Below are 114,957 nucleotides of genomic sequence, written 5' to 3'. Positions count from 1 at the left end.
ATCTTTTTTTTTTTTTTTTAGAAGCATCTGGGTATAAAAACATCCCCATTGTGCCTCCTTTTGCACCCTTCTGGGTGGGACCTGCCCCTTATTCTGCAGCAGCACCTGCTACTAAAGGTCTCTCTTGGCGAGTGAAGGTGTGATCGTACTTGAAGGCTCATTCTATCCTCCTACAGCCTGGGTGTGGGTTGCCCAGAGCTCCACCATCAGGGAGAGCATTTCAGTGGTCCCCAGGTCTTAGTAAGACTCCAGGCTGAGCCCCCACCTGCTTGAACCCACCACAGTCCTCCTCCCTCTAGCTCCAAAAGTCCACTCCCCGTGTCATCCGTGGCTCTCCTCTCCACTCATTCGGATTGCGACAGTTCAACCCAAGTTTACCTCTGTCTCCCCAGGAAGACGTGGCTGACTGCATGAATGAATAGCGTAAACAAAATTACAGGAATCTTGTGTTTAAATTGCTTCTGAAAACAAACATGTTAAAGGCATTTAGCACTTTGTGAGTAGTGTGTAAATAATGCCGCTAATTTCAAACTGCTCTGGGGGTGCCTCCTCCCCTTTTACCTGGGGCACCCCTCCTCGCTCAGTTTCCATGCCTTTTTGGAGGAGCAGAGCATGCAAAGGGGTACCCTGCATTCCTACTGGCTGCAGGCAGCTCACAACTTCACGACCTTACGCGGTATAATGAGGAAATGGACAGAAAGGTTAACAAAACGTGCCCGAAGTTAGATGGCCAAGTGGCAGCTTCAGGACTCAGACCGGGGTCTGGTTGGAGCTATGCATGACACTGAGCTGCTTCCCTTTAGAAGTGAGCAGACATTTCTTTCCGCGAGCCAGGGATTTCCTCCTCTCCAATTAGTCTTAATGAGTTTTTTCCCCCTGTGTGCCATGTCCCACAGAAGCAGTCACTGCCTCACATCTGGACCCCCCAGCGGCCTGGTGTGCCGCCTTGACCTCAGGAGGCCTCACTTCCTGCTGGTTGGATCGACATAGAATAACTTCTGCATTTCCTGGGGCCCTCACATACATTATCTCACTTGATCATCACCATCACCCCTGCCAGTGCAGAGGCAGAGAGCAAAGCAGCTGGTAACCAGGGCCAGGAGGGCAAGCTTCGCACAACAGGCTCCGTTGCAGGAGGCTGAAGTCACTTGGGCTGGGGGCCGCTCACAGCGGGAAGAGGCCACTCTTGACAAGGTTGTTCTGCAGCCGACCATTTGCTAGGCAAACACTCGTGGCTCCGTGGTGCAAAATGTGCTCTTGGGTGACCCATTAAATGTACAAAGACTCCGCTGATGGAGTTAAGCACGTGGGCTCCTGATCTCAATCACGGGGTCGGGCTGAGGTGTCTAGCTCACAAGGCGGCAGCCTGGCTGGTTCAGGGAGCTGGCAGAGGCTAGTGGGTTGGGGACAGCAAGCTCACAGCCAGCTCCCAGCTGACCTCCGTAGGCAGCGATGACACTCGGAGATCGGATTGTTCCATGAGAGGCGGCAATCGATGGCTCCCCCATCTGCTGCCCTAAGGCCCCCTCCCGCTTCAACCTGCCAGCCTTGGCAGGGAGGGGGACCTTGCTCTACTTCAGGGAGTTTAGAAGTTCTCTCTTTCCCTGATCTTCACAGCCACCCCAGGCCCCGCAGTGCAGGTCTGGGTCCCACCCAAGGGCACAAATTCCTGCCCCAGTTCAGAGACCCAGGCTCAGTGCCAGGAGCTGCAGACACAGAACAACATGAGTCAGGATGGAGTCCTTGTCACCTGTGCATCAGCTCCAACCTCCATCAGTATCAGGACCTGTCAGGAGGGAGGGACTGGGCTTTTCCCACTGGGTCCTCCCCACACCCAGCCATTGCCTTGGTACCCACAGGGAACTTCATCACTGCATGGGGATCCTCCTTGGCAGCTGCAAAACTCAGGCATCCTGCCTCCTAGACCCCTCCTCATCAGTCTTCAGACCCCCAGAATGTTCCTTTGGCTCTTAGCCTAAGTTTGGGGGATCCTGGTTCCTAGATAGAATCTAGGTCCTAGCTGTCTTCCCCTTCTCCATGTTTTTTTTGTGACTAGGGACCAGCAGGCCTTGGGATGGAGTTTGGGGGGGGGGGGTAGGGGGTAGGGAGGAACCAGTCATGCCAGGAACCTGGAGACCATGGCTGTGTCTTCCAGCTCATCCTGGGGCTCTCCCCAGCTTGCCCACAGTGCTGCCCTCCTAGCTCATCCTGTCCATTTGGAAGACCACTGGATTGGAAATAACACGCTGCCTGCCAGCCCTCTCCTCCCTCCAGGGACACATCTGGTCTCCGCCTCTCACTCTCAAAGGGACGCAGTCAGCCAGGGAGATGGAAGGGAGCATGGAGCAGAGCAGATCAAGGAAAGCAATTAGAGAGCTGGTCTCAGAGTTAGAGGCTGGGAGGTGGGGGGCAGGCTGGAGCAGGCCCTGGCTAGGTGGGGAGATGGGGCAGAGAAGGGCCCAAACTTATTAACCCTAAAGCAGCAGGCTGGCCCCTGGGTCTGTGAAGGTGAATGAGCTGATGCCTCCGAAGGCTGAGGGACCAGAGAAGAGAAGGGAAAGGAGTCTAGGTGTTCAGCTGAGAACCCTTCTGCAGCCACAGGAGTTGGATGCTTCTAACCTGCAGGGCAAGGCTGGGCACAGGCTCAGGATGGGAGAAGGAACCATCCCTGGCCCAAGGCAGCCGTCCTCCAAAAGAAGGATATCACCTGCCCTCGAAGCTCCCAGCTGACAGTGAACCATAGATCCTCTGATCAGAAGGCTCCCACCCAAGGAGAGAGACGGCTTCTGTCTGTGGTTGCCTGAGTCTGAAGTCTGATGAAGACATAGATATAGCACTGGGAAGACCCCATCTACTGGGAGCCTTGTCCTTGGGAAGCCTCAGGTTCAAGTGTAGAAGAGACCCATCCCCATGGGAGATGTTGACACACCAAGAGGTTCTCAAGCCAATGGAACTATGGGTCTCAAGTCCACAAGGTCTGGGAAAGGGCAAAGATGGAAGGATAGAGCCCACTGGGGGAGTCAGGGAGATGAGAAAGCAGGGTGGGAAACAGCCTCTATTCAGTCTCCGCTAGGACAGTGGGACCTAACTCTCACATGTTCCCTGGGAGACCCAAAGCTATAAACAGCTAGTGGTCTGGTGGTGAAGAATGCTGACTCCCACCTTCTCTTCACTGGCTGCCACCACCTCCCACATCCTGTCCACACTGCCGTTTGTGGGGTGCCCCTGCCCACATGCTGTCCCTGCTCCAACCCCAATGGAGTCGACAGGACATGGCAGCTCCCCTAGAAGACCCAGCTCCCACCCGTCCAGGCCCACCCCATCAGAGATGTGCTAACATGGAAACAGGTAAAGCACTTGGTGCATGCGTGCTAAGTCACTTCAGTTGTGTCTGACTCTTTGCGACCCTATGGACTGTAGCCTGCCGGGCTCCTCTGTCCATGGAATTTTCCAGGCAAGACTGCTGGAGTGGGTTGCCATTTCCTCCTCCAGGGGATCTTCCCAACCCAGGGATCGAACTCGTGTCTCAGGCACCTCCTGCATTGGCAGGTGAGTTCTTTATCACTAGCGCCACCCAGGAAGCCCCTGGTAGGTGTTATTAAATGGAAGCTAGGATTTGTCAAGCACTTGCTGTGTCTGGCTTTCACTGATAGTTTTTCTTACAACTACCTTGGAAGTAAGTTTGTCTAGACCTCATTATAGAGGTGTGGAAATGGAGACTCAAAGAAGGTTCCTGAGTCATCCAGAATCATACAGCTATTGAATGGCCTTGCTCTCTCCCCTAGAGGGCGCTGCCAGAGCAGTCAGAGGCAATTCTAGTGACCCCTCTTTTAGAGGTTTTAGAAAGCCTGGTGCACTTAGGGGTTTTAGAAAGCCTGAGACCAGCTTTCTTCCTGCCTCCAAAGGACTATGGCCACCAGGCTGCTCAGATCTGGGCAGCTCAGCACTGCCATCTAGTGATCACTCAGTTCCCTTCCTCAGGGATGGGTCCCCAAGTGCATGGATTCTGACAAGGGGTTGGCCAGAGACCCATGTTCCCTCCATCCCACTCATGAGGCCTGCCAACCACCATGCTGTGTCAGGCACTGGGAGAGCAGCAGGGAGTCAGTGGGCAGCAGTCGAGGGACAAAAGGGCCCCTTGAATTGGAGGCTGGCAAATTTGGAACATGCTGGGCACCTTCTGTGTGGGTGGAGGCCAGGTGGAGGGTTGATCTGTCCTGGAAGGTATTTGGGCTGTAGATAGGTCATCCTGGAAGATTCTGATGTAGAGGATGGGCATAGTGAGTGGGAGGTCATCTTGTCCCTGACTCAGCTTGAATTGTCCCCGACTCAGCTTGAATTGTCCCCAACTCAGCTTGAAATAGGACCTGATTTGGCTGAAAGCTGTGGGGAGGGGTGTCCAGGCGTCCTCTTCCCAGAGCCAGCATCGTTCTTCTGTCCAGTCCAGAAGGCCATCCAGGGACTGGCCTGAGGCTTTGGATGACGAGGCTTCCAAAGATTAGGGAAGCAGGAGAGGAGGTGCCATGGAGAATGGGGCTGCAGCCAGACTGGGAGGAGGCGAGTAGAGGTAGAGGCTGGGAGCTATGTCTACCTGGAGCAAATGTGCATCACAGTATAATCTAGAACAAAGAGAGAGAGGGGACAGAACTGTGCAACAATAGGGCCTGGTTACATCCATGCACGAGCTTCCCTGGTGGCTCAGATAGTAAAGAATCTGCCTGCAATTCAGGAGACAGACCTGGGTTTGATCCCTGGCTTGGGGAGATCCTCTGGAGAAGGGAATGGCTACCTACTCCAGTATTCTTGCCTGGAGAATCCCATGGACTGAGGAGCCTGGCAGGCTATATAGTCTATAGGGTCACAAAGAGTCAGACACGGCTGAAGTGACTTAGCAGTCATGCACATTCATGCACATGGTGGAAAACCATGCAACTGTTAAAATGATGATGGTGATAAATATTTATGGATATGAAAAGATGTTCACAACATATTGTCAAGGAAATAAAAAGCAGATTACAAAATAATTTGTACAGCATGAGCCTACTTTTTAAAAATGAATTTATACATGTAGAAGAAAAATCTGTTTATATCTCCAGGTGGCAAAATGATGGCTAATTAATTTTTCTGTTCTGCTTATCTGTATTCTCTGATTTTTCTACAATGCATGTAAATAAAAGGTAATGAAGTTTTGACAAACGACCATGGCCAAATCTGTCCACCACCTCTTTGCTTCTGTGTGTGAACATCACATAGATAAGGGCTGAGTGTGGGGATGTGTCTGAAGGAGAGATAGGGGTTGACAATAGGGGGAAGGGAGAGGATACAGGTGGGTGAAAAGGGCCCAGTGAGGTGGCTGAAGCGGGTGAAGAGGGGGCCTCACCTGCTGCTGCTGAAACAAGCCGGTGTTTCACAAAAACAGTTACTGAGTGTTCCTGACAAGCCCTTTCTGCTTTGTTACAGCTTTTTCCTCCAGGACTGCTTTGCACTCATTTCAAGTAGATTTCACTTGGACAAAGAGAGAAGGCAGCACTGTGACTTGCCTGGCAGGCTGGAAGCGCAGCCACTCCAAGCCACGGAGAGGAGTTGGGACAAGGGCTTGTCCCCAGCCTTGTTCTTCCTCTAAGGTCACTCCCCACCCTCATCCTTCCTCAGTTCCCCAAACCACAACAGGATCAAGTCACTGGGTGCCCCCTTCTCATGATTCCCCTCCCCATGATACTCCTCAGGCCCAGCAGCAGACTCCGCTAAACAATTAGAAAGTCAGAAAATGAAGATCATGGCATCCGGTCCCATCACTTCATGGGAAATAGATGGGGAAACAGTGGAAACAGTGTCAGACTTTATTTTTCTGGGCTCCAAAATCACTGCAGATGGTGACTGCAGCCATGAAATTAAAAGATGCTTACTCCTTGGAAGAAAAGTTATGACCAACCTAGATAGCATATTCAAAAGCAGAGACATTACTTTGCCAACAAAGGTTCGTCAAGTCAAGGCTATGGTTTTTCCTGTGGTCATGTATGGATGTGAGAGCTGGACTGTGAAGAAGGCTGAGTGCCAAAGAATTGATGCTTTTGAACTGTGGTGTTGGAGAAGACTCTTGAGCATCCCTGGGACTGCAAGGAGATCCAACCAGTCCATTCTGAAGGAGATCAGCTCTGGGATTTCTTTGGAAGGAATAATGCTAAAGCTGAAACTCCAGTACTTTGGCCACCTCATGCGAAGACTTGACTCATTGGAAAAGACTCTGATGCTGGGAGGGATTGGGGGCAAGAGGAGAAGGGGACGACAGAGGATGAGATGGCTGGATGGCATCACTGACTTGATGGACATGAGTCTCAGTGAACTCCAGGAGTTGGTGATGGACAGGGAGGCCTGGTGTGCTGCAATTCATGGGGTCACAGAGTCAGACACGACTGAGCGACTGATCTGATCTGATCTGATCTGATGGTCCAGTGGTTAAGACTGCGCTTCCAAGGCAGGGAATGCTGGTTCGATCCCTGGTTGGGGAAGTGAGATGACAGATGCTGCGAGGCACTGCTAAGTTGCTTCAGTCGTGTCCGACTCTGTGTTACCCCATAGATGGCAGCCCACCAAGCTCCACCATCCCTGGGATTCTCCAGGCAAGAACACTGGAGTGGGTTGCCATTTCCTTCTCCAGCTGCGAGGCACAGCACCACCCCCCCCAAAAAAAAAAATTAGGAGTGGTGCTCATCTCCTCTCTCTGCCTGAGATTAACAGGGAAATCTTGTCAACCAGCCCATAAAACATGCCCAAATGAAGAGCACCTCCCCTGGTGTGGAGGAAGGGGTATTGCTAGGACAGGGGCTCAGGGGCTGAGCTGGCTCTGAGAGCAGGGGAGGGAACTAGCAGTCAGCCCTTGTCTGCAGTGCTGGAGCCCTGGCATTGCTGGGCCACCCCCCAGGGCCTCTCCTGGTGCCCACTAAATGACTCACCTTGGCACAGACACAGTGGTCAGGGTGGGCACAGAGCCTGCTCCCCGCAGCACCCCAGCTCCCCTCAGATGCTTTCCGAGAAGCTCTTTGAGCAAGGGGCTTGGGCTGAGTCCCGCCCAACGGGCTGGCAACTTGGGATGAAAACAGCACAGCCCCCTGCAGGGGCTGCCCTCGCTGAGCGATGCCCTCACCAGTGGTGGAGAACAAGGCTCCATTCAGCAAGTGCCCGGGAAAAGGGATCGGAGGCCCAGGCATGGGCAGTGGGCAGCAAGAGGGGGTGGTGCAGGAGAGGAAGGCTGCCTGCTTCCCAGAAGTCCAGAGGCACAGATAGGCTGAGGGCCTGGGTGGACCACCAGGCAACCAGATCGAGGGGGTGGATGGATCTGAAATCTCAAGGGGCCACAGGGCACTGGGCCCGGGCTCCCAGTTCAGAAGCACTGGCTCCTCAGTACCCAAACCCACTCATCCCCAGAAGCCTTTCCCAGCCTTTCAGCCTGATGTGTGGGAACTTGAAGGAGATAAATCCACTCTCACTGTGAGAGTGAGGTGAGAGGGGGCCAGGGAAATGGGATGTTACAGGGACAAAAATGGGAGTTGGGACAGCCAGCTCATTTATAAGTGCTTTGTGGAGCTGTCAAGGCCTGGGCTCTGGGAGGGGGTGCAGGGAGGCTGGGGTGAGCCCACTGAGGCTGAGCCCAGAGCTTCAGGGTGGCCCCAGGGGTGGGGGGAGGGCCTGGGAGTGCAGCACCTGCCCCCTCTGGCCCTATCAGGAGCCCCACATTCCTTCCATCATCCCCCCACTGCTAGATAGAGGCCTCGATTGACCCTCTAGACAAAGGGTTGGTTCTAATTCCAGCCCACAGCCCCAAAACTCCGGGGGATGGGGAGACAGCAGGAATGTGGACGCCTGCACTCAGAGGGGAGGATGGCAGGAATCTGTTGGGACTGAGGTGGTCAGGAAATCTAACACAGGCTGTTTCCTGAGTAGGGAACAGGTTTATTCTTCGTCAAGTTCCCAACAAATACCAGACACTGGAAGGAGAACGCTGAGGGAGGGCCTGGGTCATGGGATCTAAGAGTTAGAAGACAGGTCTGGGGTCATCTGGTCCAGCCCTTCCCTGACCCATGGTTCCAGAGAAAGGGTCTGCTTGCTCAGTGGTCAGGGTTTCAGACAGCATCGGCCCCAGGAACTGCCCACTAGCAGCTCTGTCTGGAGCCAGACCGAGGCTGGCATGCTCTGGTGCCCCTGCCTCGGGGCACAGTGGCCTCGGTGGGATGAGAGGCGTTCTCCCCGTGGCTTGGCTGTGGCCCAGCACCACCCCCTCAGGCTATGCCAGGGGGCGTTGCCAGGGGCAGCCTGGGCCGTGCCAGGCCGGTCCCCTCCTCCTTAAAGCCTGCACATCTCTGGAGCGGGCAGAGTGAGGCCAGGATGGAGAGGAGACGGGTCACCTCAGCCACTCGCCGCTCCTATGTCTCCTCCTCAGAGATGGTGGTGGGGGGCCGCCGCCTGGGTCCCGGCACCCGCCTGTCCCTGGCTCGAATGCCGCCTCCACTCCCAGCCCGGGTGGACTTCTCCCTGGCCGGGGCACTCAACTCCGGCTTCAAGGAGACCCGGGCCAGCGAGAGGGCAGAGATGATGGAGCTCAATGACCGCTTCGCCAGCTACATTGAGAAGGTGCGCTTCCTGGAGCAGCAGAACAAGGCGCTGGCTGCCGAGCTCAACCAGCTGCGGGCCAAGGAACCCACCAAGCTGGCTGACGTCTACCAGGCGGAGCTGCGCGAGCTGCGCCTGCGGCTCGATCAACTCACTGCCAACAGCGCCCGGCTCGAGGTGGAGAGGGACAACCTGGCACAGGACCTGGGCACCTTGAGGCAGAAGTGAGGAGAGGAGCCACAGAGGGGCCTCCTGAACCGGGAGGACTGAGTCCCGGGAGGGGGCGCCTGCAGGTCTCAGGCGGAGCTCTGCCTTCCTGTTCCCGTTTCCCGCCTTTAGGAGGGAGGGCGATCCTTGTTCTCAGATGATGGAGGGCCTGGGACGAGGCTCAGAGTCTGGTTTCCGGGGATCTGATTCCCAAAAACCTGCCAGGGAGCCGCTGTACCGTCAACACCTTCCCGCTGAGGAAAGCGGACAGTCAGGGATCCTAGTGGGCAGTCTCTCTGAGTTTTATTCACTGCGGGGCCTTGCGACTGTGCACAGAGAATACACTTATTTTTAGCTCTGTCTAGAGGAGGAATTGGAAGGGAAGATGGGGGTGCACCAGGAGGACTGGGCTGGGATACAGGCAATAGTGGAGACAGCAGGTAAGCCTGGCTTCAGAACACAGGTGACTCTGCCTGTCCCCAGCTTACGACCCTAGTCAAGGTGCTTCAACTTGCACAGCTGTAAGGTGGAGATCTTAATAAACCCATTTCTGAAGGTCACAGGAAATGCCAGGGGCATGGTCCTTGCCGAGCTGGCAGAGTATGCGTGTGTGACTTCAAGTGTGAGAAGACGTGTGTGTGTGTGTGTGTGTGTATGGCAGGAATGAGTATAGGTTGGTGGAAGCGCCTGTGTGAGCAGGAGCAGGTGCAGCAACCCTGATAAGGCACCTTGGTAATGACTTAAAGCACAGGCTCTTGTCTGCTCATCCTTCTGGCCAAGGCTCTGTCTAGAATACTTCTGCCCCTCACTCCTCCTTCTGTTCCTCTGGTCCTGAGGGTGGGAGAGTATCTCTCTGGCAGGGAGATCAGGGGAGGGGTCCCCACAGTCGTCAGAAGAGCCCAGACCCAGGAGTGTGTCTCTCTACCTCAGGCTCCAGGATGAAACCAACCAGAGGCTGGAGGCTGAGAACAACCTGGCTGCCTATCGACAGGTCAGGGTGGTGAGGAGGGATCGGGGAGGGAGAAAATGTTGATGGCAGCCCACCCAACACAGTCCCTAAGCCCAGCCCTCCAGAGCAACGTGCTCTCCCTGCCCCCCACCAGCCACAAAAGGAGAGATCAGATTAGACTAGGGAGCAGACAGGACGAGTCTGGGGTCAGAGTGGCCCTTTGCCCCACCCTGCTCCAGGAAGCAGATGAAGCCACCCTGGCCCGTCTGGATCTGGAGAGGAAGATTGAGTCTCTGGAGGAGGAAATCCGGTTCTTGAGGAAGATCCATGAGGAGGTAAGATCGGGAAGAAGGGGAAAAAAGGCCAACACAGAGACTGGAACTGAGGGAAAGAGATGGGGAGACAGAGACAGATATTCAGAGGGAGAAAGGGACACACTGACAGAGAAAGAAAATGAGAGACAGAGAAAGAGATGCAGAGAGAGACTGAGGGAGGCAGAGCTAGAGACAGATAAGAGAGCACCCCCAGCCCCTGGTAAGATGCACCTCGACACACACTCCACTTAAAGTGGGCCCTGTTGCCTCATTCTTCTTCACTACAGCCCTGTGAGATAGGGGTGGTTCCAGTGTTATCTCCTTTTCACAGAGGAGAACCCCGAAGCCCAGAGAGGTTAAAGAATGTGCTAAGGTCACACAGTTGGTCTCTATGACTCCACTCCCTCTGCCATCTCTTTCCATTGAAATGACAGCCATACATTAAAAAAAAAAAAAGACCCCACTGAGCTCTGACTTCAGATAATAGATTCAGAATCCATGGGCTCAGGGAACCCAGGAACCCATAGGCACATCCACACCACAGGACTCAGACATTCTTTCACGAGAACACAGACACGCTTCCAGTGCTCCTGACTTCCAGGCCTGGGAGGAGGACACCCTGGGGCCCCCAAACTAACCCCCTTCTTCCCTTATCCTGGACAACACCATTTCCTCCAACTAGGAGCATCCCATCTCCCCTAGCCAATGTTCGTGTCCAAGGGGCAGAAAGAAGAGGGCATGATGCTAGGGGGAAGCCCCAGTTGCAGCTGGTCCCTGAGGCCTGGCAACTCTTCTCTCACCCTGGCCAGGAGGTGCGGGAGCTCCAGGAGCAGCTGGCCCAGCAGCAGGTCCACGTGGAGATGGATGTAGCCAAGCCTGACCTCACAGCGGCCCTGAGAGAGATCCGCACACAGTATGAGGCAGTGGCATCCAGCAACATGCATGAGGCGGAGGAGTGGTACCGGTCCAAGGTAGCCCTGACTTTGGGCCAGCCTGCCTTCTCCAGGCAGCCCTCCTGGCTCCATACAAAAGAATCAGGGAAGGAGGGTGGAGGAAGCTGGGAGAGGATCCTCTTTGAGTGACTGACCTTCACCAAAGAAGTGAGGCGACTTGCCCAGGGTCATACAGGCAGTATTACTTCCAATAAGTACTTATTAGTATCTGTTGCTATTGACTACTAGCCAACACTCTTGTGTTTAGGCCCTATGCTTTGCAAGGATTATCTTACCATGAAGTAGGTACTGTTCTTTGATAGATGACAGAACTAAAGTCCAGAGAGATTAACCAATTTGACCAAACTCACACAGCTCCTAAGCAATAGAGCTGGATTTCTAACCCTAGCTGTCTCACTTAAGAGCCTGTATTCTTTTTTTTTAACTGTTTATCTGGGGGGCTTTTTTGGTCATGCCTCGAAGCATGTGGGATGTTAGTTCCTTGACCAGGGATCAAACCCATGCCTCCCGCATTCGAAGGGTGGGGCTTTAACCACTGGACTGCCAAGGAAGTCCCAAGCCCACATTCTTGATGCTTCTGCCATCTGCATCCTGGGTTATTGAGCATCTGCTGCATGCCAAGCTCTGCCCAGCATACAGAGACACATCTGACCAGGGAGATGTGATGTCACTCAGTCTGATGTCTATGAAGAACACAGCAGGGCAGGGTTTACACGCAATGTGGGAGCAGGACGGATTTCATGGGAGGCAGTGGAGCCAGGCGGGACTGGCAGCCTATGAACATAAAGAGAAGAGAGAAAGGGCATTCAGGAAGGGCATGCAGGACACAGCCTGAGTAGAGGCCATAAAGTACAGAAGAGTGGGGGCCCAGAGATCCTGGCCCAGGGCATGGAGCTTGAGGAGTGTAAGTGGCAGAAGTCAGTGATGGTTCTGAGCAGGTTAAGGCGTGATGGAGCCATGAGGGATTCAGTGCAGGCTGGGGGAGAGAGGGTTATTAGGACCTGGTCTCTGCTCACCAGAGCTCCCTGTGTGTGACCGAGGAGGACAGGATTCAGTCCCGAGGATGGAGCTACTGGAGAGTCTGGGCTCTGTGACACCCTCTGCTCATTCATGCGTTCCCTCATCAGGCACTGAGCTAGATGCTAGAGAAGTGGCAGTGTCTGTGTCCATGGGCCACGGGTGACTGTGAATAATCCCACCCAGTGCCAATGGCGTGGGGTGGGCTGGAAAACAACCCTACTGTCCGGCCCATCTCCCTGATCCTCCAGACTGCGTACCAACCCCCGGGGCCCACTAAGCTCCCGCGATATGCGGCCCCAGACCGCCCTCCAGCATAAAGCCCTCTCCTCATCTAGTTTGCGGACCTCAACGACGCCGCCGCCCGCAACGCGGAGCTGCTCCGCCAGGCCAAGCATGAGGCCAACGACTACCGGCGGCAGCTGCAGGCCTTGACCTGCGACCTGGAGTCCTTGCGCGGCACGGTGAGCACAGGCGGGGCCGCAGGCGGAGGAGGGGTACGGGGTGAGCGAGCCGGGGACCTGGGACCTACAGCCCTAGCAGATGCTGAAGGACCGTCTGGGGCGGAGCTCTGAAAAGTTACTTGGGGCGGGGTCTCGGGGAACGGTCCGGCTCCACCCACAGAACGAGTCCCTGGAGCGGCAGATGCGCGAGCAAGAGGAGCGCCACGCGCGGGAGGCGGCGAGTTACCAGGAGGCGCTGGCCCGGCTGGAGGAAGAGGGGCAGAGCCTCAAGGACGAGATGGCGCGCCACCTGCAGGAATACCAGGATCTGCTCAACGTCAAACTGGCCCTGGACATCGAGATCGCCACCTACAGGAAGCTGCTAGAGGGCGAGGAGAACCGGTGAGCCCAGACAGGCCGCCTGCCCTACTGCCCCGCCCCAGAGTCGCCTTGCTCCCTTCATGCGTGCATGTGTGCTCGGACATGTCCACCTCTTTGCGACTCCCATAGATGTTAGCCCGTCAGGTTCCTATGTCTATGGGATTTCCCAGGCAAGAATACTGGAGTGAGTTGCCATTTCCTTCTCCAGCGGGTCTTCCCGACCCAGGGATAGAACCCACGTCTCTTATGTCTCCTGCTTTGGCAGGTGTGTTCTTTACCACTGCGCCACCTGGGAAGCCCCATCAGGGACTGTCTTACTCAGCCTCGTGACCAGCCCCCTCCTATCCCAGCGCCCAGCACAGTGCTCACCCAAAACACAGTTGGTATTCATAAATGCCTGATGAATGAATGGATGGATTCAATTCAGCCCATGTTGATCAGATCCTAGGGTAAGGACTTGGGTTATCTTCCAAACTAAAAGGCTCACTCCCCACCCTCCCAACAAAGACTGGACTTCTTTTCTGCTGACCAATCTCCTCTGCCTCCTGGGAACTCTCTTCATTGCTCTCCCCTCCCTGCAGTCATCCTCAGAGCACTGGCTGCTGGAGAAGCTAAGAGATGGGGGTTTGCCTTTCCTGGCAAGGAAAAGGGCCTCGAAGCTATCATGACGACCCTGGACCAGAATCTGGCCTGGGAATGTCCTCTGGCAGGCTGGTTACCCCTCTCCTTCTGCTGTCTTTCAGCATCACCATTCCTGTGCAGACCTTCTCCAACCTGCAGATCCGAGGTCAGTAGAACAGGGTTTTGTGGGCAGAGTGTTGGATTCCCGCCCCCTCCCCTAGGCCTGTGGGTTGCTCTTCTGGTCTGAGGCCGAGGACCAGGGCAGAGGGGCCCAATGCTCTCTGTGGGGACCTTCATTATTCACGGCACAACTTCCAGTCAGAACACACCATCCCAGAGCATTCCAGGTGGGGCTTGCAGCCACTCCTGTCCTGCTCTGCCCTTTGTCCCTCCTCCCATGCCCACTCCCCATTCCACTGCAGAACTGAGTGAGGGTCTTAACCTCTCTCCTGTCTGCAGATCCCTGTCCAGCTGAGTGTTTGATGTTTGTGTGTTTTTTTAACTGCTTGTCACCACAGGGGTCAAAAGCACCAAAGAAGGGGAAAGTCACAAGGTCACAAGACATCTCAAAAGCCTCACAATACAAGTTATACCAATTCAGGCTCACCAGGTTGTAGATGGAGCCCCGCCGGCTCTCGGTTAGCTGCCTGCCTTTTAGACATGGTGCTTTTCTCAGCTTGCTAGGGAGCAAGCTCACCAAGCCCACTCTCCCCATCTTCTTGAGCTCTCTCCTCCCAGGTTTCCCTAAAGGGCCAACCCTATGTCATTTCCCCAGCAATCTCAGCACCCAGTCCAGGACCTGGCACAGGGTAAATGTACATTAAAGTAGTAGAGTTGGCCGGTGTTCAAGGTGCTAAGTCCTCAGGCACTCAGCTGAGATGCTCTGGGCCTCTGAGCAAACACCAGCTTCTGCCTCACCTCTTCCCATCACCGGGAGGGCCCCTAGAGTCTCACGGTGCCTGGCGGCCAGGCTCTTGGCCTGATTCCTCTTTCCCTGAGCCTCGGTTGTTCAGCTCAGGGCTGATTCAGCCCAGAGGATTATTTCCCTCTAGATTGCTGCTCTTGGAGTGAATAAAGTTTTATGTCCCCTGCTCTTAATAGTAAACATTAGTGAGTGTGACATATTATATTTTTCTCTCTGCAGGGGGGAATAAATTACTTCTTACTTGTATGTGGCCCTCAATTCTCAGCTGAGGGAAAATATAATTCTTCTGGACTAGAAATATAGGAACACTAGCTATGCATGTCCTAGGGCTTAGTTCAGTATCAGAAGAGTTAACCAGCAGGCCAGGTAGAGGCAATACTGCCACATGCCAGACAGAAAAGGGTCCTAGAGAAGTGGCAGAGAGAAGCAGGAAAAGGGAAGAGGGATGGGAGAGGGACCCATGCGTATAGAACATGAATCCGTGCCCATTGTTTTAAACACATTATTTCAGTTAACTGACTCACTACTTCTACCTAGAGAAGTAGGCAGCAGCATCCCCATTTTGTAGATGAGGACACTGAGTTTGGAAGAGGTAAATTAACTTACCCAGAGTTGTGTGGCTGAGCTGGGACTCAAGCTCTGGCCTGCCTGACTTCAATAACCACATGCTCTTTCCTTGGCATGATGCTGGGTTGCCAGGGAGCCAGGGGCCAGGTGAGGGACTGCAGAGGGGCTGAAATGCAGCCAGGCCAAGACAGCAAGCAGGGCAGTGAGGGCTTGCTTGGCACCGTGGGGACTCAGGAGGTTGCCAGCCCCTCTGGGAGAGCCTAGGACTACTCTGGTTGGATTGGCTTTTGTACTCACGATTAGGGGTCTCAGGGAGAAACCAAGGGTGGGAGAGGATGTCTAGGGCTCTGAGAACCTATGGAGGCCTCCTCTCCTCATGTCTGCAGAAACCAGCCTGGACACCAAGTCCGTGTCAGAAGGCCACCTCAAGAGGAACATTGTGGTGAAGACCGTGGAGATGCGGGATGGAGAGGTGAGGAGGGCAGGCCCAAGATTCTGGTCCCAGAAGGCTCCAGGAGAAAGCCTAGACTGGCATATAGAAGGTTCTCCATACCTCCCAAGAGTTCCTCTGGGAGGCTCTGGAAGAGGGGAAGGAGCCCGGATATAATTCCATTCCCCAGTCCCTACACTAAGGGCAGCCTAGATGCTTAGGCCATGGGACAGGGTCCTGATTCGCTTTCTTTCTCCCTTTCTCACCCTCAGACTCAGATGCCCCCACAGGCCTGGGGGAGAGAGAAAGAAAATTAGTAACTTTCACTCCCAACTTTCAACTTTCAGCTTGGTGAAAGGGACCTGGCAGAAGAATGGGAAGAGGAGATTGGGCATATCCCCTCCCCACCGTACCAGCAACAAAACTAGCTAAGCTTACAACGGCAGCTCAGCATGTGCCAGGCAGATGTTTGCTAGATGTTTGACAGGATTAGCTCGTTTCCCCCTCTGACTGCCGCGTGGCGGCGTTCCGGTTACTATCATAGAAAAGTTGGAAGGCTGGGAACTTGTCCCAGGTCACATTGCCTAACCGTGGTGGACCTGGAGTCTGTGTGAGCTCCTAACTGTGGCACCTTCTGTGTCCCCTTCAGGTCATTAAGGAGTCCAAGCAGGAGCACAAGGATGTGATGTGAGCAGGACTCATCTGGCGGTCACTGCCCCACCGTGTGAGGCATCTGCAGCAGGAGTCAGGGTAGCTGTCCCTTCATCTGCTAGTTAATTTCCCCAGAATTGAGTTCCCACCCAATCCAGTTGCTCCTCTTCCTGCTCCATCTCTATGCCAGCTTGCCACCCTAGGCTCCAGCAGCATTAAGCCTGTCAGACAGCACCCACCCTACACCCAGCAACACTAACAGGGCACTCACCCCAAAGGGTGGCCTGGAGGGGCATGGCCAGCAGCTTGGGCTAGAATTGGGAGGGAGGAGAGAAAGCAGGGAGGGCAGAGAGACCTCATAAATCACCCTGCCCTCCATATCCCGAACCTCTGTTGTCATGGCAACTGTTGCCAGAGCTGGAGGTGTCTGGGGCCTCCAGAATGGGGCCTTCGAGTTTCCTTGAGCTGCTAGAGGAAAACTGAGAGTCTGAGACAAGCAGAGGAAGTCCCCAAGGCAAGGTGGCCTTGGCCAGAGGCTTATTCTTCTAGACTGACTCTGACCAGTCTGAGGGTAGGTGGGGCTATCCTGCCAACTGGGAGAGTCAGCAGACAGAATTCCTGGCCTGCTCAGATCGCAGAGGGGCCTCCTGAGCGATGCGTCGAGTGTCTCAGGCCCACTGAGCTGCCACATGGGCATGCCGTGGGCCCGTGTGAGCTTGATTCTCTGTGCTTGGGGGAAGTATAGTGTAAGTGCAGAGGAAAGGGGTGCTGGGAGGGAGTAGAAGGGGGCCTTGCCCATTGCTGTGGGTACAGAGAGGTCAAGCCCAGGAGGACTCCAATACAGGCTGGAGTGAGCAGGTAGAGATGGTGGGGGCAGCGCTTGGGATGATGCTAGACATCAGAGTTGGGGTCGTGGGTGAGCAGTTACACTTGGCCTTTGGGTCGTGGGAATCAAGAAAGTGACTTATCCTCTTGAAGATGCTGACACAGGAAAGGAAGAGGCTGCTGTTCATGGGAGTGGGGCCTGCTTTGTCCCAGCCCTCAAGGCCCTTTCCTTGCTTTGTAAACCTTGTCCATCCAGGCCTGTGAGCCCCTGCAACTGCCACCTGACCCAGGAAACACTGCTAGGCGAAGCCTCTGTTGCCACCCAACCTCCTCTCCCCACAGTGATCACTGCTCTTCCCTAAACCAAGGCCCCTGTAGTCCCCTCTTAGTCAAATACAAAACATACCCACCTCCCCATGTTTCAGGTAGCACTTTATTTTATGATTTGGAACCTGAGGCCCATGCAGAGTAAAGACACTGGTTTGTGTTCCCGCAGCCTGGAGGCAGGAAAGCTTGGGGCAGACACTTTCACCCTGAGTACCTGTTCTGCTGTTCACAGGGAGACTAGTGGGCATGAGATGATCAGTGCCCACAAGTGGGGCTCTGAAGCCCACTCCAGGGTCCCCATCTCCGTCCAAGTCAGAGGGACTTAACTGCATACCCTTCCCCCATTCCCTCCTGCCACCCACTGCTGCTAACCTTTGGGGCATTGCTGCGGGCTTTAGTCACTGACATAAATGCAACAAATAAAGACAACTGCTGTGGCCTTCCCCAGAGTGGACTCTGATCTGTTCAGCGGAGGCTGAGGCTGGAGCAGAGGACAGGAAGCAGCCTCAGGCAAGACACAACTTGCTTCTTATCACTGATCATCTTGGGGCCCCCAGCACCCCCAGAAATGGCCACATGACAAATCCCACCTCCAACCCTGCTCTGCTCTCCAGCCCTGGTGCCCCATGCACCCACTGCCTTTGCTTCTGGCTCCTCTTCTCACCTCCAGCCCCAGGCTGGGTGCCATCTCTCAGGAAAGCCCTGAATTCACTCTCCACTTTCCTCACCCATTTCTCCTGTCCTGGTCTCTACCTTTATTCCCAAACTCACCATTTCTACCTGCTGGTCCTGGGATGAGGCTGGGAAAGAAGACAAAGAGGATATACTAGGTACCCCAACTCTTTTCTTCCTCTCTCTGCTACCTTCAGTTCAAACAGCACCCACTTGGCAATCCACGAAGGCAAGAAAATAAAGCACATCAAACACAGTCAACACCAGATAGCAGATAAATATTAGGTTACCTTCTTCCTTCTCTAAGCATGAAGTCAGAAGACACGTGCACTCCGACTACTTCCATCCTGGACTCAGTTCCCCATCTCCCACCTGCTTAGGCTTCCCTGCTTCCCAGATGAGGTTCCAGACTTGCTCACGAAAATGGGGGGCAGGTTCGCATGCCCGCCCCCAACCAGAGGCATCTGGTACCATTTAACAAACACATTTCAGCACAGCTGGTCTTCAGAGCTGGGGGCGAGAGAGCCTGGGGGAGAAGTTGGGACAAAAACGGAATAAGTAACAGCAGCAACGACAAAGGTGAATGCTGATAAAGATGACCGTGATGAGCATGTAGCCTATCAGAATGAGCCCCAGGGCGGCCCGAGTCTCGGGGTCGGAGAAGGAGACCGGGTAGCGACCTGGAGATGTCACGCCCAGTCGGAACCCAGCAATGCGCTCGCCCTGCCGCCAGCAATAGTAGATGCCCCGGTCTTCCAGCTGGGTGAAGCGGATGTGAAGATGGTTGCCGTGGTCGATGAACACCCTCATGGACCCATTGACGCCCTTCAGGTACTGCGTGCGGTAGAGGTACTGGTGGTCCTTGTCCCAGGCCACGGCGTGCTCTGGCCGGGCCCCGGGGCAGGAGATGATGAGTCCATGGCCCAGCCTCTGCTGGTGGAACTGAATGGGCACCTGAGGCAACCAGGGCCGGCTGCCCACTTTGGACACATAGTTGAAGATGGCCATCACGCCCTCCTGGACCTTCTTCTTCTTCTCGCAGGGCATCAGGCAGCTCCGAACCAGCAGCTCAGGGTTGTGGTCGCTGGCCTTGGCCCGGAGCTGCCTGGGCACAGCTCTCGAACCGCAAGACACCACGTTGGGCAGTATCTTGCGGTAGCGAGGAGAGAGGTCCGGGCTCTGCAGGTAGCACAGACCGATACGCCACTGCTCCCCGCGCACCCCACAGCGGTCGCAGGGGGTCCACTCCCAGAAGGTGGTGAAGACGCGGAGGCTCCCGTGGTACTCGTCTTCCAAGGGTTCCTGGCCCTGGTCCTTGAAGGTAGCCACCATCCCCTCACTGCTCTGGATGTCCACGTCGTAGGCGTAAAAGTAGTCTCCCTTGCGGGTGCCGCAAAAATACAAGCCGGAGTCCTCCGGCTGCGCCCGGAAGACTAAGAGGCTGAACATGCGGATGCTGAAGCGGACCAGCATGTCGCTGCCCACGCGCACCTGGGCGGCCTCCGTCAGCACCCGCCCATCAAAGTCCGTCAGCACTTTGGTGTGGCTGCTGCCCAGGTGCTTCTGATAGTACCAGACGACAGCGGACACCTCCTCCGGCTTGCAGGGGCAGGGGAGCTCGAAGCTCATGTCGGTCAGGTAGGCCGCGTTGTCAAACATCAGGAAAGCCGGGCAGGGGGTCCTCTGAAAGATGTTCTCTTTCTCCACTATTTCAAAGGCCTGGAGGCTCCCCCACGCCCACAGGAGCACAGTGGTGTGGGCCAGGTTCATGCCTGTGCAAGGGAAGGGTCAGAGCGGGTGGGGCAAACCCGAGGCACTAAAGGCCTATGGGGCTTCTAGCAATCACTGCTGGGAGGAGGCATCTATATGAGGAAAGGATTAAGCAGCCAGGAAAAGAAGCAACAGTCTGCAGAGGAAGCTGCCATAGGCAAGGCAGTTGATTCCTAGTTAACATACAAGATGCCCTTCTCATGTTCCAGATGTGATCTTGAGGAGAAAACCATTCTAGAATCTGGCTCCCTCTCCCCTTTCTAGAACTCTAGCATTCTAGAACACTGGGTCAGGGGAAGCCAGGAGAAGAAACAAGGGCCCAGGTACAAGTTCGGGAAAATCTCTGCCCTTCTGCTTCAGGCTCTGCCCTGCCTGCCTGCCTGGTGGAAAGGTCTTCCCTTTGGTTAATCTGAGAGTTGAAGGAAACCCTCCCACCTGCACATTGGGCCATCTGAAGATACCTGGAGGCTGGCCAGGCCTGAGCTGAAGGCTTGGGGCTTTCTCAGGCCCAACCTGCATGGGAACTCAGCCCCTGGAGAAAAATATTCCACTTCAAATGAGGTAGCATTTGATCATTTATTGACTAAATGTCCATTCATTGGTTTCTGGTGATGAATACTCTTGTTTAAGGGCTATGGAGGATGAACTGGGAGATTGGGATTGACCATATGTAGACTACTATGTATAAAATAGATAACTAATGAGAATCTACTGTATACCACAGGTAACTCTACTCAATGCTCTGTGGTCACCTAAATGGGAAGGAAATCTAATACATATATATATATATATATATATATGTGATTCACTTTGCTATACAGAAGAAACTAAAAACATTGTAAGGCAACTATACTCCAATAAAAATCAATTTAAAAAAAAAGAACTATGGAGATCAGTATTTGTTAACCATGGAGGATTAACAATTTTGGTTTTTCCTTGTTTTGAGTGGAGGCTGCAATGGGTGGTACCAGTGTTTGGTTGGGTGCTCACCCATATCTCAGGGCCATGGGCTAGCAGACTGGCAGGCTCTAAGGGTGGAAAGCAAAAGTCTTTCAGCTTGGCCCTTGACCATCCTGTAGATCTACAAAGTTCAGAATATGAAGCCCCCAAGGGGCTGGGGGAAAAGTGAAAATTCAGTTCCTGCTTTGGTTGTGAAAATTCTAAATCCAAAAGGGAATCCAGTGTGGGTTTCTGATTAGAGTCCCGCAGAGCCCCCAAGACCATCAAAAAATGCCTCTGATGACCAGTGGGGGCCTCTGAAGGTAAATGGTCCCATCAGTCCACGTGGTATAGCATCAGCAGCTCTTGCAGCAGACCCTCCTCCTCCTGAAGCCCACCCGGCTGCTCCCCCAGACCCTGCCCCTCCGAGCTGGGGGTGCCCATGGCCTGCAACTTCTGAAACAAGGCTCTGCAGCTCTCTCTCTCTGCACGGCTCATCAGGCTCAGGTTCAGGGTGAAGCGCCCAGTGCTGGCCAGGCTGTGCAGGATCCCCAGCACCGCCCGGCAATCAGCAGGCCTCACGTGATCAGCCAGCGCCACCAGCATCTCCCCTAGAAGTCCAAACCCCACGTCCATCTGGAAGAGGCGGCCCAGCTTCGGGCCCCCGAGCTGCAGCAGGGCCTCATAGCGCTCTGGCCCGCTGCGCAAGTGTCGCCGCCAGTCACGGTAGAACTCGGCTGAGGTCTCAGGCTGGAAGAGCGTTTTCTCCTGGGTCACAAAGGAAGGGAAAGAGAGTGCAGAGCTCTTCCAACTGCTCTGTGACAGCAAGGGGAACCCATGGGTTTTCAGTTCTGGTATTGGTCTCTGAGCACTGGCAAGGCCGCAGTCCCTGTGGGCCTCATTTTCAGATGAAGGAACAGGGGATGGGATGGGGAGGGAGGATCCCAAGAGGAAAAAATGCAGGCCATGATGTGAGATTCTCAGCTGTACCAGGACTTTCCTACTGATGAGTGTGGACATAGCCCTGTTCTACAAGTGTAAGTCAGACTTCACTCTGAGCAGGGTGGGGGTGGGAGGTATTTGGAAACTTCAGGAGGAGAAAAAAGAACTCAAGTGTTCAGGGTTTGACAGGTTGTATCTCCTTCCCAACCCTGCGAGAGGATCAGATTCTCTACCATATAACCCAAGGCAGGGCACCCCAAATGTGATCTGGGAATGCAAGCCAAGGGCTGATGGACAGGGGCCTGCCAAGTACACCTTTCTGACTTGATCTGGCAGGTGTGGGCTTCATCACCCACCGGTTGCTTTTCTTTCTGGAACTGGAGACAGAAGGTTGTTTCCGTTGGCTTTACATGAGACACAAGGAAAACCTATGTGTTGTAAGATAGGATGGGAGGCTGAGGGCAGAGATTCCTGCTGGGCCTCACCTACCAGGGAGAGTTCATTGCTTTCATCCTGGAAGGGCCTTCCCTGACTAGTGTGACAGTTCCAGGGCACAGGCCTCTTTCCTCCCATCTTGTCCTTCTGTTCCAGCGGCTTCAGATGTGATGCAAGGACGATACCCCTATGGGCAAAGGCCAGAGATTAGGGGATGGACTTTATGCTGCCTGTAAGTATGAGGTGGCTGGACTCTGCATGAAACAGGCTGGATCTGTTGGCAAGCCCATATGAGAAAAATAACAGCAAAAGTAACTGATAACTTTTGAGCACTTCCCATGTGTTAGGTATCGTGCTCAGAATCTTATGTGCAATAACGTTTAATCATGACAATAGTTACACTCTCTTACAGATGAGGAATAGTGGCTCAGATAGGGAAAATAATTTGCATAAGATCACACAGGTAGCCAGAGAAGGCAATGGCACCCCACTCCAGTACTCCTGCCTGGAAAATCCCATGGACAGAGGAGCCTGGTAGGCTGCAGTCCATGGGGTCGCTGAGGGTCGGACGCAACTGAGCGACTTCACTTTCACTTTTCACTTTCATGCGTTGGAGAAGGAAATGGCAACCCACTCCAGTGTTCTTGCCTGGAGAATCCCAGGGACGGGGGAGCCTGGTGGGCTGCTGTCTATGGGGTCACACAGAGTCGGACATGACTGAAGTGACTTAGCAGCAGCAGCAGCACACAGGTAGCAGAAGGTAGGGCTAAGACTGAGCCCAGAATGGTCTGAGGCCAGGTGCATGCTTTTATCCACTATAGTAAACCAGAACAGGAGAGCCTGAGAAAAATGGCATTAAGCTGACCTGAATTCCTCATAGGAAGCTACCTTCTGTTCCACTGCCCGTAACTTGGCAGCATTCTCCCGTTTGTACTTCTCATCAGCAATGAGTGCAGCCTGCAGCTCTTTCTCCAAAGCCTTGAAGTTGATGACGTCATTCCTTTTCATGGCCCCTGCCTAGGAAGGCAAAGGAAATGAATGTCAAACAGAAGACGAATATCAGGGATAGGGGGGGTAGTGGGCGTTTGCATCTGGATTCTTTGCCAGCCAACAAAACGACCCCAAAGCACTCTGGACATCTAGTCACTTATCTTGGGGTGTGTTAAAAAAATCTAGTTCTCTGTTTTACAGAGGGGAGCTGAGTCACACAGTGAGGTCTTACTTAAGATTTGTTGTCGCCGAAAACAGTCTTGACTTTCAATTTAGTGCCTTATCTTAATTTTGTTCTCTGCCTCTGAAAATATTTTTTAATTGGAATTTAATTGACATTAAATGTTATATTAGTTTCAGGTGTACAACACAGTAATTCAACATTTATATACATTACCAGATGATCACCACAATGTTTAGTTACCATCTGTCATAATTTAAGAGTTATTACAATATTATTGACTTATTCCCTATTTTGTATGTTACATTCTCATAACAATATATCTTATGGCTGGAAGTTTGTGCCTCTTAATCTATTTCATCCATTCCTCCCCGCTACCTTCCCCTGTAGCAACCACCAGTGTGTTCTCAGTATCTGTGAATCTTTCTGTTTTCCTTGTTTTGTTTTTTAGATTTCACATATAAGTGAAATCATGCAGTATTTAACTTTCTCTGTCTTAAAATACCCTGTAATACCCTATAACACCTTAGCATAACACCCTCTAGGTCCATCCATATTGTTTTAAATAGCAATTTTTCATTCTTTTTTATTCTGTCTCTAAAAATATTTTAGTATTGGTGCTTTGGCTGAGGAAGCATTTCGATTTCAGAATTTAGTTCCTTCACATTTCCACAAGGATTCACTATATACAAGTTGCAATAGAGGCCCTCACAAAATCAGAACTACTGTAAGCTATTCTTGAGCCCAGGGATAAAAATTCACCCATTGCTAAGTTAAGCATTAGTCGTTCTGTCCTGTCACAGCTGCGACCTCATGGATTGTAGCCCACCAGGCAGCTCTTGGATGGTATCATCGACTCGATGGACATGGGTTTGGGTGGACTCCAGGAGTTGGTGTTGGACAGGGAAGCCTGACGTGCTGCGGTTCGTGGGGTCGCAAAGAGTCGGACACGACTGAGCGACTGCACTTAACTGAACTGAAGGCGGCTCTGTCCATGGAATTCTCCAGGCAAGAATACTGGAGTGGGTTGCCATTCCCTTCTCCAGTGTTATGTTCCCCATCCAGGGATCCAACCCGGGTCTCCCACACTGCAGGCAGATTCTTTACCATCTGAGCCACCAGGGAAGCACCCATCCTTAAATGTCTTTTAAGGAGGAAAGATACTTTCCACCCGAAACCAGATGCAATGATTGAGCAGGAAATCAAGCAGACGCGACAGAGGAAGGGGCTTAATGATTCCGGTTTGCAAATCCCTCTGTCCAGCGCAAGGCTGAAGCATAAATCTCTAGGTACTTGGGCAACCTCTTTAGTTCTGTCTATGTACTTCTGCAACTTCCGCATATCTGAGGCTGATTAATTCGTTCTATAGAGAGATCACCTATACGAGTTTTTAATCTTGGATCCGCATTTACTGCTGTGAGACCCTTCTAAACCTTACTACTGCTGCTCCGAGCTATTAGCTAAAGATCACGTGGCGAAATCATCCCCACCAAACTCCTCAGTCCCTGGGATCTCCCAGGCAAGAATACTGGAGTGGGTTGCCATTTCCTCCTCCAGGGCATTTTCCTGACCCAGGTCTCCAGAACTGCAGGCAGATTCTTTACCGTCTGAGCCACCAGGGAAGCCCCAACACGGAAGCAGGAGGTCTAAAACCAACCCTCCACCCTAACATGGGTAAGCGAAAGACCAAGAAGTAGGGTGGGCTGGCCAGGAACTGAACTCAGGTGTCCTGACTCCGGCCTAGTTCTGAGCCTTTCCCAGTCACTGAAAATCTAGAACACTTAATCCTCCTGCCCTTTGACCTTCACCCCAGCAGCCGGGGTCTCGGTTTCCTTTCTTTCTTTCTTTGGGGATACCCAGATACTGCCGGACGAAGTCAGCTCAGCGTAGACCACCAGCAGCTGTGGTTGCCTAGCAACTGCTACAACAGCCTCCCACGTGATCGCCCCGAAGGCCCCCCGGTCAGGGTGGCCCCGAGGCGCCTGATCAGATTCACGCCTCCTCAGGCTTCGGTTTCTTTGGAGCAGCCCACACCGTGGTTTGGGGACCCTCAGTTCCTCTTCTCAGGTTCTTGTGTCCGCAGCCGGGATTCCTCCGAGCTGGTCCACAGGCAGAGGGCTGCCCTCCCGGGAAGAAACGCGACCGCGGCGCCTGTGGGGTCCTTCCGAACGGCGGGCGCAGGCGGTGAGGCGGCGTGGGGCGGAAGCACGGTCTCCAGCGGCCGACTGGGAGTTTTTGGCTGAGCAACGGGAGGTGAGTGCCGCTGGTCAGCGTCAGGGGAGGCTTGCTCTGGTGGAATGGGAAATTAAATGTCAGATCTGGAAGAGATGCTATATGTTATATGCCACGTTCACTTTACAGATGGGTAAATTGAGGCGTGGAGTAGGATAGAGAATGAAAGCCCGCCCCCGCCCCCCCCCCCCCCACCGATTCCTGGGTTCCCTGCGTGTCGTCCGTCTGTAAAACCCTTTCCCTGGGCAGGGGTCGTTCTTGCAGTGTCTATTCCCCTATCTTACTCTCTCTTCCAACTGTGCCGCCTTCATTTCTCTATCAAGCTCCCTCCGTCGTTACTGTGTGTTGCTTTGAGAGCCTGCGTTGTAGCGGGAAGCTGCAGTGAAGTTTGGTACCGAAATTCACTAGTTTTGTGCAACTGTGGGCAGGTCAGCTGTCTTCTCTGTGCCTTGTTGGAGCCATACATTTCGTCATTCAGTAAGTGGTTCTGTTTTGTGCCAGGCACCCTTTTAAGTGAAAACAAACAGTCCTTGCTTAAACTGTAGTTGGAGAGGTGACGGTAAATACATAGATACTTGTATATCTATGTATATACTTGTATATCTTGTATATACAAGAATAGATACTTGTCAGCTAATGATAAATGTTAATAAAAATAATAAAACATTGAAAATAGAGGTTGGAGAGTGTGTGTGTGAGGGGAGGAGTTTTTTAGAGTGACAAGGGAAGGTTTCTCAGAGAAGGTGCTGTTTTAGTAGAGACCTGAATGAGATGAAGGAACAAGGTATACAGGCCCGAGGGAAGAGCATTTTGGAAGAGTAGAGTAAGTGCAATGGCCCTGAAGCAGAAATGATGTGGATTATTTCATGAACAGTCTTGTATAGAAATTTCTGCAGTCATTTCATAGGTGTCTTGGGAGAATGAAATGTGCACAGAGATGATAGCTCTTTGGAAATAAAAAGAATTTGCATATGAAAGTTTCTGTGATAATTTACATTTTCTTATTAGTAGTGGAGCTATTATTTCTCTATTTTATCCACAGTCAGCACTCAACAAGGGGCACTGAAGGAGGTGGAGGGATTACCCTCATGGAATAAATAGCAGTATCTCAAAATTGAACGTTCTGGTCAGTTAACATTTATCCGGTGCCGACTTATGTGAAGTGGTGTCTTGGGCATTGGCACATGGGCACAAGGAGCACAGGGTTCCTGTATTCAAGAATGGCCAAAAAAGTTTTTTAACTAAGAAATACAAATAAAACAGACAAAAGAATGGCTAAAAAATAATGCCAGCTAACATTGACTGATCCTGGAATTGTGATGAATTCTTTACACAGCCTATTTTGTTTAATTCTCATAATGCTTTATATGATGAAAATTAATCACTTTATTTTCCAGTTGAAGAAACAGGCTTGGAGAGGTGAATAGCTTACTTAAAGTGACATAGTTATCATAGTTATTAAGTGACAAATTTTGGATTCAAATCTAGGTCTACCAGTTCCAGAGCCCTGACCAGTAATCCATGCTCTGGTCTGTTGTCTATTACTTGTAAGCTGTAGAGTTGTTGTTGAGGGTAATTAGTGCAGTTAACTACCGTTGATGACAGAAGTAAATGCTGATAAAGACACAAAAGGCTGTAGCATCATAGGTGAGTGAGAAATTGAGGCTCTAGGAAGACTTGAAGGAAATGGTCTTTGAACAGCTTTTTGAATAGAATTTCAATACTTGAAGTGGAGACAGCCCACAAGATATTTATTAACTGCAGAGAAAAAACAAGTATCTTTATACAGTGGAAAGGCCTGGTAGACACCACCATAATCAAGTGGTTAAGTTAACATCACCACTGATGGAAGAGATTAAAATCACATGCCACTTGTTAGGAGTTGCACTAAAAAGAGCACAGCCTCACTACTGTGATAGTCTTACCAAAAAAAAAAAAAAAAAGCATAACGACTCTAATCATGAGGAAATATCAGACAAACTTAAATTCAGGAACATTCTACAAACTCACTAGCCTATAATCTTCAAAAGTGTCAAGTCATAGAAATCAAGGAAAGACCAAGGATTGTTCCAGATTGAAAGAGACTAAAGACATGATAGCCAGGTGCAAACATGGAGTCCTTTGCTGTGCAGGACATGAGTGGAACAATTTCTGAAACTTGTATGGGGGCCTGTGGATTAGGTGTAGTAATGTGTCAGTATTTTCTGATTTTGATGGTTGTATTGTGGTTATATAGAAGAATGTCCTTGTTTGTAGAAATCACACACACTAAGAGCAGGGGTTGGCAAACTTTGTCTATTAAGGGCCAGATAGTAAATATTTTAGGCTCTGAGGGCCATATAGTCTCAGAGACAGCTCTTCAGCTGTTACAGGGTGAAAGCAGCCACCGAGAGTATAAAAAACGGGCATGGCTGTGTTCTAGTAAAGCTGTTTTCATAGACACTGAAATTTGAATTTCATAGAACTAATTGTCATGTATCATGAAATACTGTTCTTTTGACTTTTTTTTCCAAATGTTTAAAAATATTAAAAAAATCATACCTTCCAGGCCGTTATGGGAACAGCCAGATTTGGCCAACCGCTATAGTTTACCAACTCCTGCACTAAAGTCTGAAGAGGTGATGAGACATTGTGTCAGCAACTTATTCTCAAATCACTTAGGAAAAAGTGATGTGCACTGTTTCTGCAACTTCCTGTATTTAATTACTTTAAAATTAAAATTCTTTTAGTATTAAAAAAAAAACCAACAAGCGGGCTGGGACTTCTCTGGCAGTCCAGTGGTTAGGACTCCACGCTTCTACGGCAGGGGGCGTGGGTTCAAGCGCTGGTGGAGGGAGGGGAAGAAGTGGGCAAAGTGTATGTGAACAGACGCAGGATTAGGACAGAGAGGAGGGAGAAGTACAGGGCTTTAGAGGAGCAGGTGGTGGGTTGATGTAACTGGAGAGGAGAGTGTGTGAAGGGATATGGTCAACCATAGGCCAGGGTGGAGGCCTCGGTTTCCTCACCAGCATCTAACTTTTCTCTTGTTGAATTTTAGCACCATGGATACTGACTTGTATGACGAGTTTGGGAATTACATCGGACCAGAGCTTGATTCTGATGAAGATGATGATGAATTGGGCAGAGAGACCAAAGATCTTGATGAGGTAAAACAAATATATTACTTTTTCTCATCTCTGTTTTTTAAAAAAGCAATGAAATAGTGAATCTTCTGTGCTCCTATAGTAACCTGTATTTATCTCTAACATTGCCCTTTTTATAATTATTATGATTTAATTTGGTTCTTATACTGCCCCTAAGAAAGCTTGACGTTCCAAAGGAGCATATAAGGTAATTTCATTGGTAGGGTGGTTTTATATTCTGAGTTCTAGTTCTTCAGGTAGTAGCTCTTCTTCCATTTGCTTGAAGTGCCTTTTGCTATCATGAATAGTTCTAACTTAGAAAAGGTAGTCAGCTCTTTCAAGGGCTGCTGTCCTGGGAGCTCCCTCATAAACTCAGGTTTTAAAGATGTATAGGGCCTTCCCTGGTGGTTCAGTAGTTAAGAATCACCTACCAATGCAGGGGACATGTGTTTGATCAGTGATCCAGGAAGATTCCACATGCTGTGGAGCAACTAAATCCGTGCGCCACAACTACTGAGCCAAAGCTCAAGGGCCCTTGAGCCGCAACTAGTGAAGCCTGCCTGAAATGAGAAGTCTGTGCACCACAACGAAGGTAGCCTCCACTCGCCGCGACTAGAGAAAGCCCGCGAGCAGCAACGAAGAAAAAAAATACACAAAAGCAGTGGAAAGGGAAGACACAGATTCCTGTGCCGCCTCTTCAGGAGAGTTACAGAGGATGAGGTTCAGAAGGGTTTGAGGCTTGCAGAAGACGCCGAAGGTGGCTTTTATGTTGTAGCACCGTTCAGAACAAAGTAAGAAGCACACCGATGAGCCCACTGTGCCTCGGTGGAGGGTTGCTATTAATGGGCCAGCAGAAGAGCAGGAGAAAAGTCTTGACTGCCATTTGTCTTCTTCATCAGAGAAACTGTCCTTCAAACCAGAAAAAATAGAATAAACACTGGAAAAAGAAAATTGAAACCATGTAGGTGAAAAGGGAGTAGCTCACACCTTTAGATGAGTTCAAGTCTCCAGGCCCCAGATGAATTGTGTCCTGGGTGGGATGGTGGGTGAGACGTTGCACAGGTAAGCTAGTAAGCTTAAGAAAATGAGGCATGGCCATGGTGCTAAAAAGTGAATCGGGAAACTCCTACTTTTCAAAGAGGAAGAAAAGGTACTGCCTTCAGAAACTATGGACTAGTGAGTGCTATGCATCCGTGGTAAAAATTATGGAAGGAATTTTAGAATAGATGACTGTTGAACACTTAGGAAGCCAGGATGAGTTTTTAAAATAATAAATTTCTCTTGATCCCATTACTAGATATAAGTCATAGGTATGTTGTGGATATTATGTGTATCCTGGTTTGGGCAAGGCATATATTTTTTTTTTAATAAACCAGTTTTCTTTTTTAAAATATTTTAAAGAGATTATTTTTCATTATACAAGTAACTCACGAATCCAGTTCAAACCAAATAGGAAGGCTTCTTCCTTGATCTTCATTTCATTTCACTCCCTTTCCCCACTGTAATTCATGATGTCCTTGTGGAAAGACAATGCACTGAGTTATAATGCAATTTGGAGAGGTTCCAACCAGTTGAACAGTGGGACCCAGAGAGTGTTAGTTACTGGATCATCACCAGAGCTCTTGTGACATAACCCTGGCATCCATGCTTGGTCCTGTCCTTTTTAATCTTTTTATCAATGACTTAGGTGAAGATAGAGAAGAGAGGTGTATAAGATTTGCACATGACATAAGCCAGTATACTGGATGCATGCTCAGTTGCTAAGTCATGTCCAACTCTGTATGACCCTATGGACTACAGCCCGCCAGGCTCCTCTGTCCATGGGATTCTCCAGGTAAGAATACTGGAGTGGGTTGCCCTCTAGGGGATCTTCCCAACACAGGGACCAAACCCGTATCTCTTACATCTCCTGCGTTGGCAGGCGGATTCTTTACCACTGAGCCACTTGGTATATATATATATATATATATATCCTGGTGTGTATATATATATATTCTGGTATATATTCCAGACAATATACTGGATAACAGAATCTAAGGTCAAAGATTCTTGAACTTGAATCTTTGAATACTGAGCTAAATGAAGTCCATGAAGTCATTCAGTATTTGTCAAGTACTTACTGTTTGCAGGAAATCCTGATGCAGAAGGGAGCCAAGGCACTATCCATGCCCTCCCGGCACAGGCTCCTTGCCAGGAGAGATGAAGTACAAGCAAGGTTTATAATAGGATACAGGGAAGGACAAGCACTGTTTAAGTCCTAGTAGCTTGTGTCTGTAGGGACATCTCTGGTGATCCAGTGGCCAAGACTCTCTACGTCCAGTTCAGGGGACCCTGGTTCAATTCCTGGTCAGGAAACTACATCCCATATGTCACAACTAAGAGTTCACATGCCCCAGCTAAAGTTTCTACATGTGGTTGTTCAGTTGCTGGGTGGTGTCCTTCTCTTTGCGACTCTTTGCTGTGGACTGCAGCATGCCAGACTTCCCTGTCCTTCACCATCTCCCGGAGCTTGCTCAGACTCATGTCCATTGAGTTGGTGATGCCATCCAACCATCTCCTTTGTCATCCCCTTCTTCTCCTCCTGCCTTCAATCTCTCCCAGCATCAAAATCTTTTCCAGTGAGGTGTCTCTTCCCATCAGGTGGCCAAAATATTAGAGCTTCAGCATCAGTTCGTCCCGTGAATATTCAGGGTTGATTTCCTTTAGGATTGAGTGGTTTGATCTCCTTGATGTCCAAGATCCCTCATGCTGCAAAGAAAATCAAAGATCCCTCCTGCATACTGCAACTAAGACCTGGCGCAGCAAATAATAATTAAAAAAAAAAAAACTCACATTTTTAGTAATAATATATAAGGAAGGGTCATTCCTGGCTAGATTGACCACAAAAAATACCTGAGGAAGTCACATTGAAAGTGGACCTGAAGAATGAGTAGGCATCTGTGGGGAGAGAGAGAGTAGAGTGATTAGTGATTGCCCAGGCTGGGGGCAGGAACTAGGTGGGTAATGACTAAAGGGTACAAGGGTTTTAGGTGGGGCGTGATACAAATAATCTAAATTTAATTGTGATGGTTACCCATCTGTGAGTATACTGAAGACCACTGAACCGTAGGCAGATTGTGTGGCATGTGACTTAGATCTCACTGAGGCTGTTAACAACAACATAAACTAAAAATAAAAGCGGGGGGAATGGCTAAACAATGTTTGACTGTTTTCACCTCAGTCCAGAGGGTTGAGGGAATCATACTCTAGTAGAAGCTCCTGAGTATTATGGCTTGGGCGAGGCTCTCTCCTTGTTCAATGAACTCACGAATTCTTTCTATTTCATTCTTATATCTGTTACCACAAGAACTCTGGTGTACACATGCTTTTTTTACCTGTAGAAGTTACAAAGTGTGTATAGTTGCATGGTGCGCCTGAACTTTTTTTTCAATCTTTGTTTCTTTGGCTGTGCTCTTAGTTGTAGCACAAGAGATCTTTGACCTTGGGGCATCTGGAATCTAGTTCCCTGACCAGGGCTCGAACCCAGGCCTCTTGCACTACGAGCACAGAGTCTTTGCCACCGGACCACCAGGGAAGTCCCTCTTTACATGTATTTTTAATGTAGGTAAATGGTATCATGTTGTCTGTCTCATTCTGTTTCTTGCTTTTGCCACTCAGTCTTGTGGTGAGTGATGTATTTTTAGGATCCATCCCTGTTGCTGTGTGTCTGTCTAGTTTGTGGCATCTGATTGCTGCTCCATTCTCCCTGATGTATATCACCCAGGATACCTGCCAGCAGCCTTCCCTCATCACAGATAATACTGCAGTGGCTATTCTCGGGTATACCCAGTTATGCTCCATGTGAACATTTCTGGGGGTTATATTATATTCCCTGAAGCAGAGTTGCTGATGATAGGGTTGTATATATACTTAATGTGTTTATACTGTCAGGTTCCTCTTCAGCATGGCTGTACTCGTCCAGACTTTCTAGCTGGGTGAGAATCCTATAGCCTCCTAGTCCACATAGGTGCATAGATTTTTTTAAAAATACTTTTTATGGAGGTGTGTAACAGTGAAGAGCTTCCCTGGTAGCTCAGCTGGTAAAGAATCCACCTGCAGTGCAGGAGACCCCAGTTCGATTCCTGGGCTGGGAAGATCCCCTGAAGAAGGGATAGGCTACGCACTCTAGTATTGGGCTTCTCTGGTGGTTCAGATGGTTAAGAATCGCCTGCAGTGTGGGAGACCTGGGTTCAATCCCTGTGTTGGGAAGATCCCCTGGAGGAGGGCATGACAACCCAATCCAATATTCTTGCCTGGAGAATCCCCATGAATAGAGGAGCCTGATGGGCTACAGTCCATGGGGTTGCAAAGAGTTGGACACGACTAAGCGACTGAGCACAGCACAGCAGTGAAGAGATACATAGGATTTTAATAATGGAGACAGGGAAGAAGGAAGGCTATTCTAGAAAGGAGTGGAGTTTGCAGGAACCAAAAGGTTTTGTTATTTCATCGTAGTCCTTTCTTGACCCAAGAGCTCCCTTCCATTACCTCCCATTTCCCTGTTTCCCTATTCGACTCATCTCTGAAGAGTTGTTACTTGCTGTCTCCAAATCCTTTTCTCCCTTTTTTCCCTCAAACCTACTTCTGTTCTTTGCCTCTCCCATTCCACAGAGATGGCTGTCGTCAAGGTCATCAGTGACCTCTGTGTCAGACCCCATCCTCACCCTACCTGCCCTGCCTGCAGCACCTAACCCCGCTAATTACTCCCTCTTTAAAACACTCTCTTTCCTGGACTTCCAGGGAACCTCTGGACTTTCCTTCTCTCTTCTGGCTGGTCCTCCTCAGTTTTTGCTGCTGGTTCCTCCTCATCTCCCTGACCTCCTAACTGTCAACAGGTCCCAAAGCTCCATTACTGATAGCTGTTCTCTGTCTACACTCACTCCCCTGCTCATCTTATCCAGTGTATCAAATACCTTCTATTAACTAAGGACTCTCAAATGTTATCTCCAGCCTGGACTTTGCTCTTGAACCTCAGGTGGTATGTCCAGCTTCCTATTTGGCATCTCTATTTGGTATCTAATATAGCATCTCAAACTCAGCATATCTAAGACCTAAACACAGAACTTCCCCACCCCCTGTCTCCTGCCTCCAATTACTCTCACTGTCTTCCTCATATCATTAAAGACAGTACATTCCCCAGATCAAAAACCTTGCCTCTTTTTTTTCACTCCACTTTGAATTCACTAGAAAATATTTTTGACTCTTTAAAAGTATATGCAGAATCCAGCCTCTTCTGACCACTGTCCCAGCTGCTCCTCTAAGTGCCATTTCTTTCCTACTTCACTGCAGTAGCCTTCTATCGAATCTCCCTCCTTCCAGTATGTTCTCAGTATGAGAACCAGAGTGATTCTTCTAAAACAAAAGCCTGACTGTATCACTCCTCTGCTCAGAACTTCTAGAACCGGACCTCTCAGCCTTGCTACCATTGACATCTGGGGCCAGGTAATTCTTCATTGCAAGAGCTGTCCTGTGTTTTATGGGATATTGATCAGTATCCCTGGCTCATGCCCAGTAGGTCCCCCCACACACACACCCAGAAATGCCTTCAGATGTTGCCAAATGTTTCCCGGAAGGCAAAATTGCCTTTGTTGGGAAGCACTGCCATAAAGTCAGATCACTTAGAATGATCCAGAGGATCCGACATGATCACCTGCTGTGTGATCTCAGCTCATACTGTTATCCTGTTATTTACTGAACTCTCACCATCCTGTCTTCCAACAGGAAACTGGCCTGTCTTGTGAGTAAATGCTATTATTATTGGAAGTATTCAACAGGGGCAGGAATAGGTAGAAAGACTTCCTTCATTTGATAGAGTTGGCTGTGTGCCAGACTGTGAGTTGAGCATGCAGAGTTGACTAGTTTTTACAGAGCTCCCATCCTGTGGGATTCCTGATGTGTGACATAGGGCAGGGCCCAGAAAAGTGCCTTCCATCTGCATCTACTTGTGACCAGTGGCCCTTAAGAAAGGGTTAGTTTTTTTTTTTCTTGGTTAGGATACATAGATTTATTTCTTTGTTATATCAGCTGACAGGGCCTGTAAGCAATTCCCTGGTGGCTCAGTAGTAAAGAATCTGCCTGCCAATGCAAAAGACTCAAGTTTGATCCCTTGGTCGGGAAGATCCCCTGGAGAAGGAAATGGCAACCCTCTCCAGTATTCTTGCCTGGAGTATCCCATGGAGGGAGGGGCCTGGCGGGTTTCAGTCCATGGGGTCCCAAAGAGTCAGGCTTAGGAACTAAACAGGAACAATCTAGCCCACGTTTAGTGCCCAGGTCTTGGTTCTGTAATCCCATTCTCTGATGAAGAAACTGGGACTCCTTAGATAAATGGCTGACTCTGGACAGGAGAAATACGAGATGAACCTGGAGCATCTTCTGGTGCTGTAAAGTAAGACGTGTTTAAAAACAGCAACCACACAACGATGGAGGCATATTGAAGGGACACAAGAGCCAATTAAAAGCTCCCAGTGACCAAAGAGGCAACAGCTTGAACAAAATTTAAGTATCACTGGATTCTTTCCCAAAGCATAAAATGAATATTCATGAGCTCATAATGGTAGAAATTAATAAATGAAGAGACCAATTTCTTTCCATAGGATTTCAATTAACTGATGTAAACATTCCACCCCTAAGAATACCACAACTCTACACTACTCTATATAAAACAGACAAGCAATAAGAACCCACTGTATAGCCCAAGGAACTTCACCCAGTACTTTGCAATGACCCAGATGGGGATAGAATCTAAGAAAGAGCAGATTTGTGCATGGGTATAACTGATTCACCTTGCTGTACAGCAGAAACCAGCACAACCCTGCATTCAACTGTACACCAACAAGAATTTAAAAAACAAAAACATAATTCCACTCTTAAGTGTAGGCTATACACAGTGACTTCATTCCAAAGAGTACAATATTGGGGAAAGAGGGTAACTTTACAGTGCAGAAACCTGCAAATAAGACCTTGGCTCGGTGATCAAGGTTAGCATCAGCAGTAGTAAGTCATATTGAGAATATACACCCTTGATGTGGGGTGAAAGTGCTGCTGTTCTCTGTGGTCATCCTTTCAAAATCCCTTAAGGTCTTAAGATCCCCAAATCCTACTTATGAGAAAAACTCAGTCAAATTCACTGAGAAAGTTTCTATAAAATGCCTTACTCAAAACTGGAGGCCATCAAAAACAAGGAAAGTCAGAGAAGCCTAAGAAGACATGATCGCTCAAGGTAGTGTCCTCAGTGGGATCCAGATTGTTTTTCTTTGTGTGACTTCCTAGGCACCGAGCCACCTTTTTGTGTCCCTTTGGTGCCTGTAGAATTTATTCCCCTGGGGTTTTGTTTTCATTACTTGGTGGCACAATGGTGTCAGACCTCTGAGGTCCCAATGGAGGAAAGTTTCTCACTCAGATCAAGGCATCTAATAACTCTCTGCACAGACTATCTGCCACTAATTTCCTGTCTTCAGGAGGGTTAAGAATGCTCTACTTTCAAGTCCTGCGGCTGCATCTGCCCAGAGTCCACAGCTGGCCCCTCCGCACATGTCCAAGAAAGGGTTCATTTGAATCGGGAGAGTGGTCTGTGCCCGTGGCTTACAGTCTTCTCATTGTGGAGGATCACTCAAGGGTAGATCCTGCCTTGCTGACTCCTTAGTGCGGAACTCAAGAAGCTGCCAGGCGTGTGACGTTATTGCTTTTAACTCAGGTATTGTAGTCCGTCCCTGAGCAGGAAGAGGGCATGCCTCTTCCCAACTCCTTCCTGCTTTTGCGTTCAGGTCGATGAGGACGAGGACGACGACGATGTGGGCGATCACGACGAAGACCACCCTGGGATGGAGGTGGTGCTGCACGAGGACAAGAAGTACTACCCCACCGCCGAGGAGGTGTACGGCCCCGAGGTGGAGACCATAGTTCAGGAGGAGGACACCCAGCCTCTCACAGGTCAGTCAGAGGCAAAATCAGAATGGAAACCTCGTGTGATAGCCAGAAGCAGTCTGAAAAAGTTCAGTGAATGACATGACTCATTTTTCTTCGAGGTGCTATCTCTGGGTTGAGATTCAGTTAACCCTGCTTTGATATTCAATAAAACAGCTCGTTACTAAATAAATATGAGTTGCTTCTTTACCTAATATCTGTTTAGGTTCCCGAAGACTGTCTTTGAGTTCCCCCTCCAGTCTGTTCTGTTTTTCGTTTCCCATCCAAATAATGCCAGTTCCTTTAACCAATCCATCTCTTAATAAAGAGATATTCCACTTAATATCTTATTAGATATCTAATATCTTATTTCTTAATAAAGAAATATTCCACTTCCTTAATAATTGCCACTGATCTTCTGGGAAGTAGTTGCATTTTATAAATTAAGGGGAAGTTCTGAGCTGCATTCACCTCATCCTGTCCTGTATCCAGCCCCTCTCCCCTCCTCCCACAAAATGAAGTCCAAACACCTCAGTCCACAGGTCAGGATCCTTCACTGTCTCGTGCCAAACAGCATTCCCAGAACTTCTGCAACCTGAGTGGTCCTCGAGAATAATATAAATTGGTGTCCTATATCATCCATTCCAAAAGCTGAGTCTCATGGAATAGGGCCTTTGATTTTTATGCTTTATGCCTACCTGTACATCACTCTTTTTTTTTTCCTTCCTCCTAGAACCCATTATTAAGCCAGTGAAAACCAAGAAATTCACTCTGATGGAGCAGACGTTACCTGTCACGGTGTACGAAATGGAGTAAGTTACAAGGTCTTGCGGCCTCTGCGCGTATATTGTGGGTTTGTTTTCTCACGGAGGTTGGAGGTAGTTTGTGGTTGAAGTAGCCAGTGGGTTGGGGGCAAGAGGTGGTGAGAGCAGTGGCATCCATTTGTGCCTGAGTCACTTTACTGGCTTCTCTCTGTGACCAGGTTCAGCTCTGTGGCTGGCTACCTGCTGCCAGATCTAGTCTGACAGCTTCCAGCTTTATTTGGTAGGTAAGAGGGCATATCCATGAACTGTTTCTTATTTATTAATTAGTTTATTGTTTAAAAATTGAGGTACAGTGTGGTGGTAGCTTCCAGTGTACAGCTCAGTGATTCAGATTCTTTTCCCTTGTATGTTATTACAGAATACTGAGTGTAGTTCCCTGTGCTGTGCAGTAGGTCCTTGTATGTACTAGTGTTTATACGTTAATCCCAGGCTCCTCTAATTTATCACCTTCCTGTTTGGTAACCGTAAATTTGTTTTCTATGTCTGTGAGCCTATTTCTGTTTTGTAGATAAGTTCGTTTTTTTGTTTTTCGTTTTTTTTAAATTCTACATACAAGTGATGTCATATGATATTTGTCTCTGTCTGGCTCACTTCACTTAGTGTGATAATCTCTAGGTCCATCCATGATGCTGCACCAGTGAATTATCGTGAAAGCAAAAATCGCTTCCTACCATTTGCCAAAATTTTCCGTCATCTTATATGGTTGCTGAGATAGGCTCCATCTTAACTTTCTTCGTGGCTCTCCTATAGATCTCAGCTGTTTTCTCTTCTTCCAGACCTTTAGTTTGGTATTGGAAGCCTGCCTCTGAGACAGACTGGGTATTGTACTTATCATTGGTAGGGCCGCCAGAGCCTGTTTTGACCTTGGTAAGGTTGCTAGATGTTTTGGGAACATAGCAACTCTTGATTGTGAAAAGGAGGCACAAGTAGGTATATGTGTGTGGAATAGTTTAGACTATTCATACTGCAAACTGTTGGAAAAGATTTTCATTGATGAAATGCACTTATAAGGCCCTCGTATTGGGACACTTGTGAACCATTATTAGATAATGAAACTTTTTTTTCCTTTTTCTCAAAAAAAAAAAAACAAAACGTTGACATCTTGTCCAAAGGAGTGAGGTCCCTTCTGAAACAGTCAGCTCACCTGCCATTGTTCATACTTTCTTTTTTTTTCCCATTTATTTTATTTCTGGCTGTGCTGGGCCTTTGTTGCTGCGTGTGAGCTACCTGCTCCCAGGTCTAGACTGACAGCTTTCAGTTTTATTCTCCAGTTGGTCTGAAAGTTGTCCCTGGCCAAAAATACCTAACACACCTCTGTGCCACTCGTCCGTTTGAAAACTGGCCAAAGCCCCCTTTTCTCTTTTCCTTTGTCCTTTCAGTTTCTTGGCAGATCTGATGGATAACTCGGAGCTCATCAGAAATGTGACTCTCTGTGGCCATCTGCACCACGGCAAGGTAAGCGGGCTTTTGGCTACTTGGAGCAGGGTTGCTCTTCATTTCTGCTCATTTTTTTCAGCCCTCAGAGTCACATGTTGGGGTCTGAGGCCTGAAGGCTGGACCTCCTGACTCTGGGGGCCTCCGTGCCTATTGTGAAACTGAGCTGTGAAATTCCAGCTTTTTCTGAGCAGCAGATGGAAAGCTAAGCCACTGGCATGCCTGAGCCTTGTGTCTACATCTGGACAGAAGAGGGGAAATTGAGCCTTACTTTGATTTTGATTTTATAAGTTTTTATTTCCTGGGGGATGCTTGTCTAAGAAAGATTTCATCTTTCATTTGAAAATAATCCTGTGGCTTCATTGTTGATCCTTTGCTGTGCCATAATCCTCTCTGCTCTCCTCTTCCTCTCTTTATTCCTAAATTATATGGTGTACTGGGGGAAGGGTAGAATCGATTTTCCTTGGTGGGTGGCAGAACATAACTTTCTCTTCTCTTTCAGACATGTTTTGTAGATTGTTTAATAGAGCAGACTCACCCGGAAATCAGAAAGCGCTATGACCAAGATGTAAGTAGAAATCCTGTTCAGCGTTTAGGATGAACCATTCAGAATATACAGGGGTGGGCGTCTCTCTCCTTCCCCTTCCCCTTCCTTCTACCTTGCCACTCTCATTATAAATAATGATGCCTTAGGATTGTGTGCCTTTTAATGTGCTGTTTTATAATTGTAATTTCTATGAATAGCCCTTAAGAAAATGATTTCAGCTTTCTTGGGAACATAGAGAATGTTAACCTGCAGTATTTTGGGGTGATCTGTTCTTCACTTGGGATCGCTCCTCTGTTCTGATATATCCTGACTTTTATAGCCTATTCTTTCCTGTCATAGTATTAATAGCCTACTCTATAAATATAATACAATTGGACCTTGTTGCTTTCATCATAAATTTAAGTGACTCTGAATGAGGCCAAGTGTGGCTGCAAGTCTCAGTGCAATAAATGTTCAGTCTCCGCCAGATCGACTGTTTTGACATGCGGGGGCTCCACGAAGGCCAGTATGTCTCCGTGTACCACTGCGAAGAATTCAGTGCATTTGTTATAATTTAGCTCTCCGGCCATACCTGGTCTTTAGTGACTTCCCCCACTCCCCAAGAAAACACATCAGGAAGGAGCATTTTCTATCTGGCAGGGCGCCAGTCTCATTGTCTGAAATGTCTGTAGGGACACCCTGTTATCTTCCATCTCTTCTCCTGAGGCAGAGACCCTGGAGCGGGGAGGTGGTGAGGGAAAGTGATTGATGGTTTGTGTGGGAGCGGAGTCTGAATTCAGGTGGTAACCACAGTTCTTCATTATTTTTATTTTTAGCTGTGCTACACTGACATCCTCTTCACAGAACAAGAGGTAAGTGTGCCTTTGGAAATCTGATTGTTGTTCACAGCAGTAGTAGTTTTGTAGGGAATGTGGAGGAGCCTTTATGATAACGGTTTGGCCCATACCACTGCCCCTCTCTCACTCCCACCCCTCACCTCTATCTCCCTGCTTCTCCTCGTCATCCCAAGATCTGTAACTTGAAAGAGAGCTAGGTAGGCAGACTGTCCGGTACAGGGGGGACCTTCGTATCCTTGGCTGGATATAATTAATAGGGCAAGTGCCAGGAGGTGTTGAGAACATTTATGCTCTAAGTTTTGCAGAAGCTAAACAGGATGTTTCAAATGACATCATCCTTAAAAATCTGCTGTAAGATGACTCCATCCATATGTTGATCTCTGGGAGTAGCTTCTCTTGGTGAATGAGTTCGTCTGTCTTTGTGCTTTTCTTTCTGATTAAAGGAGTGAGTATACATCTTGGTCTTTGCCATTCCACCTGGTTGGGCTTTCTTTCCATCTGGATCTTTGTCCCTCCCCTCCAACCCCTTCTGTTTCCCTGTCTCCTTAATTTCTATCTGGTAAATGACCACACAGAAAGCACAAGAGTGTAAGTATGATTAGCCAAAGGAACTGTAAGCAGTCCTGGCGTATGTTAAACACTCGACAGGTATTAGCTGTTGTTTTTATATATATGAATATATTTATATATTTGTGTGACTGAAGCTGTTTTAATACTTTGTTACAGCTTTTATTTTATATATATTATATATACATACACGGTTTGGTTTAGTCACTCAGTTGTGTCCAACTCTTTGCGACCCTATGGACTGTAGCCCGCCAGGCCCTTCTGTCCATGGGATTTTCCAGGCAAGAATACTGGAGTGGGTTCCCGTTTCCTTTTCTCATATATGTATATATTTAAAAACCTAAAATACCCCAGATTGTTTCTTTTCACTTATATGGTGCTTAATTATTTTTGTTTACACTGTATGAGGAGGGTAAGATATTAGGACTCTAGATTCTCTACTAAAGTTTAATACTGCTTTGCTGGACTTCCCTGGTGGCTCAGACAATAAAGAATCTGCCTACAGTGCAGATCCTGGGTCAGGAAGATCCCCTGGAGAAGGGAAGGGTTGCTCACTCCAGTATTCTTGCCTGGAGAATCCCATGGACAGAGGAGCCTGGCGGGCTATAGTCTATGGGGTGGCAGAGTCAGACACAACTGAGCAACTAACACTTATTTACTGCTTTGCTAGCTTGTTCATTTATTTTTAGCTTTTTGTATTTGAACCAACTCCTCCCCGCCCACCACCCCTCAACGCTGTTTAACATGCAGATAGTTCATCTTCAAGGTCATTCTGGTGAGAGGCCTAGTTAAAAATCACACCCATTACAAGGAGATACATCAGGATAATTTACTAGCAACTGGAAAGACCCAGGAGCACCATGAATCCCTTTGGCATAGGAAGAGGCCTTGATCACTCTTGCCCTCTTTCTCTATGCTTTTCAGAGGGGTGTTGGCATCAAAAGTACTCCTGTGACAGTGGTCTTGCCAGATACCAAGGGGAAATCCTACCTCTTCAACATCATGGACACTCCAGGTAGGACATCCCTTGACCTTTCACCTTCAGAACCTTACCCAGCTTGTTTCTCGTGGTCCCACACTTTCCAGAACAGAACATTGCATCTTTGTTTTTACATTTCCTCGCCTTCGTTGAGATAATTTTCTTTTTTTAACTGTCTTTTTTGCATCTAATGAGTTAATTAACAAGCACTCTGCTCCAGACCTTCTGTTTTGTTCCTCTCTTGACTCTGCTTTACAAGATTTAAATTTGGGGGAATCTTATAGTCATGTATTCATTGGGGCAGCAAAGCTGAGTCACACATGGTCCTGGGCTCAGGCAGTCTCGGTCTTTCCATCTTTTGAAAGAGACTGGGGGAGCACACACCAATGGCTGGGGGACTTGCAGGTTACCACACATTGCCCTGTGGCTGACTTTCTCTTTGGAAAGGCCCAGCTCAGGGTTCTCCTGTTTGTTTGTTTTAATTTTTGTCCACAGCCTGTGGGACCTTAGTTCCCCTTCTGGGGATTGAACCCACACTCCCTGCATTGGAAGGTAGAGTCTTAACCACTGGACCACCAGGGAAGTCCAAGGCTTTTCCTTTTTTAAATAGGAAAACTTGGGTTTTGACAGATTGGCCTTCTTTGTCCCATCAGATGCCTGTTGCCCTCATACCTCTCAGCCCCCGACTCCCAGCCTGCACCCACCAGCCACCTTACCAGCAGCCTGTGCAGGCCCTCCTTTGCCCTTTTTCCTACCTCCAAATTGTCTTCGGTCTCACAGAACTCTACTCACTGCTGAGACTGGTTTAGTCTGTGAGTATGAATGCCTTATGCCCTCCTTGGTGAAACACTTCCTTTGTGTTTGAGGGTCTCCTGAATAAAAGCTTAATCGAAGCTTTTAGTGACTTTGATGCAGAATTTTATACCCTGCAGGGAGCTGTGGGGAGAAGGGAAAGAGAATATTTGTGGGTTTGTGTGCTTCGCAGCCCCACCCTGCCCCCAACCATGTACAAGTTAATTGTGCCTCATCCTGCCACCATACAAATTGTGACTTACTTGGTATTTGCTTTCCAGGACACGTGAATTTTTCTGATGAGGTCACAGCGGGCTTGCGCATCTCAGATGGAGTGGTCCTTTTCATCGATGCCGCTGAGGGCGTGAGTCTGCCTCTGTTTTTTTAGACCCCTCCTCCCTGTTATATTTGCCCCACATGATGCCCAGAGCTCTGAGGTAGCTGGGAGCTAGAGAACGTGAGAGTCTGTGGGATTAAGGTTCACATTTGCTGTAAAAATGAGGGCAGCAAATGAAAGTCAAAATTAGTTCTCATGAGTCTCTCACCCCCTACCCAGGAGGCTCAAAATGATCACCAAAATGCAAAGGTAAATAAAAGGGAAGGAGGAGAGTTTGAAATGTTAAGAGTTTGTCTAAGCTAAAGAGTTTGAAGTTAAAAGATCCAGGGTGTCTTTTATATTTCTAAATAGAAAGATTCCGTCATTTGACTTAACCTCATTCACATTGTCATCAGTGAGATAACCAGCAGAGGGAGCCAGAGTTGCCCTTTTTTAAAATTGACTTCATTTTGGAATAATTTCAAACTTGCTGAAAAGTTGCAGTAACACAGAGCAACTCCCCCTCATTTGTAATTCTCTCTGTACATGTACGCATGCACTCACATGTGTATGTGTGTTCCCCTTGTACCATATGAAAAGGAAATATTTCAGAATATATTTCCTAAGAAGAAGGGCATCACTTATGTAACCATGATAGGCTTACCAAAATCAGGGAACTTAACATTGATACAATTGTACAGAAATTTTCCTGTAGACCTTAGTCAGTCCCAATAAATGTCCTTTATAGAATTTTTTTTCCTAATCCGGGATGATGCATAACATTTAATTTTCATGTGTCTTTCATAGGAATGGTTCTCTTATCTTTCTTGGTCTTTTATGACATTGGCATTTTTGGAGAATATAGGCCATTGATTTTGTCAGTTGTCTTTCAGAGTATGTTCATGGCTACTGGGGTACATTACTTCTAAAATTTCTCACTGAACACAGATAATATACACCCATACATAACTGTTTCTATACATACATATTAAAAAACATTAAGGTAGTAAAAAAGGAAAAAATCAGTTTATCTTAATACCCACAATTCTTTTTTGTTTGTTTGTTTCGTTTGAACCTCGAGGCTTGTGGAATCTTAGTTCTTAATTCCCTGACCAGTGATTGCACCTGGGCCCACTAAGCGAAAGCACCAAGTCCCAACCACTGAACCGTCAGGGAATTTCCCTAATATCCACAATTCTATTTCCTCACCACAGCTTCCCAAGCCTTTCTTGGTTCCTTCTCTGGCACTGAGAAACTTGGCTCCCCAAATCATCAGTGTATTTAGTCATTTCTCAACCCTACAAGGTCACCTCTTAAAATTTCTGACTCTGCTGTTGAATAAGATACCCTCTGCTTCCCCCTCGTAATCTGTTTCCTCTCTTCCCCATTCTTCATATTTTAAGATAGAACTTTCTTTGACTCTGTGCTGGCCTGTTCTGCCCTCTTGCACTCATCCCCACCTTCTGTGCCTCAGGTGATGCTGAACACAGAGCGGCTGATCAAGCACGCAGTGCAGGAGAGGCTGGCAGTCACCGTGTGCATCAACAAGATTGACCGGCTGATCCTGGAGCTGAAGCTGCCACCCACGGATGCTTACTATAAGCTGCGTCACATTGTCGATGAAGTCAACGGCTTAATAAGGTAGAGGAGCCCCCGAAGTAAACCTCCTGTCCCTGGCACTCTGGTTTTTATAAATCTTAACCTTGAACACCTCTGGGGGCAACTCTGAGCTCTTGGCATGCGTTGACGAGCTTGTTGGACACAGCTGGAGGAACATTCTGTGACTCTGCAGGGTCTGACTCCCTAGCCTTGGCCTCATTAACTCTGCTCCTTAACCAGATAGGCAACTGGCCGCACATCCTCAGTTTATTACTGCGGTCAGTTCCCTGAGCTCTAGACTCAGTCTCATCTTCACCAGCCAACCATGTAAAGTTGGGCAGATTCCTTAACCTCTTAGAGCCTCAGTTTCTGCTTCTATAAAAAGAGAATAGTAGTATTTGCCTAATGAGATGTTACAAGAAATTAAGTAGATAGCTGACATAACATACTTAGCACAATGCTCAGTGATAATAGCTTATGGGTGAATAATGTCAGCTGCTATTATCTTATTAGCACAGACTCAGTAAGAGAAGGAGCTGTTGTCTTTTGTTTCTTCCTGAAGCTGCTTTTCAGCAAGATGGATTTGGGGTTTAGGTTAATAAGTATGAATGATGGTTGGGAGACCTTGGAATCATGGTGGCTTTGAAGAATAGGTTAAATATTTCTTAAGGACAGTTTAACCTGTAGCGGAAAGATGTACAGATAACTTCTTGAGGCCCCCTGCAGGGCTTGGGAGGAGCCTGTCCAGCTGAGAAAACTCCACTCCACCCGAGGATCCAGGAAAGACCCCTCGTGGCCCGGGACAAGTTCACCTTTAGGAACAGCCCCAGTTTGCAGTGCTGGTTCTCAACAGGGGTATCTTCTCCCTGACACTGGAGAGGCTGAGAGTGACTGGAGCCCAGTGTTATAGCCAGAATCCAAAAGATGAAATGATCCACTTCTCTGAAGACAGGGCAGGGGTTGTGTAGGGCTAAATCATGATCTACTAGAACAGGAAGTTAGGAAGTCAAGAAGTCACATCTCAAGCGCCAAGCAAGAAATATCACCATAAATATATTGTTTAGAAATATGGAGGTAAATGCTCTAGAAGCAGCTTTTAAAGAAGTTGAAAACACTCACCTCTCGGGAGCATAACTTGGGAGTGTGGTAGGGGAGTGCTCTGTAGAAGCCAGTACTTGTATTTCTAGATTAAGAAATTGCATAAAGCAGTGTGTCAGGAAGGCTTGGGTTGATTCCTGCTGGTTTTCTTATAAATGCTGGTGAACTTGGGGGTACTGTGGCTTCTGCATGACTTTTAAGACTAAATGTTTTAACTTGAGTTTGTAAAGCAAAGCCAGACAAGACCATATGAGAATGGGGAGCAAAGTTGCTTTTTTTTTCATTCATTCATTCATTTACTTATACTGGTATTTCTGTTTGTGAAATTGAGATTTCTCAAATGTACTCCTGTTTTATCAAAGTAGTTTCATTTCCTGTGTTCTGAGGTGTTTGTCCTCCCAAGTTTCCCTTTGTCTGGCGCAGTTAACTTCTCCAGGATCATGCAGTATGTTTCCAGCTCTGGAAAATCATCTTGTTACTGGGAGTTAGGGAACAGCTCCATCATGGCACTTTCTTGGAGCCAGCTGTTGGCGAAGCTGTGTGTGTTATGCAAACCCTTTCTGAGGGCGGCTGCTGGAGAGAGGCTGTGATACCAAGTCCTGCCCTTCATCCTTCGCCTCAGGCCCACACTGCAGCCCAGCCAGCCCCACACTCAGGGTCATCTCTCTTTCAGCATGTACTCCACGGATGAGAACCTGATCCTTTCCCCGCTCCTGGGCAATGTCTGCTTCTCCAGCTCCCAGTACAGCATCTGCTTCACGCTGGGCTCCTTTGCCAAGATCTATGCTGACACCTTCGGTAAGCTCTGGCTGGCAGTCTGTCTCACCAGCTTCCCCAGAGTCCTGTGTGCGTTTCCTGCTGAACAGTTCAGAAATGGGCTGCACGCCAGAGTCCCTGCCAGAGAGAGCACTGTGTCAACTGTTACCAAGTCACATTTGGGGCTCTTTTTGGCCCTGAGACTCTCTTCTCAGGCTCAGTGGTCTCCAAACAGTAGAAGGATAAAGGTGCCTGGGAAGAAATGGGTGAAGAGGGGGCTCATACCAGGAACAAGAATCTCCTCAAGTGACACAGGTTTTGTCAAAAAGGAATTATCCATGCTCCCAAAGCCATGCAGGCCTTTTCCTCAAAGATGGAATCTCTCTCACCAATGGTGCTTCAAGCTGTCTTTCCAACCGTATCCAGGCACATAAGGGGCTTCCTTGGTGACTGAGTCAGTAAAGAATATGCCGGCAATGCAGGAGACCCTAGTTCAGTCCCTAGGTCGGGAAGATTCCCCTAGAGATGGAAATGGCAACCCACTCCAGTATTCTTGCCTGGGAAATCCCATGGACAAAGAAGCCAAGTGGACTACAGTCCTTAGGGTTGCAGGAGTCAGACATGACTTAGCGACTGAGCCACCAGCACCACCAGGCACATAGATGTTTCATAGGCCTACTTGAGAACTTGGGTTGGATTCACAGCCCACTGGGACACACGGCAGAATGATTTTATATGTAGGTCCTTGGAGCCGTAGCACCCTGGGCCTTTGGAGCTGAATTCCAAAGATGGAAGAGCCCTGGGGCCAACATCCCAGCTCTCAAGACAGTCCCACATGCTGCACCTCTGTGCCTCCTGGGGCGCCAATGTTTGTGTTCGCTCCAGTCAGTGGTCCTGCCTCACTTTCAGTGTGGAAATGTTTGCTCTGGCGAAAGTAACAGGCCAGTTGAAACTTGGTCCTTTTTTTAATGTGTATATATTTACTGCATCCTTATTTGGAAAAGTGAAAAATACAGTAAAATCTAGTCAAGGAAACAAAATTCACCCATAACCTCATTACCATAACTACTGCAAGCATTCAGATACAGTTCCTTCTTTCTCTGTTCAGTGTTTTACATCAGTGAGATCTTATTTCATATATAATATAATTACATAAGATAAATATTTACTTAGTATTAGATCATAAGAATTTGTCTGTTAAATCTTATCTATAAATACTATTTTGGGACTTCCTTGGCAGTCCAGTGGTTAATACTCCATGCTCCCAGTGCAGGGGATGTGGGTTTGATCTCTGGTTGGGGAACCAAGATCCCACATGCTGCACGGCACATCCAGAAAAAAAAAAGATTTTCTATAACTGCTCATTGGTCCACTGTATGAATGTGTACTTTCTCATCATTAGACATATATTTTGGTTGTTTACAGATGGTTCTTCCTAAAAAATGGTTAGATGGACAATAAATGAAGATCATATGAACAGGGTTCCAGTTTATGTTTCTGAATGTTCTTTGAATCAGCATATGAAGCAAAATCCAAGACTGTTTATGTAATTATATTACATTGATGGTTCAGTTTCTGACTGAAAATGGCCCTGAGCCTCAGGCGAGATTTATTACTCATCCTTTGAACCCAGTGTTTATGCAGACACCAGCTCTGGGCCCCAAGATCATTCTGAGACACCATGTATGGACTTGTAGAATGTCAGCCCTGGAAGGAGTCAGATCATCGAGCACTTCCCCATCATTTTCCATGTGGGAAAGCTATGCCCAGGGACACAGAACTTATTGGTGGGCTTGGAGCTAGAATGCACCTTGTGCTTTTTCTATGACACCATCCTGCCAGAATTGAAACCATGTCCTCCTACCAGGATTACAAGGCATGGTGAATGATCTCTGACCTCAGGGAACTTCCTCCAGTGGGTAGACAGAACTCCACAGTGATGAACAACAGGAAGGTGGTGTGGGCAGAATGCTGGTGGCCGCCGTAGCCGGGTGGGGTTGAGGGAATTCAGCTCCAAAGGCCCAGGGGTCTGAGGAGGCTAAAGGAGAGGGGGCTTGGATGGTAGAGAGTAAGGAGCCAGGGGTTCCGGACTCCCTGGGCTGGAAGAGGAGGCAAGGATGCAGGAGCAGCTGTTCAGGAACAGTGGATTCTTCATCAAGGAGAGGCATTCAAGCAGGCCTGGCAGCTTGGGTTTGGAGCACATGGAGAGAGCTTGGAATGCGGGGTTAAGGAGTTTAGACTTTATCCTGTAGGGAATTCGGAGCTAATAAAGATTGGGGTGGAGTGGTGTGTGGAGGGCTGGCCTATCTTTGGCCAGAGAAGAAAGAGACATCTCTTTACACATTTTCACCACTATCAGATAGAGGATTGGCAATATTGGCTTGATGTTGACCGTGAGATTGAGGGTGGGGGTAGGGGTCGATCAGAGAGATGTTTGCACTTTCTTTGTATCAGTGTTTATTTAACTTCTGGCACACACTGGGCCTGGTTCTTTGCCTACACAGCTCAGTCCAGGGATGATAGTATAGTGTGTGTTAAGTGCAGGAGTGGGAGGCATGTAAAAGACACAGTGGTTCACGGGAGAGGAAGAGTTTCAGTAACTAATAACGTGGGAAAGAAAGGAAAATATGGTCAACGAGCTCTGGACTTAGAAGATCTTGAATTTTAAAAGCCACAATGTCATTTCTTATTCTTGCTTCTCTTCCTGGGGTTCCCTGCTGGTTCAGACAGTAAAGAATCTGCCTGCAATGCCGGGGACCTGGGTTCCATCCCTGGGTTGGGAAGATCCCCTGGAGGAGGGCATGGCAACCCACTCTGGTATTCTTGCCTGGAGAATTCCCATGAGGAGCCTGGCAGGGCTGTAGTCCATGGGGTTGCAGAGTCGGTCACGACTGAGTGACTAAACACACATAAAGATTAGGTTAGGTAGGAATATAGAGGGATAAACCATATATTTCCTGTTAATTTTTTAAGGTCTTGTGGGATAAACAAGTCCAATAAAATTTTCTTTAAAAGAAACATAAAAGCCACAGTGGCTTGGTTCAGTCTGGTGAGGATTAGCAGTTGCAGTCAAACTAAAAAAATGACACAAGGGCGGGCCTTGGCATCTTCTCTCCAGAGTGCCGGGTTCCAGAGTGTGGAGGGCTAGTTGGAGCTTTGGCGTGGTGCAGCTGCTGGAAGGTTGCCCACGCCGGCAGCAGAGCTTCCACGGATCAGGAAGGAATTGTAAGCATCACTGCAGAAGGGACAAGTTTAGGTGCAGACAGAGGATAGAATTTAGGCAGTTGAGCCTGTTCCATTAAAGGAAAGAATATAAACTGTACCTTTGTCCATAGTTCAGTCATAAGCTGCCTGGAGATGGAGCTACCTGGGTGCTCATTTTGGCTCCAGCATCACCTTGTCAGCTTCGGGTCAGTCCTGTCCCTTGTGCTTCAGTATCTTTACCTGCCTGCCTGGATGGAAGTGAATGTCTGGACCTTGGAGAGGAAGGTGCTAGAATTCCTCAGCTGGAAACCACTGGTGGCACATGAAACAGAATTCAAACAGTACTTTGCTAGGTAGATTATCATCGTATGGCTTTTCTTACAGGTGACATTAATTACCAGGAGTTCGCTAAAAGACTCTGGGGTGACATCTACTTCAACCCTAAGACGTAAGTAGAGTGTGGGAAGTGGACTCTCTGGAGGCATGATCCATCCTCCCAGTAAGTGAAAACAGAGAATGAGTTCTGGCCGTGAAAACCCACTTCTTGATTAAACATGAGCTACCATCTTGTCGCCTCTAAGTGAGCCGGCTTCGTGTGCTTCAACAGGGTTTGAGGCATTTCCCTTGAGGTCCCCACAGCTCAGCCCAGATGTGCAAAAGGGTCGTGACCCATGCCCTCTCAGGTGTCCCTGTTTGGAGGTTTGATGACCACACACATTCTTTCCTTTTGGCTTGGCTTTGCTCAGATGCAGAACTTAGAAAGTACACCCTTGGGGTTGGTGACACTGCCTTCTCCCTCCCAGATCTCCCGTAACTCTTGATCTCTTTAGGCGGAAGTTCACCAAAAAGGCCCCAACCAGCAGCTCCCAGAGGAGTTTTGTGGAGTTTATCTTGGAGCCCCTCTATAAGATCCTCGCCCAGGTGAGTATGTCGGGTCCCCTGGCTCAGGTCTGCCCTTCTAAGCACAAGGTGGGAAAGCTGGTGACCTTGGACTTCTCCCTGGCCCTGAGCCTGCTTAGTTTTGTATTACTCAGTGTGAGGACAGTTAGTCAATCTTCTGGATCTTGAACACTCCAGTCTTTTTAAGTGCTGTTGAGATCAGAGTAAAGGAGGAAGATAGAAAAGGCACAGCCTAGAGAAATGTACAAAAATTTTGACTATTCCAAAGAATGTGACACTTGAAAAATAATAGTTTCAGTTACAGGGCTTTGCCTTACAGATATAATTGTTTCTCAGAGTCCTCCAGTTCTTATTTTTATACATACATAAAATATATATGTGTATTAAGATGTATACATACGTTATAGCATTATAACATTAGGAAAAGGGGAAAAAAGCTGGTGATAAGTGTTCATCAGGGAGAATCTGATGAAAGAATTTTGGTACATCCCATAAAATGAAGTATTTTATAGCCATTAGATGAATGATTGTATGAGCTTGAATTTAATGACTGTTTTGGGCATGTATGTATGTGATGTTTGTCAGATTGAAAGGCAGGCATCAGATGGTGGCAAGGATGCAGCTAAACGCATGTGATGCTCCAAAGAAAAGAATATAATGTTGCATTTGTATAAATATGTGCTCTCTGAGAGGCAGAACTAAAAGGGCAGTAATGTTGGAGAGGAATTTTTCATGCAGACCTTTTCTCCCAAGACAATTAACTTTATAACTGTGTTATGTGTCTATGCAGGTGTTTAATAAGCACTGTGCACAGTGAACACACACACACGTAAACAAAATGTGTGGGGCCATTCCAGCTGACAAAACAGTGCAAACATAGCAACGAGGCAAAACAACACGATTCAATTTATTAGTGCTGGAAAGTACTTCGTATCTTGTGTCAGACTAGAGTGGATTAATAAAAGAAATTTATAGCGCCTGTCTGCACAGAGACCTCGAGTCTGCTGGGGATGATTTAGCCTGGCCCCATCCTGACAGCCGATAGACTGCTAGGTGACCTTTTTTGGTTCCTTCCATTGCAGTGATCCTTTAAATCTAAGAAGTCTCTTAATACGGAAGGAAGGGTATGGATTCCCCGAGTGGGATGAGATGCTGCTTCTCAGGCACCAGAGGGCAGCACTGACACTGGTCTGCCTGAGAGAGCCAGGTTTATTGGCTGGCATGGGCATTTAACGGAGCTTGTACCAAAGATGTCCTTGAAACCAAATTGGTATCCTTGCCCAGAGCTCTCCGTGTAGAAGAGAATGCAGTGCAGTGACCCTTCCTATTGCCCTTTCGTCCTCCCTTGTCCTCTGGGTCACCCAAGCTGACGTGGTGTCTGATGCCATCACAGGTCGTGGGTGATGTGGACACCAGCCTCCCGAGGACCCTGGATGAGCTTGGCATCCACCTGACCAAGGAGGAGCTGAAGCTGAACATCCGCCCCCTGCTCAGGCTGGTTTGCAAAAAATTCTTTGGCGAGTTCACAGGTAAGAAGCTCGTCGTCATCACCATCTCCTCCACGTGTATCTTGGGAACTCTTCTTTAACCCTCAGTCAGGATACCGGTCACCTGGGGTTTTTTTTCTGAGCTGCTTTACTTAGTGGATGGTACCAGGAATTCTATCTTGGGAAAACAAAAGCAATTAAATTTCCCTTCCAGGAGGAGCATGCAAGTAAAAGGGAATGGAGAAGCAGATTCTGAAGTTGTGGTATTTTTGCCAGAGGGCAGTTGGGAAGGTAGACTTGTAGGTGTCATGAAATGGTGGGGAAAGCCCCCAACTAGGACTTGGGAGACGAGTTACAGACTCAGACCTCTCTTTCCCCTGAGCTCCTCTTTCTGGTATTTTAGTTATCCAGGAGGCAGGTGCTGTAGTAGAACAAGGACTAGACTGGCTGGGAGATGACCTGAGTCTTGATCTTCCTCTGGCCCAGTCCCATGGGGTCATCCCAGGTCAGCCACTCAATCCTTCTGGGACTGATTTCTCATCCGTAAAATCATAGGCAAAAATGGTGATGGCGCAGGGCTCTCTCAGCAATCGCTTGGTTCTAAGTCTGTTGGGAATTAGGTTTCTGAATCCCCCGAAGTGCATAATTTTAATGGTTCATTCTGGCTGGCCATCCATCCAACAAAGGAGATCCCAACTAAAAGCGGACATGCTAGCACCCCAAGGTGCTAATGGAGGTTCTCTTGTGTGGCTTATTGGCTGTTAGAAAAAGAAAATAGCTATTTGAACAGAAACATGTGCAGTGTTTCCCGGAGGGAAGAGTCAGTTCGGAGATTGTCCTAAGTAGATCTATAAAGAAGAGATGAGGTACCAATTCGTGTAAGAGTTCAGTAAGTGCCTATTCACTGAAGGTCATGGACTGATACGGATATTTCCAAGTTTTTGTCAGTTCAGTTCCAAGGAGCCACTTAGACCTGCTTCTTGCTCTTCCTGGCATCCGTGTGACTCCAGATCCTTTAGCAGCATGCGCCCAGGAAACAGGGTATCATGTCTGCCCAGAATCATAGAACCATAGCTTTTAGAGCTGAAAATCAGTCTCTCACTGTTAGTTTTCTGACCATCGTGAGTGGATCAGAAGTCCCCACTCCCTTTCCCTGTGAGAGTTCATACTAATGGCCATCTCTTCTCCCTCCGCAGGCTTTGTGGACATGTGTGTGCAGCATATCCCGTCTCCAAAGGTGGGCGCCAAGCCTAAAATCGAGCACACCTATACCGGTGGTGTGGACTCTGACCTTGGCGAGGCCATGAGTGACTGTGACCCCGACGTAAGGAACATGGCCCCCCGGTTCTCTGATTTCCATCCCTGCTTTGTGGGACTCTGTGTTTTCAGTTGAAGGAGTAATCCCTTCTCCATCCCTGCATGGCCCTGCCCCTGGGCATAGTCAGAATGACTGAATTCAGAGCCCAATGTTACCACTCCTGGTGATGTGATCTTGGGAACGTTGTTCAGGTTTTCTGAGTCTGAGAGTTTTGTGTATAAAGTGATAATAATTTGTGTGTGGAAGTTATGAGAAGTAAGTAAGATTTAAGAAAGGGTTGTGGTTGTGTTTAGCATGGTACATGACAGATAGGAAAGATTCAACAAATGGTAACTAATCTCACTGGTCCTGGCTTTTAAAACAATCTTTCCCAGTCATTCCTCAGGCATTCTCTAGTTTCTTGGCATAAACATTACAGCCAGTTGAGAATTACGAGTTTCTTCTTTGAAGAAATTTGGGACCAGTTAATGTTGTAGTCTTGCGAGTTGACAGTGTCCATTTGCCATCCTAAACCTGCTTCTCTTCCCCAGTGACCTCATCCCCCACAGGAAAAAGGAAGAGGGTTTTTTTTTCTATGCCTGTGACACGTCTTAACTCAGCTGGGGGTAGGCCTTGGTTAGAATTTTTTCAGGAGATCACCACGTTGTCTTCTCAGTCTGGGCTGCTTCTTCATGGAGCTCAGGTCATTGCTGACAAGGGAAGGGGAGACGGTGGAACTTATCCAGAGTGTGTGTAGTTGAGGTGACACTGTCCCCACCTCCAGGGTCCCCTGATGTGCCACACGACCAAGATGTACAGCACAGATGATGGAGTTCAGTTTCATGCCTTTGGCCGAGTGCTAAGTGGCACCATCCATGCTGGGCAGCCTGTGAAGGTACTGGGGGAGAACTACACCCTGGAGGATGAGGAAGACTCCCAAATATGCACCGTGGGCCGCCTTTGGATCTCCGTGGCCAGGTACTACCATCCAGAGCCCCTAGATACATGCCTGGGCCTCTACACTGGGACTGCCTGGGCCTCTACACTGGGACTGCCCTGGCAAGCTGGAAGTGGTGGAGGGGTGGTCCTCCTTGGACACACAGAAGCTGCTGGCTGCCTGTGATGGGGTTAAGGTGACCCTCCCTCAGCAGATGTGTTGACTTCTAGCTCTTACTGACTGAGGTTGCTGGGGTCACAGGGCAGCTACTGTTGGGATTGATGCCAAGACTGATGCCAGGATTGATGCCGGGAGACCTGCCTTTGCCTTTGGGATGCTTTGAATGAACTCCTGTAGCAGGATTTCTGTGTTTACTTATCTCAAGCCCTCCGTTCTTCTTCTGTGTTCCTTAAATCGTAACCTGCATGTCTCTTCCCCAAAAGATGTTATTTCCCAGCCTCCACTGGCTATTCTTTGACCAAGAGAGACAACTTTGCTGAATCCCTTGGAGCATCCCAGTCTGCAGAATTAAACTTCGCTTGGACCAGGGGGCTGCTCGTCAGTTCATCAGCTTGGCATTTTAGCTAGAAAGCAGAACCTAGCCTGGCCTGTTCCTAGGGTGGCTGCTGCATCTTGCCAACAGCCCTTTCCCCCACCCCCTCCAGATGTACCCCATTCTCTAGAGGATTAAAGAGTTAGAAGAATTAGAAAATTAAAGAGTTAGGGGGTGACAGAGGATGAGATGGTTGGGTGGCATCACTGACTCAGTGGACATGAGTTTGAGCAAACTCCAGGAGATAGTGAAGGACTGCAGTGCTGCAGTTCATGGAGTCTCAAAGAGTCAGACACGACTTTACGACTGAACAGCGGGAGAGTTGCAGTATGTTCTGTGGTGCTTTTGACAACTCCTAACATTCCACCTCTGAGGCACTGGTTTGCTTACTGCACACATCCAGCTTGAATTGGATTTGCCTGTGTTGTGCTCATGAAGTACATTGCGTTTTTTTTTCATGGCACCTTCAGTTTGTAACCACACATATGTGTGGCCATTTGATTGTTTAATTGCATCCCTCCCCTGGTAGAATGTATCTAGCTTTTTTTTTTTTTTCTGACCCTGCTCCTGGCTCAGTTTCTGGCACAGAGCTGGTGCTCAGTTAGGTTTTCTGGAATGAACACCCTGCTCCCAAGTTTCATTGCCACTTACTGGACACTGTTCCAGGTACCACATCGAAGTGAACCGTGTTCCTGCTGGCAACTGGGTCCTGATCGAAGGTGTCGATCAACCAATTGTGAAGACAGCAACCATAACCGAACCCCGAGGCAACGAGGAGGTAGAGTTTCTGAAAAGGCAACTGGGTTGGCTTAAGCTGGAGGATCACAGGGAGCCCAGCACACATGAGCAACAGGCAGCAGAACTCAGGGGAGCATGAACTGGAGTCACTGCTGCTTCCTGCTGCTGGGCCTCAGCATGGGCTCCACCTTCTAGATCCAATCCCCTTGGATTCTCCTTGGACTCAGCTCCTAGGAATGAGGAGGGGCACTCTTTCTCTCTCTCTTTTTTTTTAATATTTATTTATTTGGCTGCATCAGATCGTAGTTGCAGCATGCAGGATTCTTGTGTCATGCGGGATCTTCTGTTGTGGCGCATGGGCTTAGTTGCCCTGTGACATGTGGGGTCGATCTCCTGTCCCCTTCATTGCAAGGTGGATTCTTAACTGCTGGACCACCAGGGAAGTCCTGGAGGGGCTCTTTTTATTCTAAGTCTTCTTTTTGTTCTGCCAGCATACATGGGAAGACGTGGCCCTGCAGGTTGCCTCCAAGCAGCACCCTGGCTCCCAGTGCGGGGGATAGTCCTCCCCCGAGCAGGCCCTCAGCTTCCCCCTGACCTCTGCACCGTCTGCAGCTGCTCAGGCTAGGTGTCCTCACGGCTCTGCTGTATTTTGGGTCTCAGGCTCAGATCTTCCGGCCCTTGAAGTTCAACACCACATCTGTTATCAAGATTGCCGTGGAGCCAGTCAATCCCTCTGAGCTGCCCAAGATGCTGGACGGCCTGCGCAAGGTCAACAAGAGCTACCCGTCCCTCACCACCAAGGTATGCCCAAGGCCACAGCCGCTGCCGCGCCCCATGAGCCCAGCTGGTGCCACCGCTGCTTTGCAATAATCAGGCAACTCTGATGCCTAGAAAGCACTCTTTGAATTGATTTTCCGGAAGATACACAGGGAAGAGTGAGTCATCCTGAGCCTGCCAACATACCTTTCAGAGGAGTTGGCCAGGGCTAAAGGGTTAGCCTATATCCACGGACACAATATTTTCTTCCTAAATGGCTGTGATGAGAATTCAGTCCATGACGTCACACCCAGTAGCGCTGTGCTCGGTGGCCCAGGTGTCTTGAGGACTGACTTGTAGGTCCCTGCTCCCCACTAATCCTTCCCAAAGGGAATGGAACCAGCACGGTAGTGGCTTTTCCGATAGTGGGCTCGGCACCTCCTCCCAGCTTCTAGCCTTGTTTCCGTCTCTGTCTGCTGTGGCTGGCACGGGAGAGTCCAGCCTGTGACCCCCAGGGCTATCGTGTTTTCAGGTGGAAGAGTCTGGCGAGCATGTGATCCTGGGCACTGGAGAGCTCTACCTGGACTGCGTGATGCACGATTTGCGGAAGATGTACTCGGAGATCGACATCAAGGTGAAGCAGCTGCTGCTGTCTTGAGAGCCTGCTTGGCCAGGAGCTTGGCTCACAGCTTCAGGCTGATTGTTCAAGCAACCAAACCCTTGATTCCCTGGGAAGGTCCAAGGGGAGAGGGGTGCAGTACAGGAGGTGGTCTGCTTGGAAAAAGCAAGAACTGTTGCTCCCGGCATGGGAAGGATTTGAGATCTGGTTTGCCCTCTTTGGGGGATGTTATTCTCAATGTCTGCATTCAAAACCAAGGCTCCCAAGCCTGAGCTATTCTTGGTCTTTCGTGAAGAAAATAGTTGCATGACTAACCCATCTGTGCTGATCAGGGCTCAGCATGTATGGTTTCAAGGAGGGAGCAGGGACTGGCTCTTCTGGATTCCCTGTGAAACCTTAATACAGCCTCTAAATTAAACTGCCTGTCGCACAGCTTTGGTCTCCCAGTGGACACATTGTCTCCAAGGCTGTGGGGGTTGGGAGTGAGTGCCCTCAAGTGCCCGGTCTTAGCCAAGACTGGCGCTCTGAAAGACACCGGGTGTCCCGATAGGGGGCCATGTGGGAGCTTCCAGGAGGAGCCATGCAGCCAGGGGTCGCTGAAGATGGAATGGGCGCTCACCAGTCTCTCAAGCCAGTGCTGACAGACCCACAGGTGTCAGTGAATGGTGGTGGGACAGCTATACGGGTGTTGAAAGATACTTTGAGGGACTCTTAACTAAGGCCCTTGTTTGATCCTCCACTTGCTCTTGGCTCAGGAACATAAATTGTGCACTATGCTCAGTTTTCCAGGCTTCTCCTCAAAGGTACAGACTTTTAGCCCGAGCCTGCTGCAGTGCTTGTCACTAATTCTGATCAGGACGGGTTCTCACAGAGATAGTATCAGGGGAACCTCGCGGTCCCCTGTGGCAGGAGGTTGTCCTTCCGAGAAAGTGACACCTCGCCTGACAGTGTATGCTGTGTCTCAGGTGGCTGACCCTGTTGTCACATTCTGTGAGACGGTGGTGGAAACGTCGTCCCTCAAGTGTTTCGCCGAAACTCCCAATAAGAAGTAAGTTGCAGGGGCCACTTCCCTGGCGGTCTCGTGGTTAGGACTCCATACTTCCATGGCAGGGTGTGCAGGTTCAATCCCTGGGCGGGGAACTAAGATCCCAGATGCCACGCAGCACAGCCAAAAATAAAAGTAGAAGAACGCCAGGGGTCCTAGTGATCCTGGGACTCCCCCCAAGCCCACCCTAGCCACAAGCACTGTGAAAGTAGAGACCCTGAGTCTCGAGATGAGGGTGCTTCTAGTACCTGAGTTTTATCCCAGCCCTCACATCCCTTTTGCCTTTGTTCACAATGCTGTGGAATTCTTTGCCTTAGTTACTCCCAGGGTGAGTGTCTTAATGGCCACTTCTCCTCTCTGTGTAACGTGACTATCTTAAAATCTCCCCTAGCAGCAACTCTGCTGTTTGACTGGTTAATATACTAATACTGCTTAAAGCTTTAAAAAAGAACATTTCTCCCCAAGCCTTACTTTTTTTTAAAAAGTGATGGATTCAAATGAAAGAAGACAAGCCCTTTCTGCTCTGCTCTGCCCCCGTGGCTTTCCCTGATGTCACTGCCTTCGCTCCTCCTTCTGTCATCCTCCTCTTGGGAACCACCCTCTTGCTAGTCCTGCTGACCCTCCTCATTACCTGTTTCCTTTCTGACCAGGAACAAAATCACCATGATCGCCGAGCCTCTGGAGAAGGGCCTTGCAGAGGACATAGAGAACGAGGTGGTCCAGATCACGTGGAACAGGTGAGAGCGTGGTTCCGATTCCTGGGCCAGACAGCACACCTGATGAGCTTCTGACGCGGCACACCCCCTCTCTGGGAAGTGCTTTTGCCTCCCCCTTTCGCAGTTGTCCCGGGCAGAGTGTGGGTAGCTGAGGGCACTGTTGCCCAGAAAGGCAGGATCTGTGGCCTGGGAACTGGCCATCCCAGACTGTCTGACATCATCATTCCCCTCCCTCCCTCTCCAGGAAGAAGCTGGGAGAGTTCTTTCAGACCAAGTATGACTGGGATCTGCTGGCTGCCCGTTCCATCTGGGCTTTCGGCCCAGATGCCACTGGCCCCAACATCCTGGTGGACGATACCCTGCCCTCGGAGGTACCGCAGGACTGGTGGGGACCATGTGGCCCTTGCTTATTAGCTCTTGAGTGGCAGAAACTCCAAAGCATTCTTCTCTTCCTGGAAGTACTGTGTGTCTTCCGGTGAAGAAGAGGATCCTTTTACTAGTGTGCCGACCTTCTCCCCGCTATAAACTCTGGCTGTGGCGAGGGTCACTGCTAAGGGGCCCTTCCTTTCTGTACAGGTGGACAAGGCTCTTCTCGGCTCAGTGAAGGACAGCATCGTTCAAGGTTTCCAGTGGGGAACCAGGGAGGGGCCCCTCTGTGATGAGTGTAAGTTGACCAGCGCCTCTGCCTTCTCTGCCCGGTACTCTGGGGTCCTTGCATCTGGGTGTATAGTCCGGGTGGGCTCATCTTTGGGACGTGGAAGGAGACACAGCTTGGGGCCCACATGGCTGTCCGGTGTCCTGGGCCAGCTTCCTCTCGTCTTCTTCCCCGTCCTGGTGGTACGGCTTGGTACATCCTAGAAATGGAAGTCACGTCTAGGTGGACATTTGCTCTTCATTCCTGGAATGTGTTTGAAGACGGATATCAGGAGGATGGGATTGAAGTGGTTTATGGAGCAGGACTGAACTCTGGGGACAAACGTGCAATTCCTAAAATTTACTCTACATCCAAAAATAATCAAATATCTGGAAAAGAAACACAAACTTCTCGAGACACTTTATGTGGTCTGAGTGTGTCCTGAGACCAACACTGCAAATGTCCGCCTACCCTCTGACCTCCATATACGCTGTTAGAATACACACCTGCAGGCTGATTCTGTACCACATCCCTTGTGGCTACAAGACAGCTTTGGTGCCGCAAGAGGCTCCTTGCTGCTCGGCCCCTGCGCCCTTGACTAGCACCAGACCCACTCCCTGGGCCGCCCCCCCTTTTCCTTTTCAGTGATTCGGAATGTCAAGTTTAAGATCCTGGATGCAGTGGTTGCCCAGGAGCCCCTGCACCGGGGTGGGGGCCAGATCATCCCCACAGCCCGGAGAGTCGTCTACTCAGCCTTCCTCATGGTGAGCGAGCGGGGCTGTTCTGATGGGGGCCCTCGAGACTGCTGTCCCCCAGCTCTGCCCAAGCTGAGGAGCCCTGTCTTCCCGCTCTGCTGCAGGCCACCCCTCGTCTGATGGAGCCCTACTACTTCGTCGAGGTCCAGGCCCCCGCAGATTGTGTCTCTGCTGTCTACACGGTCCTGGCCAGGCGCAGGTAAGCCACCAGGCACCTAAGGAAGGGGGCGGCGAGCCTGAGTTCCAGTGAGAAGGAACTCAGAGAGACTGGCCTCCCCACACCCACCGTTCCTGAGGCCTAGGTTTACAGAAGGAAGCAGGAAAGGAATGTGGCATCCCCAGCCTTGCTACACATCGTAGTTTCAGGTGTCTCCTTAGACCCCTCAGAGCGCTCCTGGGGGAAGTCGGTCAGCAGTGGGAGGGCCTGCAGGGCCTTGCCCTGTCAGTCTTCCACTCTTGCCCACAGGCCGCTGCCCCTTTGACGTCCACGCGGAGCTGTGGGAAGAGCCCGAGTCGCTCCCGCCCTCTGTGGGGCACTTGCAGTTATTCTTTTCTCTGATGGTCAACAGTCGGGGGTACATTGCTTCTCTGCTTTTGGCCTCCATAGGGGTAGGAATTCAGCCTTTATTTTTCTGTCTCAGGGGACACGTGACTCAGGATGCACCCATCCCAGGCTCTCCTCTGTACACCATCAAAGCTTTCATTCCAGCCATCGACTCTTTCGGCTTTGAGACTGATCTGCGAACTCACACGCAGGGCCAGGCCTTTTCCTTGTCTGTCTTCCACCACTGGCAGGTAAGAAGATGGTGCAGGCTGGCCACTGCAGTCTCCCACCTCTGCAAGGCCTTCCCCTCTAACCTGCCCACCTCCAGGCCTCCAGAGGGATTGCCAGCATCCTAGAGAAGCATCTTGCTTCTCAGCCTGGCAGCTCTGAAACCACTTTGCCTTTCAGATTGTACCCGGTGACCCTCTGGACAAGAGCATTGTCATCCGCCCCTTGGAGCCACAGCCAGCTCCCCACCTGGCCCGAGAATTCATGATCAAAACCCGTCGTAGAAAGGTATGTGTCCTCAGGCCCATGGCTGTCCCTCCACGCCCAGGTGGTCTTGCCAGGAGCTAGATCACTCTTCGTTTCTTGCTTTTGGACCCTCCTCCCAAAGACAGCATTTTACTGCACAGCGTGGGGAGATGTGGTCTTCCCAGGCTTCAGGCACCCAGGCCTGGGCCCGCATGCCTGGGAAGGGAGAGCCGTCTCCTCCTCTGTGACGATACCCTAATGGCAGGACTCCCGAAATAGCTCAGCTGACACATGCCCCACCCCCCGCCCGCCCCTCCACTCAAGCACAGCGCAGTCACTCAGGACTCATTTTTGCATCTGCCCTGTCTTTGCAGGGCCTGAGTGAGGATGTGAGCATCAGCAAGTTCTTCGATGATCCTATGTTGCTGGAGCTCGCCAAGCAGGATGTGGTGCTCAACTACCCCATGTGAGCGCCAGGCGTCATGGCAGCTCCCACTCCCCGCTCTGGGCCACACCCTGGACTTGAAGCTGGGCCCTGGTGGGACTCAGACTCCACGTGGTCAGAGCATGTCTGGGGCTGCTGTGGCCGTCCTCCACAATCCTGGAGCCCCCAAGCCTCCAGCCCAGAGGGAGGAGCATTCGGCCTCCTGGTTCCTCCTATGGCCTCAGCCTGGCTCCATTCCCAGAGAACAGAGAGGAGCTCAGGGTCCAGGAAGGAGAAGGGGCTGGAAGTGTTGAAGCCCAACGGGCCCTGTCTTTCAGGATTTACGTGAAATTTTTTTTTTTAGTAAAAGTTTGACTGTAGACATGTTTTATAAGTGAACAGAACATTCTGACCTCTGCCTTGGTCCGTTCCTTTCATCCCCGCTGCTCCACCCTCTTCCCTTCAGGCTCGTCCTGGCACTTGGGTTCTGGGTCTCTGTCATCTCCCACGAGGCCTCCCTGTCTCTGCTCCCAGCTGCAGCCTTCTTCCTGCCTGGTCCCCAGAGAGGAGCGCTTGCCTCTCCACTCAATGTTCCCATGAGCACTGAGGCCTCTTTCCCGCCCCCGCTCCCATTCCTGTGGGTGGCACCTGAGAGGGCTGGGGAGTGGTTGGGTCTCTGGGGTCAGAGGTGTCCTCTGCCCCCGAAGATTGTCCTTGCCCTGGAGTTGAGGACCAGAGCCTTCCCTCGCTCTGCTGTCCACTGTGTGAAGAAGAGACGGGTGAGTTGCCTCAAACTCCTTTATTAGGTGCACACCCAGGATTGACTGACAAGGTCCGACCGCCCTGGGCCTGTAGGACTCCTACTTCTCCCTGGTATCCTGCGCGGTTTTCTTGATGTAGTCTCGGTACATCGTGTACACAGCGCCTGTGTGAGGGAGAAGGGAAAGCGCCCCATGACATCGCCCCCTCCACCCATCCCCTGGCTCTCCTGGGCGTCTGGGGGGCGCGGACACTAGCCGTTCCCTCCAGAGTCCACCTCCCTGCTCCTCTGTCCGCCCCAGGTCTCAACAGCTGCTATAAACACTTGGCTGCACAGCCTGGGGAGACAAGCCATGTGACAGTTGACAAAGCTCTTGCACGTATGTTGTCTCAGCAACCTCACAGCAGGGAGGGAGAGAGGCGGACCCCGATGGTTATTGCCATATTGCACACGGGGAAACAGAGTCTGAGAGAAAGGGACTTGGCCACTGTCACACGGCAAGTACGTAGCAGTCTGCCTTCTGATCCAGAGAGGAAGAGAAACGGCTGTGTGTTCTCTCACCTCAGGACAGACTCATGAAACAGACTGTGTACCTTCCCCTGAACACGGGAGAATAAACAGGAACCCAGAAAATGTCTCCTTATGAGGGTTTCACCAAGGCCTTGCTGTGGAGCCTGGTTTAGGGAACAGGGGCTGAACTCATGTCCTGTAACTGTCAGGGCTCACAGCCAGATTTTGCCTCGTAGGGCTTACAGCCAGATTTTGCCTTGTCAGTTTTGCCCACATTCTCTCCCGACCCCACCAGCCACTCACCCAACATGATCGCGCCCACAGCACAGGCCTGTGCTGCCACTCGGGTGTGAATCAGGTGTATGGACATCTTGGTGGAACCCCGAGCCTTCAGCCGGTAGATCCGGTATGCTGCCACCAGCAGGCAGCCTCCCAAGCCTACAGAGGCAGAGAATGTGATGCTTGGGCTTCAGTCACCAAGCACACCACTCTCCTGAAGAGAGACACTCACTAGGCCGACTGGGCGTCTGGATGACCAGCTGCCTTCCTGCTGCTGCTTTGGGGCGGGGGGCACCTGAGGGGACTGGGGAGTGGTTGGTGGAGTAGGGACTGTCATTAGAACACTGAACTGTTCTCAATGATTTTTTCAAAGTGACCACCTCCTTCCAATAACTGCCCTTCCCCCCCACCTCCCTGTACAAGTAGCCCATCAGCATGACTCTCCCACCTCCCTGAGCTCTTCTCCAACCACTGCCAACCCCCATAGCTGTTCTCTTCCCCTCCCAGGGCCTCGGGGCAAGGGAGCCCGAGGGGGCCCCAGACTGCCCCTGCCCATCTTGACCCTGTCGGCATCCCGTGCGCTTGGTTGGCTGCCACCTGCACCCCCCAGACTGCCTCTTCTATTGTCAGATGTGTCACCTTGCTCTTGCTTCACTCCCTTCTAGCTGTCGATTAGGCAGTGGGCAGCACCACTCGCGTTCAAGGCTTCATTCTTTGAAAGGACCAGGAGACACGTGTGCTCCAAGAGAAGGCCCCCTCCTCGCCCCCCGTTCCTCCCTTTCCCACTCACCTATAGGCACCAGCGGAGACTCCCTCGTCTTCCTCAGGAGCTTCTCAGACACACTGTCCTCGCCCTCGGGTGGCGCCCACCAGCCTCTGTTAGCAGACATGATTCTACACCCAGATGTTAGCAGCTGGGGCTCCTAGGCTTCAGCCCAGTCCTAGAAGGAGGCACCCGCAACAGTAAGAACTCCAGTTCTCGTTGGTCTGGGCTGGGAAGGAGGAAGTTGCCTGTTGAGACCTCTTAACGTGCCTGACATAGCCACTACTTGCTCCGGCTGTCCTGTCTCAGATGGCTGGACTACTGGTGCCATTTCTCCCATCTCTTCCTCGCAACATCTGCCTCTTTCCCCAGCTCATTCCAGTTTCACTGTTTTCTCTGCCTCCCCCTCTACCATCTGCGTCCCTACGGATATGATCCTTGGGCCAAGAAAAGCAGCTGGAAAAATCCTCAGATGAGGGTGGGAGGAACAGGCCTTTATCCTTGGGTCCCCCCACGGGCCTTGAGTCTGTGATGGTTGTTCCCAAGGGAGGTGCAGAGGAAGACCTGGCCCTGGGCAGCCAGAGCCATCCTGGTGTTACAGCAAAGGTGAGCAAACCACCAGAGCCAGAGATTGAAATAATTAGACGTGGACTTGTGTATAGTTTCATGCAGATTTTGAACATTAACGAAACAAATTCAGGTCCCTGAGCTATTCTCTGTCTCTTGCAGGTCCATCTCTTGCCGGGTTCTTTTCAGGTGCCAACCCCCTGCCTCCCTGTCCTGGGGACCCTTACTGCTCTACTTGTAAACCCCTATAAATGCTCTTATCACAAACTAGATGGAGCCCCAGACTGGGGATTCTGCCTGCTGGGCTCCTCCTAAGTCTAACCCCAAGACAAAAGTCCCTGCTTGAGGCAACTTCTTATCCCTAGTTGCCTCTCTCCTCCTGGAGAAGCAAGGACTACTGGCCCCACAGGTCCTCAGCATGCTGGTGCTTACCCTAGGAGATGGCTAGAAAGTGGAGTGCGAGCAGTCTGGCTAAGGCTCAGCGTCTGCTGTTTTGAACTGGCCAAGAGCTGATGATGGAGCTGCCACTATGGGGTCAGGGACACAGTGTCCGGTTTTAAGGAGACTTTGAAGTCAGGAATGGAGATGGGAGGAGATAGGTCAGGACATCAGTCTTAACCCCCCATCTGCTGAGTTCCAGGCTGGAGCTCCAAGCAGTGTGCTCAGATGTTCGGTTATGTCTGACTCTTTGTGACTGTAGCCTCCCAGGGTCCTCTGTCCATGAATTTTCCAGGCATGAATACTGGAGTGGGGTGCCATTTCCTTCTCCAGGAGATCTTCCCAACCCCAGGGATTGAACCCTCAACTCTTAGATTTCCTGCATTGGCAGACTGATTCTTTACCACTAGCGCCACCTTGTGAAACTCCAAGCACTGTAAAGTAATAAAAGATCAGATGGAGGGGATCCCCTATCTCAACTCAGTCTTTTAATCCTGTGGAGGTTCGTGGCTGGATCAGAGGTGGACTTGATTTGGAGAACTGAGACAGGAATATACAGGCAAAAATGGGCAGAGATCCTGAGTTTTCCCCCAAATTATATGGCCTCAAATACTCTTAAGAGGGGGACTTCCCTAGTGGTCCGGTGGCTAAAACGCCACACTCCCGATGCAGGGGGCCAGGGTTCAACCACTGGTCAGGGAACTAAATCCCGAATGCTACAACAAAGATTGAGGATCCTGCATGGCCCAACTAAGACCCGGCAGAGCTAAATAGTTATTTTAGGGCTTCCCTGGTGGCTCAGTGGTATAGAATCCACCTACTAATGCAGGAGACAAGGGTTCAATCCCTGGTCAAGTAAGATCCCACAACTACTGAGCCTGTGCTCTAGAACCTGGGAACCATAACTGCTGAGCCCATAACTACTGAAGTCCGAGTACTCTAGGGCCTGTACTCTGCAACAAGAGAAGACACTGCAGTGAGAAGCCCACGAGCCACAACCAGAGAAAAGCCCGTGCAGCAGTGAAGACCCAGCACAGCCAAAAATTAATAAATGTTTTTAAAAAATACTCAAGAACAATGTGGGATGTAAATGCCATAATTGTGGGAGACAGCCTGTCTGGTGTTGGTCTTGACCCCTCCAAGAATGTTTTCTAGACTAAGGAGATTTGTCCAAGAATTTGAAACAATTGTGACTTCCCTCACATCTCCAGAACCCTTTCTACTGCCTGCAGGCTCATGCTTAGGTTATGGAGAGGACCATGGCCATCATTAGCACCTCTTTTGTTTCAAGTATTCATATTTCAGAACTTTCCACCATTCTGCGCAATAAGTAGCAGCTTGTCCCTGGACTAGGAACTGAGCTTCTGAAAGATTAAATGAGTTATCCAAGGGTACACAGTGAAGGCTTCCCAAGTGCCTCAGGTGTGAAGAATCCCCCCGCCCATGCAGAAGCCACAGGAGACGAGGGTTCTATCCTGGGTCGGGAAGATCCCTCGGAGGAGGAAATGGCTACCCACTCCAGTATTCTTGCCAGGATAATCCCATGGACAGGGGAGCCTGGCGGGCTACAGTTCATAGGATCACAAAGAGTCGGGTATGACTGAGCAACTGAGCATGCACACACACAGCTAGTGAATGTCATAATTTGAACCTGGGTCTGGCTCGCTCCAAAGAACCTTCTTGCTAAGAAATGGAGAAGGACTGGGTGCACTGTAGAGACTCCCACTCCATCCCAGGCCTTTGTTTCTCCCCCAGATTACTCTGTCCTAAAGCGACTTTTCAGCACTGGAAATGTGTCCAGCAGCTGATGTCTCTTTCTTCTCTCCCCAGGCCTCACTGCTCCAGGGAGAGACCCAGGGTCACAGTTGCTCCCCTGGGGCCTCCGCATATCCCCAGCGTCCCTGGGAACTCTCCTCCCAGGCATTCACACACACTCCTGTGCTGCCTCTCCTGGTCCCAGTGGTGGCTTGAATTCTCCAGAGATCAATAGTCTAGGCCAGAAGTGGGAGAGTGGAAATGTCTGGCTGAGACAGGGCAAGAATCAGGGCAAAAACTCCTGAGTAGTTTAGAGAACAGGGGCCAAGCTAAAGAGAGTGAATTTCAGCTTCTCCCTATTGAGATGATCTCCTTGCTGTCCAAAGGTCTCTCAACTAAGATCTCACAAGCCTCGAGGTCAATATATAAATTAATAATTAATTAACAAAAAAGATGAAAAACTAAGGCTTGAGTTAAACATCTTGCTCAAGGTCACAGTGACAGCAAAAAGCACTAGACTTCTAACCATTTCTAAAAGCAAAGCTAGAGAAACCTAAAAGGTGGAGGGAAAGTTTTGAAATAGAAGAAATAAAATTGCTTTTTATTTCAAAAACCTCTGAGAACACACAGTAACCAAAACTTCAAAGAACAGATTTCTGTAGAGTCCTGTTTTAGTAAACAGATAAGATAAAATTATGATATCATTTTTGTTAATACGCCAAGTCTTTAATAATTACTTTGATTTAATACTTTCTATATTAGTAATTCGCTTAATAAACCTCTTTCTTCCAGATCAGGTCACACTAATATAGATTCTAATTTAGAGGGGTCTAATTGAATGATGCAGACAGACTTAATGAACCCAGAGTGCAGGCCAGAGTCAGACGTGGGGTTACCTGCTTAACCGACTGCTCTCTACATACCTGGTCTTACACCACTCAACCTCTTTTGAGTCTATATCATCATCTGTAAAATGGAGGTAACATCTACCCATAGGGTCAATGTAAGGGTTAAATACAGGTTGCTCAGTGGTAAAGAATGTGCCTGCCAGTGGGTTCAACCCTTGGGGCCAGAAGATCCTATCACATGGACAGAGGTCAGACACCACTGAATGAGCACGCACGCAAGGGTTAAATAATATGATTGTTAGAATTCCCGTCCACACTGCCTACTCCTTTTCTTCCAGAATGAGCAAGGTCTGGGGATGGGTAACAGGCTGGGGGAGAAACGGGAAGTCACTGACAACAGATGGGAAGCTTGCCATGTTCTGGGTGGTCCTGAATTCAGCACACTCGCATCCCTTGGCAAACCCCGTCCTCCCTGTTGGAGGGGCTTCCCTGCCCTAACTGGAAGCTTCAGGTTTGTTCTCCTGACTGTGTTGGGGGAAGGGAACAGGTGGGGGAGGGGGACTTGGACTTGAGGCTGTACACAATCTAAAGACACAGCTGTGCTATATATAGCCCGAGGGAGCTGAGTGACAAGAGTGGGGCAGCGAGGGACGTGCCTTGAGCTAAGGAGTGCTGTGAGTGAGGGGGTGATGATGAATGATCTGGACAAGGAGCAGAGATGCCCTGAGTTGGGGTAAGAACGAGAAAGACCCAGGCTGAAGGGCTAGGGTAATTACAGGGGAGAAAACACTGGGCCCCAGAGTAGTTTTGGGGGGCTTGAGGAGTAAAGAGAAGGTAGCGGGAACAGGCCAGGGCAGTGGAAGTTTCCAGATGAGATGGCTAGGCTGAGGCAGCCTCTAGAAGGTACCTGGGGTAGGGAGGGTGGGGACATCCCCTTCTCTTTCTAAAACAGGCACTGGTTCCAAGGACCTCGCAGCATTTGTTCAAGGACAGCCCCAAGAGCTACAGGCTTGGGCCAGGAAAGTGCCTTTGGTACCCACTAATCATTCTGGAAGAATAATCTCCTTGGAAGAAAAGCTATGACAAAGCTCAACAGCAAATTAAAAAGCAGAGACATCACCTTGCTAACAAAGGTCCATATAGTCAAAGTTATGGTTTTTCCAGTAGTCATGTACGGATGTGGATGTGAGAGTAGGCCCATAAGGACAGCTGAGCGGTGAAGAATGGATGCTTTCGAATTGTAGAGAAGACTCTTGAGAGTCCCTTGGACTGCAAGGAGATCAAACCAGTCTATCCTAAAGGAAGTAAACCCTGAATATTCATTGGAAGGACTCCTGCTGACGCTGTTGCCGGAATACTTTGGCTACCTGATATGAAGAGCTGATTTACTGGAAAAGACCCTGATGCTGGGGAAGATTGAGGGAAGGAGGAGAAGGGGGCAACAGAGGATTAGATGGTTGGATGGTAGCGCTGACTCAATGGACATGAGTTTGAGCAAACTCTGGGAGATAGTGAAGGACAGGGAAACCTGGCATGCTGCAATCATGGGGTCATGAAGAATTGGACATGACTCGGTGACTGAACAACAATAATCATTCTGGAGAGACTGCTCACATATTTTTAAAGATTATAAGAGGGTGTGGATAATGGTGATGGGAAGACTGAATGAGAGTGTAGTGATAGAATCATGTCTCATGAAGGAAGAATTTTGAGCTGTGGAAGACACCAGCACAGACCCCAGTACTAACAAATGGACGCACCAGAGGACTTGAAATGTTTTGCTAAAGTTCTGTGTTGGGTGCTTTTGAATACCCAAATTCCCCAAAGCACACTGTGAGAGGGGACTAATGTCTTGAGAGCCTACAAGATTTAGGTACTTCACATATTTAATCTTCACAACAGCCCCGACTGGTAGATATCGTTATTCCCACTTTACAGATGAGGAAATCAAGGCTGAGAGAGGTTAAGTAACAATCATATCATACCACAGGTAAATGGCTCTGCTATCCAAGCAACAATGATAATCACTATAGACTACCTTACAATGAAAATTTAACATACTACAATATGGTTTCCTGTACATTTCATCACATTCTCACACCATCTTAGGCAAAAATCAGGCAGCACAGTGGTAAAGAATCTGCGGACTAATACAGGAAACACAGGAAACGCAGGTTCAGTCCCTGGGTTTGAAAGATACTCTGGCGTAGGAAATGGCTATCCACTCCAGTACTCTTGTTTGGAAATTCCCATGAGCAGAGGAGCCTCAGGGGCTACAGTCCATGGGGTTGCAAAGAGTCGGACACAACTGAGCACATGAGCACTGAGCACTCACGCCATCTTAGAAATATGTGTAAATGAGGGGCTTTCCTGGTAGTCCAGTGGTTAAGACTCTGCTTCCAATGCAAGGCACGCAGGTTGGATACCAGGTCTGGGAATTAAGATCCCACGTGCCAAGTGGCAAAAAAAAAAAGAGAGAGAAAGGAGATACACATAAATGAATGTAAACAGCTGGGCAGGACAGACCTCTGAACCCAGGGCCTCCAGACATTCAAGGACTCTCACCAAGGCAGGGTAGCTCGTGACCCAGCACACTGGGTTCTGGGCGTGTCCAAAAGTCCCTGTCTGGGTGGTACCAGAGGAGATCTCTTCATCTCCCATATCCTTCTCCCTACCCCCAACTCCTGAGCATATTTCACGCATCCAAGCATCCTTCATTTGCAAGTAAATTGACCTTAACTTGAAATCCAGCATTAATACTCAAAAAACTGCTAGCTGGGCTCTGGAAAACACTGGTAAGGAGTCATCTTACTGTTTCTTTTATACTGCTTGTATTACCCATTCAAAAAATTCTTTGACCAAAAAAGAATCTACTTTAAACAAAACCCCGGTGGCAGGAAGGAGTGGTATAATGTATCTCTCAGACAGGATTTAGCAACAGAACAACAACTACAGGTTAACTGAGACTGCTGGGGATTATAGCGGGGGGGGGGGGGGTGGGGGGTGGGGGGGGTGGGGGGGTGGGGGGGTGGGGGGGGTGGGGTGGGAGTTGGGGGGTTGTGATAGTAACATGCCCCCTCCCAATAGCAGAAGGAATCAACAGCTTCTTATTCAGCTGGTCTGTGGCAGGCAGGGCTTCCTATTGCCAACAGGGAGCTTTCCCAAATCCTACCTCTCTAGGCCTCCGGTCCCATCCCCCAGGACAGAAGAATGGGCTCTGAACCTACCAGCCAAGTGGAGACCCTGGAAAATGTGTAATGGAAATAATGACACACTGCAGCCTTCAAGTTGACCCTACAGTTCCCAAACCACAGAGCCCCAGGGTGACTCTCAAGTTCTCAAACTGGGTTTTGATCCTTTCCTGCTTGAGCCCCATGTGAATAAAAAGTGACGTGGTTCTCACAGCACCCGGCTCCCTTGCTCCCTGCCAGAGGCTGGAAACCAGACCCATTTCCCCATCATTTCCCCGTTTGAAACGTGAGGATTTTTTTTTTCCCCCTTCCCTCTGGTAGTCTTTTTGTATTAGCCCACAGTGGCAAGCCTTCCTTCACGCATTCACTCTGTATACAATTGCCAAGCACCTACTATGTGTTGGGCTGGGCTCTAGGAGCTGTGATATAGCTTCCCTGCCTCCAGAGAGCTCATATTCTAGCAGTTGCCCTGATTTGCTCGGGCCCTGGTCAATGCCTGGACCGATAGCTTAGGTTTCTGGCCTCAGCTCAGCTATAACTGGATTAAAGGATGTCTCTGCTGCTGCTGCTGCTAAGTCATTTCAGTCGTGTCCGACTCTGTGTGACTACATAGATGGCAGCCCACCAGGCTCCCCCGTCCCTGGGATTCTCCAGGCAAGAACACTAGAGTGGGTTGCCATTTCCTTCTCCAATGCGTGAAAGTAAAAAGTGAAAGTGAAGTCGCTCAGTCGTGTCCGACCCTCAGCGACCCCATGGACTGCAGCCTACCAGGCTCCTCCATCCATGGGATTTTCCAGGCAAGAGTACTGGAGTGGGGTGCCATCGCCTTCTCTGAAGGATGTCTCTAGCATCCTTTAAAGGTGATAAGAGGAGAGGAAGGAGTCCTGACCAGGAGACAGAGTCTGACTACGTTTCTATTTTCTAAACAGTCTGCAAGTAAAACAGCTTAGCTTCCTTGGGTTTCATTTCCATCTTTAAAAGGTTGCTTTAGGGAATTCCCTGGCGGTCCAGTGATTAGAATTCTGAGCTTTCACTGCTGAGGATGCAGGTTCAATCCCTAGTGGGGGAACTGAGATCTTAAAAGCAGCGTGGCAAAAAACAAAAACCAAACAAACAACAAACTGGTTGCTCTACCTAGATAGAGACAAGCTGCATGCTTGAGAGTAAGATAACAAATATAGGAAGTGTTTGGTTCTCAATCTCGGTGAAGAACGGGTAATGCTAAAAGATGGAGAGGCTTCCCGGGCATGTCCATCCATGAATTTATAGGAAAATAATACCTAATAAACATTTGAGTATATATATATAATTTACATGTATAATATATAATACATATTTGTTTATATATATAGACTTACACAACCAAATGTTTTAAAAGGTTATTAATTGGTCTTAACATACCAAAAGTAAACTGCTGCTGCTGCTAAGTCTCTTCAGTCGTGTCCGACTCTGTGCGACCCCACAGACCGCAGCCCACCAGGCTCCCCCGTCCCTGGGATTCTCCAGGCAAGAACACTGGAGTGGGTTGCCATTTCCTTCTCCAATGCATGCAAGTGAAAAGTAAACTACCCCTATTGAAAGAGAACAGCTCAAATGTAGCAACTAAACACACCTGTGTATCTTGTATTCGGCATTCAGATCAAGAAGAGAACACCCCTCCCTTCTGGTAACTATCCTTTCCCTAGGATAACCACTATCCTTACTTCTAACAGTACAAATCAGTTTTGCCTGTTTTTGAACTTCATATAGATGGAAAGTTTGGGGAAATTAATCTGTCTTAAAGCTGCCTGTAAAGATTGTTCATTCTCATTGTTGTATTGTGTGAATGTAACATTTTGTCTATCCTTGCTGTGGTTGATGGACATTTTGGATAGTTTCCAGTTTCTTGACTGTTACAAATAGTGCTGCCATGAATATTCTAGAACAAGTATTTTGTACATATTTCTGTGGAATTTCAGTAGAACTACAGATTCATAGTGCATTCCTAGGTTCAGCTTTAGTAGACATTCATTGCCAAATAGTTTTCCAAAGTGATTTGCACCAATTTATACTTGTACTAGCAATTGTTGGGAGTTTTAATAATGTAGTCAGTTTTACAACGATGTTGTCTCCTGTGTTATCTGTACTTTATTCTTATTTTCACATATTTACAGGGTCTTCACACTTGTCATTTTAATTTTTAAATATTTTTATTTATTTAGCTGCACCGGGTCTTAGTTGCAGCATGCGGGATCGTTACTTGCAACATGCAGGATAATTTTAGTTGTGGCATGCAAATTCTTAGTTGCGACATGTGGGATCTAGTTCCTTGAGCAGCGATGGAATCTGGGTTCCCTGAATTGGGAGCACAGAGTCTTAGCCACTGGACCACGAGGGAAGTCCCCACACTTGTAATTTTAAATACATTTGTAGAGAAGTAACAATGACAGTGGGGAGGGCATGTGGCTCTCAGGACACGGCAAGTATAGGGGAAGATAATTTAAATACCGAGGCCAAGCAGCTAATGAAAATGATTCAAGATGCTGAGTGGAGAGGAGCCTGAGCCTGGTAGACAGATGCTACTCAGAAGTAACTGCCAAGGGAAAACAGAGGCTCAAAGTGAGTAAAACTTTTGACTTTTTAGAGAAAAGCAGAAACACAGATTTTTAAAATTTGGCAACTAATTGACAATTTTGGAAAACGTCCTACTGGCCAAACAAAACATCTGTCAGTAGGCCAGATGCTCAGCCCTCAAGTTTGTTTTCAACCTCTGGACTGGCCTTAAGGGCTTGGCTTTCCGTCGGGGGTGGGCGGGGGGGAGGGATTTGACCTATACCAAGTCATCTCACTGGTTAAGTTTAATTTCCTCTGTGAACAAAAGGGTAAAATAAAAACCCATCCTTCAGTATGGTGATGGTCAATAAGATAATTTAGGAGCACTTTACAAAGTAAAGTACTCCTCCATCTCTTGAGTTCGACTTCCATTGTTATGCATGGACCCCTCCACTTAAAGCATTTGAGGAGTTTTCATATTCCTACGGTGCAGTTCAAGGTTCAAGTTACCTATTCATACAAGTTTTTAAAGGATCCCTTTGAAAATGGGATCCTGCCGGGATGTAGAGGGTTAAGAGGAAATGGCCTATTAGGGTCTTGCTAATTCGAGAAGTCCAGGACCTCAAAAGTATCTAGAACAGTAAAAGCCAAGCCTCGGAAGAATTACGACCATTAACCCGACGAAGGCCAGTAGGATCTTCGAGTAACTGCAGAGCAGAACTTAGAACCGGGAATCAGCGTCCGGTGTTACATCCCCTGGCCTTGGCCGAGCGCAGCACAGAAGACAACTCCGGGGCTCAATGGACCAACCCAGGATACCCAGGTAAGGCGTGTCTTCACGGCGCCGTTAGATGCCCGCTCGAAGTGAGGCACGGCCGGCCGGGGGCGGTTCCTGTCCCGAGAAGCAAGCTTGAGGAATGACCTGCCCCGGAGGTGAAGTCTGCGCCCACCCGGGGTCTAGATTCCTAGCTGGTGGGTCGCTCCTACACGTGCCGCATCTCGGACCGCTGGGGAGCGCGCAGACCCGACCGCGGAAAGTTGAACACTCGCGCGGCCGCCCGCGCGCTCCGGGCACCCCCCTCCCACCCCAGCGCCACTGGCAGCGCGCCCCCCGCTCCCAGGCCGCGGCGGGACGCCCCCGCCCCCATCGCAGCGCGCAGTGCGCAGGCGCCTCCCCGTGGCTCCGGGCGGCGGGAGCGGGAGGCGGCGGCGGGAGCGGCTTCGGCCTCGGCCGGAGACTGAGGCGAAGGCGGCAGCGAAAGAGGTGGAGGAGGAGAGACGACGGTGGCGGCCAAGGCGATGGCGACGCGGGGCACATGAGGCGGCGGCCGGCGGGACGGGCCGAGGCCCGGCGGAGGAGGCGGCTCCGGGGGACCCCGCCGGCCGGTGAGGGGCGGCCGTAGCGCCGGCCGAGAGGCAGCGGGCCAGGGGCGGGGCCCTAGGGAAGGCGGGAGAACTTGTGAGGAGGCTGGAGAGGGGTCTGGGGCCCGGCGGAGAGTGCGGCGGGGGGCGAGGGGAGGGAGAGGACGCCACCGAGGGCTTCCCGCCGAGCCCCGAGGGGGCGTCGCGACCCGCTGTCCGCCGCTGCCCCCGGCGCGCCCTCCCCCTTTGTCCCCAGACGCGCGGTTCCCAAATTGGGAGGGAAAACGGCTCGGGGGTGGGCCCGGGCCGCGGCGGTCGCGCCGGGTGGGCGGGGAGCCCGGAGGACCTGGGCGCGCACTTCGGCGGTGCTCGCAACTCCTCGGGCGGTTAGGGGCGCAGGGCCGATCCGGGGCGCTTCGCGGGCTGGTCTTTGTCTCCGGATGCTCGGCCCCTGACATCTCTGCAGGCGGCGTGCCGTTCGTCTGGCTCTTTCCTCGAACATCCCTGCCGGGACTCCTGTCTCCGTGAATATTTGAGAGATGTAGTTCGCGGGCTTGGAAGTGAGGGGACCGGGGAATATGGTAATCACCTCTCGGTTAACACGTTTTTGGTTTTTTTTTAAAACTTAAAATGATCTTTTTTCCCGCTTGGTGAAACTTTGAACCACCGGGATGTTGTGTGTGTGTGTGTGTGTGTGTGTGTGTGTTCCCCCTTCTGTCTCCAGATTCAAAATTACGGGAAGGCGCTAACACTGTGATTGTGGCCAGTTGTGTGGTTGGCGGCTGCTGTTGAAGCTTTGAGTTGAAAAGATTTACGTGATTGTATGGCTTAGAATTGTTTGTTCTTTTCTTTTTTTTTTTTTTTTGCGACTGTTTCTAAGATTGGGATTACTTTTTCTTTGGGAAATGGGCGGATTTGATTTACCATTTGAAGGAATTTTTTTGTTAATTGAGAACCTGCAGTAGTACAGATTTCATTGTGCTCGAGCTTTACTTTGTTAGCATGAAGACTACTTGTGGGATCGAATAAATCAAGTTACAATAAGTTCTGGATAAGCGTTATCTTGTATGCCTGATTAGTCTAAAAATTATCATATGTTCGTGTTGTATATATGTTCCAGTGAATATATGTGAAAGTGTTGTAGAAATCAAACTATATGTGAAAAGGATTTTAATTCCCTTATCAACGGAGTACATTAACATCTGTAGAAAAAAAAGACAATGTATTTAGGAATCAAATCCTTTACTCCAAAAGAGGGCTTTAGGTATCATTCAGAATAAGAATGCAGAAAAAGAAAACTTAACTCCTGAGCTCCTGACTAAAAGTACGTGCATTGTGATTATGTTTGCCGGGTTTGTGTGTGTGTTTTATTTTTTGGATTTTACCATAGTTTTGTGTATTGCAGTTGCTTTGGATTCCCTAAGTGCTGTGTAATGGCAGAATTAAAGAAACATGAACTAAGTCTTCTGGGTGAAAGGTAAAAAGCTCTGGTAAACAAGTCTGTCTTAGTTTTCACCAGATCATTGTGAGCAGAGTGTTGTAGGAAAAGGACATTTTGAAGAGAATATATGGTAGTTTTATGAAATTCTCCTTTTATTATTTGTCCTGATCTATGAAGAATGGTTTGATACTATTTACTAATAAACTGTTGGGTCCTTTTCCCAAGCATTTCAGACATCCTTTTCAAATATCAGTGTTCTTAACTTTTTAGGTTTGTGTGACTTTTGAATTGGTTTTCTTTTTTTATTTATTTAGCTGCACTGGGTCTCCCTTGCGGCATGTGGGATCTAGTTCCCTGACCAGGTATCCAACCCAGGCCCCCTTCGTTGGGAGCTCAGAGTCTTAGCCACTGGACCACCAGGGAAGCCCCTTAAATTGGTTTTCTACTTGTGCTAGCAGCCACAATGCTCTTAAAAAGGAGCAAAGGACTGAGTAACTTTCTGTTCAGTCCCTGAAGGTAGAATTGAGTTTCAGCCTTTAATTGAAAAGGTTTAAGAAGTTAACATATTTTTAGCATAATAATCTTATTTATAAATGCTGCTGTCCCTTACTAATTTTTATTATTTCATATCTGTATAAATTGGCCAAAGTGAAAGGATTCTGGGTAATTCTCTAATTAGCTACTCCTTTCCTCACCGTCCTTTCAGGATTCACCTGTCAATTCATTAATTGGGATCCTAGACTACAAAATAGATAATTAAAATTCAGAGCATCTTTTTCTTAATAAATACCTAGTTCCATGATTTTATTCAGTGCAAAGTGATGAGTTCCAAAAAAGCTGGAAGTTTTTTTTTAAGTTCACATTTCAAAGTAAATGAAGTGTTTTCTTTTGTTTTTTTTGTTTTTTAAATATTAATTTGCATAGTTGAGTGCAGCTGGAAGTATCGTTACTTCTGAACTTGTGCTTTTTTTGTGGCATAGAAGTATGTGTGGCTCCTATCCAAAACACCTAGCAAAAATTTAGGCAAAGATAGGATGGAGTTACTTTTTTTTTTCTTTTGGGGACCATTTCTTTGAGAATATATATAAGATAGGTTTTAGCTGATACCATTAACATGAAACTTACACATAGAAAACAGTTTTGAGCTGTTAATATCAGCAAAGTGTCAGTAGTTGTGTTTCAAGCATATTACTGCCGCTGATGAATTTAGTTTGTGTGGAAGTAAGGACCTATTAGGTTAAGTCTGAGCATCGCTATTTTCTACAGCTGTCAAGAATCAATGACCAGTCATTCTGGCTGGCATGGTAGAGAACACTTGGGTTTATCATTCAGGTCAATCAAGTGTTGCCCAATGAGGTGTTTTTTTTTTTTTCCTCCTAAAGACAAGGATGAGATCTTTATTTCTGTAGAATGAGTAGAACTCTTAGTTAAAGCCTGTTCTGTGAGGCTATATTGCTGTGACACTAGCAGAATTTGGACAAAAGTGTTCTGGTGCCCGTTTATTCAGTGAAATTCTCTTTTCAGTCGTGTACCTATGGTAAGCATTGAACTAGATACTGAAGATTCAAAGATGAATGTTGTGTGGATTTTGCTCTCAAAATGCTTAGAGTTTAACATGCCAAAAAGGTTTAGCAATCTGGAAATTATATAAAATCTTTGAAACAAAAAAATGTGTAGGATTTCAGAGGTTTTGTTTTTCTCTATAGAGATGGAATCAACTTCACATCCTATTTTCATCTAAATTGTAGTTAAGTCTCAGTCATAAAAATTTTCAGCTACCTCTTTGAGGGATTTATCAGGTTTGATGGAATGTATTGTTACTTAACCAAGTTACAGCATTCCTTTTGGGAATGTTCAGAGTGAAGTGGGTCTGGACTCTTGTCTATTTTTAGGGAATTCCCCTTTACTCATTCTTGGACCTTGGATTCCTAATTGCCCATCTAGAGTAGGTGTTTATTTGGATTCAAAAATTTCCTTCCTGAAATAGTTTCTTCTCTTAGTTTTCTAATTGTCCTTCCTTGCTGTCTGGCTATTCCTGCAGGTCTCCTCCGCCCCCACCCAGATCTTTAATTGATGGTCTCTTTCAAGTCTTGGTCCTTAGTCTGCCTCCCTTCTCTAATCTTAACCATTCTGTGCCTTCAGTTACCACATATTTTTTTTTAATAGTTATTGATTTTTATTTATTTGGCTGCGCCAAGTCTTAGTTGTGGCACACAGAATCTTTTAGCTGCGGCATGGGAAACTCTCAGTTATGGCATGTGGGGTCTTGTTCCCTGACCAGGGATCAAACCTGGGCCCCTTGCATGGGGAGTGTGCAGTCTTAGCCACTGGACCACCAGGGAAGTCCCACCATATATTTTTAATACAACCAATTCTTTATCTATAGTTCAGACCCCTTTTCTGATCCCAGCTGTCTGCTCAGTCAGCATCTCCACTTAGATACTCAGGTAGTTTGAACTGAGTTGTCCAGAGTGAACTCTTGATCTTGGTTCCAAACCTACAGCTTCTTCACTGTACCCTGTTTCATTAAGTGGCTCTATCAACAATTTACTGAAGCCAGATTCTTGCAGTTTTCTTTCCACCTCTAGTTTCCCCATCCTAGTCTTGACCGTCTTTTCCTAAGACAATTATTATAGTCAATTTTAAATGGTCTTCCCTTGTTTTTTCACTCCTGTTTAAGAAAGTAAAAAATACAGTATTATCAGTATAGTTGAAGTCTGTTTCCTTACATGATGCACCTCCTCTCCCCTGACAACCGCTGTTGTAGGCCTCCTAACCAGAGGTAATCACCAACCTGAATTTATTATTCTCTGTGTTTCTTCATACTTTTACTATGTATGTATATACTCCTAAGCAGTAGACTCTAATCTGCTCCTCTCATATCAGCTAAAATTGTCTTTAAAAAGCAAATTTAATCGAGTCACTTATCTGAAAACTTCTGTTGTTCTCCCTTTAAAGCCTTCAGTCTTCATTTTTAACAGGGTGTGATCTGGCCTTGCTACTTCTCCAGCATTATTTATTTTTACTTGCTTTCTTATAGTATATGGTCTAGCTATACTGATCTTTTTTCCCCCCATTCACTGAAGGTTCAGAGCTCACCCAACAGCCTTTCTACATGCTGTAGCTAATCTCTCTGGAAGGCAGCTCTTCATTCTTCAGAACTTGCTTAAATATCACTTCTGCAGAAAAGCTTTCACTGTGTGCTGTGCTGTGCTTAGTCGCTCAGTCATGTCCGACTCTTTGCGGCCCCATGGACAGTAGCCCTCGGGGCTCCTCTGTCCATGGCGATTCTCCAGACAAGAATACTGGAATGGATTGCCATGACCTCCTCCAGGGGATCTTCCCAACCCAGGGATTGAACCCAGGTGTCCCGCATTGGAGGTGGATTCTTCACTTGAGCCACCAGGGAAGCCCGTATTAGATTAAGACTGTCTTATAGCACCTTGTACTTCCCTTATGTAGGATAGATCACAATTTTAATTAGTTTAATTATTTGTATAGTACCTATTTCATCATTAGACTGTACTTTTTTTGTCACGCCTCCTGGCTTGAGGGATTTTAGTTCCTTGACCAGGAATTGAACTCAGGCCCCAGCAGTAAAAGTTCAGAGTCCTAATTACTGGACTGCCAGGGGGTTTATATGCCCCCTGTACTTTTTATGCCATAGACTATACTTTATATGCCATAAAGTCAAGAGAAATATCTGTCTTGGATGGCCGATATCCCTAACAGCTAGCTCATTTGGATGTTTACTAATTTCTTTTTTGTTTGTAGTTACCAGCGGTAATAAAGTAACTTCTGTCAGAGTTTTTGTTCTAACTAGAAGTCTTATTATTGTATTATTTTTTTTGCATTTTTGGTCTTATTTGCCAATACAGTGCTAGGTTTTTAGTAAATACTTACTGATGTAAACTTACTTGTATCCATGGCCTGATCAGTCTTAAGCGGTTTTAATAAACCAAAATACTATGATCACCTATGATGTAATATACATAGTGGAGACTCTTGCCTCCCAGGAAGATAATCACAGGCTTAGCCAGGTTGTCAGATGGAATAAAGAAATTGAAAATTAGTTTTTTCTTTTTTTTTTAAACATATTTTATTTATTTATTTGACTGTACCAGGTCTTAGTTGCAGCATGCAAGATCTTTATAGCTGCAGCACGTGAAATCTAGTTCCCTCACCAGGGATGTAGCCTGGCGCTTTATATTGGTAACTTGTCCCAGCCACTAGGACCACCAAGGAAGTCCTGAAGATTAGTTGTTTTTGTTTTTGTTTTTACATGGTTTGCCTAGTTCTGATTTTAATTTCTTCCTGTTTGCTGGACCAAGAGTCAGTATAAATAATGTCCTAAGAAACTTGGACATATTATGCAATTATACGTTAAGGCTGGCATTGATAGTTTTGTACTTGGAGTATTTCACTTCACTGAATTTAAAAAAAATTTTTTAAATAGGTAATTACATAGTACAAAATCAAAGGTGTGAGAGGATTTACAGTGAAAAACAAGCCTTCCTCTGTTCTCTTCTCATTTACTCAGATTTCTTCTTTCTGCTAAAGCAGTTACTGTTTGCTTTTTTTGTGTGTGAATTCTTTCAGAGATATCCATACACTCAATATCCCCCCAAATAGCATACTCTACACACTGTTCTATATCCTGCATTTTTCACTCATATGTCTTAGTTTGTTTCTTACTATTACCGATACAGCTGACTTTTTTTGTTTTTTTCATTACTGCCGCTGCTGCTGCTGCTAAGTCGCTTCAGTCGTGTCCGACTCTGTGTGACCCCATAGACGACGGCAGCTCACCAGGCTCCTCTGTCCTTGGGATTCTCCAGGCAAGAACAATTACTAGATATGCTGTAATTGGTTTACGGAGTCTCTTACTGATAGCCTTTATATTGTTTCCAGCCTGTTACCAACAATAGTGCAGTGAATATTCTTGTGCAGTATTTTATATAGCTGAACATTTCATTAGATAAATGTTGAGCACTGGAATTGCTTGCTGGATCAGAAAGTATGTGCATTTTCAATTTTGATGGATATTCCATCTTGTCTTTTATGGAAGCTTACCGTTTTACCCCACTTCTAGTAAAGCACAAAGAATGCCTATTTATGGGCTTCTCTGGTGGCTCATCGGTAAAGAATCTGCCTACAATTTGGGACACCTGGGTTCGATCCCTGGGTTGGGAAGATCCCCTGGAGGAGGGCATGGCAACCCACTCCAGTATTCTTGCCTGGAGAATCCCCGTGGACAGAGGAGCCTGGCGAGCTACAGTCCATGGGGTCACAAAGAGTCAGACACGACTGAGCGACTAAGCACGCACACACCTTATCAGTGATCTGTTATCAATTTAAAATTTTTTTCCAATTGGACAAGTGAAAAGTATTATATTGGTACAGTTTTAATTGTAAATCCTAATTACAAGTGATATTGAATATCTTTTCATGCCATATTATTAAAAGCCATTTACATTTCTTTTTCTGAGAATTGTCTCTTCATTGCAGGTTTTTTTTTTAATTGAAGTGTAGTTGATTTACAATGTTGTGTTAGTTTCTACTGTACAACAGAGTGATTCAGGTATATATATTATGTGTGTTCTTTTTCAGATACTTTTCCATTATGGTTTATCGTAGGATATTGAATATAGTTCCTTGTGCTGTATAGTAGGACCTTGCTGTTTATCTGTTGTATATATAGTAGTTAGCATCTGCTAATCCAAAACTCCTAATTTATCTCCCCTCCCTTTTCACCTTCAGTAGCATAAATTTGTTTTCTGTATCTGCATTGCATATTTCTATTGAGGTTTTTTTTTGTTTTAAGTATCTGTTGGAGTGCTTTATGTGTTAGAGAACTTAGGCTTTTCTTTTAAGAACTACAAATAATTTTAAGCATTTAGTATATCTTTTGAATTCTGTATAGTATTTTCTAGCGTTCTAGAATTTATATTTAATATAATTAAATTTGTCAATTCTTTCATTTGACGTCTAAGTAGTTTCATTTTAGAAAAGTCTTCACTACTTAGCTTATTACGAAAAAAATGTTCATTTCATCTAGCATATTGCTTTGCTTTTAATTTGAAATCTTGGATCTATTTGGAACCTAAGGATCAAACTTTTATGTTTAATTTTTTCTAGATAGCTACCCATAGTAGTTCAATATCATATATTGAATGTCCCATCTTTTTCCTGTTAGTTTGAAATGCCACCTGTATCATACGTTTTCTCAGATGTCTTTTTAGGTCTTCTGAACTTTATTCTGTTCCAGTCTTCTAATCATTTTGCCAATTCCACCTTTTAAAGTTATTATAACTTCATAATATATATCTAGAGAAGCTTGTGTGCCCTTGTTTCTCTTTGTGAAATTGCCCAACCATTCTTACTATTTAATTTTACACATTAAATTTAGAATTAGTCTGGTTCCAGAGAAATTCTACTGGTATTTTTAGAAATCAAGATTGAATTACATTTAGATTAATTTAAGAACTAATATTTTTATGATTGCTTTTGTATCCAAGAACACATAATGCTTTAAGTCTTTAAAGTATTTTGAGCATATAAGTCTTTTTTGTTACTTGGTATTCCTTGGTAGTATGTTTCTCGTGAAGCTTATTCCTCAGTATTTCATGTACTGTTGCTATTTTAAATGGAATCTTTAGTTATATAACTTGTATATCACTGTCAGTTTTTTCAGTGACCTTCTGTTTGGTCTTAAAGCTAAATACTAAATTCACATAGTATAGGAAAAAGATCATTAGGTCTTGAGTTGTGTTTTAGGCTTTACAGCTAATTTGTTGAGTGATCTTAAGTAAGTCATTATGATCTTTAGTAAAATATGCGTATTAATCTCACACTGTGGCGCTGGTGCCAGTGCAGAAGACGTATGAGTTGCGGGTTCGATTCCTGAGTTGGAAAGATCCCCTGGAGGAGGGCATGGCAACCTACTCCAGTACTCTTGTTTGGAGAATCCCATGGACAGAGGAGCCTGGCAGGCTGAAGTCCATGGGATCGCAGAGAGTGGGAAGCAACTTAGCACACATGCACATTCTCATTTTTCAGAGTGAAAGCTTTGTATTTATTATAGGTTGAGCAATTCAAGCAGATATGCACTTCTCAGATTTACTTGGAAAGGAAAGCTTTTATTTTTAAGTTTGGAAAAATTAGTAGAAATTGGTGGAATGTCTCAGTGCTTACTGAATTGTGTGTCTGAAGCCATTGTCACCTATCATACTTGAGGGTGGGAAAGGAAAGTATGTTTATGATTTGAGGTATATCCTGGGAGGAAAATTATGTCTGTGTAGCTTGCATAGACTTATTTTGGTTGCCAGTTAATTATGGTTATTAATTCAGGGAGAAATTTAAAGTGCCCTTAGTATTTTGAACCTCAGGTAAAATGCTCTTAGTAGTTAGAAGCTTTAGTTTCTACTGCTTTTTATTTTGCCTCAGAAACTTTTTTGCCGTTTGGTTCAAACTTACATACATGTCAGTGCAGTTTCTTTTTTTTTTTTTTAAAGCTATGATAACTCTTCTGTGATATATTCTCCTAATTACTTTGACTGTGCTGGGTCTTTGTCAGGGACGCTCTTGGCTGCTGCGCCAGGGCTTCTCATTGTGGTGACTCTCTTGTCGCGGGGCACCGGCTCTGGATGTGCAGGCATCAGTAGTTGTGGAGCATGGGCTTCGTTTCCCTGAGGCATGTGGAATCTTTCCAAACCAGGCATGGAATCCGTGTTCCCCGCATTGGCAGGCTGATTCCTATCCACCGTACCACCAGGGAAGTACCAGTGTAGTTTTTTTTTGTTTGTTTGTTTTTTAAGGCGCACAGGCTTAGTTGCACTGTGGCATGTGGGATCTTCCTGGATCAGGGATTGAACCCATGTCTCCTGCATTGGCAGGCGGATTCTTCACCAGTGAGCCACCAGGGAAGTCCCCCAGTGTAGTTTCTTCAGATAGGAAAATGGAGATGAGATCCGTGCTCAGAATAGTTCCCTTAGCAAAGCCTTAAAGTAACAGGTTATTTTGGTTTTAAAAACTCCATTTAAGGCAGTATATTAACATTCAGTGCCTTCTCTCAGGAGATAAATCTTTTGGGTTTGCACTGAGTCTCATGGGCACATTCTTATCCCAACAGAAGAATCCTTGATATGAAGTGAAGTGATTAGGACAGGAAGTATGAGTTTTGTAACGTTTTCACATGCCAGGCAAACATTTAATAGAATTCATAATGGACACTGGAACGTTTTTGGTGGCTGTTTTAATAATCATTTTCTCAAATAGACGTAGCTCCATTTATTCAGTATCAGACACTCATAACCAGCAGGTAGCAATGGCACAGTGCCAACAACTATGCGTTTCAAGGAAGTATTGAGGATGTTAATCTTCTGTGTTGCTTCTGGACCACTTTAGAGTGTGTTTCTAAAGAAATGAGAAGAGCAGCATTATGATACTAACTGCTATATAAGATATGTCAGAGAACTAATAACTTTTGATATATCCTTACAAATTAAGAATTACCCTGTTGTCTCATCATCCTATATTTTGCTCTAGGGTGAAATTTTATATAAGTTCTTTCCTGGATCCCTTTATGCAGGAGCGGTGTAGTAATTGTATCAAAGATTCTATGAGATAGTTAACTTTTCTGTGATATATTCATTATTTAATTAGGTCCTTATGAATGTAAAATATGTATGTATGCAAATATTATGAAATTTGTACCCTGACCTATTTTTCAAATTTCTCTTGGGGCTTTTGTTGCATATGAAAGCTTTGCCAGCTTCATTATTACATGTTTATTGTAGAATATACTGAAAAGCAAATAATACAGAAATCATCAAATATCCATCCATATTTCCATTCAGATATATTATTGTGAATTTTTTTTTGTTTGATTTTTTTGTTTCTCTACTACATATGAGCATTTTCCCACACAATGAAACATTTTTAAAAAACAGATCGCAAATTGGCAGGCTTTATTCCGCTAATAAGGTGTCTGGCTCAGTATTAAATATTTATTTTTCTTATTAGTTGCCAACATGAAAAAAGGAAAAAAAGAGACAGGTGGAAGTGCAAATTGATAAACCCCCTTAAGAAAGGAACCAATCTACTTAGGCTGACATATGTGGACCGCACAGCTAGCAATTCTGGGTCTAGGCATTCAACAGAAGCATACATATATTCACTGGAGGACACATTTGGTGTGTTCACAGTAGCATTATGCATAATAGCTTCAAACTGGAAGTTACTCAAATGCCCATCAGCAGTAGAGTGGATAGAGTGTGATATATACACACAATGGCGAAATAATAAAGCAAAGAAGATGAGTAGACTAGAGCTAAATGCAACAAGATTGGTGACTCTCAGCAGATGTTGAATCAGACACAAAAGTGTATTCTTTATGATTCTGATGTAAGAGAATTCATTCTGTGAGTCCATTTATGTAAAGGTCAAGGACAGGTTAAACCAGTGAGTCTCGGTGTGGTATAATATTGTTTCCCAAGGGGCCTTTGGCAGTGTCTGGAGACATCTTTGGTTGTCACAGCTGGAAGAGGCCAGGGACACTGTGATCCATTCTGCAATGCATAGGACCATCTCCCACAACAAAATATTACCCAATCTGTCAATAATGATGATTTCTCGTATGTAGGAAGGGGGCATAATTATGGCTGGTAATGCTTTGTTCTTGATTTCAGGGCTGGTTACTTGGTTATGTGAAAATTCATTGATCTGCACATTTCTGTTTGTGTACCTTTCTGTGCTTCCCTGATAGCTCAGCTGATAAAGAATCTGCCTGCAATGTGGGAGACCTCGGTTCGATTCCTGGGTTGGGAAGGTCCACTGGAGAAGGGATAGGCTACCCACTCCAGTATCCTGGCCTGGAGAATTCCATGGACTGCGTAGTCCTTGGAGTTGCCAAGAGTCGACACTACTGAGCGACTTTCACTTTCACCTTTCTGTAGGTATTTTATACTTCAATCAAAAAATTATCCCCAAATTGGGCTTCACATAAAAATCCAGGTTAAAGACTTACTTTGAAAGCTGTGACAATCTGATGACTCCAAAGGCTGAAGCTGATAAGCAGTAGCCCCTGTAGTTGGTCCTTGTGTTGTCCAGGCCCCACTGTTCTGTTTCAGTTACTTGTATCACTTACTGGTATCTGGATGTATAGAAAATGTCTTAAATGGCTTTTCTGAGGTATAATTCACACACTGTACAGTTCACCTGTTTAAAATGTACTTCGGTATTTTTAGTAGACTCACTGGGTTGTGTAGCCTTCACCACAGTTTAATTTTAGAATATTTTCATTCCCTTCAAAAGAAACCCTGTACCTGTTACCAGTTACTCTCTACTCCTCCCCATCCTTCTCCGTCCTAGGCAACCATGAATCTAGTTTTTGTCCCTGTATAGTTGTATGAATTTTGTAATCTCTGTCCTAAAACAAGATTTTTGGAAGGACTGATGTTGAAGCTGAAACTCCAATACTTTGGCCACCTGATGCGAAGAGCTGACTCATTGGAAAAGACCCTGATGCTGGGAAAGATTGAAGGCAGGAGGAGAAGGGGACGACAGAGGATGAGATGGTTGGATGGCCTCACCTACTCAATGGACATGAGTTTGGGTAAACTCTGGGAGTTGGTGATGGACAGGGAGGCCTGGCGTGCTGCAGTCCATGGGGTCACAAAGAGTCAGACACGATTGAGCGACTGAACTGAACTAAAAACAAGATTTATAATGGTTGTGCAATATTTCCTCATAGAGATTATATCATAAATTACATAAAATTCTTCTTTTATTGGGCATTTATTTAAGGTAAATTACTAGATGTGGTGTTACTGATTAAAGGACATAAAACATTTTAAAATTTCTGGTGAATATTACCATAGTACCTTCCAAAAAGGTTGTACCAGTCCAGCCTCACCATCACTGTATGATAATGTTTTTTGCAAATTTTGTATTGTGACCCAAGTCATATCAGAAATGTTAAATGTTTATTTTTGTTTTTCTCTAGACATGTCATTTTCCTAGACTGTTTGTTGTTCATTTGATTTGACCTAAGCTTTAAGCTGTTTTGGACTAGTGTACCAATCCTGTCCTTTTTTACATGAAGACAGTACCACTTACGATGCACTGTGAATGAACACATTATTCCAGGTTCCCCATACTTCTCCAGCTGGTTCCTGAAGGTTCTTACATTCAAATAGAATGGCTTTTTGCCAGCACAAATTGACACTTCAACCCACAATGGTGTATTTTGTTTCCTTGTTAGTTAATAGGGCCAAGATACTTTCTCTCCTTTATTTTATAATTTGACTTACAACAAATTTTAAATATTTGTTTTTCAAATATGGTTCATAGCCAAGAGCTCTTTTGAAAAACACGTTGTTTTCCTGTTTGTAATACATAGATTACTGTTTGTAATACATAGATGAAAGCTACCATAATGCTTTTGCTGAGAAATTGTCACTAGCTAGTTATTAAATATCTATTATCACTCATGCAGAATTAACTTCCATTTAAAACGTTCCAGTTAAACAAAACTTCATTGTAAACCCTTTAATTGATTCCTTGTGTCTGCACATAAAGCAGTCTCATTCAGGAGTGTGAATCACTAGCACAATTCTTAGTGGATCAGCTCGTAATCTGGGAGGCCCAGATAGTTAATACTTGTGAATCATGATGAGTCAATATGGAAATTTTTCAGTTTAGTCCAACCGCGGATTTTCTGAGATGACTGTTTGGAAAATGCCTTTTTGAAAATTTGATGTCTTAATATTGTTCAGTTTTGGCACCCCACTCCAGTATTCTTGCCTGGAAAATCCCATGGATGGAGGAGCCTGGTGGGCTGCAGTCCATGGGGTCACTAAGAGTCAGACATGACTGAGCGACTTCACTTTCACTTTTCACTTTCATGCATTGGAGCAGGAAATGGCAACCCACTCCAGTGTTCTTGCCTGGAGAATCCCAGGGACGGGGGAGCCTGGTGGGCTGCCATCTGTGGGGTCGCACAGAGTCGGACACGACTGAAGTGACTTAGCAGTTAGCAGCAGTTCGCTGCTTGTTACTTTGCTTCTTTCCTGTCCTTGGAATTCTGAATTCACATAATTTATTGGTTGTTTTGTGAAAAATGATCTGCCCGAGTTGATTTTCATCACCTGTTAAGGACCTTAGTAATGATCTGATGTGATATTTTTCACTTAATTCACAAATGAAAAAGTGGAAAGAAATATTTGTTCCTGAAGTGCCTGTTAGAATCTCTTGGCTCTCAGGTCAGTGCTTACTCTCTGTTTCATAAAAGTCAAGGTTAGAATCACTTTACTTCCCTGGTGGCTCAGACGGTAAAGCGTCTGCCTACAATGTGGGAGACCTGGGTTCAATCCCTGTGTCAGGAAGATCCCCTGGAGAAGGAAATGGCAACCCACTCCGGTACTCTTGCTATTAGTTCATCCTGGATTTTTGTTTAGAAAAATAATTAAGATTTTTAAGTGAAAATGAAAGTGTTAGTTGGTCAGTCATGTCCGAGTCTGTGATCCCATGGTCTGTAGCCCACCAGGCTCCTCTGTCTGTGGGATTCTCCAGGCAAGAATACTGGGGTGAGTAGCCAATCCCTTCTCCAGGGGATCTTCCCAACCCAGGGATCGAACCCAGGTCTCCTGCATTGCAGGCAGATTCTTTGGAGCCACCAGAGAAGCCCAAGTTTTTTTTTTTTTAATTAGAAGGAGATTAGGACTTTCCTCGTGATCCAGTGGCTAAGACTCTGCACTCCCAACACGGGGGGCTCCAGGTTCGATCCCTGGTCAGGGAACTAGATCCCAGATGCTGCAGTTAAGACCCAGATTAGTTAAATAAATATTTTTTAAAAAAAGGAGATTAAAACTTTGCTCTGACACAACTTGATTATGCATTTGCAAGACATTTGAAATAGCACTACTTATTTTAATTTTTTAAATTTCCTAGTTAGTTCAGTTCACTGAGCATCTAAAAATTGACAAGGGAAAAGTTATATACTTTTTTAGTTCCTCTGAATCCCTTGGGAGCTTTTTTTTTTTCCCCTCTACATGAGTCTATGAGAAACTTTTTCAAAGAAATATATAAAATTGATATTTTTGGATTAATGGTGTTTTTGTGGCCAACGTTAATAGTAAAGAGATTGTAATGGAAAAAATGAGTCAGATAAACTGGAAAGTAAAGCATTTCCCTGTAGAGTCACTGTTCTATAAAAATGTTTAAACTTTAACAGATGATTCCAGTTATTTCTTCTAGTCTTTTGTTGTATAGCATATATAACACTGAATACCTCTTTATATATATATATAAATATATATATTTTATTTATTTGGCTGCACCAAGTCTTCAGTTGTGGCATATGGAATCTAGTCCCCTGGAAAGGGATTGAACCTGGGCCCCCTGCATTGGGAGCTTGGAGTCTTAGCCGCTGGACCACCAGGGATGTTTGTAAATACCTCGTGAATACAACTGTAGTTTTATTAAGTGTTTGTAGTTTCTTATAAACTAGTAATACTTTATTGCAAGCTTCTTGATGGTAGTAAATACTAATTGCATGAGTGAATTTTAGTGTTTTTTTTTTACTTTTTCATTGTGGTAAAATATCCGTAACATGAAATGTACCATAGGTCTGTAGCATGAAGTACATTTACATTGTTGTGCAGCAGTCATCTACATCTGTCTCCAGAACTTTATCTTCCCAACTGAAACTCACTTCCCATTAAATGCTAACTCCCCATTCCTCCCAGCCCCTGGCGATCACCAGTCTATTTTCTATGAATTTGGCTATTTCAGGGCCCTTTTGTGAGTAGAAACGTGTAATATTTGTCCTCATGTGACTGACTTCTTTCGCTTAGCCAGCTGTCTCCAAGGTTCATCAGCACTGCAGCATGTGTCAGAATTTCCTTCCTTTTAAGGCTTAATAACATTGTGTGTGTATACCATATTTTGTTTATGTGTTGGTGGATGCTGTGTTGCTTCCGCCTTTTGGCTGTTGTGGTTAGTACACTATGAACATGGGTGTACAGATACCTGTTTGCATCCCTGCTTTCATTTCTTTTAGGTAGACATCCAGAAGTAGAGTTTCTGGATCATATGATACTTCTGTATATAATATATTGAGAAAATCATAACATTTTCTGCAGTAGCTGCACCATTTTACATTGTCAGCAGTGCACAACAGTGATTCCAGTTTCTCCATAACCTTTTCAGCTCTTGTCTCATTTCTTTTAATAGTACCCATCTTTTTGGGTATGAAGTGGTACCTCACTATGCGTTTTTTGTCTCATTTGCATTTCCCTAATGATTAATGACAGTTTAAAACTTCTTACAGTTTAAACACAGATTAACCCAAGTCTTGTTTGTTTAAAAATGCGTTAGAATCATTGGTAAGGGAGTGAGGAAAACAGCATTCTCATATCCTTGATAGTGGAAATACTAACAGGTACTGACTTTTTGGAGGGGCCATTTGGTAATACATATTAAAAATTTTTGGAGAGATAGTGCATTAAAAAAAACTGATTTTTCTTAGTAACACATACACAAAGTTTTTCACAATTTGTACAACTTTGTACAAATTTCTTTTATGCAAAGAAATTCTTTTATAAATTTATCCTAAATCTGTAATTGGAAATGTGCTTCCCTTTAGCTCAGATGGTAAAGAATCTGGCTGGCATGCAGGAGTCCTGGTTCAGTCCCTAGGTCAGGAAGATTCCCTGGAGAAGGAAATAGCAACCCACTCCAGACTTCTTCCCTGGAGAATTCCATGGACAGAGGAGCCTGACGGGCTATAGTCCATGGGTTCACAAAGAGTTGGACACGACAAAGCGATTAACACACACACACACACAAAGTCTTAAGTATTATCGTAAATCATTGTAAACAACTTAAATGTTTAACCGCAAATGTGTTAAATTCAGATTCAGTACGCCTGGGAGTGGGAATTGGGTAAGTAGGACCTGGGAATCGGCATTTTCAGTGAGCACGCTGGATAATTCTGATGAAGGTGGTCTGTGGACCACATTTGAGGAACGTTACTCATCATTACTTAACATGCTTTACTTTCAGGTTTCATGGTGTGCTTAGCCCCTCTGCAGACTGGTCTTTGACCTCCCTGTTCAACCTTCTCTGCAGCTACTTCTCAAACATCCTCCGTCGTGTTCCAGTCTAAGAGCCATGTGCCACTTTTTACTCACATCATGTTCTCCATCTGCCTTGCCCCTACCTCCCACCCCAGCTCTGCCTGATGAAACCATCCCCGTTCTTCAGAGACCCACTTGTCTTCTGCAGTAAGCTTAAACTTTTTTTCCGGCTTTATTGCAGTATAATTGACAGTTTATACTTTTTAATCTATAAAAATTAGTCTCTTTTCCTTCTCTGAGTATTTTCACATTTTGTACTTCTATTTCATTCATTGTGTTCTGCTCTGAAATGATTGTGTTCATGGACAGTGGACATATTTTATATTTTCTGCCTCCTGTAAATCAATTTAGATCTTCTGTTGAATGTAACACACATATATTGAGTTATATATGAGGGCTCAGAGAATTTTTAGAAGCATGGACTTTCCTCTCAAGAAACTAATATTCCAGCAGAAGAAACTGATACCACTAACTTCAGTTTACTAGATTAAGTCCTGATATTGGTGGAATAAAAATTTATTATGGACTTTCTGAGGAGGAGATTAAATGAGGAGGTCTAGAAAACTTGAAGTGACCTTTAGGCTAGATCCTAAAGGATAAAAAATTTTCCCAAGTAGGAAATTGTGGAAAGACCATATAAAGTAGAGGAAAATCAATGAGCAGAGATTCAAATTTATTAAATTACTCAGTTAATAGTTTTTCTAAGTGCCAGGGTTATAAGAACAAAGTATTTAATTTGATTGAGGTGACAGATAATGAACAAGTTAACAAATAAGTGTTTGAGGTAGTGTTGAGTGCTCTGAAGAAAAGAAGGCAGGGCAAGGGTGTAGAGAGGATGAAGGATTTTATTTAAGTTTTTTTAACTTTAAAAAGTTTACAAAAGATTTATTTTCAAATCTCAAGCAGACTTTATTTTCTAGGACATGGAATGTTTTGGGGGTGTTTTCTTCAAAAAGACAATATATTCCTTTGGTTCAAAAAATAAGACTATAAAAAGATATGTAATAAAAGTCTTAATTCTATCCCATTCCTCTTTGTCTCCTCCTCCACTTTTATTCATTAAAAAGAAAGATCCTTGTGTTTCCTTATAGAAATCTAAGCAAAAAACACAGATTGATATTTTTTCTCTTTATAGAAAAGATGTATACATATATACACATATACTTTGCTGTTTTCACTATTTGAATGTCTTGACTATCTCTGTACAATTCAAGACATTTTGAATATCTTTTCTCATGTTTTACAGCCACGCGGTATTCTGTTGTGTAAATAGGCCATGGTGCATTTAACCATTGCTTTGACAGGGGACATTGAGTTACATAGGAACAGTGTTCTACTTTGATCAATCCCAAAAGTGAGGTTACTGGGTCAAAGGATACAGATTCACATATAATTTTGTAGGTATTAGTAAATTGCCCTCCCACCAGCAGTATTTGAAAACATATTTTCCATAACCTCTCCCACTTCAGGATTTTTGCCAGTATGATAGGAGAATTGTATCTCAGAGTAGTTTATTATTGAGATATAATTTATATACCCTAAAATTTGCTCTTTCAAAGTATACAATTCAGTGGTTTTAGTATATTCACAAGGTTGTGTAACCACCACTATTGTCTTAATTCCAAACCTTTTCATTATCCCCAAAAGATAGCCTATACCCATTAACGATCACAATCCATTTCCTATAGGCCCTGAAGTGAAGCTCAGTCGTGTCCGACTCTTTGCGACCCCATGAACTATACAGTCCATGGGATTCTCTAGGCCAGAATACTGGAGTGGGTAGCCTTTCCCTTCTCCAGGGGATCTTCCCAACCCATGGATCAAACCCAGGTCTGCCACATTGCAGGTGGATTCTTTACCAGCTGAGCCAGAAGGGAAGTGCATAGGCCCTAACAACCACTAACTAACCTGTCTCTGTTGATTTGCTTATTCTGGACAGTTCATATAAGTGGAATCATACAATTGGTGGCTTTTGTGTCAGACTTCTTTCACTTAGCATTATGTTTTCATCCATGTTGCGCATTTTTTAAGGGGAATTTGTGTTTTTCTTTCTGTGGAATGTCTGTTTTGAACTCTTTATATATACTAGAGATTAGCTCTTTGCATATAAAAGAATTACTGAAACCTCTTTCCCCAGTTCATTGTTTTCCAGTATTGTTTAAATTGTTTTTTCTTTTATCCGTGGAGACACTTTTTATTTTTTTGTACTCAGATTCATCTTTTCTTCCCATGTCCAGAGTTAACAGATATCAACTACGTTTTATTCAAATACTTTAAAAAATCCATCTTGGCCCCACTGATTTGAGGGGCCACTTTCATTAGTGGCTTTTCAGCAAAGGAGTAACACATCCATTTTAGAGAGAGAATTCTAGTGGAGATACAGGAAAAAGGCTAAAGAAAGGAGAAGGTAGAGTGGGTATTCATTTATATCCTTTCAAGCTTTTTTTTTTCCTTCTTCTAGGGTTTTGTAATGCATAAATTTTATTTGTTTTCACAGTATTGGGATAATATTGTTCTGAGTCCTGTATTTCCAGTTAATACATCAGGGACATTTTTATTGAACAGATATTTATTGAGAGGGACTTCCCCAGTGGCGCAGTGGTAAAGAATCTGCCTGCCAATGCAGGAGACTTAAGAGACATGAATTCAATCCCTGGGTAACCCTGGGTCAGGAAGATCTCCTGGAGTAGGAAATGGCAACCCACTCCAGTATTCTTATCTGGAAAATTCCATGGATAGAGGAGCCTGGCGGGCTACAGTCCATGGGGTCACAGAGTCGGACACGACTTAGCGAACACAACTTAGTGACTAAGCACAATTTATTGAAAACCTACTACCTTTTTGTCAGGCTGTGGGGTTTTAGGTATTGGGGATAAAAGAACAAAAGCCTGCCTTCAAGGAGTTTACCTTCTATAAACAAATTGTAAAATAGAAATTATGTGAGGGGTAAGTGCTATAAAGAAAAATTAAAGGAAAAAAAAAAAAGAAAAATTAAAGGGCTGGAGAATGAGAGATGTTATTTTAGAGGAAAGTGGCCTGAAGAAAGTCATTAGGGAGATGACTTTTGGGCTGACTTGAATGAAGTGAGAGTATGTTCTGCTAATATCTATGAAATTAAATATTTCAAAGCAGTGAAAATAACAAGTACAGTAATCTTGAGGCAAAAGTATGACATGACTGGTATGAACAGGGGATTGCAAGGATGTAGGTATTCCTTATTCAGAGTGAGCGAGAGCGGAGGGTAAAGAGACCAGAAGTGTCCTAGCAGCTTTGTGATAAAGGATGCCATCCGTAGACTGTGGTGAAGATTTGAGGTTTTGTTCTGGGAGAATTTTGAGCAAAAGAGAGACATTATCTGACTTGGTTTCTAAAAGCTTTACTCTGGTTGCTTTTTGGAGAAGAGACTTGGAGGGTTAAGAGGATAAGCTGCTGCTGCTGCTAAGTCACGTCAGTCATGTCCGACTCTGTGCAACCCCGTAGATAGCAGCCCACCAGGCTCCTGTCCCTGGGGTTCTCCAGGCGAGCACACTGGAGTGGGTTGCCATTTCTTTCTGCAGTGCATGAAAGTGAAAAGTGAAAGTGAAGTTGCTCAGTCCTGTCCGACTCTTCACGACCCCATGGACTGTAGCCTATCAGGCTCCTCCATCCATGGGATTTCCCAGGCAAGAGTACTGGAGTGAGGTGCTGTTGCCTTCTCCGAAGAGGATAAGCTAGGGGACCAATTAGAAGACTCTTGCTTTTATAGTAATCTTGGCTAGAGATGAAGGTGACTTGGATCAGTATGATAGTGGTAGAGATTGAAAGAAGTGGTTGGACTGTGGATATATATTTTGAAGATACAACTGACAAGATTTGCTGATAGCTTGGCTATGGAGTGAGGAAAAAGAGTGAGGTTGTCTTGAAAATTTTGACCTTAAAAACGTCATGAATGACAAAACTACTTACTGATTTGGGAAAACTGCAGACAGAATAAGAGTAACTCTTTGGAGGAGAGGAGGATTGGTTTGGGGTATGTTAAATTTCAGGTGCTTATTAGACATCCAAGAGAGGATGTAGAGCAGCAATTGAATTTAAAGTCTGAAATTCCAGGGAGATGTTGGGGCAAATGGGACATCATTTACAGCTTGATTTCTGGTGAAGGAATCAACAAAGGGTGCTGAAAAGGATGGGCTAAGATAGAACAAAAATCAGGATATGTATTTAGAAGTTTGGAAAGGAGAAGTGAGACAGAAATAGAAACTGAAAAATAATAGCCAGGAGAGTTTGATTATCAGGCTGGCCAGTGCCTCCCTGCACCCCACTATAGGCAACTGCTGATGTGCTTTATGTCATTGTAGATTAGTTTGCGTTTTCTAGAACTTTTATAAATGGAATCATACAGTGTGTTCTTTTTTTTTTTTTTTTGCCTGACTTTGAGATTCATCCATGTTACACATATCAGTAGTTTATTGCTGAGTAGTATTCCATTGTATGAATATACCACAATTAGTTTATTCATCAACCTGATGATGGACATTTGTGTTGTTTCCAGTTTTTGACTATTACAGATAAAATTGTTGTGAACATTTATGTTCAAGTCCTTTTATAGAAATAGGGTTTTACTTCTTGCCTAGGATCAGACTGGCTGGATCATATAGTTGATATATGTTTGCATGTGTATGCTAAGTCGATTGAGTCACGTCCGACTCTTTGCAACCCTATGGACTACAGCCCACCAGGCTCCTTTGTCCATGGATTTTTCCAGGCAAGAATACTGGAGTGGGTTGCCATGCCCTCCTTCAGGGGATCTTCCCCACCCAGGGACTGAACCTGTGTCTCTTATGTCTCTTAAATTGACAGGCAGTTCTTTACAGCAAGCTCCACTGCCACTGTTTTGCAAAGTGACCAGTGTTTAGAGTACCAGCTTCTCCACATCCTCACCAGCACTAGGTATAGTCATTCCTACCCAGTGAATGTCTTTTTTTTTTTTTTGCTTTTCAGAATCTCAGGGATCTCCTCCCATAGTCATTCTTTTTAATTTTAGCCATTGTGTTCTGTTTGTCCATTCTGTTTATGTGTTTTCTTTTTTCCATTTTCCTGTAATTACTTGAACGTTCTTTAGAATTCTGGTTTGATTTATTTACAGTATTTTTGAGCACATCTGAGCACATGTTTATCTCCCCTTTAACAACTCTAATCACTCCTGGACCGGATTTACCAACTTCTCTAGCCCCTATTCTCAATGTCCAAAGAAGTTATCTTTCTTAGTGAAATCATCATTTTTCTTTTCCAACTGTCAAGAAACCTTGAAGTTCTTTTGGGGCTTTTTATTTTGTTGTTTTTGGGGGTGTCGTTTTGTTTTTTTAACTTGCAGTTCATTCTGTGTATAAGATCTTAAACTCTGAAATTTCCCCCTTGATCTTTGTGAGTTTACTTTATTATTTAGTCTAATTCTGATCCCCATGATTGAGATAAGGTGCCCTCGTCCGTGTTCACATGGGACCTGTACTTTGTTTCAACTCACCTGTAATGTAATTCTTAACTAGTGGTTAAAAGCCCAGAATCTGAAGTAAGACTGACTTCAGATTCTAGCTTCACTTCTTAATAACTGGGTGATCTTGGGGAAATTTTAAAACCTTTCTGGGCCTCATTTCTTCATTGTTAAATAGACCTGATCATATAATCTACCTCCAGAGATAATCCAAATAATGAGCTTTTACGTTTGGTCTCCAAAGATGCTCTTAGTTTACAGAAAAAGGCAGTAAACTTTGACTTGATCCTGTTTAGGATATAACTGATAGGAAACTCTTCAAATATAAATAATTTGGGAGGGGATTACATAATTTATTACCATGTTGATACCAAGTAATTTTTAAAATTCTCTTTTCTAGTGTAAGACAATGTAGATTTGAAAGTTTATTTGGAAAACAGACTAAAAATAGCACGTTTGATTTCTGTCCAGTACATTTTATGTAAGCAAACATAATTTTCTTCAGTATGTGTTGTGTTGTGGGGTGGGGATAGAATCAAGAATACTTTTGAATTATGGGCTACCAAGAATTTTGCAGATTATTTAAAAAGCTATCCTAGAAAGAATATTTATTTAACAGATTGACTGGTGTGACTATATAAAGTAGTAAATTTTGGAGGAAAACAAATATATTTATATTAAATGTCAAATGCAGAATACATTCTGCAGATAAATGGGCAAAAGGATAGGAATAGTTCATGAAGAAGGAGGACTATAGGGGGAATGTATCCTGCTGTATTAAAAACATACAAATTGAGATATTTTTGAAATTCCATTTTGCATCTGGCAGAGTAGCATAACAGACAGTGCTGACGGGGTTGAGGTAAAATTGTAATTCATTGCCAGGCGTTGTAAATTGCTAGAACCTTTTTAGAAACTCAAATGACTGTACAGGGCAAGAACCATGCAGATGTACGTTTCTTGTGTCCTAATTCTACTACTTTCTAGATTTGTCTATAGATAAATTCAGCCAAAGCATAAAGGATATATTCAAGAAGATATTGTGTCAAAATACGTATAAATCTGTTGGCTTTCCTAGTTGGCAAAAAGCATTTAGTTGTTCAGCATCCCTCCCCCCATCCCTACCACCACTCATCACACATTCCCATGTCACTTTCCATTCATAGATAGAATACAGAAATGATTTTTATTTTTTCATGAAAGCCATTCACAGTTAATTGCACACTCTGACTCCTTACTCTTTAACCAAGTTTGTTTGCTGAAGCAGGGATGCCAAAGAAGACCGTGTTCTGCCTGTTGTTGTTGTTGTTCAGTTGCTAAGCTGTGTCCTACTCTTTGCGACCCTGTGGGCTGTAGCCCTGCTGGGCTTCTCTGTCCATGGCATTTCCCAGGCAAGAATACTGGAGTGGGTCACTGTTTCCTTCTCCAGGGGATCTTCCCGGGTCAAGGATCGAACGTGCGTCTCCTGCATTGGCAGGCAGATTCTTTACTCCTGAGCCACCAGGGAAACCCTGTTGTTTTGTCTGTTAGAAAAGCAAAAAAGCGGTAATGAGAAAAGGGAGTTTTAGTGGTGCAACAACATGGTGAGACCACACTTGGCAGTGGCACAGTTTTGCTTAGAAATGTCAATTCCAGAACCCACAATTCTACTAGTTGACTTTTTTCTCCCCTTTCACTCCCTCCCACTTTCCCTTTCTACCCTTCCCCACAAATTTGAGTAGTGTACTCTGATATTTAAGCCTTTCTCTTAATGCTTACAAGGAGAGGAAAGGGATTTGGAAAAGGAAAGAGTATCGAAGGAAAAACCCACTGACAGCTCAGTAGATCCGAAGAGTGGTGATGCTGCCATTTGGTTGGGAAGCCTGTGGTTACGTTAGAAAGAAAACCACCCATCGTCCATTTTATGAGATGCTGAAGTTGCAGTACTGTACACTTCGTTTATACTCAAGGTTTGGGGATAGGGTGCTGTGGCACTTATAAAACCTTTGGAAAACCAGGCTTTTAAGTGTTCAGCATTGTATAGGCCTGCAGCTTAACCAGTGTGAATGTGTGTTTCTAGTTGTGTTTAAATGACTGCTTTATTATACAGGCTTTGAAGGATTTGCCATTGATCCCCTCCCCCCAAAAAGTTAAGATTATTGTATGAAATACTGAACTGTTGAGAAATTATTTCATAGCAATAATTGTTAAAAAGATACCCATTTGTTTTTGGTACAGATGGAAGTGTAGAGAATGAGTTTTCTAACTAACCAATGATTGCACCTTCATGATTTGGCTTATTGGAACAAATAAAATTTCAGGCTTTAAGGGAAATGCATTAGACATGGCATTTTGGAAAAATGTGAGTCTAGACCTGTGGATGTGATTCATTATGGAAACCTGGCTTACATCACCATTTAAAGATTGCTTATTATTTACTTTTGTTTTGGTTTTATAACTTGTGTATAGAGTGAGAGGAGAACTGTTGAGCTCAGTTGGACATCAGTGCTGGAAACGAGAGTTGTACTTGAAGTCCTGTGGTGAAATACTTGTGTGACTGGATTCTTCTGTATGTAAATCTTGATACTTTCACGTTATGTAGATGCCTCTGAACTTTTTTCTTCTTCATTGACCTTTTGGGAATTGTTTTGGGATTTTTTCACATATCTTACCAAAATATTTTTTATTATTTTGAACATATAATAACTTTGAACATTCAGGGTTTGTTTTACATTTTATTTATTAAATGATAGCAAATGAGGATGATTTGTGACCATGGCTATCCCAGGGTTGGCAGAACTTGATAATGAGAAGTAATTTGTCCTGTGTATATACACTAGTAATCACAGTACAGGTGCAGATGTTTTCTTTCTGTGAGCAGTCGAGTCTGTGAATCACCTCCTGTGGATATGGGTGTCCCAGTGACAGGGAGCCGGCTGTTGGGTGTTGTAAATAAACAGCTTGCTCCTAGCTGGCTGCTCCAGAGAAGAGGGCAGGAATAGAGCACGCGGGATGAAGATTTTCTCAATGCCTATAATGACCCAGCTTAAATTCATTGAGATTTTCTGCTGTGGCTTTTTCGTATAGATGCCAGAGTTCATCTCTTTCAGATTTTCACAAATGATTCATCTTCCTGTCATATTTTCTTAGACTACAGTGAGTAAAGCATCTTCGAGTCACTTTTAGGTATTTTCTCCTACCATGATGTATTGGAGAAGAGAAGAGTGATATTCAAGCTCAGTCCTGTTTCCATCTCGTGCTGATTGATTCCTGTGGTACTGTACCACTGTTTCTCCCTGAAAATGGCATTCTGGTGATTTACTGTTTTCTGTGGGAGAAAACTTACGGCCTTCTCTTCTGTTTCTCTTCCAGAGAAAATCTGGAAAAGTTGTAAACAAAGCATCATTTCTCTAAGAAAATTTTGGATAGCAGAAATTCTGGATAACAGGTAAAAAGAGTATTTAAATTTCTTTGATGATGCTGATAATCAACTGTAATCTGCAGAAGTAAACCAAGAGAGGAAAGAGGGGAAGAGCTAGGTGTGCTTTGTGTCAGGGGTTGAATTAGGGACTTTACATATATTATCTTGTTTAGATGGTTTTTACCAAGATTCTGAACATAGATCTAAGAATCTCAGAATAAAACTAGCTTTGAAATGCTGTTTTAAGTAGATTTACCTATTGATTGGATTTTCTGTCTGCAGGCATTTTTTAACATCAACCATAAATTAAATACAGAAGTATAATACAGAATGCCAGAATCTGCTATGTGATGCACCCTAGCTAAGACTTCTGAGTTTCTGTCTTTTATTCTAGTTCTTGATCTTTGCCAGTTATTAATATTTGCAGCGATACCATCTCCTTAATTCTTTTTAATACTTTGTTACCAGATCCAGTATTTAAGTTTGCTAGTAAGGTACCTCTTCACAGTGGAGTCCAGCTCAAGCGTCCCCATTGTGTTCTCAGTGGCAGTCTTACTGTGGCTGAACAGGTGTGCCTTTGTCCTCTTCCCTCTATCTCACAAAATTCAGGAAGTCTAAGAAATAACACTATATGTAAAACATCCAGTATAAGTATATTAATTCTTAAATATACATTAAGAATTGTATTCCAAATGACAGCTACAATTTTACCTTTTAAACTAGAGAAGACATGAAAAGAAATCAGACTTCCCTAAGACCCTGTCAGCATAAACCAGTGCTCACAGACTGAGGTGAACGGCCCTTCCCGATGGTGGTGCGGCGCGTGAGGCGCTATTTATTCTGTCATCTAGTATGAGCCTTGAAGTTAGATTTCACGTGTGTAGAGAAGTAGTTTCTAAAGATCAATAAAAAAGATTTTAATATTTGCTGATCTTCCTTTGGTCTTTTTCATTTTTGCCAGGGCGGACCAGTTTAGTCACCATGAGTTGGAGCTTCCTCACTCGCCTACTAGAGGAGATCCACAACCACTCCACATTTGTAGGGAAGATCTGGCTCACGGTATTGATTGTCTTCCGGATCGTCCTTACAGCCGTAGGAGGAGAATCCATCTATTACGACGAGCAAAGCAAATTTGTGTGCAACACAGAGCAGCCAGGCTGCGAGAACGTCTGCTATGACGCCTTTGCACCCCTGTCTCACGTGCGCTTCTGGGTGTTCCAGATCATCCTGGTGGCCACCCCCTCGGTCATGTACCTGGGCTATGCCATTCATAAGATTGCCAAGATGGAGCACGGTGACGCAGACAAGAAGGCCGCTCGCAGCAAGCCCTACGCGATGCGCTGGAAACAGCACCGGGCTCTGGAAGAAACGGAAGAGGACCATGAAGAGGATCCCATGATGTATCCAGAAATGGAATTAGAAAGTGAGAAAGAAAATAAAGATCAGAACCAATCTAAACCTAAGCATGATGGCCGGCGGCGGATCCGGGAGGATGGGCTCATGAAGATCTATGTGCTGCAGCTGCTGGCCAGGACCGTGTTCGAGGTGGGTTTCCTGGTTGGGCAGTATTTCCTGTACGGCTTCCAAGTCCACCCATTTTATGTGTGCAGCAGACTCCCTTGCCCTCATAAGATAGACTGCTTTATTTCTAGACCCACTGAAAAGACCATCTTTCTTCTGATAATGTATGGTGTTACAGGCCTTTGCCTATTGCTTAACATTTGGGAGATGCTTCATTTAGGATTTGGGACAATTCGAGACTCGCTAAACAGTAAAAGGAGGGAACTGGAAGATCCGGGTGCTTATAATTATCCTTTCACTTGGAATACGCCATCTGCTCCCCCTGGCTATAACATTGCCGTCAAACCAGATCAAATCCAGTACACCGAACTGTCCAACGCTAAGATTGCCTACAAGCAAAACAAGGCCAACATCGCCCAGGAACAGCAGTACGGCAGCCATGAGGACAACCTCCCACCCGACCTGGAGACTCTGCAGAGGGAAATCAGAATGGCTCAGGAACGCCTGGATCTGGCCATCCAGGCCTACAATCACCAAAACAACCCCCATGGTTCCCGGGAAAAAAAAGCCAAAGTGGGGTCCAAAGCTGGGTCCAACAAAAGCAGTGCTAGTAGCAAATCCGGGGATGGGAAGACCTCCGTCTGGATTTAATCCTGGCTGGGCTTAGAGCTTGTGCTTTCATAGTTCGTGGTAAGCGGCGGCTCACTGAATAATGACTTCCGTTGAGTAAACATTTGGCTCTGCTTATCTTCAGGGATGCTGTTGGCTCATGATCCAAGCTCAGGGGACTCTGAAGGTGGGGCTGGGACAAGGGGGAGAGAACGGGAAACACAGCGTTCCTGGATATGAGTTCCAGCAATAATACAGTTGCAGAACTTTACATTTGTGTCTTCCAGATCTGGAAAAGAACAGATATATTTAAATCATTCTTGTTGAACGGTTTTTGTATGTACAGTATTATGGTACTTTTTTTTTTTTTTAGTATGAGAACTTTTTTTTGTATTTGTACATTGGACCACTGTAGTTATACTTTTATATTAAAGGGGAAAAAAATCCTTAAGGTAATGCCTATTAGGCTAGTGTTATTACTTTGTTCAGCAAACTCTACCCGGGGTTTAAAGTTTTAATAGATGCTATACACCTAATAAAAAGTGCCTCTCGTGTTACCGGGACGATTTCAGATATGTGAGGAGCTGAAGGGGGATGAGTCAGTTCTTAGCCTCAGAGAGGAAGTCCACGGTAGAAGGAGATCTCTCTCTGACTTAAGAAATCTTTGAATCTTATTCATATGCCCAGAGTTGTATCTAGTCTTTGAAAAGCTATTTTTGTTTCAAGTGATTCACTGCAGGAGTCCTTTAAATACCAAGCCTTGCTTTGATGGTGTGTATGTAACGTCAGTTGTTTCAAAAGTCTGATGCACAAAGGTGTTCTCAACCAGTAGCAGTGTGGAGACTGCGGCTAGAACTGTTCTGAGATTCCTCTATCACCAAGCAAAGCCATGCCTAGAAAATAAGCCCTGATGTTTAGTTGTGGGCCTGTCTGATTTGCCTTAAATCTGAATCAAAAAACCTGCCTCTGGTTTCTTAAGATGCCAGTGTTGAATATTTTCTTTATATGTTAACAATAAAAATACGAAAATTCCCTTCTAGGCTAAAAATTAATCAAAGCCATTTATACTGCATGTGGCAGAAGGCCTAAGTTCAACTTCCTTCTTATCATTTACCATGGAATTTTTATAATTTACCTACTTCTGCCAAAGTGGGTTTCTGCCCAGAAGACTAGTTCAGACCTGGGAGTCTATCTGTAAATAGTCTGAAAGAGAATTTCAGTATTTATTCAGTATAGGCATATCTGTTTGTCAGTGACAAGCATTCATGTTCACATAACACCCATAATTTGCAGTATATTTAACTGCCATTTTCAACCTTCTGTTGGATAACTTTGTTCTCTCTGTCATGTTCACATCATTTGTCTTACAGTTTAAGAGCTTCTGAGTAAGAGCTTGGTAAAGATTTAAAGGAAGGAGATTTTGCTTCACTAGGGAGCATTTCATTTGGGACCTCTCACTCTTCTCTAACAGAAATTTAATTGCAAGCCACCTGTAACTTTGAAATTCCAAGAGTGGGTTTTATTTTTTTGCTCTTAATTTTTAAGTGTCAGTTCTTTGTTATTTAGGAGGGTCTTAGAACAGCATCCTGTGTATAGTTCTTTTTTCTTTGTTCTCCATTTCTCCCCTTCCCCCAAAAAAAATTCAGTTGAAAATTTAAGCTTATCTTCTAGCCATGCATTTACATTTATTTTGCTTTTTTTAATCTGTAAATTTTACCCAAGAGAAGCTCCTCAGGATCTCTAAACACTTGAGCAAAAGGTCACCTCCAGTGAGACTGAAGGGAAAATTTCAGAAAATGACTTATATGTGTATATATCCTGGATAATTACCAGATCTGCACAGTTTCCTTCAAACAAAGTGTTACTAAAGAATTTCAAGTAATCATTCTAAAACAGGCAAGATTTTAAATTATTCAGGCTGGCTAAGATAAAGAACTACCAATAATTCTTATGTCAGTAGAACTTCATGCAGACTTCTGAACTGAAGGACAGAAAAAAATACACGTAGGTTCATGTCCATCTATTCAGAGCCTGAGGGAGAATAGAGTGGTTTTGCCATTGGGAGGGTTGGGAATTTGAATGATAGGAGAGGGACGGAGTCAAGCAAAAATGCCAGGCAGACATTCGGCGCCAGAGGCATCCACTTAGTTTCTACAGGCAGGGCCTCCGGTGTTTCATCTTGGCTTGTTCTGATGAGAATGTTATCTTTTGTGTCTGGATAATTCTTCAACTTCCTCAAGTACATAGAAAGATATTCTGGGTCACCTTCACATGTGTTCAAATCTATTTTTATTCTCTCACTAAAGTTCTAATTATGACATAGATTTCCCAACTCTGACTGCTTCCTTAGTCCATTTCTTTTAGCCTTTGAACATACAAATTTGCCAAAACCATTCTCACCTAATAACATGTCAGTGGACCTACATTAAGAAAATGGCCCTTTCAATGTCTGGCTTAACCCACTGAGTGAATAAAAATATTGTTCCAGTTACTATTCTGGAACTTGCAAGTGTTTGTATAAACAGCATTTTTTTTTTTCCTATCAAAATCACATTCCTTTGAATTGCTGTATAAGACATGCTGTCTTATGACATGCTTCTCCAAATAGTAGTTGAGTGCTTAGTCCTTCACATACTATAATCAGGATATGGTCAACAACATGTTTATATTCCTTAATATACCATCATTTATTCAGATGTGTGTCCTTTATAAAGCAAACAGGCTTTTTTCCCTTAGTTCAAATTTGAGGGACGAATTAGATAGCATTTTCCTCTAAAGAAATGTTAATGTTCATTTTGTGGCTTCCTTTTGCTTTCTGCCTTAGTTTTGCTAGCTTCTATTTTGTTCATTTAAAACCACAGGCGTGTTATTTCATTAGAAGTCAGTTTTTCTGGGGATTCTCCTTGACTAACATCTATAGAATTACTTTTGATAAAGATGAACTTTGTCATCTAAAATGGTTCTCACAGGTTAGAACTCCCACACATCTGTCTTTAAAAGGACACCTATGTCTTTGAAAAGAAAAATGTCATCATTAGGTACCTTAACTGTCATTTCTTTGTGGTATGAAACTAAGCAATTCCCTTTACTTTTCCAAGTTCCAGTAGCCACCTACCTCTCAGAAGTGTTACGGAGTAGTTAGAGAAAGCCTCTGGTGAAAAGTATTAAAAGACCAACTGTTGGTCATTGTCTGAGCTTGAAGCTTCAAAAAAATCATTGAAAGAACTATGTGATATAGTAAGAAGTCCTTCGGTGCTCTTTATCACAGGAATCAGTTGTTGAAAACACTGAACTTGCTCTAGCAGCTTATTCCGAGAATGGACTTAAATGTTATTCCTATTAGTCATACCTATGGTTTACCCGTTAAGCTTATAAATGTCCTGGCTTTGTGTTTTCCATCTCATTTATGGGACTGTACACTTCTAAAAATAATACCTATAGTTGAGGATAAATTTTTGGCCAGGCAGTGTTTGGTAAAAGGCAAGTATGTTATACTTGAACCTACTTCAAGAAATGCCTTTTTATAAAGCAAAGGTCTTTCCTGACTGTGAAGTAAAGTACCTGAAGTCAGAGATACCCAGTTGCTGGTCATTTTGCTTGGAAGGTTCCAGATATTGATTTTATCTTCATAAAATCATGTAATTTCATGAAGAGTCTTACCACCTAAAAATAAGCTCCTGCACTTATACAGTGCTGAGTTTGGAAATAAAATTTCAACTCACCTACGTATCATAAATCTGTAATAATTCACAGTCACCATCAAATGTTAGAATCATTAGGTTGACTTGCATACTTGTCACTCATTCTGGCCATATATCATGGAGAGTTTAAAAGATTTTATTTGTTGTCTCTAATGCAGTTGTGTTTTTGTTTTTAATAATGGTGTTGAGTTTGGTTCATGCACATTCCATGTTAAGAATCATACTTTTAAAAGAAGCAATCCATGTATTCCAAAATGCAGGAGTCCAAACAGAAGAAAGCCCTACCCCTGTACAAAGTCTCTACAGAAATGAAAGAAGTAAGAGTTCTGCATTTCAGGCTTGGCTTGTTGAACCAGCAAAGACATTTGGCTATAATATGCTTCCAAGACCGGAAGTGTTTTTCTTCATTATACTCTCAATTGTGTTCTCTTCAATAAATCTCTTACAGAAGTCTCTACCTCAGGCACTGTTAGATATGATTAGTGTATTGATACTGAAAAACTTAGCTAGGACTTCAAACTCTTAAAGGTAATTTAAATGTAAAACTCAACTGTTAACTAGCAGTTTAACGTCATGTAATGTTCAGTTTGGATACTGTATGAACAACTAAGGAGTTACCCATTCTAGTGCCAAAGATTACTGGTTACTAATTTCATTCTGTACAGTTAATGTAAAACTTTACACAGTGGGGACAGACTCCTCTCAGGGCCTTGTCTCTAGGAAGATTTTTGTTGGTTCTGAATGTTTGTCATTTCCAAATACAGTTTAGAAGATTCATATGTGGTCTGTGCATCTTTTTCGAAACTTGAAAACTCAACTGCCAGGACGTGTCATTTTGAGGATTTTTACCCCATCCTTTGTATAACATAGTGCCCGAGAGCTTAATGGTTTACACAGGAAACCTGATACGGAAATCTCTTCCAGTACATTCACCTGTAAGTTGATCTCAGTGGGAATGCAGGAGCAGGAAATTTTCAAAGTAGAGGCTTGGACTCAAAAGGTACCACCTGATTTTTCATAGCTGTGTTGGAATTCCTCTGGGATTGCTGTGGCTGAAAGAGTTTGGCATGTTTGTGGCATCTCCATCTGGGGAGGGTAGATGACCTTGAGAGGGTGGGGGTACGGGGGAACACGCCCCTGGGAACAAACCACATCTCTGGCTCCCCTTGGTTCTGGACTCCTGGAGAAGAGTGCCTTCTGAGAGGGATGCCTCTCACAGATGTAGACCAGTCTTGGTGTGACTCATCCACTCTTTGAGAAGAGAATGGTGTGGAGGAGGGCTGAGGAGAGGGTAGCCTTTACTGCAACAATGCCCTCTGTTCCCCCAGACACAGAATCGCTGACAGACTGACAGAACAGGTCGTGCATTGAGCGCACCCTCAGCAGCACAGATTGTAAACTGGTCAGCCAACCATATTTGGTAATAAACGTGTGAGCCATTTGAAAGCTGTTAGAGCTGCTAGTTTGGAAAGAGGTTTCTTCAGCAGATTTGCCATCAGAACAGAGACTAGTACCTGGAAACGGTGTTGCATCCAAGTTAAAATTGGTTTTCTTTGCCATGCAGAGTTTAAAATAGTTTTTCTAAGGTTTTGAGGGCTTATACCAGTCTTAACATGTAAGACTGTTTTAGGGTTGGAAGCATATTACCCAGGAGCGCAGAGCATACAGAGGTTGAGGCAGAACCGAGAACAGACCTGGGTCTGCACACTGATTGCCCAGTGGCTCCATCCAGCATCCTTTGGTCTTTTCCTGGAGAAGTGCAGAAGCCGCTGTTGGTGGGGCTGTCGTGGCTGGCGGTGGACCGTGCTTGGTGGACCTCGCTGTCTTCACAGCATTTTTTCCTAAATGTGAGCACTGGACCACCTATGAAGAAGTAACAGGGAATGCCTGTTCAGATGTTGGCTCCTTGGACCCATCAGGCTCAAATAGTCAGAATTTAAAAGTTTTCCAGGTGATTTTTTTTAAAGAATCTTTTATTAAGGTATAATTTAAACAATGTAAAATTCATCCTTTGAGCATGTAGTTACAGATGCGTGCATTGAGTAAGCTACTACTGGAAGATACAGAAGTTAACATTTTCCAAAATTCTCTATAGGTGATTCTTATGTATATTAAGGTGTGAGAACCGCTTATCTTAGGAAAACAATATAAACATGAAGTGTGTGCCAGAATAAAAGGGAGAAGGGGATTGATTTGAGTCATCACTGTTCAAGGAGGTTTAAACCAGACAGACCACATGAATGTCATCTTGTGTCAGCTCAGAACGATGGCTGTCTGGAGTGGAGGACTGGAGATGACTCAGAAACTGGAATCAGCTGAATAATCCATAAGTGATTTGGGAGAGGGGCAGGGGCTACCAGGAAGAAAGCTATCTCCAGCTAGATGTTTAAGCATGTTTTCTAAATTTTTATTGGAGTGTAGTTGACTTACAATGTTTTGCTTCTGCTGTAGAGCAAAGTGAATCAGTTATATATATATGTGTGTGTGTGTGTATACACTTTTTTTTTTTTTTTTTTAAGATTCTTTTCCCATATAGGTCATTATAGAGAACTGAGAGGGCTTCTCAGGTGGCTGAGTGGTAAAGAATCCACTTGCCAATGCAGGTGACATGAGTTTGATTCTTAAGTCAGGAAGATCCCCTGCAGAAGGAAACAGCAACCCACTTCAGTATTCTTGGCTGGGAAATCCCATAGACAGAGGAGCCTGATGGGCTACATTTCATGTGGTTGCCAAAGAGTCGGACATGACTTAGCAACTAAAACAAGAGTATTGAGAAGAGTTTTCTATGTTGTGCAGTAGGTCCTTGTTAGTTATCTATATAGTGTAGTGTGTATATGTCAATCCTAATCTCCCAATTTAAACCCCTCCCCACCTCCACAAAGCATAAGTTTTCAAAACATCTTCCAGTAGGCATTCCGGACTTGCACTTTATCACTATGACTAGACCCAGAACCGTCCCACCTTGTATGTGAACAAGTTGGTACCACTGCTTCGGAGTTTCTCCACCCTACATTTTATGACTTCTTTGAGGAAAGTAGAAACAGGAAGTGACTCAGGTTGGAAAACAAAAGAGAAAAGAGATGATGGTGACAGGCATCTGCTGTCAGTTGGTTTTCTCTCCTGCCTTCTCAATTCCAAGGAAGTGCACAGCATTTCCTTGCTGTGCCCTTGACGTGCTGTGCCTACTTTCACTGAGATTTGGGGATTGTGAAAAAAGCCCATGGAAGCCCACTGCTAGAGCCTCGAGGAAAAGCTGACCGGATTCGCTCTTTACCCTCGGCCGAAGCTTCCACAAGTAGCCTTGTCTGCTCTGCGGGGCCATCACGCAGGGTATGGCTGGCTGACAGCCTTAAACTCCAGGCAAGGAAGAGCCAAGCAACTGTTCATAACCGATTTCAGTGCATAGCCAGTGACCTGAATGGGACCTGACCATGGGGAAAAATGATACAGAACTAGATTGCTTTTTTCAATTTTATTTTTAGTTTGTGTAGTCAGTCCAGTGAAAGTGAAATTTTATCTTTGCTCTGGAAACACTGAAAAACACTGACAGGGAGCTCCTTCGGCCTGGCCCATTTTCCGGAAAGCGTGTTGCAGCTGTGGCTTCTGCCCAGTGGGCAGAGACTGATGTTTGATCCTGGACCCAGGTGCTGCTGAGAGCGAGGACAGGTCTCAGCCTGACTGCAGAACCCTCTGCACAAGGATTGGGACTCCTTAAGACACTTTTAATGCCAAAAGCCATGGAAACAGGGTGAGTGTGAATTGTCAAAGAATTGTACTCCACATTCAGATGGGAAAATAATCACAGACAAGGGAGCTATAGCCTTTGAACCAGCTGTAATTACAGACCAACTAGTGTTGAGTTCCAGTGATCTGCTTTGGGGTCTTGTTGACCCAGAAGAGACAGAGTGTGGAGTGGGGGCTGCTTTTCTTTTATGTTAATTGACCCTAGGCAATGAGCAGCCACTCAAGCCAGCTCTTTGAGTTGTCAGCTATGATCCCAGGAAATAGCTGCAGGAAAGAAGGGTAGAGCATTTAGCATAGATCCAAGCTAAGGGCATGGAGGGGTGGGGGAGCTGGGCAGGGGGAGGGGCGGTTGTGTGGTAAGGAGAACGCCCGCCATAGCACAGCTGGGTACTCTCAGAGAAGGTCGGTGTAGATTGACCTGGAATAGATGTCCTGGAGCCCATCACCCTTGATTTAGGCTTGCCAGATAAAACACAGATGCCTGATTCCATTTGAATTTCAGGTCAATAGTATATTTTACATGGGACATGCTGGTATTTTAAAAATTATTTGTTGTTTATCTGAAATTCAAATGTAACTGAGTGTCCTGTATTTTTATTTGCTAAAACTGGCAAACCTACCTTGATGCAACTCAGACATGTGTTCTGAGGCCTGATGACAGAGGATGGAGAGGTTTCCCTGGTAGTCCAGTAGCTAAGAGTCCGAGCTCCCAAGGCAGGGAGCCCAGGTTCGACCCCTGGTCAGGGAACTAGATCCCACATGCTGCAGCTAAAGACACTGTGTGCCAAAACTAAGACTCGGTGCAGCCAAATAAACATGCAAAAAGAAATAGAGGATGGAAAAGACTTTAGTCAACTCTTAGAAAAACTGAGCAAAAGCCATATGCTAAGTGTGAGCCACTTCATATGGAGAGTAAGAAACGACCGATGAGGAGTGCTTTTTGGTCTTCCATCTTTATAGCAGTTCTCTCGATGCAAACCATTTGGGGGATTTATGATTTTATTAGTAACAGTTTAATAACCATATCAACCCAAGCTCAGGCCAGCAACCATCCGCCTTTAAACACACACGCACATACAAACCTATTAATCTATCAATCCCACTTCTGGGTATATACCCAAGAATTGAAAGCAGAATCGAAGAGATGTTTACACACCAATGTGACTTGCAGCATTTTTCACAATAGTCAGGAAATGAAAACAATTCAAATGTCCATCAACAGGTAAGTGGATAAAGAAAATATGGTACATATATATCATGGACTAGTTCAGCCTTGAAAAAGGAAAAGATCCTGTCACACGGTTGAGCCTTGAGGACAACATGCTAAATGAAATAAGCTTGTCACAAAATGACAAATACTGTATGAGTCCACTTACGTGAGCGATTTAAAGTACTCAACGTCAGGGAAACAGAATAGTGATTGCCAGGGGGCTGGGAAATGTTGAAAGTTCCGGTTTTTTGAGATAAAGTTGCAGAGATGTGTCACACGATGTGAGTATAGCCATCACCACTGAACTGTACACTTCAAAATCACTGAAGGTAAATTTTACATGATATGTTTTGCAACTACCACAGTTAAAAAAGGATAAACCTACTGAATAAAATCATAAAAGAATTTTGACCAATACTAAAGGATCTAAAAAAGTAAAATGTGGAGACTTCCCTGGTGGTCCAGTGGCTACGACTTCACGTTCCCAATGCAGGGAGCCTGGATTCGATCTCCAGTCAAGGAACTAAATCCTGCGTGCTACAACGAAGACCTGGTGCAGCCAAGTAAATATATATATATTTTTAAGTAAACTGCTCCCTCATATCGTATTCACATTCCTCAGAGATAATCACTGTTTAGCATTTCCTTCTAGAAATCTTTTTGCACATACAGGCATATACATGTGCCTATTCTTTGTTTCAGTTCAGTCTTAGCAAACCATTTATTCAACAGAATTGCAATTGTCTTTATTAATAGACTACCGGACCTCAAATCTAAAATTGGTGGCAGCAAAATTAGAGAACTTAAATTTAATTAATTGTCTGGAAAGGGAACACTGAAATTTAACAGGAACATCTGCTAGTGTACATATTAATCTTCCATGAATATGATAACTTATGTACTATAATACAGACTTTGAAATGAAAGAGCTCTAAAGATTTTTTAAGCTCTTAAAATTTATGGAGTATAATTAACAGACAATAAATGTGCCTGTTTTCAATGACTTGTGTCTTTTTTTTAACACAAATACCATTGCCTGGTGTTTTTTGGTTATTCTGGGTTTTTAAAAATATGTGTTTGTTTATTTGTCTGCACTGGGTCTTAATTGTGGCATGTGAGGTCTAGTTCCCCAACCAGGGATCAAACCTGGGCCCCCAGCATTGGGAGTGTGGAGTCTTAGCCACTGGACCACCAGGGAAGTCCCTGGTTACTCTCTTTTAATGACATTTTTCCCGATTATAAAAGTGTATTTACACATTCCTTATAAAAAACTTGGAAAATTAGAAATAGAGAAAATGAAAAACATTGATTATTGCCTGTCCCTAAAAAAACCATTATCATTGTCTCTCTTCAAAAGCACGCAGGCACTCATTCATCTTGAAACACAGAAAAGTATGAAGGAAATGAGAACAGTCTATAGCTTCCACACTTAGATTTTCCTTGCTGGTATTTAAAAACGGATTTACATGCTTGTGGGCTTCCCTGGTAGCTCAGTTGGTAAAGAATCCACCTGCAATGGAGGAGACCCTGGTTCAATTCCTGAGTTGGGAAGATCCCCTGGAGAAGGGATAGGCTGCCCACTCCAGTATTTTGGGGCTTCCCTGGTGGCTTAGTAAAGAATCCGCCTGCAATGTGGGAGACCTGGGTTTGATCCCTGGGTTGGGAAGATCCCCTGGATATCCACTCCAGTATCCTTGCCTGAAGAATCCCCATGAACAGAGGAGCCTGGCGGGCTGCAGTCCATGGGGTCGTAAAGAGTCAGACATGACTGAGTGACTAAGCACAGCATACATGCATGTGTCTTAAAAATTCAAAGTACTAAAACATGTTAAGTGGATAAAGAGTAAATATCCCTTTCTCAAGTTTTTCTTCCCGGGTGTAACAGCTGGCCCTTTTTTGTGAAACTACCACTGGTTCTCCTGTGCATATGTCAGCTTACATACAAGGTGTCATCCTACAGACAACCTCCACGTCTTATTTTTTCACTTCCTACATCTTGGAGCACTTTGCACATCATTTGTAGACCTGCTTCGGTGTTCTAATGACCACTCTACTCGGCACAACCATGGATGGGTGCCTTCAGCTTCCTACTTTCTGCTCCCGGCAACCCTCAGCACTGTGTTCTCTCCACAGGAGAGAGCACTTTCCAGAAGTGAATTTGTAGTGCTTACCAAAACAGAGGATCATGCAGGTGCTTGATGGGGAGGGCGGAGTGTCTTCAGCTGTCTCTCCAAGTGTAATGCCTTAACGTCTTTGTGTAATACATTCTCTGAACAAGGACTGACATGTAGGTTTGGCCCCTTCCTAAAAACTAAAAGCTGTATTAAATTTAGTCCACATCACTTTATCAGATTTAACGTGTACAGATTTGATTTGGCAGGATGAAGGCCAGTAAACATTCCTAGCGTGGTCTGCTCAGAGCACAGTTACTGCTTCTGCAGATGTGAGGTTTCCTCATCAAGGATGGGAATGGGCCCACTGCTTCGGCTCTCCCGGTCATGACAGGCTAGAGTATTCTGTTCCTAGGCAACATACTTTAGGAGGAACATGGGTAGGCTGAAGGGTGTCCAGAGGAGAGTAACAGGACAGGGCAGGAGCTGGGTCCCCATCCCTTCAAAGGACATTTCACGAATCCAAAAGGATCTTTAGCCTGAGGGAGAGAAGACTTGCACTGGGGAAATAGCAGTGGGCTTCACAGTTAAAAGACTGTCCTGGGAATTCCCTGGCGCTCCAGTGGTTAGGACTCTGCGCTTCTACTGCAGGGGGCACAGTTTCGATCCCTGGTCGGGGAACTAAGATCCCACAGATCTCATGGCAAAAAAAAAAAAGACTGTCCAAGGAAGAGGACACTAGTCGGGAGAAACCAGAGAGAGGCTGAATGTGGTTTCAGTTTTTTTGGTAAATTTTCTCTAGGGTTTTGAGGTGGTGTGTTTCCCATTGTTGTAGGAATTCACACAAAGTCTAACTTGGGGGTTGTACAGGAGGAATCAAGCAGGAATTTGGACAGATACTTTCTCAGGTCCCTCTCATCTCCACATTCTACAATTCTGTCTGAATAAACAGGATTTTAGTCTCCATCCCCTTTTCAACAACATTGATTGTTAGGGTTTGTTTCTTTTTTTCCTCTGAAGCTCCTGGAAAGGCTGGAGAGTATTTTAGTAAGTAAACACTATAAATCTTTGAAGTTTATGAATTGTTCAGAAAAGGGAAGAACCCACAGAAGTCCTTTGAAGCAAGTGGCTGGCTCTTGAAGCAGCAGGCCTGTCCTGGGCCTCAGGAATGACAAAGGGTTATTGTGTTAGAGTCGTGTGTTAAAGAGTCCTCACCTCCAAGGATGTGAGGTGGCCCCATATAAAAACTGTGGAAGATGCAAAAAGAGGGAAAATGAGACTCCCTGGGTGCCATCGCAGAACTGCGGGAAAACAGGACCTTTACATCAAAGTTAACAGGGACTTCCTTCCCTGATGATCCAGTGGCTAAGACTTTCTGCTGGTAATGCAGGGGGACGGGGTTCGATCCTTGCCTGGGAGCTAGATCCCACGTGCCACAACTAATGATGCAGGCCAAATAAATAAATAAAAATTTAAAAACCGAGAAACAGTGACAAATGAGTGTTACAGGCAACATAGTGAGTGAAAGTCATTCAGTCGTGTCCGACTCTTTGCGACCCCATAGACTATACAGTCCATGGAATTCTCTAGGCCAGAATACTGGAGTGGGTAGCCTTTCCCTTTTCCAGGGGGATCTTCCCAACCCAGGGATTGAACCTAGGTCTCCCCCATTGTGGGCAGATTCTTTACCAGCTGAGCTGCAAGGGAAGCCCAAGAATACTGGAGTGGGTAGCCTATTCCTTCTCCAGCAGCTTTTCCCCACCCAGGAATCAAACTGGGGTCTCCTGCATTGCAGGCAGATTCTTTACCAACTGAGCTATCAAGGAAGCCCAGCATATTGAAGGCACATCAGGGAAGGCAACATAGTGGGTTCAAGTGGATGTGTCCTCTAAGCCTGGGTTTCCATGTCTATCAGCGGGGGCTAAAATAGCCCTGCTGCATTTGGTGAGTGTGCATACCTGCTGAGATGCCACTCTGGTGCCCAGTCTACAGTAAACACCAACTAGGGGCTGTGAGCTCTCAGGCTTCATACGTGAGGGTGCTTGATGGGAAGATTGGTGTTTCCACCAATAAATCTGGAAAGGCTCAGAGGAAACCTGATTGAGGGAGAGGCTGTGACATTGGGAATATAGTCCCAATTCCTTCTATACAGTGGCAAGTCAGTTATTCTTTGTGTTGTATGTTTGAAAAGAAATTTCCAGAATGAGCACATCCCGTGGGTTATGTCTCAAATGAAACCATTTTGCTTCCACACCCCAAAGATCACTCAATTCCAGATTAAACTTCAGTTAAACAGAACAGTTGTGAGCTAATCTGAGCTTCCCTGGTGGCTC

General features: G+C 46.0%; 6 protein-coding genes and 1 non-coding gene across 17 annotated transcripts; 4 read left to right on the top strand and 3 right to left on the bottom strand.

Annotated features, from left to right (window-relative positions):
- The first annotated feature begins 8,327 nt into the window (after positions 1 to 8,327).
- Positions 8,328 to 17,664, top strand: GFAP (glial fibrillary acidic protein). 2 transcript variants are annotated; one of them, XM_010816312.4, is made up of 10 exons: positions 8,328 to 8,831; positions 9,745 to 9,805; positions 10,003 to 10,098; positions 10,887 to 11,048; positions 12,386 to 12,511; positions 12,672 to 12,892; positions 13,615 to 13,658; positions 14,011 to 14,130; positions 15,371 to 15,456; positions 16,064 to 17,660. In XM_010816312.4, the coding sequence occupies exons 1-10, from the start codon at positions 8,383 to 8,385 to the stop codon at positions 16,103 to 16,105; spliced, it is 1,407 nt and encodes a 468-aa protein (XP_010814614.1). In that variant the 5' UTR covers positions 8,328 to 8,382; the 3' UTR covers positions 16,106 to 17,660.
- Positions 17,514 to 19,659, bottom strand: FAM187A (family with sequence similarity 187 member A). The gene has a single exon (XM_005220965.5). The coding sequence runs from the start codon at positions 19,657 to 19,659 to the stop codon at positions 18,394 to 18,396; it is 1,266 nt and encodes a 421-aa protein (XP_005221022.1). The 3' UTR covers positions 17,514 to 18,393.
- A 562-nt stretch (positions 19,660 to 20,221) lies between these two features.
- CCDC103 (coiled-coil domain containing 103) lies at positions 20,222 to 25,259 on the bottom strand. Of its 4 annotated transcripts, none has more exons than XM_005220966.5 (4): positions 24,751 to 25,259; positions 22,841 to 22,992; positions 22,030 to 22,162; positions 20,222 to 21,366 (listed from the first exon to the last, which is right to left on the bottom strand). In XM_005220966.5, the coding sequence occupies exons 2-4, from the start codon at positions 22,981 to 22,983 to the stop codon at positions 20,935 to 20,937; spliced, it is 708 nt and encodes a 235-aa protein (XP_005221023.2). In that variant the 5' UTR covers positions 22,984 to 22,992; positions 24,751 to 25,259; the 3' UTR covers positions 20,222 to 20,934. The 4 variants fall into 4 exon arrangements, with proteins under 4 accessions (XP_005221023.2, XP_002696091.2, XP_010814715.2 ...); XM_002696045.6 differs by having other exon boundaries at positions 24,949 to 25,259; XM_010816413.4 differs by having other exon boundaries at positions 24,955 to 25,259.
- Positions 25,260 to 25,347: 88 nt separating this feature from the next.
- Positions 25,348 to 61,688, top strand: EFTUD2 (elongation factor Tu GTP binding domain containing 2). 2 transcript variants are annotated; one of them, XM_005220842.5, is made up of 28 exons: positions 25,348 to 25,855; positions 28,416 to 28,524; positions 36,303 to 36,468; positions 37,175 to 37,253; positions 38,645 to 38,720; positions 39,202 to 39,267; positions 40,062 to 40,097; positions 41,574 to 41,664; positions 42,702 to 42,784; positions 44,211 to 44,377; positions 46,107 to 46,231; positions 49,778 to 49,841; positions 50,224 to 50,314; positions 51,687 to 51,822; positions 52,977 to 53,104; positions 53,862 to 54,055; positions 55,234 to 55,345; positions 55,966 to 56,106; positions 56,594 to 56,695; positions 57,646 to 57,728; positions 58,376 to 58,462; positions 58,686 to 58,812; positions 59,018 to 59,105; positions 59,721 to 59,839; positions 59,935 to 60,029; positions 60,472 to 60,625; positions 60,783 to 60,890; positions 61,223 to 61,688. In XM_005220842.5, exons 2-28 carry the CDS (start codon positions 28,420 to 28,422, stop codon positions 61,316 to 61,318), a joined length of 2,919 nt encoding a protein of 972 aa, XP_005220899.1. In that variant the 5' UTR covers positions 25,348 to 25,855; positions 28,416 to 28,419; the 3' UTR covers positions 61,319 to 61,688.
- On the top strand, positions 53,788 to 53,861 carry MIR2343 (microRNA mir-2343). The gene has a single exon (NR_031291.1). It is a non-coding gene; the product is annotated as a microRNA mir-2343 (primary transcript).
- Positions 61,689 to 62,056: 368 nt separating the features above from the next.
- On the bottom strand, positions 62,057 to 70,382 carry HIGD1B (HIG1 hypoxia inducible domain family member 1B). Of its 3 annotated transcripts, none has more exons than XM_024979902.2 (4): positions 70,365 to 70,382; positions 63,612 to 63,762; positions 62,846 to 62,980; positions 62,057 to 62,197 (listed from the first exon to the last, which is right to left on the bottom strand). In XM_024979902.2, exons 2-4 carry the CDS (start codon positions 63,709 to 63,711, stop codon positions 62,133 to 62,135), a joined length of 300 nt encoding a protein of 99 aa, XP_024835670.1. In that variant the 5' UTR covers positions 63,712 to 63,762; positions 70,365 to 70,382; the 3' UTR covers positions 62,057 to 62,132.
- Positions 70,383 to 73,470: 3,088 nt separating this feature from the next.
- Positions 73,471 to 106,016, top strand: GJC1 (gap junction protein gamma 1). Of its 4 annotated transcripts, XM_015458865.3 has the most exons (4): positions 74,773 to 74,858; positions 90,785 to 91,005; positions 99,680 to 99,755; positions 100,690 to 106,016. In XM_015458865.3, exon 4 carries the CDS (start codon positions 100,710 to 100,712, stop codon positions 101,898 to 101,900), a length of 1,191 nt encoding a protein of 396 aa, XP_015314351.1. In that variant the 5' UTR covers positions 74,773 to 74,858; positions 90,785 to 91,005; positions 99,680 to 99,755; positions 100,690 to 100,709; the 3' UTR covers positions 101,901 to 106,016.
- The last annotated feature ends 8,941 nt before the right edge of the window (positions 106,017 to 114,957 follow it).

This window comes from Bos taurus, chromosome 19 (genome assembly GCF_002263795.3).
Source record: "Bos taurus isolate L1 Dominette 01449 registration number 42190680 breed Hereford chromosome 19, ARS-UCD2.0, whole genome shotgun sequence".
In the NCBI taxonomy this organism is placed as follows: Eukaryota; Metazoa; Chordata; class Mammalia; order Artiodactyla; family Bovidae; genus Bos; species Bos taurus.
This window is presented reverse-complemented; position numbering and strand designations above follow the sequence as displayed.

What these genes read in the sequence shown, in the direction of transcription:
- EFTUD2 (XM_005220842.5), top strand. Translation starts at nt 28,420, where the DNA reads ATGGATACTGACTTGTATGACGAGTTTGGGAATTACATCGGACCAGAG. An exon ending in GGACACCCAGCCTCTCACAG is followed by an intron (nt 36,469 to 37,174) that starts GTCAGTCAGAGG and finishes CCTTCCTCCTAG; the next exon opens with AACCCATTATTAAGCCAGTG. An exon ending in GCCGAAACTCCCAATAAGAA is followed by an intron (nt 57,729 to 58,375) that starts GTAAGTTGCAGG and finishes CTTTCTGACCAG; the next exon opens with GAACAAAATCACCATGATCG.
- GJC1 (XM_005220851.5), top strand. Translation starts at nt 100,710, where the DNA reads ATGAGTTGGAGCTTCCTCACTCGCCTACTAGAGGAGATCCACAACCAC.
- HIGD1B (XM_024979902.2), bottom strand. Translation starts at nt 63,711, where the DNA reads ATGTCTGCTAACAGAGGCTGGTGGGCGCCACCCGAGGGCGAGGACAGT. An exon ending in GTCTCCGCTGGTGCCTATAG is followed by an intron (nt 62,981 to 63,611) that starts GTGAGTGGGAAA and finishes CTGCCTCTGTAG; the next exon opens with GCTTGGGAGGCTGCCTGCTG. An exon ending in TGTGGGCGCGATCATGTTGG is followed by an intron (nt 62,198 to 62,845) that starts GTGAGTGGCTGG and finishes TCCCTCACACAG; the next exon opens with GCGCTGTGTACACGATGTAC.
- FAM187A (XM_005220965.5), bottom strand. Translation starts at nt 19,659, where the DNA reads ATGAACCTGGCCCACACCACTGTGCTCCTGTGGGCGTGGGGGAGCCTC.
- GFAP (XM_010816312.4), top strand. Translation starts at nt 8,383, where the DNA reads ATGGAGAGGAGACGGGTCACCTCAGCCACTCGCCGCTCCTATGTCTCC. An exon ending in CTGGGCACCTTGAGGCAGAA is followed by an intron (nt 8,832 to 9,744) that starts GTGAGGAGAGGA and finishes TCTCTACCTCAG; the next exon opens with GCTCCAGGATGAAACCAACC. An exon ending in ACCTGGCTGCCTATCGACAG is followed by an intron (nt 9,806 to 10,002) that starts GTCAGGGTGGTG and finishes ACCCTGCTCCAG; the next exon opens with GAAGCAGATGAAGCCACCCT.
- CCDC103 (XM_005220966.5), bottom strand. Translation starts at nt 22,983, where the DNA reads ATGAAAAGGAATGACGTCATCAACTTCAAGGCTTTGGAGAAAGAGCTG. An exon ending in GCTTCCTATGAGGAATTCAG is followed by an intron (nt 22,163 to 22,840) that starts GTCAGCTTAATG and finishes CTTTGCCCATAG; the next exon opens with GGGTATCGTCCTTGCATCAC. An exon ending in AAAGCAATGAACTCTCCCTG is followed by an intron (nt 21,367 to 22,029) that starts GTAGGTGAGGCC and finishes TTTGTGACCCAG; the next exon opens with GAGAAAACGCTCTTCCAGCC.